Source organism: Lissotriton helveticus, chromosome 6, assembly GCF_964261635.1.
Source record: "Lissotriton helveticus chromosome 6, aLisHel1.1, whole genome shotgun sequence".
NCBI lineage: Eukaryota > Metazoa > Chordata > Amphibia > Caudata > Salamandridae > Lissotriton > Lissotriton helveticus.
In genome coordinates this window covers 715,949,472-716,093,650 of record NC_136067.1, presented here as the reverse complement: position 1 = coordinate 716,093,650, position 144,179 = coordinate 715,949,472, and the positions used below count along the sequence as shown (strand labels likewise).

Sequence of the window (144,179 nt, the reverse complement as noted above, 5' to 3'; positions counted from 1 at the left end):
CAGTCACCCCCAGTCACAGATCTGGGATGAATCCATCATCGTTCTTTAGCTCACTTCACCACCCCAGTTCAGACCCAGCCATATGCAAATCAGCCTTTACCCTTTGCCTCCATGGAACAGTCCAGCCCGAACTGCCAAGCCAGGTATTTCCTGCAGTGAAAACAAGCATCCTTGGACCGGTTTCGGTGTAACACCCCTCATCAGCCAGGCTAGGTTGAATCCAGTGGCAAAGTGAGCAAGGGACCCATGTCTGGGAATACCCTGCCAATTTAAGGCAAACAAAGCAAACACAAGGAGATTATGGACGGAGTGCTGAAACTTTTCCGACACTCACCCCCAGTCACAGATCTGAGTTGAATCCATCTTGTTCTTTAGCTCACTTTGCCACCCCAGTTCAGACCCTGGCATATGCAAATCAGTCTTGACACTGTGCTTCATGGAAACAGTACAGCCCGAACTGCCAAGTCTGGTCTTCCCTGCACTGGAAACAAGCATCCTTGGACTGGTTTCGTGTTAACACCCCTCATCAGCCAGGCTAGCTTGAATCCAGTGGCAAAGTGAGCAAGGGACCCATGTCTGGGCATACCCTGCCAATTTAGGGTGAGCAAAGTAAGCAAGAGGAGATGATGTACGGAGTGCTGAAACTTTTCAGACACTCACCCCCAGTCACAGATCTGGGATGAATCCATCATCGTTCTTTAGCTCACTTCGTCACCCCAGTTCAGATCAGCCATATGCAAATCAGCACTGACCCTGTGCCTCATGGGAACAGTCCAGCCGAAATGCCAAACCAGGTATTCCCTGGACCAGAAACAAGCATCCTGGGACCGCTTTCGGGGTAACACCCCTCATCAGCTAGGCTAGCTTGTTTCCAGTGGTAAAGTGAGCAAGGGAACCACGTCTGGGCATACCCTGCCAACTTAGGGTGAACAAAGCAAACACACGGAGATGATGGACGGAGTGCTGAAACTTTTCAGACACTCACCCCTAGTCACATATCTGGGATGAATCCATCATCGTTCTTTAGCTCACTTCGCAACCCCAGTTCAGAACCAGACACATGCAAATCAGCCTTTACCATTTGCCTCCTGGGAACAGTCCAGCCCGAACTGCCAAGCCAGGTCTTCCCTGGACCGGAAACAAGCATCCGGGGACTGCTTTCGAGGTAACACCCCTCATCAGTCAGGCTCGCTTGAATCCAGTGTCAAAGTGAGCGAGGGACCCACGTCTGGGCATACCCTGCCAACTTAGGGTGAACAATACAAACACAAGGAGATGATGGACGGAGTGCTGAAACTTTTCAGACACTCACCCCAGTCACAGATCTGGGATGAATCCATCATCATTCTTTAGCTCACTTTGGAACCCCAGTTCAGAGCCAGCCAAATGCAAATCAGTCTTGACCCTGTGCTTTATGGAAACAGTCCTGCCCAAACTGCCAAGCCAGGAATTTCCTGGACTGGAAACAAGCATCCTGGGACCAGTTTCAGGGTAACACCCCATAACAGCCAGGCTAGCTTGAATCCAGTGGCAAAATGAGCAAGGAACCCTGGACTGGGAATACCCCACCAACTTAGGGCATACATGCAAACACAATAAGATGATTAACGGAGTGCTGAATCTTTTCAGGCACTCACCCCCAGTCACAGATCTGGGTTGAATCCATCATTGTTCTTTAGCTTACTTTGCCACCCTAGTTCAGACCCAGCCATATGCAAATCAGTCTTGACCCTGTGCTTCATGGGAATAGTCCAGCCCGAACTGCCAAGCCTGGCCTCCCCTGGACCGGAAACAAGCATGATGGGACCGGTTTCACAGTAACACCCCTCATCAGCCAGCCTAGCTTGAATCCAGTGGCAAATTGACCAAGGGGGACCCTCATCTGAGCATACCCAGCCAACATAGGGCTAGCAAAGCAAACACAAGGAGATGATGGATGGAGTGCTGAAACTTTTCAAACAGTCACCCCCAGTCACAGATCTGGGATGAATCCATCATCGTTCTTTAGCTCACTTCGCCACCCCAGTTCAGACCCAGCCATATGCAAATCAGCCTTTACCCTTTGCCTCCATGGAACAGTCCAGCCCGAACTGCCAAGCCAGGTATTTCCTGCAGTGAAAACAAGCATCCTTGGACCGGTTTCGGTGTAACACCCCTCATCAGCCAGGCTAGGTTGAATCCAGTGGCAAAGTGAGCAAGGGACCCATGTCTGGGAATACCCTGCCAATTTAAGGCAAACAAAGCAAACACAAGGAGATTATGGACGGAGTGCTGAAACTTTTCCGACACTCACCCCCAGTCACAGATCTGAGTTGAATCCATCTTGTTCTTTAGCTCACTTTGCCACCCCAGTTCAGACCCTGGCATATGCAAATCAGTCTTGACACTGTGCTTCATGGAAACAGTACAGCCCGAACTGCCAAGTCTGGTCTTCCCTGCACTGGAAACAAGCATCCTTGGACTGGTTTCGTGTTAACACCCCTCATCAGCCAGGCTAGCTTGAATCCAGTGGCAAAGTGAGCAAGGGACCCATGTCTGGGCATACCCTGCCAATTTAGGGTGAGCAAAGTAAGCAAGAGGAGATGATGTACGGAGTGCTGAAACTTTTCAGACACTCACCCCCAGTCACAGATCTGGGATGAATCCATCATCGTTCTTTAGCTCACTTCGTCACCCCAGTTCAGATCAGCCATATGCAAATCAGCACTGACCCTGTGCCTCATGGGAACAGTCCAGCCGAAATGCCAAACCAGGTATTCCCTGGACCAGAAACAAGCATCCTGGGACCGCTTTCGGGGTAACACCCCTCATCAGCTAGGCTAGCTTGTTTCCAGTGGTAAAGTGAGCAAGGGAACCACGTCTGGGCATACCCTGCCAACTTAGGGTGAACAAAGCAAACACACGGAGATGATGGACGGAGTGCTGAAACTTTTCAGACACTCACCCCTAGTCACATATCTGGGATGAATCCATCATCGTTCTTTAGCTCACTTCGCAACCCCAGTTCAGAACCAGACACATGCAAATCAGCCTTTACCATTTGCCTCCTGGGAACAGTCCAGCCCGAAGTGCCAAGCCAGGTCTTCCCTGGACCGAAAACAAGCATCCGGGGACTGCTTTCGTGGTAACACCCCTCATCAGTCAGACTCGCTTGAATCCAGTGTCAAAGTGAACGAGGGACCCACGTCTGGGCATACCCTGCCAACTTAGGGTGAACAAAACAAACACAAGGAGATGATGGACGGAGTGCTGAAACTTTTCAGACACTCACCCCAGTCACAGATCTGGGATGAATCCATCATCATTCTTTAGCTCACTTTGGACCCCAGTTCAGAGCCAGCCAAATGCAAATCAGTCTTGACCCTGTGCTTTATGGGATCAGTCCTGCCCAAACTGCCAAGCCAGGAATTCCCTGGACTGGAAACAAGCATCTTGGGACCAGTTTCAGGGTAACACCCCTCATCAGCCAAGCTAGCTTGAATCCAGTGGCAAAATGAGCAAGGAACCCTGGTCTGGGAATACCCCACCAACTTAGGGCGTACAAGCAAACACAATAAGATGATTAACAGAGTGCTGAATCTTTTCAGGCACTCACCCCCAGTCACAGATCTTGGTTGAATCCATCATCGTTCTTTAGCTCACTTCGCCACCCCAGTTCAGACCCAGCTATATGCAAATCAGCCTTTACTCTTTGCCTCCTGGGAACAATCCAGCCCGAACTGACAAGCCAGGTCTTCCCTGGACCAGAAACACGCATCCTGGGACGGGTTTCACAGTAACACCCCTCAACAAACCAGCCTAGCTTGAATCCAGTGGCAAATTGAGCAAGGGACCGTTGTCTGAGCATACCCAGCCAACTTAGGGCGAGCAAAGCAAACACAAGGAGATAATGGATGGAGTGTGAAACTTTTCAAACACTCACCCCCAGTCACAGATCTGGGTTGATCCATCATCGTTCTTTAGCTCACTTCGTCACTCCAGCAGACCCAGACATATGCAAATCAGTCTTGACCCTGTGCCTCATGGGAACAGTCCAGCCCGAACTGCCAAGCCTGGTCTTCCCTGGACCGAAATAAGCATCCTGGGACCGGTTTCAGGGTAACGCCCCTCATCAGCCAGGCTAGCTTGAATCGAGTAGCAAAGTGAGCAATAGACCCTCTCCTGAGCATACCCAGCCACCTTAGGGCGAGCAAAGCAAACACAAGGAGATTATGGACGGAGTGCTGAAACTTTTCAGACACTCACCCCCTGTCACAGATCTAGGTTGAATCCCGCATCGTTCTTTAGCTCACTTGGTCACCCCAGTTCATACCCAGCCATATGCAAATCAGTCTTGACCCTATGCCTCATGGGAGCAGTCCAGCCCGAACAGCCAAGCCAGGTCTTCACTGGACTGCAAACAAGCATCCTGGGACCAGTTTCGGGGTAACACCCCTCATCAGTCAGACTCGCTTGAATCCAGTGTCAAAGTGAGCGAGGGACCCACGTCTGGGCATACCCTGCCAACTTAGGGTGAACAAAACAAACACAAGGAGATGATGGACGGAGTGCTGAAACTTTTCAGACACTCACCCCAGTCACAGATCTGGGATGAATCCATCATCATTCTTTAGCTCACTTTGGAACCCCAGTTCAGAGCCAGCCAAATGCAAATCAGTCTTGACCCTGTGCTTTATGGGATCAGTCCTGCCCAAACTGCCAAGCCAGGAATTCCCTGGACTGGAAACAAGCATCTTGGGACCAGTTTCAGGGTAACACCCCTCATCAGCCAGGCTAGCTTGAATCCAGTGGCAAAATGAGCAAGGAACCCTGGTCTGGGAATACCCCACCAACTTAGGGCGTACAAGCAAACACAATAAGATGATTAACAGAGTGCTGAATCTTTTCAGGCACTCACCCCCAGTCACAGATCTTGGTTGAATCCATCATCGTTCTTTAGCTCACTTCGCCACCCCAGTTCAGACCCAGCCATATGCAAATCAGCCTTTACTCTTTGCCTCCTGGGAACAATCCAGCTCGAACTGACAAGCCAGGTCTTCCCTGGACCAGAAACACGCATCCTGGGACGGGTTTCACAGTAACACCCCTCAACAAACCAGCCTAGCTTGAATCCAGTGGCAAATTGAGCAAGGGACCGTTGTCTGAGCATACCTAGCCAACTTAGGGCGAGCAAAGCAAACACAAGGAGATAATGGATGGAGTGTGAAACTTTTCAAACACTCACCCCCAGTCACAGATCTGGGTTGATCCATCATCGTTCTTTAGCTCACTTCGTCACTCCAGCAGACCCAGACATATGCAAATCAGTCTTGACCCTGTGCCTCATGGGAACAGTCCAGCCCGAACTGCCAAGCCTGGTCTTCCCTGGACCGAAATAAGCATCCTGGGACCGGTTTCAGGGTAACACCCCTCATCAGCCAGGCTAGCTTGAATCGAGTAGCAAAGTGAGCAATAGACCCTCTCCTGAGCATACCCAGCCACCTTAGGGCGAGCAAAGCAAACACAAGGAGATTATGGACGGAGTGCTGAAACTTTTCAGACACTCACCCCCTGTCACAGATCTAGGTTGAATCCCGCATCGTTCTTTAGCTCACTTGGTCACCCCAGTTCATACCCAGCCATATGCAAATCAGTCTTGACCCTATGCCTCATGGGAGCAGTCCAGCCCGAACAGCCAAGCCAGGTCTTCACTGGACTGCAAACAAGCATCCTGGGACCAGTTTCGGGGTAACACCCCTCATTAGCCAGGCTAGCTTGAATCCAGTGGCAAAGTGAGCAATGGACCCTCATCTGGGCATACCCTGCCAACTTTGGGCGAACAAAGCAAACACAAGGAGATGATGGACAGAGTGCTGAAACTTTCCAGACATTCACCCCCAATCACAGATCTGGGTTGAATCCATCATTGTTCTTTAGCTCACTAAGTCACCCCAGTTCAGACCCAGCCATATGCAAATCAGTCTTGACCCTATGTCTCATGGGACAAGTCTAGCCGAGCCAGGGCTTCCCTGGACCAGAAACAAGCATCTTTGGACCGGTTTTGGGGTAACATCCCTTATCAGCCATGTTAGCTTGAATCCAGTGGCAAAGTGAGCAAGGGACCCTCATCTGGACATAACCTGCCAATTTAGGGCGATCAAAAAACACAAGGAGATGATGAACAGAGTGCTGAAACTTATCAGACACTCACCCCCAGTCACAGATCTTGGTTGAATCCATCATCGTTCTTTAGCTCACTTCGCCACCCCAGTTCAGACCCAGCCCAAACTGACAAGCCAGGTCTTCCCTGGACCAGAAACAATCATCCTGGTACCGGTTTCACAGTAACACCCTCATCAGCCAGCCTAGGTTGAATCCAGTAGCAAATTGAGCGAGGGACCCTCGTCTGAGCATACCCAGCCAACTTAGGGCGAGCAAAGCAAACACAAGGAGATAATGGATGGAGTGCTGAAACTTTTCAAACACTCACCCCCAGTCACAGATCTGGGTTGAATCCATCATCGTTCTTTAGCTCACTTCGTCACCCCAGCAGACCCAGACATATGCAAATCAGTCTTGACCCTGTGCCTCATGGGAACAGTCCAACCCGAACTGCCAAGCCTGGTCTTCCCTGGACCGAAATAAGCATCCATGGGACCGGTTTCAGGTTAACACCCCTCATCAGCCAGGCTAGCTTGAATCCAGTAGCAAAGTGAGCAATAGACCAATCAATCAATCAATCATAGCATTTGTATAGCGCGCTACTCACCCGAAGGGGTCTCAAGGCGCTAGGGGGAGAGGGGTCCGTTACTGCTCGAACAGCCAGGTCTTGAGTTGCTTCCTGAAGGAGAGATGGTCCTGGATCAGCCGAAGGTGGATGGGGAGGGAGTTCCAGGTCTTGGCTGCCAGGTAGGAGAAGGATCTTCCTCCGGCGGTGGCTCTGCGGATGCATGGTACGGCGGCGAGGGCGAGGCTGGTCGATCGTAGCTGGCGGGTGGGCGTGTAGAAGGTCAGGCGGTCGCTGAGGTACTTGGGGCCCAGGTCGTGGAGAGCCTTGTGTGCGTGGGTGAGGAGACTGACCGTGATCCTCTTGCTGATGGGGAGCCAGTGCAGGTCTCTCAGGTGGCCGGTGATGTGGCCGTATCGGGGGATGTCCAGGACGAGTCGTGCGGAGGCGTTCTGGATGCGTTGGAGTCTTTTCTGAAGTTTGGCTGTGGTTCCGGCGTAGAGGGTGTTCCCGTAGTCCAGTCGGCTGGTGACGAGTGCCTGGGTGACGGTCTTCCTGGTCTCGGTGGGGATCCATCGGAAGATCTTACGGAGCATGCGCAGGGTGTTGAAGCACGATGAGGAGACTGCGTTGACTTGTCTGGTCATCGAGAGGGAGGAGTCCAGGATGAAGCCCAGGTTGCGTGCGTGGTCCTTTGGCTTGGGAGTGGTGCCCAGGGCAGGGGGCCACCAGGAGTCATCCCAAGCGGAGGGCGATGATCCCAGGATGAGGACTTCCGTCTTGTCTGAGTTCATTTTCAGGTGGCTGTTCTTCATCCACTCTGCGACGTCTTTCATCCCTTCGTGTAGGCTGGCTCTGGCGGTGGCGGGGTCGTTGGTGAGGGAGAGGATCATCTGGGTATCATCGGCGTAGGAGATGATGTTGAGGTTGTGTTGGCGTGCGATGGCTGCGAGGGGGCCCATGTAGACGTTGAAGAGGGTTGGGCTGAGTGATGATCCTTGTGGTACGCCGCAGATGACTTCGGTGGCCTCGGATCTGAACGGGGGGAGGCGGACTCTCTGGGTTCTTCCGGCGAGGAACGAGATGATCCATTCCAGTGCCTTCTCTTGGATTCCGATGTTGCTGAGGCGCTGTACTAGGGTGCGGTGGCAGACAGTGTCGAACGCTGCCGAGAGGTCCAGGAGGATGAGGGCCGCTGTTTCCCCGTTGTCGAGCAGGGATCTGATGTCATCGGTGGCAACGATCAGGGCGGTCTCGGTGCTGTGGTTGGCTCGGAAACCGGACTGCGAGGGGTCGAGGGATCCATTTGTCTCGAGGAAGGTGGCGAGCTGTCTGTTGACGGTCTTCTCGATGACTTTGGCAGGAAAAGGGAGGAGCAAGATGGGGCGGAAGATCTTGAGGTAGGTGGGGTCCGCTTTTGGTTTCTTCAGGAGGGCGCTGAGCTCGGCGTGCTCCCAACTCTCCAGGAAGGTGGCGGTAAGGAGGTGTTCATGATGTCCCGGAGTTGGGGTGCGATGATGGAGTCAGCCTTGTTGAAGACGTGGTGGGGGCAGGGGTCGGTTGGTGATCCGGAGTGGATGGTGTTCATCGTGCGGGTGGTGTCTTTGGTGCTGACCGGGGTCCAGTTGCAGAGGGTGGTGGTGGGGGGCGTTGGTTCGGTGGTTGGGTGCGTGGTTGGTGCGCTGAAGCTGTTGTGTATGTCGGCGATCTTGCGGTGGAAAAAGGTGGCGATGAGTCGCAAAGGTCTTGTGAGGATGTGATGTCGTTGTTTCCAGCGCTGGGGTTGGAGAGCTCTTTGACGATGCTGAAGAGTTCCTTGCTGTCGTGGCTGTTGTTGTCCAGTCGTTCTTTGAATGCTGTCTTCTTGGTGGTGCGGATCAGCTAGTGGTGCTTGCGGGTGGCGTGCTTGAGGGCGGTCATATTGTCTGTGGTCTGGTCGTGGCGCCAGGCTTTCTCGAGGGTGCGGCAGTTCTTCTTGGAGTCCTTGAGTTCGCCGGTGAACCAGGGGGCTTTCTTGCTGCCGGGCGTGCTGGGAGGGATCTTTAGTGGTGCGAGGTCGTCGGCGCAGTCGGTCAGCCACTGTGTGAGGTTGCTGGCTGCTTCGTTGGGGTCCGTTGTGCTGGCGGGAGGGTTCTGGCTGAGGGAGGTGGTGAGCTGCTCGGCGGTGATCTTGCTCCAGCTCCGGCGAGGAACCTGTTGCGGGTGGTGATGGGTCGTGGTTCTTCTGAAGCTGAAGTGGACGCAGCTGTGGTCAGTCCAATGGAGTCCGGTGGAGTGGCTGAAGGAGATGTGCTTGCTGGAGGAGAAGACGGGGTCAAGCATGTGGCCGGCGTAGTGGGTGGGGGTGTTCACCAGTTGCTTGAGTCCGAGATTGGCGAGGTTGTCCAGCAGGGTGGTGGTGTTGCTGTCCTTGTTGTTCTCCATGTGGAAATTGAGGTCCCCTAGGAGGATGTAGTCAGCGGAGGGGAGGGCGTGTGGGCTGATGAAGTCTGCGATGTCTTCGCTGAATTGTGTGCGTGGTCCCGGGGGTCTGTAGATGAGGGTGCCTCTGAGGGTCGCCTTGGGGTCGGTGTGTATCTGGAAGTGGAGGTGTTTGGCGGCGGTGAAGGTGTCGTTGGAGTTGGTCGAGATGCGGATGGTGTTCTTGTGTATGATGGCGATGCCTCCTCCAGTCTGGTTGACGCGGTCCCTCCGGGTGATCTTGTATCCGTCCGGGATGGCTATGGCGATGTCGGGTGCTGAGGAGGCGTTCATCCAGGTTTCCGTGAGGAAGGCGACGTCTGGTCATGTTGAGTCGAGGAGGTTCCAGAGTTCGACGGCGTGTCTGTGGACGGAGCGGGTGTTGAGCAGGATGCACTTGAGTTGGTTGTTGCTGGTGCTCGTCTTGGCGGGTGCGGTGCAGGTCCGGAGGCAGGTGAACTTGCAGGTTTGGCAGGTGAAGGGTCCGTGGGTGCGTTTCGGGGTGGCTCGGTGGCAGGCGGGATTCCGGTCGGGTTTGAGTGCGTTGAGGGTGGCGGCGTCGTAGGTCCGTCGTGTGGGCTGGCATCTTCGGGGCCAGGGGTCCTGGCGCTGGGCGCGGGCCAGGCGCGGACGGGCGCAGATGGGTTTGGCTTTGGCGCACCTTCGGCACACAATCGGCGCACCCGCTGCGCGTGACCGCTGCGCGTACCCGCGGGCTCCATATGAGGCGAAGTGGGAGAGCGGAGCAGCTGGGAGGCGGGAGCAGGGAGGCCAATCGGGTACAGCAGGAAAAAGGGGGCGGGGCCGCGATGGAGCAGCGGCCGGAAGCGGGGAGCGGGTGGGGGCACCAGAGGGATTAGCGAGGCACAAAAAACAAAAGCACAAGTAAATACAATGCAGGAGATAACACAAGTACAGGAGCAAGAATACAATGGGCACGAAATCAGGCTAAAAAGGGAGCAAGTACAGAAGGGAAGCAGTGAGCACGAAAAAACGAAAAATCGGGCCAAAAACGGAGCCGGGACAGCGAGCAGCAGCGAGGGGGCACCGCTGGCGAGCCGTGCGGCGTGGGGGGTGTCCTGAGGTCAGACCCTCTCCTGAGCATACCCAGCCACCTTAGGGCGAGCAAAGCAAACACAAGGAGATTATGGACGGAGTGCTGAAACTTTTCAGACACTCACCCCCTGTCACAGATCTACGTTGAATACCGCATCGTTCTTTAGCTCACTTGGTCACCCCAGTTCATATCCAGCCATATGCAAATCAGTCTTGACCCTATGCCTCATGGGAGCAGTCCAGCCCGAACAGCCAAGCCAGGTCTTCACTGGACTGCAAACAAGCATCCTGGGACCAGTTTCGGGGTAACACCCCTCATTAGCCAGGCTATCTTGAATCCAGTGTCAAAGTGATAAATGGACCCTCATCTGGGCATACCCTGCCAACTTTGGGCGAACAAAGCAAACACAAGGAGATGATGGACAGAGTGCTGAAACTTTCCAGACATTCACCCCCAATCACAGATCTGGGTTGAATCCATCATTGTTCTTTAGCTCACTAAGTCACCCCAGTTCAGACCCAGCCATATGCAAATCAGTCTTGACCCTATGTCTCATGGGACAAGTCTAGCCGAGCCAGGTCTTCCCTGGACCGGAAACAAGCATCTTGGGACCGGTTTCGGGGTAACACCCCTTATCAGCCAGGTTAGCTTGAATCCAGTGGCAAAGTGAGCAAGGGACCCTCATCTGGGCATAACCTGCCAATTTAGGGCGATCAAAAAACACAAGGAGATGATGGACAGAGTGCTGAAACTTATCAGACACTCACCCCCAGTCACAGATCTGGGTTGAATCCACCATCGTTCTTCACCTCACTTCTCCACCCCAGTTCAGACCCAGCCATATGCAAATCAGTCTTGACCCTGTGCCTCATGGGAACAGTCCAGCCCAAACTTCCAAATCAGGCTTCCCTGGACCAGAGACAAGCATCCTGGGACTGGTTTTGGGGTAACACCCCTCATCAGGCAGGCTAGCTTGAATCCAGTGGCAAAGTGAGCAAGGGATCCACGTCTGGGCATACCCTGCCAACTTAGGGCAAACAAAGCACACACAAGGAGATGATGGACGGCGTGCTGAAACTTTTCAGACACACACCCCTAGTCCTATAGTAGAGGTCTGCCATGCCCAGGCTTGGCAGTTCGGTCTGGACTGTTCCCATGAGATACAGGGTCAAGACTGATTTGCATATAGCTGGGTCCAAACTGGGTTGGCATAGTAGGCAAAAGAACAATGGATTTAATCCAGATCTCTTGACTGGGGGAGAATGTTTGAATCATTCAGCATTCCGTTCATCATTTGTTGCTGTTACACTTTTTGCCCTAAGTGAGATGGGTATGCATAGACTTGGGTCCCTTGCTCACTGTGCCACTGGATTCCAGCTAGACGGGCTGATGAAGGGTGACATACCCCGAAAGCGGTCCCAGGATGCTTGTTTACGGTCCAGGGAGGACCTAGTTTGGCAGTTCGGTCTGTACTGTTCCCATGAGGCACAGGGTCAAGACTGATTTGCATATGGCTGTGACCAAATTGGGTTGGCGTAGTGGGCAAAAGAACGATGGATTTAACCCAGATCTCTTGGCTGGAGGAGAACGTTTTAATAATTCGGCATTCCGTCCCTCATTTGTTGTAGTTACATTGTATGCCCAATTCCCCGTCATAGACAGACTTCCTGCATTTCTCCTGAGCTATTCAGGGAAAGGGGTTAAACCAATAAAGTATTAGATCATGAACCACAAATTCTGGAACCACCTGGGAACTGCAAAACTGCTCCCTGCCAAATAGCAAAACAGTCAGAAGTCTGAGCCACATCAGCAGCCGAATGTGGAATCTAACAAGAAAGTAAACATGTTATGATAATTCAGTGTGTTTGTGCATACAGCCAGGCACCCTGTAAGCATGCACACCATATACACAGTACAAAAACAATGCTACAAGCAGGTGCAACCACAATTGCTAGTGACCATGGTAGCTGTACAAAAGCAATATGGTTTGATCCTCAGTTTAAAGACGTGGAATAAGTAATCTAGGGGCAAAATATTTTCTAGCTGATGAGTTAGTAAAATAAATTCTAAACAAACCAAAAGACTCAATGGGGTTTATGCAAACACTTTTCAGTAGTTCTTTTAAGGTTGTCAAGCTATATATATTGAAAGAGAAACACTGTTGTTATTCGCACACCAGCCTATTTCTGTGAACTGGCTCTGTCCCCTTTATACTACAAAATCTGGTGACATTTAGGCTGAGTCCTCATTTTGAAAAGAAAACAGCTGTGTCAATGTCTAGTTTGGAATATGAGAATGTTATTCAAGTGCAATGTGAGGTAGGTGGACACAATGGTATAACTGCTTCTCATAAGTCTGCTGCATAACTTGGCCAGGCATCCTTTTTAAAGAGTAATTTTAGAGTAACTGCAGTGGCTGTGTGCTGCCTGTTCAGGTTGGACTCTTTGAGAACTAACTTGCTTTATACTGTGTGTAAGAAATTGGGCTGTTGTAGTATGAGCCCTGGTCATGCGGCAACCACAATCCTTGTCATGGTGAGGCACAAGCCAACTATAAGTTTGCCTGTGCTCAACCGTCTTGTAGCTATGGGCAGAGTAGTCAGGCGTTTTCACACGTTGATATCCTGTTGCACCCTGACCCGGATTCTGTATTGAAGTGAACGCTTCTGCCTCCAGTTACTAATGGATGCTGTATCCTCGGTTGATCCGAATATCTGGATTTCTTTATCTATCCCAACTAAACTATCAAGAGCCTGAATCTCTAGCCTCTCTTGAAATCGGTCTGGGAACCACGACGATTCGCAGTACGATTCACCGAGAAGTTACCGACGCCAGGGCGTTATTTCCGTAGATATTTACATTCCCTTCTGCCTACTGTCACAGGCTTTCAAACTTGTACCTGTTGTCCTCAGTGCTTAAAGCCCGCGGCCTGTGTGTTACCCTAATCCTTCTAGGATTTCTACGGGTGGTCTTGAACTCATTGCCGTGCTCCATATCTTATGTGACTGATTGGAATTGCGAGGTTCTTGCTGTTGTCCCCCTCCCTTCCACTTTGTGCCCTGGTGAAGGTGTGGCCCTTGATCCGGCCGAGCACCGAAACGCGCGTTGGCGCCTCAAGTTTGTCCTGCCATTTTGTCATCTAGTCTCGATCCCTTCGTGAGACTACGCAGGACTGGATACATCATTAACAACTGGCAATTGAAGTGTGATGTGTACTGTGTGTACGAAGAGTGTGTGAGTAGGTGTGAGTTGGATATGATTGACTGAAGGGATGTGTGGGATCTAGGTTGAATGATTTGACTTTATAATATGTTAATGTAATTATGTCCTATTATAATTTATTTATATATTATATGTTAAAAAAATGGAATAAATATTGAATGTTCTTTCGTGACTCCACTATCTTGTATGTTATGATTTTCTGCTGGTCTAAGCGAGCTTATTACTTCTGACATAATTTTGGGACTCTAGTAGAGCCTTTCTCTATATCAGTGGGGGTAGATTGTTTTTTGTACTGAATTGTTCTTGATTCCCCTGCCCGTCTGCCTCTTATTTGCGCTTTCAGGGGGGCCCTTTTTTCATTGCACTTTCTCCATGGAGCCTACTTGTGCCCTTTTTTTATTTTATACATCACCGTCTCAAAAGGTACCTCATTCTTGAAATGTACAAACCATTTGCCTTTCATTCGTGGGGCATGAAGTTCACTATTAACATTGAAAGGGTGTATGGAAGCATGAACATTTTTAAAATAATGTTTGAAAACTATTTGATCTACAAAAAAACCTGCACTGATTTAGTCTGATGCACTAGTTACTTGCTTCCTTTCACATAGATTAACTTGTAAATAAATGATTGCCAGTTTCAAAGGGTAGCCACATGCAAAGTTCAGGAGGGGGCTTGCGGGCTGCACTGATTTAATCTGATGTACTAGTACAATAAGATTAAATAGTTCTGCGTGTGAATGAAATACATTTTTTGAATTTTTGTTGAGCCTTTTTCATATTTAAGATTTTTTTTGCTAAATTCCTCTTTGGCAAGTCCATTTAATTTGTGAAACTGTCCTTTTAGAAACAAACTACAAAACTACAGTCAGTCTCTGCATCAGCCTAACATATGGTGATCTTGGGGAATTTACAATGTTTATGGTCCATTCGGTGTTAAGCACACAATAAGATCTTTCCACAGGAAAGAGCCAGGCACATTGTAACAATTTGGCAATGCTTGGTTTTCACTTGTGTAAAGCATATGTTTATTTATTACATCTATGAAAACTCGTTTTGTAGCAGTTTAAAGGCACTTTTTATGAAAGCGTTTGTGTTTAGGTTTAGCTACACAATAATTATTGTAATTGCATTTAGCTAGCGCTTCCTACCCCATACGAAGCGCCAAGCGCTTTTTCAGCCAGTAGCACACTACTCCGGAACCCAAAATGATTCGTGGTGAATTAGTATAGTGTTATATGAAATGAATTAGAGCAGTGGATATGTTAGTCTGTTATTTGGATTGAGAAGGATAGTGGAGGGATTGAAAAGAAAAGGTTTGCATTTATGTAGCGCTTCCTACTCCTGATAAGGTGTGCATTACTACGGAACCCAAGAAGGATTAGTGGGGGGAAATATGAAAATGTATTTGATTTGAGCAGTGGGCATGTTAGTCTGCTATTGGATTGTAAAAAATATAGTGGAGGGATAAAAGAAGAAAGGGTTTGCATTTATATAGTGCTTGCTACCACTGATGAAGTGTTAAAGAGCTTTTTTTGCAGGTAGCCAAACAGTGTTAGTGGGGAATTTGTATAGGGAAATATGAAATTACTTTGAGAAGTGGACATGTTAGTCTGTTATTTGGTTTGAAAAGAAATAGTGGAGGGATAGAAAAGTGGTCTAGAATTTATTTTTGGGGTGTGCATAGCAGTAGAAGGGAGTTTGAAATGAGTAAAGGGGGTGGAGGGGGGAAAGTCAAAGGGAAAGGTTTAGAAAGGCTTGTTTGGGAGATTGAATAGTAAAAGAGGTATGAGGTGATGCAAGTAGGGGTAGAGGGGGGAAGTCTAGACAGGGTTATTTTGGAGTTCATAGTAGTGGTATGGGTTTTGGAATGAATTAGAGTGAAGGTAGAGGGTATATTGAGAGAGTTATAGGGTGAGAAATAGGGTAGTGCATTGGAAAGAGTAGAATGAGTAGTCTGGCACCAGAGTTCTGAATCCGTTGTAGTCTTTTCATAGTCGTTAAAGATGATCTGTGGTAGAGGCTACTGTGGGAGCCTGGACCTTATGTGGAAATCCTGGGTGGAGGAAGAAGCATTGCAGGGTTTTTATAGTAATTAAACTTTTCTTGCTAGTTTGTGTACTTGGAGATTCATTGATAGCCTGAAGTCCATGGTAATTCTGAGGTTTCTCACTTCCTTTGATACTTTAGGCAGTGTTCCCAGATCAATCAGCCCATGCAGCAAGTGATTCATACTTTTTTCAATCACCACGCGAGTATTCAGTTTTGGAGCCATTCAATTTGAGATGGCTCCATGTCATATATTGATCCACGGCTCTGAGACAACAGAAAATTGGTGAGTTGGGGCATTGCAGTTGAAGGAGTGTTTGTGTGTCATCTGCAGAGTTATAGCTTATGAGGTGAAATTGATTGATCAGAGCAAGTAATGACTTCATGTAGATGTTGAAAAGTATGGGTGAGATGATAGAGCATTAAGGCACCCCTGATTTTGTGAAGGACAGTTTGGAAGAGAAACGGGGGATATGGATAACATTAGTTCTATTGTGAAGGTAGGACGTGACCCAGTCTAGGGCAGTCCCCTCTATGCTGGCTTTGTAGAGTCTTTGTATCACAACGTCATGGTCAACCATGTCAAAGGCAGCTGAGAAGTCCAAGAAACGTAGTGCAACAACCTCGTTCCGGTCAACTGTGTTCTTAAGATCATCCCAGATAGCAACAAGGGCACATTCTGTGCCTCTTCCTGGACAGAATCCCTTTTGGAAGTCTGGCAGTATGGTATTATCTTCAATGACCTGTGACATGTGAGTGAATGCTGCTCTTTCTATCAGTTTGTCCAGGAAAGATCCATTTGTAATTGGTCTGTAGTTGTCAGGGTTCAGCGGGTCCAGGTTTGCTTTCTTCGGTAATAGGCGTATGTATTACTTTTTTGGGTTCTTCTGGAACTATTCCTGTGGTTAAGGAATTGTTGATGATTCTTCTTACTGGTGAGGCAGCAGAGGTTGTTAGAAGAATTTTCTTGAAGGCTTGTGGTGGACACAGGTCAGAAGGGCTGCCAGCAGGCCTTCTTGCATTGACCCGGTCCATGAATTGATCGTATTACATTTATTGAAAGTAATGGAGAGGCTGGGTTAGCATATTCTTGCATTGTTGTTTTGGAAAAAGGTTGGTGCTGATGTTTTTTCTTTGTTTTAAATATGAGTCCAATGTGTTTGCTTTGGCCGTGAAATGAGTTGCCAGTTTGACTGTGAAATCTTGAGTTATGGGATGAGCTCCTTCTAGGCAATTTGGTTTACGAAATTCTGTGAGAATTTCATACAATTCTTTATTTGCTCATTTAGCATTTTGAATTCAGTCTGACTAACATTTTCTTTAGATTTTTTGATAGCTGACTTGTTAAGTTTCTGTAGGCAAAGTTTGTCTTGATTGGTGTTTGCTTTGAGACAGGCACATTGCAGCTTTATAATTTTCTGTTTTAGCTCTTATCTCTGTATTTCTCCGAGGTGCCTGTTAGCTTTTGTTCTGTTGTGTCGTTTGTAGTGGTATTAGGATATCAAAAACTTCATGTAGCCACTCATATCGTTTTTGGATGGAATGTATTGTGTCTAGATCTGTACTGGATGGATCACTGAAATATTATCGACGGTCACATTATCGACTAGCAATAATATCGTTGAATAATTATCGACTACAAAAATATCGACTTTGTACACTTATTACACAAAATACAAATATATTGACTAAAAAATATCGAGTATTTAGAATATCGAGTACATAAATATCGTCTTATTAAATATCGACTACTAATATATCGTTGTTCATGAAATTACACCTAACACTACAAAAATATCGACTACTAAAATATAGAGTACAAAAATATCGTTTCTAAACAAATATCGAGTTATTTTTTGTACCCTTTCATGTCTAAAATACCATATTAATGGTCTATAAAAGTCATTGCTCTATACAAAAAACATTTTACATATAATACCTGTTACTTTTATAACATTACTATTTATCATCATTTGCTATACATTATATTAAATGCGTTCTATCATTTGAAAAAGAATCTTTACATGTAACTAACATTTTCATAATATTTTTACACTTTCACATGTATTTTATTTAACAACTAACCTGCTTTAATGCGGAAAGCACCACATACCACCATTCTCACATCAACAAACACACCAATTAACATAAAAAAATTCAAACTAGCCTATACAATCCTTCCTTTCATCCTACAACCAATCAAATCCAAGCACACAAAATACACATACTATAAAAGGGATAAATGCATTCTACCATTTGCTGCTGCTAACTCCATAGAAAGAAGATGCCAACACTCTGAAGATTTTGTTCCAGAACAAACATCTTTAAAGATCCAGCTCAGTAGCTAATCATTCAAGTAAGTTACATTCCATTATTTAAAAATCTAAATTAGTAGTCTATTATTTTACTTATATCTCCTAACTCTTCCACTTATTTAATTTTTATCTCCTCCTACTTTTCTGATAGAAACTACTACAAAAAAATTCCTAATACATGCTCCTATTTCTTACCCTGCAAAATAAGATAGTAAGTATATATTAATGGTCTGTTATACAACAACAGCTGTTTTTAAACATTATTTCACAAGATTCATACTTAATTTAAAACATTTTATTCACAGATATTCAGCGATTTTCCGATTTCAACACTACAAATGTATAGAACTACACTAATTAAACATGTAAGTATATATGTTTTTGTTAGTAAACAACCAATATTTAAAATGCTATTTTCTAAACAACATATCTTGCATATTACATCTTCCCTACAGATCCAATAAAAACATCCTACATCAACTATACCAAAAGACAAGACTACCCTTGTAAAAAATGTAAGTATACTTCAATTTGTCTAAAACTTCCGGTAAAAACAAGAACTATGTTCTTAACACCATGTTATGTATTTTATATTTCCTCTACAGATATTGTGAATACATCATACATCTATTCTACCTACAGCAAAGAAAAGTACATATTTAGAAGTTAGTATACTTTTAAATATTTCCAATTTCCCAACGCTTCAAAATAATTTTTATCATATGTGACATGTATTTATTCTATCTTCTCTACAGATCTAAACTTTACTACCTTGATGTACTCCACCAAATACTACAACTCAACTATTTAAACAAGTAAGTATATGTAATGTTCACATCAAATGTAGTACTAAGCAAATTAAAAAACTGCTTTTTCCTAGGAAAAACGTTTGTTATGTATAAACATTAACTTAGCATTTCTATATTTTCATACCAACAGTAAATAAAGAAATACATACAAGAAAGTCCTTCAAAATACAGTTCTGCATTTGTGATTACTACTTTTAGTAAACGTAAGTATAAATACAACATTAATTATGTTAGCACCACTAAGTGAAATATATGTTATTTGATTTTGTTTCTTTCTACTCTTTCCTAGAACAAGCAAAACAAAATGACAGAAGGTGCAGAATTTGTTATGTCACAGAAAAATAAATTACTGTTATGTTATATGGGTTATGTTTATAGCCAGGAAAGACAAAGTGGTAGAAAAGTTTTTGGGAAATGTACAAAATATTACTCAAACAAATGTTATGGAAGGGCTACTACAGAGGAAACTAATGTGCTATTTACCAGGGAACACAATCATCCCCCCAATGTCACAGAAATTGAAATAAGAGATGCTTTAGAAAGTATAAAGACTGCTAGCACACAAAGTGATAGACCAACAACACAAATCCTTAAAGAGGAACTGTTAAAAGTCCCAGCCCATGCTTCAGGTCAACTACCCTCTATTGACTCCCTAAAACGCACAATTGCATACACACTTCCACTACCCCACCCAACCCTACTACTTTAGAGGAAATTATTATTTCACCAGAAATGTCCATCACACACAATAAAGACAAATTTATCCTTTTTGACAATGAAAGCAGTACAAACAGAATCATAATGTTTGCAACTGCAAGTAATTTAAGAAAAATCCAACAGTGTCCCCAATGGATGATGGATGGAACATTTAAACCATGCACAAAACCTTTTTATCAACTATATTCCATCCACAGGTTATAACATAACTATAACATCCCTTTCATTTACTGTTTGCTACCAAACAAACAGCAAAACACTTACACAGAAATATTAAATGTTCTCAAAAATGAAATCAATAATTATTTTCCAGAAAAAATAATTATTGATTTCGAATTAGCTATGATTAATAGCATTTTGAAAATATTTCCCCACACAGCAATCCAGGGTTGCTACTATCATTTCAATCAGAGCATATGGAGACATCTCCAAAAATCAACTTTAAGTATTTTGTACTCAACAGATAGCACCTTTGCCTATCAAATTAAAAAATTGATAGCACTGGCCTGCGTTCCTGTTACCGATGTAGCGGAACACTATAATTTATTAATTGACATCACATATTACAAGAGGAATGAAGATAAACTAACCCCATTACTCGATTATTTCGAAGATACTTGGGTGGGAAGGTTGCACAGATCTGGACATCGACGCCAACCCAAATTCCAAATCCCTTGGTGGAATGTCTATCTTAGTACTTTAAACCAAGAGTCTAAAACCAACAACAGTGTAGAAGGGTGGCATAATGCTTTCCAAGCTACCACAAGCAGAACAAGACCCACATTCCATAACCTACTAGAAGCTTTGATAAAAGAACAAAGCTATCAAGAACTAAGAATGGAACAATCTGTGACCCAAATTGGTCCAAAACTAAGTAAACAAACTAAACAAATGTTCCGACTACTGCAAAGTCAAGTCACACTATACCCTACAACTAGAGGATTAGAATATCTGTCAATAATAGCTAAAACCCTACTATAAAAATGTCGACAAAATATACTAATATCTTCTTACAATAATGATACATATAACAATCATAAACATTTCTAAACAATTATAAATAAGACATATTTGTTTTACAAACTTATCAAAATTTTGCACATTATTTCTGAACAAATATGCAATATTTATAATTACATCACACAAACACATTACATAAAGATCGACATTTCCCACCCAATAAATAGAAATATAAAAATACTTACAATTTCTGTAGATGAAAGAGACGTAATGAAGCAAAATACAATCCATACAATCCATTACAAAGTAAGAAAAATCCAATATGGGAAACCATCAAAAACCCGAAAAATATGTAAAAATAAAATAAACGCTCCAGGAAATCCCGAAAACAGTAGTGTGGACACTTTAGTATTTAAAGTGATATACACACAACTTTTAAAAAAACGGTGACGCATACCAATGTATCAATCCAATACGAAACCCTCAAAAATCCCGAAAAAAGGTTAAAATTATAAAAATCCGCTCCTGGCAAACACGAAAAATAGGAGATACACGTAAAAATATAACCATAATAAGTCATACATTAGTATCTCCGAAAAAAACCACGCTTCCTTCCATGTAGTTTTCATGCGAGGAACCGGAACCTGTAAAAAAACATACATAACGAAACCCACCCACAAATAGCCCATAAAATTTGTAAATACACTCACAATTAACATTAACCATGTAAGAAGACATTTCCTAACAATTCAAATAACACTAGAACTAAAACATACACGACGCATCTATAACGATGACATTACACCTAAACGCTACATTAACAAATCATACATACACACAAAAACACTACACAGTTCGAATATACCCTCAAACATTACCACTCAGTCATAAATGGTATATAAAATTTACCTTACCTCTCTCCACACGAAGCAACTCCCAACCGCGAGCTTCTCCAGTCTTGAATGAAGCGCAATAACCTTACGCGGTAAAAAAGTAGTCCCCTTAAACCAATTTTGAAAAGGTATCATAGAAAATACAATGTTATAGTATAAAAATATAATACATACACATTGTTATTGTAACAAATTAATACAGTAGACTCATTATAATTTAAACTGTTAAAAAAAATTACATTTCTTTAATATTAATTAATATATAGTAATTAATATATATTAATAATATTAAATAAGTATGTAACACTTGAAATAATATATGTAAAAAAATTATTTTTGTGTACATTTATAGGAATAAGTTTGTGTTTGTTTATAACAAAAAATTATTAATTGTTTTGTAAATAATTAATAATATTAAATAATATAACTTATTTATTATTATTAATATAAAAATTATAACCATTTACGATGTAAATAATGCCCTTAAATAATGTATTTTTATTTCTCTGAATGTATGTATTTCTGAAAAGAAAAGATAAATGTTTAAGTTTATTAATTAATAATAATAATAATAAATATATTTGTTATTATTTTTATTAATGAATTTTTTTTATAATAATGTCTAAGTATTATAAAAGTATATAATTGCATAAATAATCTTTTACCAATACCAGATATTATTATTAAACATATTATTCCCCTTTACAGTTATAAAGTTAACAACATAATGGGGTCGATTCCGATCCGGTAAAATAATCCGGCGTACGAATCGTATCCGGAGCCGTTTCCGTACGACTCGTACAGACGCCGTACGACCGGACGATTCCGATCCCGATCGGCCGACCCGTACGCGATTCGTACGGTACACGTCGATTCGTACGGAAAAGCGCTCGATCACCTACACACCGTACGGCACGTACCCCCCATGATCGCAGGGGTACGCGGCGTACCCCTGTGGTCATGCGGGGTACGTGCCGTACACCCAGCGTACATGGGGTACGTGCGTACCCCATGTACGCTGGGTGTACGGCACATACCCGGCATGACCAGAGGGGTACGCCGCGTACCCCTGCGATCATGAGGGGTACGTGCGGTACCCGGGGGGGGGCGTTCCGTACCTGTTTTGGCGCGAACTCTGCGTTTACGACTGTTTTCGGCTCCCGTAGGAAAAGGGTCGTACGGCGCGTACCCGACACGAATCGTACTTGCTGGGTCATAAAAACGTGCCGCGATGTCGCGTACAGCGGGTTCCGAGTGAGATTCGTATGGAGATTTGAGTCGTACGGAGTCCTGTACGACTCGTACGGAGTTCGGCACCTAGTACGGATCGTACTTCATCGTACGTACGGGACGTCTACGGATACGATTCGTACGGGGAAAAAACTCTCCGTACGACCATTCGGAGCGCATTTTACCGGATCGGAATCGACACCAATATATTTATATGTATAATTTAAAAACAACATTGTCAGAAATATGTTAAAAAAAATGTCTTAATTAGTATTTCCATATCTTGAGCAAATATAATAATTGTCCTGTTACTTTATAAAAATGTATATATTAAAATTAAATATTTAATAATATTAATATATAATATTAACATTATTAAATATAAATGGAAGAAACAGAAAAATAACTTTTTATTTATTTCAATATAAATACTTGTTACAGAAAGTGATTGATAATAATATTTTGTTTTGACATAAAAAATGTTGTGAAAAATTTTTGTATGACAAATTAAAACATGTACATAAATGATAATGTGTTATTCTGCAAATACAACATTTCCAAAAATGTTTATGTTATATTTGATAGTGATTGTATTGTATTACACATGAAAAAATTGGAAAATTGTAATAAAGTTTTGTGAAAACATCCATTTTGCATTGTCTTGTAATATAATAACACACTAATATAAAATTATATGCAAATGTGCTGGACACTGACCAATTAATAATTGCTATTCCTACTCCAGTCAAAGTATTATCAGAGAAGTTGCTGGACACTTACCAATTATTATTTACTATTCCTACTCAAGTGAAAGTAATATCTGGAAAGTTGCTGAAGACTGACCATGTATAAATTAGAATAGCTACTTTAGTATAATGTTATAGTGTAAAATTTGTCAAATATTTATATATATTTTATAATTATTATTAACATATATTAGTAGTATATTTTTTGCTGAGTAGTTCAAAAAATTATTATTAGCATAAAAATGAGCAACTATTTTTCACAAATAATTTTCAATTATTTGTAATATTTATAAAAAAAATTCTCACACTTTATATACACAAAACAGACCCTGAACCCTAAAAATACCCCTTTACCCTAAAACTGAAAATTGTCCATGAACTCAAAAATATACTCCTTTACCCAAAAACTGAAAACTGACCCTGAACCCAAAAAATTCTCCTTTACCCAAAAACTGAAAACTGACCCTGAGCCCTAAAAATACCCCTTTACCCAAAAACTGAAAACTGACCCTGAACCCAAAAAATTCTCCTTTACCCAAAAACTGGAAACTGACCCTGAGCCCTAAAAAATACCCCTTTACCCAAAAACTGAAAACTGACCCTGAACCCAAAAAATTCTCCTTTACCCAAAAATTGAAAACTGACCCTGAACCCTAAAAAATACCCCTTTATCCAAAAACCCAAAACTGACCCTGAACCCTAAAAATTCCCCTTTACCCAAAAACTAAAAACTGACCCTGAACCCAAAAAATACCCCTTTACCCAAGAACTGAAAACTGACCCTGAACCCAAAAATATACCCCTTTACCCAAAAACTGAAAACTGACCCTGACCCATTAAATATACCCCTTTACCCAAAAACTTAAAACTGACCCTGAACCTAAAAATATACCCCTTTACCCACAAACTTAAAACTGACCCTGAAGCTTAAATAAACCCCTTTACCCAAAAACTGAAAACTGACCCTGAACCTTAAATATACCCCTTTACCCACAAACTGAAAACTGACCCTAAACCCTAAAAATACCCCTTTACCCAAAAACTGAAAACTGACCCTGAACCCTAAAAATACCCCTTTACCCAAAAACTGAAAACTGACCCTGAACATTAATTATACCCCTTTCCCCAAAAACTGAAAAGTGACCCTGAACCTTAAATATACCCCTTTACCCACAAACTAAAAACTGACCCTGAACCCTAAATATACCCCTTTACCCGAAAACTGAAAACTGACCCTGAACCTTAAATATACCCCTTTACCCACAAAATGAAAACTGACCCTGAATTCTAAAAATACCCCTTTACCCTAAAACTGAAAACTGACCTTGAAACATTAAAATACCCCTTTACCTAAAGAGAGAAAACTGACCCTGAACACTAAAATTCCTCCTGTACCCAAATTTAATTAATATTATTTAATTAACTATTAATGATTAATTAACTATAATTAAGTTAATATATTAGCAAAATAGCTGTAATTAATTAAATATAATTATTTATAATATTTATTCCCAAACAAATATTTAATAATAACAAAATATGGAGAGAAAAAAAATATTTATTAATAATTAAATCAACTAATTAATATCAATTAATTACTATTTATTTACTAATGATAAATATGTACCAAATTATATGAATTAATTAACAAATTAATATTTATTCTTTACCAATTAATTCATAATTTAAATTAATCACAAACATATCATAATTAATTATTTCTTTTTAATTACTCCCCACCCTTATCCCCTATTAACCCAACATCCCGCTCCTAAACATTAACTACAATTTATACCAATAACAAAGATGAAAATATTTTAGCACATTAGCTGTAATTATTTTCATGTAATTAATAATAAATTTTTCCCCAATTCTTTAATGAACTATAACAAAATATTATATATATAACAATTACTCTAAATAATGTAATTAACTAATTAATATTAATTATTTACCAATTAATTACTAATACAAAATTTATACCAAATTAGATTAATTAATTAACTAATTTATATTATTTATTTTCCAATTAACTAATTAATACTAATTAATTACCAATTAATTACTACATAATTTTTTTTACCAATTATATTAATTAAATAAATACAAATATTTTATTTCCAATTAACTAATTAATAATAATTAATTACCAATTAATTACTACATAAAATTTTATTACCAATTATATTAATTAATTAACTAATTTATATTATTTTTATTCCAATTAACTAATTAATAATAATTAATTACCAATTAATTACTACATACATTTTTATTACCAATTATATTAATTAAATAAATAATATTATTCAATTTACAATTAACTAATTAATAATAATTAATTACCAATTAATTACTACATAAAATTTTATTACCAATTATATTAATTAATTAACTAATTTATATGATTTATTTTCCAATTAACTAATTAATAATAATTAATTACCAATTAATTACTACATAAAATGTTATTACCAATTATATTAATTAAATAAATAATATTCAATTTACAATTAACTAATTAATAATAATTAATTACCAATTAATTACTACATAAAATTTTATTACCAATTATATTAATTAATTAACTAATTAATATGATTTATTTTCCAATTATCTAATTAATATTATTTAATTACCAATTAATTACTAATAAAAATTTTATAGAAATTTATATAAATTAATTAACTAATTAATATTAATTATTTCCCAATTAATTAAAATATAAAAATATTTACAAACTTATATAAATTAATTAATTATTTTAAATTACTCCCCACCCTTATCCCCTATTAACCCAACATCCCGCTCCTAAACATTAACTACAATTTATATTACTATTACAATGTATTTATATTTTTTACCTTTTTTCAACATAATATCGATATTTTTTACTTTGACTATTAATCGATATTTTGTCATGTCGATATTTTTGAGTCGATATTTTGGGACTCGATATTTTATTATCATTATTGTAATCGATATTTTTAACAACGATATTTTTGTTCTCGATATTTTATTATGTTCGATATTTTTTACTCGATATTTTGTCCATTCGATATTGTGGAGTCGATATTATGTCTGTGCACCGTACTGGATGTTAGCTGAGATTCTAAGTGTTCAAAATTAAGTTTGTTCCACAGTTGATAGGTGGATGCATGTAAGGGGGTTTTGTGTGTGTTCCTTTGTGTTGTTTTATGTAGGAAAGCAAGCAAGTGGTGGTCTGACCATGAAAGGGGAGTTATTGTTTGAAAAGTAACTAGTTCTGTATTTGCAAGAATTACATATAGGATGTGTCCAGCAATGCGTGTGAGTTTGTGGACGATCTGATGTAGGTTCAGTGTGTCTAGGCCAGTGATTATTGTTTTTGGATGGAGCATATTGGGTTTGTCAAAACAAATGTTGAGGGCACCCAGAATGCATAGGTTGGAATGTAGTGTTATCAGGTTTGAAACCGTGTCTAGAAGTGTGTCTGGGAATGTTGAATGGCTAGGTGGAGGTCTCTAACGGAGCAGGAAGTTACAGGAGGAAGGGTTGCATCAGGTGAGGAGGGCTTCACAACTTTGTATGGAGACGTCATCAGCTTTAGTGATATCTAATGTAGACTGAACACCACAGCTAGGCCACCTCCTCTTTTGCCTATACGATTTTGCGTGATAGTATAATAGCCTAGAGAAACGGCTTCATGCAACACTGGAGCCATATCATTTCTCAACCATGATTCATTTATAAAAATTATGTCCAGTTTTGTGTCAGTGAGGTCATCGATGTGATGCTTGTTTTTAGAGAGTGATCGAGCATGTATTAGTAGGCAGTTTAGAAAATGTGCTTTGGTGATAGAATGACTTTGTTTTGTAGAAGAGTGAGCAGTTTTTTGTGGGTTTGTAGCAGACGTGTCCACAGTGTTGCTATTTACTGTATGAGGATAACAATAGTGTAGCTGTTCTGTATTGTGTTCCTCATCCAGCATGCTAAGAAGGCATTTTAAAGGGTCTGCATGTGTAGGTGGTTGAGAGAGAGTTGTGTTGTTTTTGTAGTGTAGCCTTCTTGTGCAGGAAACATGGAGAAGCAAAGTTGTGAGGAGTGGCATGTTGCATATTTTGTTTCTGCTTGTTTAGGGTGGAAGGTGTATGAGTTAGGGGTGGGGTGCAGCATGTGGGTCATGTAGTAAGGCAACTGTGCCTTTTTCGCAATACATATATTAATGGACATAAATGGTTTCCTCAAATGTCCTTGCAGATATGTGTCATTATTTGAATAGTGCAGCAGGTGCAGTGGCACAGAGGCCAAAAGGTCTAGGAAGCCTACTGAACACTGATTATTGCTATATTTTACTACTAAACAAGCAGTCACAATCGTAGTTACCTTGCAGGCGGTATAGAGTCATAATATCGAGTTAATAATATCGACTAGACACAATATCGAGTAAAAAATATCGAATGGACATAATATCGACCAGACATAATATAGACAACAAAAATATCGACTAGAAAAAATGTATATCGAATAGAATGGACATAATATCGAATCAAAAATATAGAATGGACATAATATCGACTAGACATAATATAGACAACAAAAATATCGAATTTAAGGTAAGTTAATAATATTTTTAATTTTTTGTGTAATATTATTCTGTAGCGGGTTGTGGGCTTATAGGGGAATAGGGTGGGAAGTAATTTAATTATAATTAATTAAATATGTTAATTTATGTATTGCTATTTATTTAGAATTAATTGTTAAATAATTATTAATTGGTAATTAATTAAAATATAATTGGTAATTAATTATAATTGATTAATTGATAAATATTTTAATTTTGTTAATTTATTTTCTGCAGCGGGCTGTGGGTTTATAGGGGAATAGGGTGGGAATTAAGTTTATTTATTTACTGATATTTATTTAGAAATAATTTGTAATTAATTAATAATTGGTAATTAATTAAAATATAATTGGTAATTAATTACAATTGATTAATTTATAAATATGTTAATTTTATTAAATTATTTTCTGTAGCGGGTGGTGGGTTTATAGGGGAATAGGGTGGGAAGTAATTTAATTATAATTAATTAAATATGTTAATTAATTCATTGTTAATTATTTAGAATTGTTACTTAAATAATAATTGGTAATTAATTAAAATATAATTGGTAAATAATTTTAATTGATTACTTGATAAATATATTAATTTCATTAATTTATTTTCTGTAGCGGGTTGTTGGTTTATAGGGGAATAGGGTTGGAAGTAATTTAATTCTGATTAATTAAATATGTCATTTAATTTATTGGTATTTATTTTGAATTAATTGTTAATTAATTATTAATAGGAAATACATTCAAATATAATTTTTAATTAAAATTAATTGATTAATTTTTAAATTGTAAATTAATTTATTGTTAATAGGTAATTAATTAGTATGAGTAGGCAATTTTTATAATTAAATAATTTTATTTTGTATTTATAAATAAATATTTAATATATTTTATACACTTGTAAAATATTTTAATTATTTGTAATTGGTATTACTATTTATGTTATTTGTATCTATTTGTGAAGTATTTACTTTCCCTACTATTGCACTCTCTGAAGTTGGAATAGTAATTTTAACCCCTACGCTATCCAACACTTTCCCTACTGTTGCACCCACTGGAGTGGGTATGCAACGTTTACAACGCAACTTTTACTATGCACTACCATTACAACGAAACTTTTACAACGCAAAAACTTTTACAACGCATACATTTACAAAGCATGTTTTTACAACGCAGATACCTTTACAACGCATACCATTACAACGTAAGTATTGGTAAGTATATAATTATTTTAAAAATGTTATATGTTTGGGTTTTTGGGTAAAGGGGTATTTTTAGGGTTCAGGGTCAGTTTTCAGTTTTTGGGTAAAGGGGTATTTTTAGCGTTCAGGGTCAGTTTTCAGTTTCTGGGGTAAAGGGGTATTTTTAGGGTTCAGGGTCAGTTTTCAGTTTTTGGGTAAAGGGGTATTTTTAGGGTTCAGGGTCAGTTTTCAGTTTTTGGGGTAAAGGGGTATTTTTAGGGTTCAGGGTCAATTTTCAGTTTTTGGGTAAAGGGGTATTTTTAGGGTTCAGGGTCAGTTTTCAGTTTTTTGGGGTAAAGGGGTATTTTTAGGGTTCAGGGTCAGTTTTCAGTTTTTGGGTAAAGGGGTATTTTTAGGGTTCAGGGTCAGTTTTCAGTTTTTGGGTAAAGGGGTATTTTTAGGGTTCAGGGTCAGTTTTGGGTTTTTGGGGTACAGGGGTACTTTGTAAAAATAAAGTAAAATTACATTTAAATTAAATTAATTAAATAAAATTACATAAAATTAAATTATATTATAATATTTTTAATTTATTTATATTCAAAAAATATTATATACTTACCAATACTTACGTTGTAATGGTATGCGTTGTAAAGGTATATGCGTTGTAAAATCTTGTGTTGTAAATGTATGCGTTGTAAAAGTTTTTGCGTTGTAAAAGTTTTGTTGTAATGGTAGGCGTTGTAAAAGTATGCGTTGTAACGTCATACATCCCTGGAGTGGGAATAGTAATTTTAACCCCTACGCTATCCAGCGCTTTCCCTACTGTTGCACCCACTGGAGTGGGAATAGTAAATTTTACCTCTACGCTATCCAACACTTTTGCTAATGTTGAACTCACTGTAGTTGTAACAATAAATTTTAACCATTTTCTATGCTACGCTAAAAATGTTATATATGTTTATTTAATAATATGTTTATATATATATATATATATATATATATATATGTATTATTTTTGGTGATATCATTTTTTTAATTATATAAATTATTTATTAAAATTACATTTTTTTAATAATTATTTCTAAGTTTATATTAAATATATTTATTACTATATTAGTTTTAACTTAATTTTAAGACATTTAAAAAAATCGATATTTTGACAGTCTATATTTTTGTAAGTCGATATTTTGGAGTCGATATTTTGGTACTTACCTGTTTGAAGATAGGGAGTCGATATTTTGTCTCTCGATATTTTTGTATCTCGATATTTGTGAGGTCGATATTATGTCAGTGATCCCTTGCAGGCATTTTAGGTCCTGATTTGAATGGTGCAGCAGGTGCAGTGGCACAAGGGCCAAAGGGTCTAGTAACCCACAGAACACCAATTATTGCTATATTTTACTACTAAACAAGCAGTCACAAGCACAGATACCTTGCAGCCACTAGGGTAATTATTTGAATGGTGCAGCGGGTGTAGTAGCACAGGGGGCAAAAACTCTAGGAAACCCACTGAACACTGCTATATTTTACTATTAAACAAGCAGTAGCAAGTGCAGTAACCTTGTATGCACAAGCGTTATGATTTGAATGGTGCAGTGGCACAGGGGCCAAAGGGTCCAGGAATCCAACTGAACACTGATCATTGCTTTATTTTACTACTGCACAGTGAAAGCTTGGAAAAATTACAGAAAGGCTCACGAGTACAAGCCTCTCACATGGAAAAAATTCCAGCATTTCCCCAATAAAGAATTTGTGCCCACTTAAGGTAATTATCTGTAAAAGGCGAGCTAAACGGAAGTGTCACTAGAGTGTTGTCATATGGGCGATAGGATCATTGTCAATATTGCTAAATTAGCATGAGCTCTGCTGCTATGTGCTGCTTTTGCGCATGTTACTACATAACTTTATTTTGCAAGACTCTGTTTATGCCTTTCACATGAGAACCGTCTGCTTTGTGCGTGCTCGGTCTGTTCCTGGAGTTTAGTCTGAACACGGTGAGCAAGGTCGATAAACAATGGCCCTTGTTATCCTGTTCTGGTCAGCCCCTAGACATAACATGCTAACACAGCTCCGGCTGCAGAAAACTCGTGCTTTGATATTATGAGAATACATGTTTGGTAGACACACACTTGAAGAAGGACCTTTCCAGGGAGAAGATCCTTTCTGTTCCTGTGATGTAGATATACCATTTAGGCACTAAGGTATGGGGGTCTGCTGACAAAGCCCAGAGATCTTCTATTGTATAATAATACTTCTTACCAAGGGGAGGGTGGTTAGGACTTATAGTACTTTATCCACTGTCTGTATAAGATGACATCTTCCTTTATAATATATGAACTTGCTACAATGCTAGATGTTTTAGGTTTATGTGTTTTCCTGCTGGTAGTGGCTCGTACACTCTGTTTTAGAGCACAATAGTTAAAATAAACATTTTAAACTATAACAGTGTCTCTGTCAATTCTTATTGTGGACAAGTATGAGGGAGTGAGCGAAAGGGTACGTCTTGCTACTGTGATTCCTGAGAGAGTCTGGAGTGTTATATTCTGGGGTGTCTAACCATTTGTATCTTCGTGATTGTTTATGAGAGCGAGTGAAACACTACAGCTAGTTGGTCCTGGGATTGTGGGTACTGAGGCGGTAGTAAGGCTAAGCAGGTTGCAGCTCAGGCAACTCGTATCAAGTGCAGACTAGAGCGTGAGGGCAGCGTGAGAACAAGAGTGTGCTAAGAAGCACCATGGTGAATATAAAAATAATTAGTGAAAACTTTCTTGAACAAATAAAGTTTTGTGCAGCTCCATGAGGAAGGCAAAAACGAACACATACTAATGAGCGTCTTGAGCAAGCACTTCTCCGTAGACTGAGGTGACGATTATACGCAGTGCCGTTCACACCTGCCCCAGCTCATTGCCAGATTTATGTTGTGTTTGAAGACACTATAGTGGAAAAGGCTAGCTTGCAGAATTGCATGCTAGACTCAGGTACGCACTACTACTATGATTTTACAATGTTCAAAAAGTTAAACCAAATTTTATGCACAAGTGTCGTGCAATTTATTCTTCATATATTTCTTCAATCATATATTCATTTTCAAAAAACATTTACACATCGGTGTAACAAATCAAATGTTAAATGCAGTACATAACAAAAAACCATAGTACAATAACATTTTCAAACTATGTGGATGTTGATGGCCCAATGCATTTCGGGACGTAGACAAAGTTCCTTCGTCAGGGCCAACACTAAAAAAAAGAAAAATATTGCAGGCAAATAAATCAAGTTCCATAAGAATAATCATGTTCAGTTAACATCAAATTATTTCATACTTTTTAGAAGACTAAACCTAGAATTTGCCAATTCATCAGTCAGAAAAAAATTACCAACAAATGTATTATCGTGAGGAACAAGATTGTATAGAAAAAAGCCACAACCTTTAAAGATATCTGAAGGTAAACCGTCAAAAAGATTTACAACTCACTCCAATCAGTAGAGTATTCCACCCAACAGCGTGTGAAACTAAGTAGTTGATCCACCGCAGTCCTAAAGAAATTATTCATAGCAGTACAACACTGTCAGATACCATCACCGTCAATGTACATGATGTTAAATAAGTGAATCTACTTTAAAATACTTACAATCCCAAGCAAGTCCAGATTTGCACAATCTGTGAATACAATTGAAAAAACACAAAGTTCACTCTACGCAGTATTGACGCATAACCTGGTCAAAACAACACCACGCGATCTAATCACATACCGTAAAAACAAGGAGAGGTCTTTCTTTGTAGTTTCCAAGTCTTGTGGCAGAAATACCGTCTAGAAAAGTCACTGTAAGTTAAAAACCAGCAGTCAGCTCACAACCAGCTATCTAGATCCCCATGTTCAACAGAACTTATCAATAAGTACCGAGTACAACGCTTACCGTAATCAAGCAGAAAATGCCTCTACCGTTTTTTCCTTCGCGCAATACCGAGTCATGTGATCGCAATCCCAGCGTGCATTTAAACGCGATCGCATCATTCTACAAATCACCCTGACAGGTCCATTACAACGTAGTCACGTCGTAACCACGACAACCATGTCACCCAACAAGACCTCATATCAACAAAACTATGCGTTCTGCGGAAAACATCGCGTAACAACTGAAAACCCAAAGCGTCATCACTGCTACCATGCGGACATTAGAATATAGCCAAATGCTTGCCATAAGGGAGTCACATCATTTAGTGGATAACAAACAATACCACATGAACCGGAAAAAAAAAACCTCTGGTGAATACTGATTTGCTTAAAATGATATTCTGACGTGCTCTGTGCTCAAGACGGTTACTCAAAGGTTACCTTTAAGTCATGTCCACTTTTCAACATGAAAAAACCTTAGGAATGAAAAGTGACAAAGTGTAGTGAAAGAAAAAAGAAAAACGAACAGATTTGTGATCAAAATATGTAGTGAAATGCAATAGATGTAGTTAGTCTTCTAATACATATGAATGCAATTACAAAAAGCAACTCAGTTCAATTCGGTCATTAAGACCCCCTGGGGTCAATGTGCTTAACCTTTTTATCCAAAATGTCTCCCTTTGGAGCAGTTTTCTATTCATGTCTAAACCATCTTTTGGTGGCACTACCTCAATGATTTGGAATCGGATTTGTGCGATTGTATGATGTTTTTCTAACCAATGTATTGCTAATGCAGAAGTAGTGACCTTGCTTAACAGGTAACCTTTGAGTAACCGTCTTGAGCACAGAGCACGTCAGAATATCATTTTAAGCAAATCAGTATTCACCAGAGGTTTGTGTTTTTATGTATTTGTATTTTGTATGTGGCATTTATAAAGCGCAACTATCGCTCCGAATGGAGCATCCTGGCGCTACAGAACTTTAATGTACAATGATGGAAATTATATGGCAGCCATTACAAAGGAATCGGATAGACTGAAGATCCAAGTTTTCAGTTGTTTTCTGAAAACTGATTCTTGCTCCACAAGTCTAAGATCCTTAGGCATTGCATTCCAGGCCTTGGAGGCCAGGATGGTCAAAGTTTTTCCTCCCTTAGTTTTATAATGGATTCTGGGTACCACCACTAGATTGCCCCCTGATGACCTCAATTTTCTGGGTGGATTGTAACAAGTGAATCTCCTGGCAAGATACCTCGGACCTGAGAGATTAAGAGCTCTAAATGTTATCATCAAAATTTTAAACAAAATCCTTTTGTGTAAGGGTAACCAGTTTAAGTTCTTGAGGGCCTGCGAAGCTGAGGCACGTCTCGGTAGTTTCAGTACTAGTCTAGCCGCGGCATATTGCACGCTCTGAAGTTTCTTCAGCGTTGCCTTTTTTCCCCCGGCCATCAATCCACTGCAATAGTCTAGTCGGGAGAGTATTAAAGCAACTGTCACCGCCTTCCTAGAGTCCATTGGAAGGAGGTCAAAGAACTTCTTTAGTGATTTATTAATGCCGAAGCAACTCCCTGCCACATTTCTCACGTGCTGATCAAAGGTAAGGGCAGAGTCGAATATGACTCCCAGGTTTCTGGCTGGTTCTACAGCCTGGGGTGGAATAGGAGAGCTGTCTGGCCACCATTTGCTCGGACAGAAATGCAAATTTTTCCCTAAGGGAAGAATCTCTGTCTTATTTGTGTTGCATTTTAAGTGTTTTTTTTCCATCCATTGAAATACTTCTGTCAGGCAGTTCTTTAGATTCTGTTCTGCCTCGTTCTACTTCTTTTCTAGGGGCACAATTAATTGGGTGTCATCGGCGTATGAAGTAACTAAAATGCCGTATGACTCAATTAAAACAATGAGAGGAATCATGTAAATATTAAATAATAGAGGGCTCAAAATCGAGCCTTGCGGAACTCCTGATAACACCTTCTTTTTTTCAGAGAGGAAGGGACCCAAAGCCGTGATTTGAGATCTATCAGTCAGGAATGAAGCAATACACGCTAGGGCCATATCTGTGATCCCATTTTCTCTCAGCCTACTGATCAAGATAGCATGGGAAATGGTGTTGAACACCGCTGTGAGGTCCAATAGTATCAAAACTGCGCTTTTCCCTTCATCCTGCAGGAACTTAATTGAGTCAGTAAGTTCAATGAGGGCCGTTTCCGTCGAATGCCTAGGACGAAACCCCGATTGTTGGGGATGAAGGATGTTATGAGTGTCCACAAAGTCTTTTAACTCAAGATAGACCATCTGTTCCATTATCTTGCCAAGGACTGGTAGGAGGGATATAGGACGCAAATTAGACAGGTCCGTGGGGGATTTATTCGATTTTTTCATTAAGGGCTTGAGTATTGCTGTTTTCCAATCAAGTGGAACCATTCCTGAGCTAAGTGACGTTTTAATGATTTCATTAATAGTGGGGTTAACCGCTTCATGTGGTATTGTTTGTTATCCACTAAATTATGTGAATCACTAATAGCAAACATTTGGCTATATTCTAATGTCCGCATGGTAGCAGTGATGACGCTTTGGGTTTTCAGTTGTTACGCGATGTTTCCCGCAGAACGCATAAAGTTTTGTTGATATGAGGTCTTGTTGGGTGACATCGTTGTCGTGGTTACGATGTGACTACGTTGTATTGGACCTATCAGGGTGATTTGTAGAATGACGCGATCGTGTTTAAATACACGATGGGGTTGCGATCACATGACTCGGTATTGCCCGACGGAAAAAACGGTACAGGCGTTTTCTGCTTGATTACGGCAAGCGTTGTACTCTGTACTTATTGATAAGTTCTGTTGAACATGGGGATCTAGATAGCTGGTTGTGAGCTGACTGCTGGTTTTTAACTTACAGGGACTTTTCTAGACAGTATTTCTGCCACAAGACTTGGAAACTACAAAGAGAGACCTCTCCTTGGTTTTACTGTATGTGATTAGATCGCGTGGTGTTGTTACGACCAGGTTACGTGTCAATACTGCGTAGAGTGAACTTCGTGTTTTTTAAATTGTATTCAGATTGTGCAAATCTGGACTTGCTTGGGATTGTAAGTATTTTAAAGTAGATTCACTTATTTAACATCATGTACATTGACGGTGATGGTATCTGACAGTGTTGTACTGCTTTGAATAATTTCTTTAGGACTCCGGTGGATCAACTACTTAGTTTCACACCCTGTTGGGTGGAATACTCTACTGATTGGAGTGAGTTGTAAATCTTTTTGACGTTTCACTTTCAGGTATCTTTAAAGGTGGTGGCTTTTTTCTATACTATCTTGTTCCTCACGATAATACATTTGTTGGTCATTTTTTTCTGACTGATAAATTGGCAAATTCTAGGTTTGGTCTTTTAAAAAGTATGAAATAATTTGATGTTACCTGAACATGATTATTCTTATGGAACTTGATTTATTTGCTTGCAATATTTTCCTTTTTTTTAGTGTTGCTCCTGACGAAGGGACTTTGTCTACGTCCCGAAATGCATTGGCCATCAACATCCACATAGTTTGAAAATGTTATTGTACTATGTTTTTTTGTTATGTACTGCATTTAACATTTGATTTAGGTTACACCTATGTGTAAATATGTTTTTGAAAATGAATATATTATTGAAGATATATATGAAGAATAAATTGCACGACACTTGTGCTTAAAATTTGGTTTAACTTTTTGAACATTGTAAATTTATAGTAGTAGTGCGTACCTGAGTCTAGCAGGCAATACTGCAAGCTAGCCTTTTCCACTTTAATTACCAGGAGTGTTTAGGTACACTCTGTCAGGCGCAGCACACAGATCTAAATATCAGGACAAAATCACGATTAATAAAGTATAAACTCACAGAGTGCTCAGATCACCAGCTGATTATTTGCAGACACTATGGCACGTAAAAATTACAAGAAGACCAGTTTATTGAAGAAAGGAATTAACAGGATCTAACATCCTCCCTGACGATTGCTCCAGACTCCAATTGACAAATCTAGTAACCTGTTCCCATTTGGAAATTACAGCTTATTAAATGTAATAAGGTAATTCATATTATTCTATGGGAAGAGGTAGTCCTTGGAGAAGTAAAATATGAATTTGAGAGTTTTTCACTACCAGGATATGTAAAACTTAAAAGTACATGTCCTTCGTTTTAAATACATTGTACCCAGTCCTCTGGGCTGTCGAGGGCCTACCATAGTGGTGAACAAAAGGAAGGTTTGGACCTTGCAAAAGATTCATTTTGCCAAGTCGAAATTGCGCACAGGCTGCAATGGTAGACCTGGGGTGTTTAAAAAGTCTACTTAAGTGGATGACACAATAAGTGTTGCAGGCCCACTACCAGCTGGTAATTTACAATTCCAGATATAGGTAGTGCCACTTTACTAGGGACTTACAGATAAATTAAAAATCGCTATTGGGTAAACACCAAGGGCCCCATTAGGATGTCGGGCGGATTGCCTCCGCCTGAGTGGCGGTGGCCACCGCCACCCTGGCGGAGGCAATCCGCCCGACATCCTTCCCTGCATTCCCCCCCGCCATATTACGATGGCGGAGGGGACCGCAGCGGTGGGAAACACCGCCCGCCTGTTTACCGCCCCGGTCGCCTGGCGGCCGGGGCGGATAAGTGATAACATGGTGGCGGTGTCTATCAGACACCGCCAGCCATATTAGAATAGGCATCTGACAATGCCTTTCCGTGGTGGCAATGCCGCCACGGAAAGGCAGGCGGACTTCACTCTGGGGGGCCCCTGCGGGCCCCCAGAGTGCAGCACAGTAGGGGGGTGCACACAGGGGGGTACCTATGGTACCCCCCTGCATTTGCATAATGAAAGCGGCAGGCACCGCGCGGTGCCTGCCGCTTTCGTCATGCAAATGCTGCAAAGCATTTTCAGCATTGTGGCGGGCGGTGCAGAGTGCACCGCCCGCCACAATGATGGGAATACAGGATGCCCCCACCACTGTGGCGGGCACATCCTAATGCTGCCAACGGGACCCCCGCCCTCATGGCGGCCGTTCCCTAGTACCGTGAGGATGGCGGGCGGGCAATGTCCGCCCGCCATCTTAATGGGGCCCCAAGTCTACCATGTTAAAAGGAGAGAGCACAAGCACTTTAGCACTGATCAACAGTGTGTGCAGAGTCCTATGACCCAACAAAAACGGTCTCAGAAACCAGGAAGGGGGAGGCAAATAGTTTGGAGATGATCCTGCAGAAGGGGTCAAGTCCAACTCTGGTTTACATGGGAAATATTACCAGAAGCAATACAAAGTATCCTTTTATTTACATATTTGTAGAGAAAAGATTGTTTTTAGTACAAGTAAGAAAGCATCTCTGTCCAATGTTTGTGTATTAGATATATTTACAAAATGTGTATTATGAATTGTTTTACACGTAGAAGGACAAATGCCTACATTTAGAAGGAAAAGATTTGACATCGTTATGAAGTAAACCCTTAAACTGACACATTATTGAAAAACATGGGTAAAGCTAAAAAAATACTCGGTTGGCATTTTGCTTTTTCATTCGCGAGTGTAAATAGGATATGAAGACTGAATGCTGTAAACTTAAATACTTCAAACGTGTTAAGAATGTATTCTATAGGCATCTCTAAATCCTCAACACCTCCACTATAAAATCACATTTTATTCTTTCAGATTATTTACTTCTGGTCGCTGTGTTTCACCTCCACTTTAACACGCCACGAGACGCTTTGTCCAGGCCCACAAATAAAAAAAATCATCCGTCTCATTCGATGCATGAAATGTCCCCACTCCACCGAAATTTATTAAAAACGCACAACTGTCAGTCTCATCTTAACACTGCACGTTTCAGTGCATGGCCAAGTATGCCATCGAGTTCATTTTTTCCATTATTATCAGCTTTGCATGACTGAAATATTAGATCAGCTCAACTGCTTTCCTGGCCGATGCAGGGCCATCTTAATTCGGGAATGTAGTCTCCGAATGCGATTTTGACACTCGGGAGCGAAGGGCGGTTTTCTCACCGCTAGTGCGGGAGTAGGACATTCCTCGGCCGTGGCATGACGAACGAGGTATGCATGGAGCACTTTAAAAAGGCTTGTCGATCCACGGAGCTCACCTAACGCGGTGCGTAAAAGAAAGGAGCCGTAAGCAAGTTGTTAGGATGAGCCGCAGCCCGGAGAGGATGTCTTCGTACCGCCGGCACTTCGAGGACTTCAGCAGCTCGTCTGTGGTGAGGCTTAGGGTGTGCAGCCCATCCCCGCCGCGCCGACCGCGCTCGGCGAGCATCGGCCGCAGCAGCAGAGCACAGAGCCTCGCCTCAGCCCCCAGGGCGAGCAGGAGGAGCACCGCGGGCAGCCGGAGACCCTTCAGCGCCAGGTAAACACTGGTGATATTCAACTGCGCCACAGAGTAAGAACTGTGAGGGAAGGGCGTTTCTGCGCCTCGCGCCGCGCTGAGAGCTTTACCCACGTGACGCTGCACGTCTATCAGGACTCACGTGCAGTAAAACTAAGGGGCAGATTTACAAGGCCCTTGCGCCACTTTTGCGTCACTTTCCCCATGTAAAAAATGACGCAAAAGTGGCGCAAGGGCCTTGTTCTTAAGGCCCCAGAGGCCTCATTTATAAAAAGTGACGCATCGCTGCGTGAAAACAGTGATGCGTCACTTTTCACTGCGTCCTCCTTGCGACACCAATGATGCGTCATATTAACAGTATGACGCATCATGGCGCAAGGAGTTACAGTATGGCAAAAGTGTTGGAGTGTGTCTCAAAAGTGACGCAACTCCAGCAATGTATCCTTTGGAAAGGGCCTGCGTCAGTCTTACGCTTTCTGTGAGGCAGGCGTAAGAAATTGACGCATTTGTGTCCTAGAAGTGGCGCAGTGTAATCTTATAGATTTCACTGCGTCACTTCCATGACCCTTTCTTACGTCAGAACGCCCTCCCCTGCATACATTATACCTGGCGTAGGTATAATGTAGCGCAGGGGTTTACAAAGTGACGCATCTAGGTAGATGCGTCACTTTATAAATATGGTGCAACAAGGCACATTGTTTACGCTGCTGGTGCGTCACAAAAAGTGACGCACCGGCGGCGTAAAAGTGACGCATGGCAAATGAGGCCCGAGTACTTTACTTTAGCGCCACTTTACTGTCGTGACGTCATGCCAGTGAAAACATGGGAGCTTTCTGTTGGAAATCTGCAAAATTTTTAATCCAGTCTCTCTTAACCCTTTACCGCGGCGGAAATTTAACCGCGGCGGAAATTCCGCCGCGGTGCGGGTGATTTATAGCGTGGGCGTGGTTCGGACGGCCCCCGGCCGTCCTCCGCACGCGCCCACTGTGACGTCGGACGCGCACGCAAGGGGTTAATGGGATGGTCAAGTCAGGGCAGCATTTCTATACCTGATAGGTATGCGTTTTCTATGTTGAGTCATTGCTCCCATTTTGATATATTTTTACAGATGAGAAGTCTATATGTTATTTTAAAAATCAGTTGGTATGCATCTGTTCAGTATTTTACAAATCTAGCCAATATTTGTATGTCAGGAATAGTTTTAAAAAAACAGGTGACGCTGGTGTTTTTTACCCTCTGAAAAGCAAACGTAAAACAGCAACTAAGAAATCTCATCAAACATATTTTAGAGATGTCTAAACCACCCCTAAGGATTATCATAGGTAAAAGAGGCAAAATTGCCACGTGAAAGAATAATAATTTTATATAAATTCACGATTAGCTGTGCCTGGCTTTTTCAGAATGTAAACAATGGACAAATGGTTAATATTTTTCCACGAGGAAGGAGGCAAACACAATTGACGTGCAATGTGTTTATTGCTGTGTTGTGGAGAGGAACAAATGTGTTACTGATTTGGGCTATTTCTTTGTGTGTTTGGGTTTCACTGAATGTTTTTCTAGGAAATAGCCAAAGTTTTTACTCTTCTTATTGATGATGGCGAGTGCACGGTTTCAGTATAAATTATGCCTTTCCCAACTGATTTTTGCATCAGATAAAATATCCCACATTCCAAAGCCAGTCAGTGGACAAAGACAGTGTGACAGTGCCGATTGGAATGGATGAATTCTTTAAATCAGCGTTAAAGCAAAAATATTGTTAAGTTTCTCCCACTTAAAATTGTCCCTACTGTTATACAAATGAATGGGAAAATTATTTTCTTTGAATCTCACTCTTAGCTGTTTCTAAATGTTGAACTGCATCTCTTGGCAACACTTTGCATTGTTGGCTTAGCATAAAAATGCTTCTTTATGAGTTTATACACTTAAATAAAGGCAATTCAAATTGGTTAAAAAAAATGAAACAATGCAGAGCAATTTTTGAATATCTGCAACAAAACGTAAAATCTTGGGGTCACAGACTCTATTCATTATCAAAAATTGGCTAACAAATTACATAAACGTGCATACACTGTCTTTATTTATTTTGAGCATTCCTGACCCTTTTCTGAGGAAGCTAACTGAAAAATGTCTCTGTCCTAGTCAACCACGTTTCTTCTGGACCCTTGTTTGGATATCTTGATGTCAGGATGTCTTTCCTCACTGCTCTTTGCAGCTTCACTTTTTAATAACATGGTCTCTGCATCCCTCTCACCTTATCTCACTCCATTTAGTGTGCTGATACCTGTAAGACAAATTCAAACTCATGTGGTAGAAAATAACTCAGTAAATCACACACTTCCTTAAATGACAGGCATCGGTGCATCAAATGCCAACCCAGTAACAAAAAACACCCTCCAAACTTGATATAGAAAAGAAAGAAAAACACATTCTGAAAGGTCTGATATCAACTCAGTGATTATGATGAATACAAATGTCTCGCTTGCATTTGTCTAAAATCCATTGGATGTTCTCCCAAACCAAAACTAGTACTCTGGTGCGTCACAATCCTGTCACCCAGGACACTATTCAAGGAGGAAAGACTAAGAACCATAATGTAGAGATTAATATTCACTACTAGCTTGAAACATTTATAAACATGCCTCGCTTTTTTCCCAGATGAACCAGCAGATAATGTGAAAAATAATATGAAAGATAAAAGAGGGCAGGGGAATGAGTGTCAGTGGTAGAGATTTGTGTTTAGGATGCTGGTCACATGTTCGAATACTGGTAGGGATGGCACATCCTTTTGGGGTAGCTTGAGTTAATGGTACAAAGTTGAGTAAAAAGAACACCTATTTTTTAAACACTTAGAGACAATTCACCATTAGAAGGCTTTGGGTGTGGTTTGAAACCCTAACTCTGTATGTAAAACCCAACTTTAAAACTAGGCAGATGTAGTTGCCATAACTGGGAACCCTCGTACGTACTGTAAAAATACAGAAATCAAATTGATATTATTAAGTCCTCAATCACAACAAGAATAAAACAGATGTGAAGACCGATCCTGGAAAAAAAACGTCCGTACGATTCGTATCCGGAGCCCTCTCCGTACGAATCGTAAACATGCAGTACGACCCGACGAGTACGATCCGGACCGGGGTATGAGGACGTGATTCGTATGGTCCAGGTCAGGTAAGGGCGATTCGTACGGAAAAGCACACAATCACATACACACCGTACGGTCCGTACACCCCATGATTGCAGGGGTACGGTGCGTACCCCTGCGATCATGGGGTGTACGCACCATACCCTGCGATCGCAGGGTGTACGCACCGTACACCCAGCGAACATGGGGTACGGTGCGTACACCCCATGATCGCGGGGTATGGTGCGTACACCCCATGATCGCAGTGGTACGCACCGTACCCCTGCGATCATGGGGTGTACGGACCGTACCCGGGGGGGGGGGGCGTTCCGTACCTGTTTCGAGGTGAACTCTGCTTCTCCGGATGTTTTTCGGCTCCCGTAGGAAAAGCTTCGTACGGTGCGTACCCAACACGAATCGTACTTGCCGGGTCGGAAAAACCATCCGCGAACCGTACGGATGTCGCGCACAGCGGGTTCCGAGGGAGATTCGTACGGGGATTTGATCCGTACAGTCTCTGTACGATTCGTGCGGAGTCCAGCTCCTGGTACGAATCGTACTTCATCATACGTACGGGGGACGTTGCAGTGTACGATTCGTACGCGAAAAACGCTCCGTACGGCTATTCAGAGCGGTTTTTCCCGAATCGGAATAGACTCCAGTGTTGAATTTTTGTTCAGCAAAGTTGTCTGTCTTTAGGCTGGCAAACAAATCACCAAGACTACTTGACATATGTGAATGTTATATATTCTGAGTAAAACCGTTATTAATCGACACCAGTTTAGTTTACAGGTCTGATATATCAATGTTTTGATTTCCATTACAGTAGTAGGAATATGAGATATTATCAGAAATGAACCAATAAGTGTAGTATTGGTATTCATATATTATAGTAAGTGTTTAAAACAGATTGGCAACATGCTTTTCCTGCAGTGCAATTCCTGTGTATAGATTAAACGTGTCTTCAACAGAAAATATGAACAAATAATAGGATAATCAACTTAATTACGTTGAAGGTCATTGTAAAGTGGGCTCAATAAACTTTACATGCATTATTATCCCTTAGTGAGAACATATAATGCGATTAGTATGAGGATTTGTTAACAACTGACCAACTACTAAGCAATATAATTAAACATTTTTAACAATGTTTTTCTTCAGTGAGATTCACAACTTGTGTTTAAAAAGAAGAAACACAACCTCGAGAATAATATATCCTCGGTTCATATGTGTTTGGAGGACGTTAACACAGAAACCAAGTGGATATGGCTGTTGTTTTAACTCTGATATAAAGGATTTCAAACATCATTAAGCTAATGCCACGGGGCACGTATTAACAGCCATTTCTTGTTTGTTTGCAGAAAGAGAACGGGTGAAGGTGGTGCTTAGGGATGAAATTAACATATCTTGCCAAAGAGTTTACAGTTCATTTGCTCCTGAGATTTATTCTTCAGAGGAGAAAGCTTGTAACTTTAGGCTAGTTGTTGGGTTGAAAGAATTCTACTGAGCATGCGTTATATTGAGGTAAGCGCCATAGGCCCAGCAGGATGCAGCAGTCGTAAGTGAGATTCAAGTCATGCGTATGACAAAGGGTGCGGAGATGCAGAATCTGGGTCTTTAAAGGAATGGCACATCGTGGTGCAGGGCCACTGCCCAGATGTTCAGTGCTGCAATCAGGTGCACGTGGCTGTTCATCTTAGGCTGTTCATAGATGAATGAACAATGCTTATGCCTGACTCGCTTTGTGTAGAGATTGGATCATAAACAAGCCACACAGGCTCATAACAATCATGGCAACTGACTAAATCTGTGCACGTTTCACCACTAGTGCCATTCTTCAAACAATCATATACATTTGAAAAAAAATTGCATTGAATTTTGTATCTGTGAAATTTTGTTTAGTTTCTTGTGTTCCATGTAAATGAATTATTGTGTTGTGTTTGTTAGTTCTATATCGTCTCCAGAATTGCTGTTATCCTTAATGCAGCCCCTTAGGGACAGTTGTTTATTATTTAATGTTGTCTTAAGCTGATAATGCAAGCAAGCAACCAACTTTAAAAAGTAAACTTAGAGCCCCATTAGGATGGCGGGCGGTTTGCCCCCGCTGGGCCGGTGGCAGTCACCGCCGACCCTTGCAGGGGCAATCCGCCCGCCATCCCTGTAGAAAAGACCCCTCGCCATATTATAATGGCTGGGGGGTCCGCGGCGACCGGGCGGAAAAGGGTACAATATGGTGACTGTGTCTTTCAGACACCGCAAGCCATATTATTATGTGCATTTGTGGCCACGTAAAGGCATGCAGAGTCTGCTTGGGGGGTTCGTTGCGGGCCCCCAAGGACTCCGGGGGGGGGTAGGGGTGCACATGGGGGGTACCTAGGGTACCCCCTGCCTTTCAGAGAACAACGTGGCAGGCACCGCGTGGTACCTGTCACGTTGTGCTTTGGAAAGCACAACATGTATTTTTAGCATTGCTGCCCCTGCCACTGTGGCGGGCGCATCCTAATTGCCCCCACTGGACCCCGCCCTTATGGCGGGCGGTCCCTTCTTCTGTGAGGATGGCGGGCGGACAGAGTCCCCCCGCCATCCTAATGATGCCCTAAATGTAGATATTTAGAACGCTATCAAGTAGCAAAACTGTGACAGCATGTTTATTATACCAGACTAATGTATTGTTTTTTTATGTCATTGAGAGTCACCTGTATCTTGGTGCAAGCAAGGTTAAAACAAGAAATATGCTGTTGAGTAATGGCAATTTGACAATAGTTACTCATTATCTATTCTACATCATAGTAAATCACGTTTTTATTTACTTTACTGGTAGTCCTTCTGGAGCTCTTCCAATCTTCAAAGCTTTAGGGATTATGTATGTTTTTTGATTTACTTTCTTGTGGCTGTGATAATATTTACTTAAAATCCAAAATTACGCTACAGTCCTAAATTGTGCTATTGAGCATATGCAGTTGTGCAGAAGGAGTTGAGATCAATCATGCAACCGACCACATGAGCTTAAAACAACACAAAATAAATATTGATATGAAACCCATATCTACCATTTCCACGACCAAAGAACATTGTTACTGGTAGCTAAGATAGTGGAGAAAGCCCTCTCAAAAATACATTTTTCACCATAACTACTAGTACAATATTAAATTATGATTAGCATACTTAGATGATCTTGCAGTCACCTTCAGCTTTTAATGACAGCTAAAATGATAGCCATATTAAATATACGTTTGTTAAAGATACAATTTAGTTGCTCAATATTTGAAAAATCCTGCTGGTGATGTTTATCTTCATGTCAGAAAATCGACAGAATTGCACAAGTGAACATAATTGCTGTTTTGCGTAGTTAGTACATTTAAAGTAGTGTATCAATTGTCCTTTCATTATTCATTGACACAGCTTAAAGACTGAATCTTGGAAGCAGTAAATCCCCAAAATGTAATTTTACTACATTATCACGGAGGACTGTATTGGGATGATAAAGGGAATTGAGCAGAGTTACGAAAATACATGAATTTGTTCAACATGTGTGCCTTGAAATGAACATGTTTGACCTGCAGAGATGTCTTTGTTGTCTTGCCGCTGCAGGGCTCAGAAGGGTATTGTTCAGACTGCTGCACTCTGACAATATTTATCAGCTACTGTTATCTTTGGGGTTTAACCCCTTCAGTGCTGGCCACGTTCAGCGGACGTCGCGTGCACTACCTCAGTAGTGCAGCGCACGTCTGCTGAACGTTCCGGCCCCGCCCGCGCAATAGAACGTTCCGCAGCAGCGCGGAACGTTCAGCGCAGCGAAGGGGTTAAAGACTTATCATATAACATCCCTTTGGCAATATGTGCCTTTGCATCTTCGCCATATCAGAGAGATACAATTCACTCTTTAGAATATGTGTACATATCCAGCCTTATAGAACTATGGGATCTTATCAACCGTAGCTTGCTATTGAATTATATTTATAGATATCAGTCATGTAGTTTGTAGGAAAACGTGATCCTTTTGTTCCCAAGTGCTATGATTGAAACACTGACTTTTGAGCAATTCTACAGAATTCTTCTTTAGAAGATCTATGTGAAGTTCAGTGTTTATTTGCTGTTAAACATTCACCACATATCCTGTGAAATAGCATATAATAACCGATCTTACATGTATGATTTACCCAACACATGGCGACGGTGTTGCCTGTAACTCTTAATGTAACAACTTATATCAGTAGGACGCCTTGAGACCCCATTTATGCCTTGCTATATACATCTATGTTATCATTGTTAATATGTATCACCCAAGAATGTGATACTCTTGTTAAAAACATAAACATAATTTACTGTGGTTTAAGATGAGAAATGCTCTAACAATGCATAGAAGAGAATAATATTAGGAGACACAGTATCCAGGGAGAATCACAGCAAGTGCATTATGAGCTGTTGGTGTGACAATTTAGGGAGTGGGGCTGCTGAAAAAAAATTACTTGAATTGAAATTCAACAAGCCACATAGGTAAGTCCTGCTATAGTCAATAATAGCTTCATATTGCTGTAAAATATTGGGAAACTCTACTCCTACAAACAGGTACTAACCTTGCAATATTATCCTCAGTCATAGCTTTAAAAAAATAACCTACAGTTTCTGTTTAAGCGGTTTGTATAAAAATCAAACTGTTTACAGATTGCTGGTCTGCTTTGGATTTTTCATGAATGGAGACCTGAAAAACTCGGTCCCTACCAATACTACCCTACAAATGCAATATTGTTTCTACTCTAAAGTTGAGTTAACCTCTGAGAATCACAGTGCGCGAATGACAGCTATAGAAATAAAATCACATTGAATGACGCTCAGCAACATAAAAAGAACACAGTAAAAGAACAGCGGACTGAAAATGCTTTCTGGGTGTCTTTTTCAAATACATGACATTAAAATGCAGGAAATACATGGCAGCATAGCAGCCAGATTGAGCAATAGAGTCTGCATTCGATAAGAAGACTTGAGCGTGACTGAAAGAGTGCCCGGGGAACAATAGAAAATGTACAACAACTGCAGGGCTAAACACAAATAAACAGAATAGCATTCTGAAAATTCACCTCATAAAAACATCTGAATACAACACTACTGTTGCAAATTGGTCAAAAACAAAATCAACTAAAACGTTAGAAGCCAATTATAGTACTATGCACTTTATATATTGACTCAATATCACAAGGAATGATTAAAGGGGACTTCAATTAAATATGCTACAACAGAGGTAATTTAAGGCCAGATATTTGTAGGTTGTGATTATGTATCAGTATACTATGCATTCTAAATATTCAGTTTGTCCGAAGATGTTGGCCACAACCACACAGAGATACAGTTTGCAATAAGCGAGATGTGGAGGAATAACATACTATTTTACGTGTACATAGATGAGCTCCCTTAGTAAAACACTGAAAATGGGCTCAGTGTGTAATTCCAGTCTTAAACCTGGTACATTTTGTTGTGTTATTTTACATAGCTACAGACCAGCGCCTCTGGAAGACGGAGGTGCCTTTACCACGCCTAGGGACTGAACTCCCTCCATTATTAAAGCCTCCTCCCGGTTACCACATACCCTGCTGCTCACACTGGCTACTTGCATTCATAACACAGGATCCTACTGCCCGGGGCTCTAACACTGTGGTAGGCACTGAGTGCAGCCAGTGTCCCAACACCTCTGCACCCCGATCTGCCCTGGGTTAGGAACTGTTGGACTCCAGGCTGCCGGCCCCTGAATCTAGCCTGCTCCTGTTCTTCAACTGAACCCCATTTGTGATATTACTACTGTACCTATGCACCACTGGGGGGTGAACCACCTGACTTAGCGTACTTTCATCAGACTGCACACACCTGTCCCAGGTTCCCTGGCACAATGTGGTGGATTGACTTCCCCTTCCTGGCTGGCCACTTGAGATTTGTAATTTTTTTCTCCAACTGAGACCTGAGATCTCCCCCACCCTGGTGGACTGGACTACGCACCACCTTGACTCCTCCTCCATCCCACATGGCACCCACAGCCAGGGAACAGCACCTTCATAGTGTTAATTCAGATTGCCCTTCAGGAATATAAGGTTTTCCCAAACTTTATTATCTCCCAGGTGTCAGACAACTCCCAGCAAGCTTGAGGAGGTACCTCCTCCTCCTCTCCCCCACCCCAACACAATTGGAATAGCATTTCCCAGCCACGGTGCGGCGGACATACTCCTCAAGCACTTGTGACCTCCTGGACCTCTCAACGTGGTCACTACAGCTATGGGGGACCTGGCATTCCAGGGACTGAACAGGGATTGAGGACTCAATCCTACATCCTGCGCTACTCAAACCACCCATGACCCTCAGCCACTGACTGTGTACGCTTCCATGGCTTCTGGAATGTTGACTCGTCAGCTACTTTTCATTGATGTCGTACCCCAGCATGAAGCCCCACATTGTAATCCGGATGACCCGAAGGAATGCATCCTGCAGGAAATTACACCAGAGAGTCACAGACTAGAAATAATGGATGTCAAGATCACAGACTTTACCAACAATATGAAGTCCTTCAGGGCTGAAAAAGGGGCATTACAAGGGTGACTAGATGTAATTGATACCCTTCGCGCAGCCCTGAAAACACAAGCAACAAACTCAGATGCCCAGGGCTTGGAGCTCAGGCACATACGCCATGACTAAAATGAAGGTGTGACTCCGGACGGAGTTCACAAGTGAGGATTTTACTCCTTAAGGTCATAGCAAGTAGAGTGCCACTAGTATATCATTCATATGAAAAACGAGATCGATAAGGAGGAATTAATATATCATTTTATCTTATCATAGGGAACATTCAATTACCCAATCAAAAGCACAGGGACATACAAAAATACATGTACAATATATACAACAAGCAAGTATAAACTCAACTCTACGTTGCCAATACCCAAAAATATTTATATAACTAGTGCTCACACATTTATTCTGGGTGATCCATTTTTTTTATATGGAAGCATAGTTATTTTTCCCTCCTTTTCTTCGTTTTGAGCACTCATTTCATGGGTGGTGCTGAGGTGCTTCACTACGTGTGAATTAGTTTGGTGAACCAGTATGTTCTGTATAATTAATAGGTTAGATGTCTGTGCTAATATTCATACATTTGTATGGATTTATTTAGCATTGTTCCATTGCCCTTGTCCTGAGGAGGCCAAGAAGAATTCAAAGGCTGAAACGCATCCACGTCGACAACTTTTGGAGGAGTCTCTATATAAAAATAAAAGTGTGATTAATAACTATTTGTGGCACAATAGAGCCAAAGGAAAAGAGGTGCCTTTGCCTATGTGCATATCTTGACTACCTCTGAGTGAATCACCCAGAATAAAAGTGTGTACACTAGTTATATACATATTTTTGGGTATTGGCAAAGTTGAGTTGAGTTTATACTTGTTTGTTGTATATATTTTACATGTATTTTTGTATGTTCTTGTGCTTTTGATTGGTATTAAGGTTTTTGTTAAAAAGTCGGACACATTGTGTATGTGTGTCTTAAAGTAATTTGGTCAATATATTTTTGTGTAGGACTATAGACGGATGATAGGGTAATTGAATGTTCCCTATGATAAAATAAAATGATGTACTAATTCCTCCGTACCTATCTCCTTTTGCATATGTTAGTATTCCATACCCAGGTATAGGAGGGTGATTTGGGTATACCCCTTGTGTATGTACATAGTATATCATTCAGCATAGCTATCTTCGTCTCTCTATCTCCGAACTACCCTCCTAGGACGCCGAGACCCTAACTTACTGCATTCTATGCTCTCCACCGAGATCCATTAAGAGACAAACCCAAAACATCCTCCCCCATAGTATTTGCAAAACAGATGTAGAATAAATGTACAACTATTTAATGAAAAGAGCATAATACTCAATAAATCCCAATGCGAGTTCCAATACAACCACGAATGAGACCTAGATACCAAAATATAATAAAAAACTAATCAATTCAACAACACAAGAAATTAAGCGTTAAGTCACAGTTTGCATGATGGACACCCAACAATGTAATCCTTGTTCCAAACCGGTTCATGCTTTTCATTTCTAGCTCGGATTACACACGGTTTCCTTAAAAACCCACCCCCAGATGTTTTCCCCAGATGAGTTTGCACAAGGTCAACCTTACTTTCAGGAACAATAAAAATCTTGTCCTTGTTCCATACCTTTCCATCACTGGTGTGGATTGTACTAGTATTTACCTTAACCAATCACTTGGGGGTGGAAAACCGAGAATCACCCTTGAGAATATGTCCTAGCCTCTTGATTCTGACCAAGCTACCCACTTTAAAATCACAAAGATCTGGTTTCATGCTAACACTTCCATACTTCTCCTGTACCTTTATCCTCACGTCCACCACCCCGCCAGTCTCACATCATCAATATGATTCCAACCTATGCACTCACGCTTGAGCTTTGAACAAGGAACTCTCCCCTCCAACAGGATAAAAGGAGAAACCTCTTTTGAACAATTGAGGGTTGTCCTATATGCCCCAGTATGTCATCAACCACAGTCTTCCAATTCAAGTTGTTGACAGTTGCAAACTGCAAATGGTCTTTCATTGTGTGGTTGAAGCTTTCGACTAGACCATTGCCCCTAGGATGATAAAGGGACGCTTTCACGTGGTTAATACAGTGAGACTCTAGAAATAATACAATTTCTACTGATACCAAATGCGTTCCATTATCTGTTGCAATCTCAGCAGGGAACCCTTCCCTTACGAATACTTTGTGTAGAAATTGAATGACTGAAGAGGAGGTGGCATCATTTATAAACCCCACTTCCGGCTATTTTGACATATAGCGAATTTGAAATTGTTTCCTAAAGTTTTTATGGGGCCGGCTGTGTGTCCAATGCCACATTAGCCCATGTATCCAAGGGGAATTCACTGGGTTCACTGGGGTAGGTTGGGTGAACAGGGGGTCTGGCCCAGCGCCAGACCCCCTGGTCCTCGCAAAACCCACCCCACCCGCATAACGTATGACGCCGCTACTCTCTTTGCCCTTAACCCCGGACGCACACCACAATGCTGCGAAGCTGTCCCCGGACACACCCATGGACCATTCGCCTGCCACTCCTGCAAGTTCACCTGCATCAGGACCCACACCAAATCCACTTCCTCCAAACACAGCTCCGACTCTAACCACCTGAAATGCATCCTGCTGAACACCCGCTCGGCCCACAGACACGCCACTGAACTTTGGGACCTACTCGACACTACATCGCCGGACGTCGCCTTCCTTACAGAAACCTGGATGAACGCCTCATCAGCGCCCGACATCGCCATAGCCATCCCAGACGCCTACAAGATCATCCGAAAAGACCGCACCAACCAAACAGGAGGAGGCATCGCCATCGTCCATAAGAACACCATCCGAATCACGACCAGCTCCGACGATAACCTCGCGACCGCCGACCACCTTCACTTCCAGATCCACACCGACCCCAGGACCACACTTAGAGGCACCCTCATCTACAGACCACCAGGAACCCGCACACACTTCAACGAAGACATCACTGACTTCATCAGCCCACATGCCCTCACATCCGAGAACTACATTCTACTGGGAGACCTCAACTTCCACCTGGAAAAGGAAAACAACAACAACACCACCACCCTTCTGGACAACCTGGCCAATCTTGGACTCAAACAACTTGTTGACACCCCCACCCACTTAGCCGGACACACGCTCGACCCTACCTTCACCTCCAGCAAACACATCTCCTTCGATCACACCACAGCTCTCCACTGGACGGACCACAGCTGCGTTCACTTCAGCTACAAAAAGACCACGACCCACAACCCCCCACAACCTATTCCTCGAAGAAACTGGAACAAAATCACCACCGACCAACTCTTCACATCGCTTAACCAAAACACTCCTACCATATCATCGGACCCAAACCAAGCCGCCACCAAACTTACACAATGGATCACCCACAGCGCTAACGAATTGGCACCCTTGAAAAACCACCAGACCAAACAAGGTAACAAAAAAGCCCCCTGGTTCAACGATGACCTTAAGAAATCCAAGAAGTTTTGTCGTACCCTCGAGAAAACCTGGAGAAAAAACCCAACCACCGACAACCTGACTACCTTCAAGGACGCCACCCGCAAACACCACCAATTGATCCGATCCACCAAGAAATCAGCATTCAAGGACCAACTCGACAACAACGCCCACAACAGCAAGGAACTATTCAACATCGTCAAAGAATTTACCAACCCCACCGCCGGCGCCAACGACATCACTCCCTCCCAAGACCTTTGCGACTCTTTATCCTCTTTCTTCCACAACAAAATCGCCGACATACATAACAGCTTTGAAAACCAGTCCGAAGAACAGACCACTCCACCCACCTGCGAACCAAAACAGCACTCTCACAACCTTTACGCCTGGAACCCAATCACTACTCAAGACACCATCCGCCTGATGAACTCCATCCACTCAGGTTCACCAACCGACCCATGTCCCCACCACATCTTCAACAAAGCAGATTCCATCATCGCACCCCATCTCCGCGATGTCATCAACTGTTCCTTCAATTCCGCCACCTTCCCGGAAAGCTGGAAACATGCCGAACTCAGCACCCTTCTGAAGAAACCCATAGCTGACCCCTCTGAACTTAAAAACTACCGCCCCATCTCACTCCTCCCATTCCCCGTCAAAGTCATTGAGAAAGCCGTCAATAGTCAGCTCGCCGCCTTCCTTGAATTAAACAACTCCCTCGACCCCTCACAGTCCGGCTTCTGATCCAAACACAGCACCGAAACCGCCCTCATCGCTGCCACGGACGACATCCGAATGCTACTGGACAACGGAGAAACAGTTGCCCTCATCCTACTTGACCTCTCAGCCGCCTTCGACACAGTCTGTCACAGCACCCTCATACAACGCCTCAGCAACGTCGGGATACAAGGAAAAGCCCTGGACTGGATCATCTCGTTCCTCGCCGGAAGAACCCAGAGAGTCCGCCTCCCCCCATTCAAATCTGAAGCCACTGAAGTCATCTGCGGCGTACCACAAGGATCATCACTCAGTCCCACCCTCTTCAACGTTTACATGAGTCCCCTCGCATCCATCGCGCGACAACACAACCTCAACATCATCTCCTACGCAGACGACACCCAACTGATACTCTCCCTCACCAAAGACCCAAACACCGCCAAAACCAATCTACACGAAGGAATGAAAGAAGTAGCCGAATGGATGAAGAACAGCCGTTTAAAACTAAATTTGGAAAAAACGGAAGTCCTCATCCTAGGATCATCCCCCTCTGCCTGGGATGACTCATGGTGGCCACCGGCCCTGGGTACAGCACCCATACCTACAGATCACGCACGTAACCTGGGCTTCATCCTAGACTCCTCACTCTCGATGACCAGACAAGTCATCGCCGTCTCATCTTCATGCTCCAACATCCTACGCATGCTCAAAAAAATCTCCCGTTGGATCCCCACCGAAACAAGGAAGACAGTCACCCACGCACTGGTCACTAGCCGTCTGGATTATGGAAATACCCTTTAAGCCGGAACCACAGCCAAACTACAGAAAAAACTCCAACGCATCCAAAACGCCTCAGCCAGACTCATTCTGGACATCCCCCGCCAAGCTCACATTTCCGGTCACCTGAAAGACCTCCACTGGCTCCCCGTCAACAAAAGAATAACGTTCCGTCTCCTCACCTACGCACACAAGGCCCTCTATGACCTAGGACCCAAATGCCTCAACACACGACTGTCCTTCTACACACCCACACGCCAACTACGATCATCTAATCAAGCCCTCGCCGCAATTCCGCGCATCCATAGATCCACCATGGGAGGAAGATCCTTCTCCTACTTAGCGGCCAAAACCTGGAATTCTCTCCCCACTCACCTCCGCCTTACACAGAACCACCTCTCCTTCAGAAAGCAGCTAAAAACCTGGCTTTTCGATAAGTAATGCACCCATCCTCCCTCAAGCGCCTTGAGACCCTCTGGGTGAGTAGCACGCTATACAAATTCTTGAACTTGAACTTGAACTATTTTTCACTTACAAAACATGGACCACAGTATCTCACGAAACATTCCACAGCTTTGTATACCCCTGGCCACCAAAAATCCTCTTGCACTCTGTGCTTCATTGCTCTTATGCCAATTTGGCCTTCTTGTGCCAATTCCAAACTTGTAGGTGCTACCAGCTTGCCCACCCTACGCAGCAGTCCATCTTCACATGTTAATTTTGAGGCCACATGTCCATATGGAATGCCCAATCTCTTAGTGTTGGGCCACCTCTGTGCGGCCCACTTCATGACTTCACTGAGAACATGATCTTTGTGTACCTTCTCTCTCCATTCACTCTCTTCCAAACCCCTGCTCAACACCGGGCTGAAGACGGCTGTAATGCCAGAAACCGGTCCTCGGAAGCTTGTTTCCGGTCCAGGGAAGGCATGGCTTGGCAGTTCGGGCTGGACTGTTCCCATGAGGCACAGGGTCAGACTGATTTGCATATAGCCATGTCTGAACTGGGGTGGCAGAGTGGGCTAAAGAACGGTGATGGATCAAACCCAGATCTTTTGACTGGGTGTGAGTGTTTGATTGGTTCAGATGCTCCGTCCATCACCACCCCCTTTTGTACCGCTTTGGCCGCCATAAGTGTGGAAGGGTATGCTCAGACGTGAGTCCCTTGCTCACTTTGCCACTGGATTCAAGCAAGCCGGGCTGAAGACGGCTGTAATGCCAGAAACCGGTCCTCGGAAGCTTGTTTCCGGCCCAGGGAAGGCATGGCTTGGCAGTTCGGGCTGGACTGTTCCCATGAGGCACAGGGTCAGACTGATTTGCATATAGCCATGTCTGAACTGGGGTGGCAGAGTGGGCTAAAGAACGGTGATGGATCAAACCCAGATCTTTTGACTGGGTGTGAGTGTTTGATTGGTTCAGATGCTCCGTCCATCACCACCCCCTTTTGTACCGCTTTGGCCGCCATAAGTGTGGCAGGGTATGCTCAGACGTGTGTCCCTTGCTCACTTTGCCACTGGATTCAAGCAAGCCTGGCTGTAGACGGCTGTAATGCCAGAAACCGGTCCTCGGAAGCTTGTTTCCGGTCCAGGGAAGGCATGGCTTGGCAGTTCGGGCTGGACTGTTCCCATGAGGCACAGGGTCAGACTGATTTGCATATAGCCATGTCTGAACTGGGGTGGCAGAGTGGGCTAAAGAACGGTGATGGATCAAACCCAGATCTTTTGACTGGGTGTGAGTGTTTGATTGGTTCAGATGCTCCGTCCATCACCACCCCCTTTTGTACCGCTTTGGCCGCCATAAGTGTGGCAGGGTATGCTCAGACGTGAGTCCCTTGCTCACTTTGCCACTGGATTCAAGCAAGCCGGGCTGAAGACGGCTGTAATGCCAGAAACCGGTCCTCGGAAGCTTGTTTCCGGCCCAGGGAAGGCATGGCTTGGCAGTTCGGGCTGGACTGTTCCCATGAGGCACAGGGTCAGACTGATTTGCATATAGCCATGTCTGAACTGGGGTGGCAGAGTGGGCTAAAGAACGGTGATGGATCAAACCCAGATCTTTTGACTGGGTGTGAGTGTTTGATTGGTTCAGATGCTCCGTCCATCACCACCCCCTTTTGTACCGCTTTGGCCGCCATAAGTGTGGCAGGGTATGCTCAGACGTGTGTCCCTTGCTCACTTTGCCACTGGATTCAAGCAAGCCTGGCTGTAGACGGCTGTAATGCCAGAAACCGGTCCTCGGAAGCTTGTTTCCGGTCCAGGGAAGGCATGGCTTGGCAGTTCGGGCTGGACTGTTCCCATGAGGCACAGGGTCAGACTGATTTGCATATAGCCATGTCTGAACTGGGGTGGCAGAGTGGGCTAAAGAACGGTGATGGATCAAACCCAGATCTTTTGACTGGGTGTGAGTGTTTGATTGGTTCAGATGCTCCGTCCATCACCACCCCCTTTTGTACCGCTTTGGCCGCCATAAGTGTGGCAGGGTATGCTCAGACGTGAGTCCCTTGCTCACTTTGCCACTGGATTCAAGCAAGCCGGGCTGAAGACGGCTGTAATGCCAGAAACCGGTCCTCGGAAGCTTGTTTCCGGCCCAGGGAAGGCATGGCTTGGCAGTTCGGGCTGGACTGTTCCCATGAGGCACAGGGTCAGACTGATTTGCATATAGCCATGTCTGAACTGGGGTGGCAGAGTGGGCTAAAGAACGGTGATGGATCAAACCCAGATCTTTTGACTGGGTGTGAGTGTTTGATTGGTTCAGATGCTCCGTCCATCACCACCCCCTTTTGTACCGCTTTGGCCGCCATAAGTGTGGCAGGGTATGCTCAGACGTGTGTCCCTTGCTCACTTTGCCACTGGATTCAAGCAAGCCTGGCTGTAGACGGCTGTAATGCCAGAAACCGGTCCTCGGAAGCTTGTTTCCGGTCCAGGGAAGGCATGGCTTGGCAGTTCGGGATGGACTGTTCCCATGAGGCACAGGGTCAGACGGATTTGCATATAGCCATGTCTAAACTGGGGTGGCAGAGTGGGCTAAAGAATGGTGATGGATCAAACCCAGATCTTTTGACTGGGTGTGAGTGTTTGATTGGTTCAGATGCTCCGTCCATCACCACCCCCTTTTGTACCGCTTTGGCCGCCATAAGTGTGGCAGGGTATGCTCAGGCGTGAGTCCCTTGCTCACTTTGCCACTGGATTCAAGCAAGCCGGGCTGAAGACGGCTGTAATTCCAGAAACCGGTTCTCGGAAGTTGTTTCCGGTCCAGGGAAGACATGGCTTGGCAGTTCGGGCTGGACTGTTCCCATGAGGCACAGGGTCAGACTGATTGGCATATAGCCATGTCTGAACTGGGGTGGCAGAGTGGGCTAAAGAACGGTGATGGATCAAACCCAGATCTTTTGACTGGGTGTGAGTGTTTGATTGGTTCAGATGCTCCGTCCATCACCACCCCCTTTTGTACAACACATTGTTGATGGCATTTGCTATACACCACCACATCCTAAACAACTAAGGGCATTCTGGGCAAGAAATTGGCTATCATGCACTTCTTGCCAGGAACCTACTCAATGTTATAATTAAACTCCTGCAACCAATGTTTCCACTTGGCAATCCTGGGAGTGGCCTTATCTCCCCTTTTGTGCTGAATACGTCAATCAGAGGTTTGTGATCTTTAAAAAAGGAACTCCCCAGATATATGTACGAAAATACTGTGTCCCCCACCAAAGTGCCAAGGCTTTTTTTTAATGTGGTAGAATAGGTATGTTCCGCACCCCTAAGTGCCCTGGAGGCAAAAGCAACCACATCTTCCCTACCATACCTTCTCCTCTGCAAGAGCACAGCCACCAACCCACAGTTGATTTCATTGCTATATATGATGCTACTATCTCTTGGATCAAATAACTTCAAAGGACCTGCCGATGCAATGTTTGAATGTACTTTGTCAAAAGCAACTTGGCACCCCGCAACCCACAAAAATGAGGCACCCTTCTTTAATAAATTCCGTGGGCCTGGCTTTGTCATTAAAATGGGGAATACATTTTGAGTGATACTCAACCAACCCCAGGAAGGATCTCAGTTGATCTTTATTATCTGGAATAGGAGCTTCCTCAATAGTTTTAAGCAACTTCACCTGGGGACTGACACCCTCTCTGGATATTTGGTGTCCTAAGGAATCCACCCCAGACTGTACACATTTGCACTTGTCTCCCCTCAATGTTACTTCTTTGTCCTGCAGAATATGCAACACCCAGGCAAAAAGCATATTATACTGTGGAAGATTCTGCTCAAAGATCAATATGTCGTCCAGGAAGTACTGGACGCGCTCACAATCTTTGAAACTCTCCTTCATAAGTCTTTGAAACACGTATGAAGCAGATGCAAGTCTGAAGTGCATTAGTTTGAAACAGAATGCTCCATCCTAAGTTACAAATGAGGTCAAGTCTTTCGACTCCTGACTCAAAGCTACCTGAGGGTGTGATGCTGACATGACTATAGAGGTAAATATTTTTGCTCCCTCTAATGTACTGAACATCTCACTGGTGTTGGGAAGGGGCTCTGTATCCACCCAAATAGTTTGGTTGAGCTTACGCAAATCAACACATACACTCAAGGCATTATCACTCTTATGTGCTAAGACCACAGGTGCAAGCTATTCTGAGCTTTCAGTTGTTTCAGTAATGTCCAACTCGCACAGTTTGTCTAGTTCCATGTGTAGATCTGTCCTCAAAGAAAGGGGTACTCTCTGCACATTATGTGTAGATCTGTCCTCAAAGAAAGGGGTACTCTCTGCACTTTATGTGCCACAGGGTTGGAACCAGTTTTCAATATGATTCTGTGTTTATACCCTCTCAACTTCCTGAATCATTGCATAAATACTCCAGGGAACTTTTCAACCTACACGTTTACAGGAGACACACTCAGGCACATACACATTAACTTAGACAGGAGCCGGAGAAACAATATCTGTTTTTTTGGCTTCCTGGAGAAGAGTGAGTGGGACAACGCAGGGTGATATCTCTGCAACTTACTCCTGCACTTCTTGGGTCTGGTTTTCACCCCACCGTTGGAGGTCCAACGTGTACCCAGCCGCAGACTGGCCAGCAGAGACAAACCCCGCCCGCTCTTAGCTTTCTTTCTGAGACACCATCAGGTTCAGCAAATTTTGACCGCTGCTCACAGCTACGGACCCTACAACTATGAAGGACACAAAATGTGCACGGGGCGGACTTCTCCAGAGAGATGAATGAAAAGCGAAGGGGCCTTGTTAGCTCTCTGACCTGCACTGCGTAAATGGGACATTCGATATGGTCTATTTGAACCGGCCCGCATTTAGATCACCATAGATGGCAAGTCCAGAACTTCCAATAGCAGAGGACTTTCCAGCCTTCTTGGCCACTCTTCAGGATTCTGCTATGGACATAACTCTCCTTACTGGTCATGATTGGGCACTCCTACTCACAATGCTGATGGACATCACCGGTGACTGGACAGGCTGCAGGACCAGGGCTCCCAATCCCTCTCCCAAAGCGGGAGGGACAGAGCCATCAGAGCGGTGGAGGAATTTACACAGGAACTACTGATGATGATGATGACCCGGCACCACCTCGACACTTCACAATACTGGACTGATGAGTACCTCCAGTTTTTCTCGTTGTGTCTACCTCTGCATTTATACAAATAAATAAATACACCCAAGTATCCTAACCTTAACTGTTCTCTGTTAATTGACATTATGCCTTGTTTTTCTATTGCATTGAATGATGTTATATGCTGTTTTTTTTCTTTAATCACATTGTAATAAAGAGGTTCATACCCCTAGAGCTCAGCTGTTCTCTTCCCTCTCCTAGTCAGTTAGGATGGATGTCTTGCCTGCCCAAGACCCCCTCTCCCTCCGGAGATCACACTGACGTATCCTAGCGAACCCCTTGGAGGGTGTCTGTGGCCATCACTGAATCTTCTCCACTCCACCTCCATTTGGCTCTCTCCCGTGGCCTTGATGGACTGTCCGCTGCCCCTTGCCTGTCGCTGCCCTCCCCTCTCTTAAGAGGACATGGAACCAATTTCACTTTTTCTCCAGACCCGGCCAGGCTTTTAGGAAATTGGCTCACATGTTGCTTCAGATCCTCCGATCAAAGGGATATCCCCCACTCCCACTGTTTTTCCTAGTAGAAGGACACAAGACCTACCCCGACCTCTAACCCCTGAACACTCCCCATTACCACCCTCTTATCAACTCACTCACCCTCCTTCCTTTTCTCCCCCCTCTCCCAACAGTCCCAATCCATGTTCAGATATCCTTATTCCCATCTTGCCTCCCATCCTGGCTAGACACCACACTCGCTAGTCATGGCGTCGAAGCCCTTGACGATCCTATGCTGGAATGCTCACGGCCTCACCCACTATATCAAGTGCAAAAAAGTCCTCCCCTTTCATAAGATGCCTCAGAGGAAAGTACTCCTCCAATCAAATCTTAAAACCTATCTCGACGTTAACAAGGGATCTGCCATGACCGCACAGATGCTCTGGGCGTCGTCAAAGGCCACGGTCAACGGCCAAATCATCCGCAATGCAGCACTTCATAATAATCAAAGGGTGACCCATCAGGCCTCCCTGTAAATGAAAGTCCAGAACCTGACCCAGTCATATTCCTTCCATCTCACCAACTCCGCTCACTGATGGTTGGAGAAGGCGAAAACGGACCTTAAAACCCTTTTCCCCTCCAAAGCAGAACATGCACCCCATAACCTGAGATGCCGTCATTATGAACAGGGTGAGAAGGCTAGAAGATTACTTGCAGCCCAGCTGTGACAACTTGAGGCTGCCTCCACTATCCCGGCTATTAAAGGGGTAACCATCTGTCTCATCACTCATCCCCAAGGGATAGCGGATACATTCACAGAGTATTATAGGTACCTCTACACTCCAGGAAGTATCACTGACAAGGCCCGCATTGACAGCTTTCTCGGTACAGTCCGTCTCCCCCAGCTGAATGACAATGGACAGGAATTACTCTCGGGAGACCAAAGAGGAAACTGTGCGTGCCATCTCCGCTTCACTTTACAGCAGGGCTCCCGGGGCAGACAGCGTCCCCACAGAATTTTACATATGGTCATCACCAGACATAGCGGAATATCTTGGAACCGATTTTCAACAAGCCCCTTATAACAGTGCTCCCTAGGCTTAGTAAGGACCCGCTGTCCTGCGACAGCTCTCAACCCATGTCCTTCCTGAATGGGGATGCCAAGATCCTGGCCATCACATTGGCAGCCCGACTTAAAACAGGCATTCCTTTGCTCATGCTCCCCATGCAGGTCAGCTTGATCCCAGGCCAAACTTCTTGCAACTATCTTAGGATCGTGGGAACAGGTGCGCGTCTCGGCAATAACGCTCAACATCCTGTGAATCTGGGTAAATCACTTAATCTCCCTGTGCCTCACCAAAAAATGAATGTGTCCGTCTGTAACGCAACTGGTGATCATGTAAAGCGCTCAGATACCTTTGGGTCGAGTTTGTGCTATATAAAACTCCGGAAAAAAACCTAGCACTTTCTCTCGATACCGAAAAGGCATTTGCCCGCATATAATGGGAATACCTCTTCATGGTGCTCTGAAAGTTCGGCCTTGGAGACAACTTCATAGAACGAGTCCGATGGTTACAAGACACCCCCTTGGCACAGGTGAGTTGAGGGGGCTTCTTATCTACCTTCTTTCCAATCCGACATGGGACACAGCATGGGTGCACGATCGTGCCACTCCTCTTCTTTTTAATTCTGGAACCATTGGCCTAGGTTATTCACCAATCAACGGATATTGTGGGCATTCTTAAACTGTGGGGGCCCTCCTCCATTCTTCTCTACGCTGATGATATCTTACTGACCCTCAAAGACCTCCCTAGATCCCTGCTGGCTCTCCTGACTCTCTTTGCCAAGTTTGCACCTATTGTGGGATACAAGATCAACTGAGACAAAAGCAAAGCACTACCACTCTCCCTGTCCACGACAGTGTCCGGCATTTAGGGCTATTGATTCCGCTGGACACCAGCCCACCTCAAATACTTGGAGGTGTATATCATTAAAGGTTAGGACTGCATAATGAAGGATAATCCAGAACCCCTCCTGGAACGGACCCAAGCAGACTTCGCCAAGTAGACGCATCTTTAATCTCACAATCTGGGGCTGGGTTCAGGCTGTCAAGCTGGTTACCCTCCCATGATTCGCATATTCTTGGGCATGCTACCCTTACTGATCCTGATCACGCTGCTCCCATCTATTGAAAAGACCATCAAGGGTTACACAGGGGGCACCGCCAAACCACAGCTAGCTATCTCCAAGTTGATCACCCAGAGGAGGTACGGTGGCCTGGGACTTCCCTTTGTTGAACACTACTATATCATGAAACTCGTCTTCATGCAACAAGGGATAAACAACCCCCTCCTCTGGTTCCTGATAAAGAGAAACATCACACAAAGCTCACCCAGTCTGTAACTGCTCTACACATACGTTCACGTAAGGTATGTTCTGCCAATCCTATGATCCAGGCTATGGCTCAAGCCTGGAAACACGTCCACAATCTCTTCTCGATCGATCCTTGCCTGCACGAGGAAGCTCCCCTCTGGCGGAACACTAGTATCCTTTGTTTTTTTTTTAACTCTTTATTCAACGGAACACTAGTATCCATATCTGGGGAGGTATTCCTGACTGGCCTCTCTGGCGGCAGGTGGGCATTAAAACACTCCCAGATTCTCATCCACAGAACCCTTAAACCCTTGGCAGCCCAGAGGGTGGAATTTCAACATCCTCCGCATCAGCAATGGAAATACCTACAGCTCTGCCACTGTCTTTTTATCAGTTTGGGTTGCCACCGCGGCCTATAGCTTCTTCCCCAATTGTTACCTGTCTCTTACTGTGGGGCCGCTATAGCGTGGTGATGTCGGGTCTGTATAACCTTCTGATTTGGCATAAGTACTCATTGCCCCAAACACAGGCTTGAAAATTTTATGGCAAGCGAACTTGCACTTCGATTACGATGACAATGACTGGTCTGTGGTTCTCGAAGACCTGGACTGCAGTGTGAGGAAGCCCAGGATGAAATTATGTCATTTCAGGATGGTGCAGGATTAGTACTGGACTCCTTCAAAATTGGAACATGCGGGCCTTCTGAATCATTTGCAATGCTGGTGATGCAACCTCTAGGGATGCAACACGATGCATATCTTGTACAATTGTCCTGCCCTCTGAGGTTTGTGGACAAACACACTATATAGAATCCTATCCCTTCCCATCACCCCATCAAGTGGTGTTCATACACAATACATCGAACCCCCCCCCCCCCCTCCCCCTCAATGATGTATCATGATTGCCATTTCCTTGCAATGGCACTGGCCTCGGCCAAACTATTATGGTATTTCCCACGCATGTGGAATGGTTAACCAAAATGTTTAAGACTGCCTCCTATGAGAAGCTCATTTACACACTGGCTGATAAACAGGACACCTACCAGCATGTGTGGACCCCATGCCTGACTGATGGTCAATGATCAATAACAATGACCTAGGCCTCCTGGGGTCATGGACCTTCCCTTTCCTACTCCAACCGAAGGGGCATATACATCCACATAGGCTATCACATGCCACACGTCTCCCAACCCCGCGTCTCTTACATTCACATGAGGGTGGATCTACCTGATCCCGCCCCCATGCCCCCCCTTTTGTTTTCCATTCCTTTTCTTTTCTCTCTTCTCTCCCTGGAAATTACTCTTCCTCTCCCATTCAGCTATTGTTCCTAAGTTAGAATACTGGTAGCTTTGAACACCTATCAGACAATATTGTTGTTGTTGATGTACCTTGTAATCTATCATAGTTTTGTTCTGCTGTGCCTGTATTTTGTACTTTGCACTTCCGAAATCATAGCAAAGAATTCAGAGAGAGAAACCCCCTGCCCAAAAAATCGAAGTACGTTCACAATTTGCCTATTGCAATCAGGTAAAATGGGTTAAAATACATAAAGAGGTAAACTAGAGCTAGTTCTGGTGGCGTAGGGGACCAGCGCATTCACTATAGAAACTTGTGTTTGACCCCATTGCAAGAAGTTCAAATCCTGGCATGTCCACTCAGCCTTTCGTTCTTCAGTTGATGACAAAATGAGTACCTTTGTACCATTGAGTTGGGTAACAGTAAGTACTTACTATTTGTCAATTGTCCAAAATGACCTCCTTGGGGGTAAAGTTTCTCTACAAATATGCCTGTTATATGAGAAGGGAGTCACTTGATTGGGCCATAGAAAGCTGTGATGTTGCCATAGTTTGGCAGAAGAGGAAATGTGCCTTTAAGAATACAAGCATAGGTCCTAATAGCGAGTCGCAAAACACTTTTGCGAGTCACAAATTATTTGCGAGTCGCAAAATAGTGTTTGTACATGGCCCAGAGTAATTTTCAATGCGCAAACGGGTCGCAAACCCGTTTGCGCATGCAAAATTTTGTCGTACATCTGGCACAACAGACACAATTCAATAGCATGCGAACAAATGCCAACTCATGGAGAAGAATTGATACTGTGCTCCTTATGCCATGTGCATGCTTACGCCGTGATGCTTACTTTCATCCTGTAGCATGGCAACTTTATGCTTTGGGTCGGCCTTGGGGGCAGTAGTGGATCTGGAAGCAGCCAGTGCAGCAAACCAGGAATTCCTAAACATGAGGAGCAGTGAAAAGCGTGAGATGGTCGGCCTCAATGACAGACTGGCTAAGTACATTGAGAAGGTAATTTTTTCAAGATTAACAATGACTGATCGGAATAGCTGCAAAAGCATGTCCCTCTCTATAATACCGAAGCACTCTGTTAACTTCTGTGAACCTATTCCTCCATCAGATGCTTAGTGGGCGATTTAAAAAGGCATTTTTGGATATGGGAAGTAATACTACTGGAGTACTCTTTTACATGCTCTTACAAGTGTTTGTGAATCTGAAGAGAGCATTGTAATTTCTATATGTGTTAATTGTATATAATTATTCCCTAGGTATTCCTGCTTTTATTTCCATTTTAGTTGTTTTGAGGCCAATTCACGAAGGCATGTAAGAAAACGTCAAATAGTCCTATATGATTACTACTTTGTTTACTCCTAAATACCTTTGTGAACACTCCCTTTGTTCGGAGTGCCTCTTGTTTATAAGAAATATTTATTGGTATTGAAATCACAAAATCGATATAATAAAGTTGGAACTCATGAATGACTAAACAAATTCATGTCCACAGGTACGCGATTTAGAGCAGCAGAACAAATCACTCGAGGCTGAGATTGAAACCCTACAAAACCGTTACACGCGGCCTTCCGGACTGCGGGCATTGTACGAGGAGCAGCTGAGAGACCTTCACAGAACTGCTGAGCAGATAAAAGTTCAAAGGGTAAACTGCAGAGTGCACCTGAAACTTATAAAAAAGCATTGTGTTACTGTATGTTTGATACCTGCAGTGTGAATGCAACATTGAGTGAAACCACAATGCACAGCAGTAGAGATTCCATAGTATGGCCTTATAGCCTGCTATGTGGGCTATAACGGCCATTTAACGGCCATTCAACGCGCGCTTCGGCTTGGGACTTTAACAAGGGAGCAGCACTTTAATGCAGGTATAGCCCAGGTACGGAGGGCTATAAGTCTATTAGAACATTCCACCACTAGAGGGCAGAATGTTCTAACAAATATCCAAAGGACTCATGGAGAGGCCTTTTTTCACAGCAATAGCTGTGAAGAACATCATTGTAATGTTGAAGCTCCATGCTCCTACCAGCCATTAGAAGCACGGAGCACTCCATGGTTTTCAAAGAAGCTCCCAACATTCAGATGTTCTCATAAGTATTAGTTATTTTATGCATGCTCACAATAGCTCACATTGCTCACTGGGTGCCTGGTTTTAAAAGGTATTTACACATTTAAGCTGAACTTGGGTGTGCAGATACCTCCATTTATGAGTGTATATTAAATGTTTGGTATTCATAAAACCTGAATTTACATCTGCATAGGTGATAGTAAACCAGTTTGATGTAAAAGTACCTTTCAGCAAATTTTCTGTAGTGGGTTTGTTGTAGGTGTTCAACGGTTTGAACCCCTGCTTAAGTTGGCGAACACCACCCTCGATATAGTAAGAAATGTACTCATGTCAGAGGCAGGAGTAAATTCATCTCTAGGATGGGAAGGTGGAAGACACGCCCAATATTTTCACCAAAAAGGGGAAACTTAAGGAAAGCTTTCAAATGTAAACTCACTTTCGTACAGTACTTACATATGCATCAATGTACAGCTGGTACATTCACTTATCCATGATTACTGTTGTGGCTTGCCAGGAGATCTCCTGGAATTCTCTGTGAATTCCAGACATGTTGGAAATTTACTGCAAGAATGGATGGAAGGCTATAGGAATGGAATGTCAACATATTTTAAGACTCTGGCCCAAGGAAAAGTACTGTGAGAGCTACTTCTTTGACGTTTATGGACCAATCAGCCCAATATGTGGTCTAAAGTGGCCTAACGAGTAGAACATAGTGTTATGTGTTATGTGAGGAACCACTGATACATACATGAAGATATGCAAGAGTTTTGCAGTGTCTTAAAGTTTTTTGCAAACTGTGAGGCACTTTGGTCCCCTATTCACAAATCCAGACTCCCCCTTTACAATTACTCATACATATAGAGCATGCTAGGAGCTATTTGAGAATTCACAAAGAAATTCCAGTGGTATTCCTGGGAGCTGTGACTGTAACAGCTTCCCAGGAGTAATAATATGGATTTACACCTTTGGAAATACTACTAGTGTCAATTTCTAGTGTCAATTTCTGCATGTGTAAACACAACAGTGCATTACCTCTGAATACAATTTTGTTTGTACTTCCTTGTTTAAGAATATTGTTAGATGATGGAAACAGTTTCCTCACAACCCTGCTGTAGATAACTGGATTTAAAGTGGTCACTAGGGGAAAGATGTCCCTACCCAACGATTTGGCATCCTCGTCGCCCAGTTCCGGCAAGTCCAGACCTCCCGTGAAGGACCGCAAAGTTTCTTCCGATGGGAGCCCTCTACTCTGATAAAGCTCTGTATAGTAATAAAAAAACAACTCATTTATCCCTTGCTGATCGGAGCGGGCCACTCCCATCTGGTCCCTCATCTCTAGTATGACTGAGCCGCGACGAGCAGGATTAGCTAACCAGGCTAAGAGGGCTCCCGATTTATCGCGCTCTGAGTGTGCCCATGTGATATAGGCTTTGTAGTCAAAACATCTGAGTCGTTCTACATTCGCCACAACCGCTTCCCTGGCTTCTAATAAGTCTTCCTGCTTGTCCGTCCGCTCCGGGCGTTCCTTCTCTAGAACACGCAACCGGTCATCATCCCTTTGGGTGTCTTGTAATAGTGTCTTCCGGGTTCCAGACACCGCCGAAATTCATCTCCCGCGCAGCACTGCTTTTTTAGGCGTCTCATTCTACATTCACTGACCCCGCCGTCCCTCCATTAAGGTGAAAGTAATCTTCAATGGCCGTGGCTATGGTAGTGCGGAAGACCTGATCCTCAAGTGCTTCCGGATGCAATCGCTAGGTAGGAATTTTGGGGCGCGGCCGCGACCACTGCAACTGGGCTAACAGTGGGTTGTGGTCAGAAATAGTGCGAGTGAGATACTCCCTATTACGAATCTCTCCGTGCACATCTGGGGAGCGAAGAAATGTGTCTAGACGGATATGTAATTCGTGGAGGCCGGAGAAAATGGAGTAATCCCTAACCAATGGGTGCTGAACCCTCCAAGTGTCAATTAATCCCCACGTCTGCTGCCAGGTTGACCGCGCCACAGCCAGTTTGCCCGCTGGTGCATTCTGCAAGGGGGGGTATGAGCGATCTAGCTCAATATCGGTAACACAATTAAAGTTGCCTCCAAGTAATAGCGGCCCTACCAAGACTGTCGCCAGTTTGTGGGAAAGTAAAGAGAAGAAGGCAGGCTGGTCCACATTTGGTGCATTTAGGCATCCCAGTGTTATATCTCTACCATCTAGTTTCCCCTGCACCACCACTAATCTGCCCTCCGGGTCAATCAATTATGATGTGCACTGAAAGGGAACACCAGCCCTTATCCAAATTAAGACCCCCTCTCATATGCCGAGTATGTAGTGTAATAGACTTGCCCCCTTCAGCGGCGTTGGAGAGGCTTCCCTTCTTTGGCAATGAGGTGGGTCTCCTGTAGGAAGGCGACATGAATTCCTCTACGTGTCAAAAAGGAGTGTATCTTGTGTCGTCTAGCCATTGTGTGCATACCCCTTACATTCCATGTGAGACATGAGTAGCCTAGTGCGGGTCCCATTGCTGACATTGATATAATTATTGTTTCATCACATCCATCTCCCCGACACGCCCAGGTCCCCTGAACCAAACCTCCCAACTGAAACATCCCCAACTCCCCCTCCCCAGGACAGGCACCCAACACGGTAATCCCATCCAAACAAAGAAAGTGTACGTAGAAAGTCTAATCAGTGCAGGCTGCTTGGAACGTCGATCCAATAAGTCCAGGTTTCCCCCCCAGCCCCCTCCTCTCTCCCATGGGTTAATCTCTCTGTCCAGGTCCCCCTCAAACGACTCACATCGTGCCCAGGCATCTCCCCCCCCCCCCCCCCCCCCAAGTGGCACTTAATCCCAAGGCCCAACCGGCAATACAGATACCTCAAAAGGAAGCTCTTTGACGCTGTACTTCTCTGGTGTAGTCTGGGAAGATCAGTATTTTACTGTTACCAATGCGCAGATTTTGCAGTTCTCTTGCTTTCTGTAGTATGAAGTCGCGATCTCGGTAGTGCAGGAGTCTCACCACCATCGGCAGCGGCTGGGCTCCAGGTCTGGGAGGTCGTGTCAGAACTCTGTGCGCTCGCTCCAGTGCGTAGAAGGGGGAGAGACCCTCAGGCGCCACTTCCGTTTTTATCCAAGTTTCCAAAAACTGGACCGCATCTGACTCCTCTTCTCGCTCCGGGATTCCCACTATTCGGAGATTATTGTGTCTAGAGCGCCCCTCGCTGTCTTCTGCCCGTACCTCCAGCACAGGGACCTTCTGCACCACCTCATTCAGTGTTTTCCGTAGGGCGTCCACCGTGTCCGGGATGTCCTTCAAGGTCGCTTCGTTAGACACCACACGTTCCCTGAGTTTCCAGTGGTCATCTTTTAGCAGGGAGAGGTCCGATCCGATGGAGTCCTTTCGCTTCTCCAAGGCCTCCCTCGAGGCCATGATAGCCTGCATAATGTCGCCCAGAGAGGGGTCCCGCGCTTGCATTAAGACACTGTTCCCGGATTCAGATTCCTCATCGCCCATAGTGTGGCCCGGATCATCAAGTCGTAGTGCTTCAAATCCAGAGATCCCACCAAACAGGGGCACTTTCGCAGGCTGGGAAACAGTGGTTGGTTGACTGTGGATTGTGCGATGTGTGGCGAAAGTGCAGCACCCCAACGAGCGCGACTATACCTATTTCTCAACAGCGCACAAAAATATGCGCGTCTTGATCACTTCTTAGCCTCCTCATCTCTTCTTCCCACCTTACACACCGCGGATATCACCCCCCACTCCCTCTCAGACCATGCCCTCATCTCAGTGCTTCTGCCGGCGCGGTGCCCGTGCTCCGCCCCACCGGGCTGGAGACTCCGTGAATCCCTCCTCCACTCTGAAGAGGTTACCAAACGGATCTGTGATACTATAATACACTACTTCTCTGAGAATGACCAGGGGGATACATCCCCCGCTGCAGTATGGGAGGCTCTGAAGTTGGTGGTACGGGGCGAATTCTTCGCGGTTGCGGCATAATTGTCGAATTTACGCAGAGAGAAGCGCGCAGAATTAGAAAGAGAGGTGGGAGAACTGGAGGCGGTCCATAAACAGACTGGGTCTCTGAGGGTATGGAGGGAACTAGAAAACCGGCGGCGAATGCTGAAACACCTAGACCTAGATAGGGCTGAGCATGCTCTCCTGCTGCTGCAACACAAATTCTACCTTCGTGGGGATAAATGTGGTAAAATGCTAGCACACAGATCACGAGCGCAGGCGCAGATGTCCGCAATCCATTCCATACGGGACCAGAGCGGGGTGGAACACACCACAGATGCCCCTATCGTTGACTCCTTTAGTAATTTGTTTTTTTTTTATAAATCTTTTTATTATTGAATAAACAAGAAAAACCAACGGCAAATGCCTTACATCATGGAGTAAGCAACAATTATACAAACATATGGCGAGTAATAGACGGATAATCCCCAAGGTGAAAGCTGAATCTCAAGATGGAAATGGCGTGCGATCGTATAAAATACAATAAATATCAGTCCAACCTTATCGACATTATTCACGAGTCCACCACCCTTAGGAACAGGATTTCGAAAAATACGAAAATTTCGAGTGGCTGGTAAGCGTAACACGATAGAACAGTGGGCAAAACAACGATCGCTACCAGCTTTCAGCAATTAAAGGCAATACATTGTAGAAAATCTCGTAAACACAACCACCCCTAGGACCCGTCTACCCACCAAGCAGGATAACCCCTCAGGAAGGCACCCAATATCAGGATATGAATCGGATTATGAAACATAAAAACAAAACAAAGACAATACAAAAACACACCTCCCCCTCCCTGCACCCCTGCATATGGCTTTCGCCTAACCCCAACTAGCAGTGTGCCTGTCGCCCCATCTAACTAATTACCAAAAATAGTAAAGTGGAGGAGGAAGTCTTCATACAGGCTCCCGGTCTCCCCTCCCCCCCCGCCAGAAACAAACGACCCCTGCGTTATAATCAAAAAACTTTTAGGAGATACTGGCAAAACCAAACAGGGGAAGTTGTGAATACCGCCCAGCCTCCCGCATCAATAATGGTAGCAAATCCTGTGTCCATTGAAGTCATAATATCGGACCCAGACAGTCAAGCTCATCCCTGGCCCTTCCGATCTTTCATGCGAACTCCTACCGGTAGAACCACCGCAGTAACAGGAGAGTCAAAGTGCCTAAGGAGTTCAAAAAAATTGCGACTGGAACAAGTAAAAAATGTTAGATCTTTAAGAACCCCAATCGCACAGAAGTACTAAGTAAGTCTCGATATTGCTCCCTCCGAAAACGTAGTGAAACTGCATGAGAGGGAAAAGATGTTAACTCGATCCAAAAGTCACTAATGGAGGTCTCCAGGAGTGGAGAATCGAGTGGTTCCATCTCAATCGGTAGCAATGTTGGGTGCAGCGATCTTTCCGAAGTCTCGAGTTCGCAAGTATTTATTCAAACACTGACCGAGGGCATCAATTCTTCTTTCTGCACGGGGCACTCATCCACCGTTAAGATGTGCATCATGGGGAACTCAGCTCGTTTCAGATCTTGTAAGGGATCAGAGCCCGGTCTCAAACGCCCAGTCTCAACTGCAGCGATCATTTTGTGGACGATGGCTTCCACTTGCGAGTGAAGTGCCCCGATGGCGGCCAATACAGTCCTCAGCGACGGCACACACTTCGTCCAACCCATCTGCTCTCGTTCGATTTCGATTTCAGAGGGCCGGGTGTCTCCGGGGGAACAGGCAAGAGCGGACGGCAACAGAGGGCGACTTATCAATTCAGCGATCTGTACTCCGCTACCGCGAGCGAGGACCCCAACCCGTCGATCCCGGGAGGCAGCAAGACGGGCCTCCGGGACAGGGACCCCTGCCCACAGCCACAGACGTGTCTTGTCACCGCTCCTTCATTGTCAACCAGATCACATGACCGCCATCTAGATCGGGCAAGGATAACCTCCACTGCGAGAGACCGGACCCTGCCTGAGTCCCACGGCCGATGTTGTTCAACTGAAACCCGGCTGGGCCAGTACTCGAGGCCCCGGCTCACAAGCTGGGCTAGGCTGAGAAATGAAACACGATATAACTCCGTCAATCGAGCCGGTAAACGTCCTGGGATTGCACCATCAGGCTCTGCAACGCTTCATCCATACGGAGGTTGGGCGTGAAATCAGGATATATGACAGGCTTATCCAGCTAAAGACGGAGGTCGACGGAGCCGGGAGCTTAAGCGGCCATCTTGTTTGCTAGCGTAGCTCCTCCCCCTTTCGTAATTTTTATTGGCGTCTCTATGCCAAGGGAGATACCCTCCTGCACAGCCCAGAGACATACCTGGGCTGCTGCGATATATCGCCCTTACTCAAATCTTCGGCTGATAATTTAGAAGCAGCCATTCGCATAGAATGGGTCATATTGGCGATTTCGAGGTTGAAGGTAGCAAAGTCACCGGGTCTGGATTGCTTCCCGGCCGTGTTTTATAAAACATTTTGTGTGGAGCTGGCTCCCTTTTTAACACAGATTTTTAATGATTTCCTGGATACCGGGGAAGTGACGCCTGCAATGGCTGAAGCAGCAATTTCTGTTATCCTGAAACCTGGGAAAGAGCCCAAAGAATGCGTGTCATACCGACCAATCTCGCTCCTTAACATCGATGCAAAATTTTTTGCGGGCATTTTAGCTTTACGCCTTACCCCCTTATGGCTGATATCGTAGACCCGGACCAATCGGTTTTTATACCGACTCGACAAGGGAGTGACAATTCTAAATGACTGCTGCATCTCATAGATCTCGTACATCGCTTGCGGACACAGGCCCTCCTACTCTCGATCGACCCGGCGAAAGCCTTTGACCCTGTCAACTGGGAGTACTTGTTCGCGGTGATGCACACGTTCGGTTTCGGTAATAATTTTATACGATGAGTCCATTGTTTGTAGACCTCCCCCACAGCCTCGGTGCGGGTTAATGGATGTAAATCGACCCTCTTCCCATGCGCCAGGGGAACGCGTCAGGGCTGCCCCTCATCCCCACTTTTATTTGCACTCTATATGGAGCCTTTCGCCCAGCGCATTCGGACAAATCCTGACATCGGCCTCAAATTTGGAGCTGACACACATAAAATTAGTTAGTATGCTGATGACGTCATCCTTTCGGTCACCCAACCCCGGCTGACGTTGCAGGCCCTGACTCAGGAGCTCACTGCTTTTGGGAATGTTGCAGGGTTCAAGGTTAACTTCTTAAAGTCACAGATTCTCAACATCTCTATACCAGAGAATGAGGTTCTGGATCTACAACAAGACTTTGCGTTCTACTGGGTGCCCACAGACATTACTTACCTGGGCCTTCGACTAACCTCGTCCATTGCTAAAACGGTCTCCCTCAACTACACCATGCTGATGGAGCAAACGACCAAGGCGCTGGCTGCCTGGTCGCGCCTCAAGTTGGCGTGGTACAGGAGGATAGCGGCGGTGACGATAACAGTGCTCCCACGCATCCTTTACATCTTCCAAATGCTATCTTTGGCCCCACCGCCAGGCACGCTTCAGAAATTGCAAGGGCTACTCAATAAATTTATATGGGAGAATAAGAAACCTCGCCTCTCGCTTGCGCACATTGCTTCCTCCAAGGCACAGGAAGGGCTAGGCTTCCTGCTGGTAGGCGCTTGTTACCAAGTGACATGCCTTCGCTACATTGTTGAATGGCATAGGCCCCTGTCCAGCAAACATTGGAACTTCATGGACCAATCAGTGGCCGAGAACTATGGCTCCCTCGTAAGCATCGAGCAAGGGGGCTGTACTCATCTCCGGTCACATCCCCAACACTTAAGGTATGGGATCGACTGGCAGGCCTGAAGGGTTTGACCACATTTCCTTCTCCCATGTCCCCTAATGTAGATAATCCCAACTTTTAGCCAGGACGCTCGTTGCTGGAGCGAAGAGGGGTGCAAGAGGGTGGGCTCCCTTTTTGATACTGATTCTGATGCCTTCCACTACGCACAAATTGCACACTGGGTTACAAGAGCTGAGAACTTTCCCCTAATTTCTCGTCCCCTGACTTCCTTCCAAAAGTGGCTGGTTTGTAAAAAAGGTGATCACAAACTCATATCTGAACTCTACCCCATGATCACTACACAACCGGAAGGACACCGTGCGAAAGCGCAAGTAAGGTGGGAGACCGAGCTTGGGAAGCCCTTATCACCTAAAGAGTGGGACCACATTTTTTACCGAACATATCACACTGCATACAACACAGCAGGAGCGGAATCTACATACAAAGTGGTTACTTACTGGTATTATACGCCGGAGCACGTTCACGGTTGGGACAAGTCCAAGAAAGACCTCTGCAGGCGGGGTGTGATCTAACTGGTTCCCATAGCTCACTTACTTTGGCACTGCCCGAAACTGGTGCGATATTGGTCAGCGATCATTGATGATATCGATGCAGCCTTCCAGATTACATTGACAAGGATTCTTGAACACACTCTACTGGGTCTTCCCCACCCGAAGTTCTTCCCGCTGAAGTCACTGAGGGGCAGACAGATCGCAATGGCATTGCTTGCTGCGCGACAGGTGCTCTTAGTGCAATGGGGGTCTTTGAGAGTCCCTAAACCTCGAGACTGGATCCACCGCCTATGGCAACTTTTGGCCATGGAGCATCTATCGCTTAGCATAGAGAGGAAAGGCAACGAATTCCCGAAGTTATGGGCCCCTTACTTGCAGATTCTTACCAGAGATATGAGAGAAGTAACATGTTTGAAATATTTGCATATTTTGCAGCTTATCCCAATAGAACCACACGGCTTATCCACAGATAAGGTTGCCAGATAATTGAATACTGTAATAGGCGTCCATAGCAAGGTCACTTAGGTAGGGCTCGGACTGATGCAGAGGGAGGGTGGAGGGTGGGTGGGGGAGTGGGTCATTTCTTTGTTTTGTTGATCCTTTATAAAAGTGGTTTCTTCGCCGGGTGCACTAAATGTTAACGAATGCTTCAATTCTTCACTGGGTCGTCCTCCGGGATGTAGACTTGAACGCTGTGTATTTCTAAGCATTTTTGGCTCTGCCGGCACCCTGATGTAGGCAGCTAAGCTGTGTACTCGTCACCATACTTCCACACAATAAAATGATTAATTCTAAAGAAATGGTAAGCAGTGCCTTTAGAAAACCTTGTGGGCATTTAATAGTCATTGTTATCCTATGGGGTGAGGATGACCTGGTGCTAGTTGACATATCAAGCTGAACGTGATGGTGTGGGTCCCAGTTAACATTTGTACCTTCTGACTTAGGGCCTCATTTATATCTCAGCGGTTGGGCCTTTGTTTCAGTAGGGCGATGGAATAAATACCTCCGTTGCTCTGGTAGAGGCCCCAACCGCTGAAATAATAAATGACCGCCTAGCTGTCGGTCATTTATAAAGCATTGGCAGGAATTGCTGTCACGGCGGTACCTGTCAATGCAATACGCGCTTTGGTGCAGGGCTGCTTCAGTATGACGCAACCTTGCACCAAACAGCATTTTTTTTTTGTTTAAAAAAAATAGGATTTTCTTTTTGAAAATATAAAAAGCAATGCTCCCCTCATCATGGGAGTCCTCTCCAGTGGCAGGGGGCATTATTCGGTTTTTACTGTCCCTCACCACCAGAGTTTGCCTGGTGGTGACGGAGAGCAATAAAAATGGCTACATGTCCCCCTATCTTCATTGGGTGGGGTGACATGTAGGGGGGGGGTAGGGAGGTGTACCTATTTCTCCGACGGCCCTTACTTCGTCGGGCTGTTGGAGAGGTTTTTCTGTGGCAATGACAGAGTAGTCACTGCTGTAGCTAAACCGAAGGCCCCCCGTATTTAAATTGGGTGGGCGGACCGTAATGTTGACTCTAGGTATACACTGTCACTGTTGTGACGTAGTATATACACCACAACCATTTAAATCAGGCCCTCAGTCCTCAGTCTTCATGATGAATGTCAAAATCCCTCAATGGAGGAAGGCTGAATGCTATGGTTAAAATTGATTGGTATGTCACTTTGATTCTATGGTTCTGTGGAAACTCTCACTTGAAGGAGTCTTCCACTAAAGAGGAACCTCCTTTTTAAGGTGATGGCGTTAGTCATTTCACCGGAACCTTGGGATCCTCAGTCGTCAGAAATGGACTGGGGCAGTTCCTTAATTAGGGCTTTGCGGCCCTTTCCCCATCTCAAATCTTACCTTCTTTTTTTTCTAACTATGCAGTCACTGTACATTTAGAATCTTTGACCCTCGCTATGCACGAGGGTTTAGGCAAATCAGACAATTTGGAAAGACACCCGTGCAGTGTGCATGTGCCTGCTGTTGTACCTTTTGCAGAACTTACCTGATGTCAACCTTTTGTTGCAAGTCACAGAGGACCAAGGTTGGTCAGAGGTTGAATGATGCTTCAAAGAATTTATACCTACAATTTCTTTACTAGTTGCATTCTTTTGTGTACATTTTATTTTGAAAGCAAATAATTGGCAATGTTGCTTTCAAATTCTGAATATATTTGCATCTCATCAGAGGGCATTCTGGGAGCATTATACATAGCCTTATATTGTTACATTTGCAAATGTGTGTACGCATTTTTTTTCTGGAACCACTTTCAGTAGTGCAGTCCAAGCTTACAACATGTATTTAGAGTCCTCACCCTAATAATAAAAGCTTTGCATTAATGAACCATAAGTATACGTTTGAACAGCATTAACGTAGGGATACAAATATTACCTCAATTGCAGACAATTCCCATCCCTGCTCCATAATGAGGTACTGTAAATTGGTTGCCATAGGGCATGTGCTGCAGAAGGTTGGTGCTACTTGTCCCAATGACAAAATAAACTTGAAAGCTTGTTGTCCTTGACCCCAAACAATATGTCCTGGGCATCGGGCGATAGGAATTCCATACCCTGACATTTCATCAACATAGAGGGCAAACGTCTACATGGGACCTAAGGCTTAACATACTGTGGTTGGTGACCTGTGGCAAATTTAGAAAAAAAAATGAAGTCAGCTAGTGGTAAGTGATGGAAAATTTCAGAAGTGCCCTCTGGCTTTTTAACAAGTTTGTTTGAAAAGTGTCTTTTAAAATTCACTCTTCGACCCCAGTTTTTTAAACGTTTCTTACGGGAGAAACACCTCACCCACCATGTAAACCCTCCTTGAAGATGTGAGGCTCACATCGCTTGCAGTCTGTCATTCAGGGCAAGTATTATGCCTTACCACTTTCAAACATCACCAGCTGCCACTGGAAATGGCACATGAAAGGCTATGATATCAAGTTTTGATGTCATTTTACAGACGACCTACCAGAATTATTTTTCAAGCTTTTGGAGACATTTCGTATGTTAGTTTCATCAGACGGACATGTTCCATAGTCATTGTTTTGCAGCTGGGAAGGCCATGAATTAGGCATAGTTAAAGGCTGCTTGTCAAGATTATGCCAGACAAATTATATTTCTTTACAGTACCCACTGTTATTCAAAATTATTTTTGAGTGGGGATCACTTTTGCTTGTGTCATAAGTGTGCCTCAAATGTTTTCTCAAAATTTCTAATCACAAATCTACTCTTTGGATTTGACCATGATAGTATACCTGAGCTTTCTCTCTCACAAACAAATCAACTTACTAGTGTTTATCCTCCCTAATGCCTGTCCAGGTTGGAGGAGAGACTATAGAGTTATAATTAAAAAGGGGCTTTTATCTATTCAGACAAAGGAGCTTTGGGGAGGATGCCCAACTATTGGTAACTCTGGATCTTAGAATGGGAGACCACTATTCAAGCAGACAGTATTGCAATGTATTGTGATGTGCATTAGATATTGTTTATGACCTTACTAGACAGGTTCCAGAGGGCTTTATCACTGAAGCAACTCTGTTTCCAGAGGGGTGCCCCTTTATCAATCTACTAAGCTGCTACTTTTCCTACATCTGTGCTTTCATTCCACGTTACCACTGGAAGCTCATTTTGGGTGAGAAGTCCTTCTGAATTTCCCAGTTTAAGGTAGAGGTGAAATTCACTGCATCTTCTTCACACATCCCAGTTTATGATCTGTGTGTTGGTTTGGGAGTTAGTCTTTCAGAACCAGAATGTGTGGGAAGTATGTACTATTAGAAGTGCAAGTTAGTTACCTTCATAGCATTTTTCAGATGTACACGCTCTTTCTCCTTCAGATTCCATATAATCCTCACACATATTTCTACTGAATTTACTGGTGAATATACACACCGACAAAACGTCACTTTATGTGCAGGATAGTATTGTTGCTAGGAAGATGGGGCTGTGTTGGACCTGCTTTGCTGCCCCATGCTTGTTGCATTTAACACTGCAGGCCTGCTGTCTACTTAGAAGTATTTGTTACCTCCTCGTCCATTCACCTTGCTTTGCAGCCTTTAACATATGAGGCCTCTCGCCTGTCCAGCCACCAATCCCACTTAATAATAATATTTTTTTAAGGTATAAAAGACCCTTCTTCCCACCACACCTCCTGTTTTTCTTGTGTCTCCTTACTACAATCCCTGTCGGCGATCGCGATGTCGGCGATGGCCGTGCCTCGTGGACCGTCGTGGTGTCAGAGTTTTTCAGACTGGCAGGCAAGCTGCTTTTTGGGCAAGCGAGATTTCAGATAGCGGCTCTTCAAAGGAGGGCGAGCAGAAGTTTGCGCAAAGGAGGTGGAAAAAGTTTGGGAGCTTGTCCATTATTTCGTTAAGGCACCATAGTTCATTTAAACTGGGATACCATCAGGGCGGAGTGCATGTCCGAGGAGAGGCGATGGGTAATGAGGGCCCCTTTGGAAGTTCATTGAGAGGAACACAAGGAGGCTCCAATGGTGGCATAGCCAGCCTACATATGAAAGATACTTTGAGGAAACATAGTTGAATACAGTGTCAAGAGAGTTTGGGTCATAGCGAACTAGAGGAAAGATCTAGAAGGCATGGAAGCCAGAATGAGAATATCATAATACCCATTGGGCCTAGCACCAGGGTGTTTATGACAAACGTACCCAAATTGACAAATGCTTCAGGTGAATCCAGGGGCTCCTTGGTTAATAATGCTATCCACTGGATAAGACAGGTGAGGCAGTGTTGCACAATTATAAGATCAGACATATTAAGAGTGGAACGTTGCCCAACAAATAAAGACTCAGACCATATTACACTGGATTCGGTTTCCAGCGATTTAGTAAAGGGGCTAGTTAATTTAGGGCAATGCTCACTACCCCCGAACAACACGCAGAGCCAGTTCAAGTCCAAGTTCTCTCCCCCAAATTCATCTTCCCTCACTAACCGGTTCAGGTGAGACAACCAGATAACTTCGCTAACATCAACTCCCAGCCAGTTCTGACAATCAAATCTACTTGACAGGCAGTGGAATTGTTCCCTCACAGCGCTTTGTTAACTTTAGCACAAGAAGGTAATTGCTAACAGATACCAAAAGACTTACCTTGGGCTCATGCCACTAACGCTGAGAGGGGACAGTCCTCAACTCAAACACCTACACAACCCCAGCCAATGACTTGATTAGCACTTTACGAGGTAAGGGAACATCACTCACCCCCTACACTTAACAGGAAACTAAGACTGTTATCTTGGAACCTAGCAGGGCTTAAGTCTAAGGTTGTCTGCGAAGACTGGGGAAGGCTAATAGACAGCCATGATATTTGCCTATTTCAAGAGACCTGGGCTGTGATCAAAATACATGGAGGGGATTTCACAAACCACAGCATAGAAGCCACTCCATCAAAGAAGGCCGTCCAGCAAGCGGGTTAATAATCTGGACAAAAATAAGAAGGGGGTCCATATAAAAAAACGGGAACTAGATAGCCCCAATTTATTGGCCATTATCATTAAAGACACCAACACCAACAGGTCAATCTTATTGGTAAATGTCTATAACTGATTCACCTCTCAACACTAAGACTCCTCAACTATAGTAAACCTAGACAACTTTCTTGAGGCAGATAGGGTGCACCATCATTTAATCGTAGCTGGGGACTTAAATACAACATTCGAGCCTCTCGAAGTAACTAAAGGCATCACTGACAAGGAGGACTCTGAACTAGGGAATCCTTCACTGAGTCACGAAAAACTGGGGAAGAATGTGAAAGTAGCTCTTCAAGTAGCATCGTTCACCTATAAACATAGGTTGAGGGCTGTGAATGGTCACTTCTCCTCTGACTGTAGACTATATCATATACATACAAGAGAGTAAATAGTAAAACCAGGATAAACTATTTCCTGATTGATGTCCATCTATGGATAAGTCTAGTGGACATGTGGGTGATAGGCAGAGATGATAGCGACCACATTGCTATCTCTCTGGAATTAAAAGATCCTTCTTGTTCACTCCAACTTACCACTCAACCCAAATCTCTCAATTGTATTGTCACCAGTAACAATAGGAAGAGGATCAAATGGCCACAAATACAGAACAATGCAGAAACTCTGGCACAGATTTACACCATAGTCAGTGACACGCTAAAGACTGTAGATACTAATAACGTGGAAGAGCAAGCTCAGGTGGACACATTTAAAGCCCTGGTCAATAACATAAACACATTTTGTTTATAAAGCATATAGTGGAAGGGGGAAGATTAGGAACAAAACAAATGAGTGGTTCGATGAGAACTGCAAATTAGGGCTGCAAGCACTGATGGGAGCAGTTAAGACCGGCCAGAGAGACCTTATAGTCATGTGAAGGAAAGCCTATAAAAACGTACAAAATGGCGCACATAGGAACTGGCATATAGGTCTATGGCAAGTCCTATTAGTCGCAGCGCAGATGAAAAATAGTAAAGAATTCTGGCACCTATTAGCAAAAGGGACGAGAAGCTTGGTTGTGGAAGAGAACTTCCACATTCTCCCACCGACGTGGAAAGATCATTTTTCTAAATTATATTTAGGGCCAGCGGATAATGATGTTATGTCCGCTAAGCCCTTTAATGTAGGAGCAGACCATGGTTGCTTATCCTTCACCATAGATGAAACCCTGGAAGCAATCACAACTACATGGAGGGAGAAATTCCCAGGCTTAGATCTAATTCCAGGGGATCTATATCTATCTGAATCCGAAATATGGAGTGTCATTCTCAATTTCACATATAATGCCATACTATAAGGGGCAGAAATTCCAGATTCTTGGCTGGGTGCCGATCTACAAAAAGGGCGACAAAAGAAACCCGTAAAACTAAAGGCCCATAAGCCTTATTGACATCACCCCAAAAATATTCTGCCACCAACTGTTAGGAAGAATTAACGATTGGATAAGGGAAGGGGATTTACTGTCACCCCGGCAGTCAGGATTCAGAGGGAAGACATGCACCCTAGAACAGGTGCTTCGCTTCCTTCTCATCCTGTGGGAATATACGACAATTGGGATGGACACATTAATATACATGGTATTTGTGGATCTCTGTGCCACTTTCGATCTAGTGCCACGAGGAAACTATGGGTAGTTCTGAATCAATTGGGAATCCCAATAAACCTCCTACAAATTATTATGAGATTGCATACCAATAACTATGCCCAAATTAGATGGGGGAGGAAGGCGGGCTCACAAATCAGATAGGGGTGAGTCACGGAGTGAGTCAAGGGTGCGTTCTTGCACCAACTCTTTTTACGCTTTATTTAAACGGCTTGATCAGAACGCTAACAGGCTGTAGGGGTGACCCCCTGAAGCTTGCAGGCCAAGAGGTGTCTGCCTTGCTATTTATAGACGATACCCTACTCATTTCAGGCACACCAATGTGGCTTCAATATCTAGTGGACAAGTTTGGGAGGGCTTGTTCAGACCATGGATTAGAAATTAACACATAAAAAACAAAATTCATGGTTTTTAACCGGCACAAGTCCTTCAACCGTATTATAAAATTGGGCTCAACTGTGTTAGAAGAGGTTAAACAATTTAGGCCCTCAAACACACTCTCATGGTCACCACAATTATTGAAAAGTCAGTTTTCTCTGCAGCACGTGCGGATGGCTCTAGTTAAAAAAACTAAGGAAGTCTATTTATAGACCATTGATCCCTGTTATCCAGGTATATCAAGTTAAGGGGCTAGGAGCCGCCCTCTATGGTGCGAAACTCTGGGGACACACTAATGTAGCAACCATTGAAAAAACTGAAAATAATTCCAATATTAAGTGTGATTTTATTCTATATATATCTCAGTTTTATTATGATTTTTCTTGGGGTGTTTTAAAAGTGTAAGCGCTAGGCACTTTAGCAAACCCAAAATGCAAGCACTATAGTAAACTGATTGCTATTGCTAAGCCTACAGTTCCTCATATCAGGAAGGGTAATGGGGATGTTATTAGAAATGATGGAAGAGGGGAAGGTGCTAGGCACAATCTATCAAACAGTTTATTTTTCTAGGCACACCTGATGTGGAATTTGCTTTCTCCACCCTCCCCCACTATTGCATTAGGTTGTACCGATAAATGTATTGAACATGTATGTGCTTTTATGATTTTAAAATGAAATCGAATAAAGATATTTAACTAACTACTCACAGATATTCATTAGCCTTGGGTGAATGGGGCCCCTTTGTAGGGTTTGGACGCCCCTGATGGGTAGGGGGCAGGCCTCTGTGCCACAAAAGCGGAAGGGCCCTGCTTTACACCCTTGCATGCTATGCCATCATGATTGCAGGCATGCTGTTCCCATCGATACTCTCTGCTTGGTGGAAATTCACCAGTTTGATGCATTGCTCGTTGTATGCCATTCTTTTATTTGTAATTCTTTCACATGTCATGCAAAGAAGTGTTTGTAATCGTATTGTGTCTATAATTCCATATACACACGCTCCTGTGCCTGCCTGCAGCTCTTGAGTTTTCTTTGTATGTGGAGTAGAGGCACACAAGCATAATAATAATAAAACAATGTGATAACAGCACTTTACTCTTATTATTTCCTAGGACATGTCCTTGGCAGCAAAATCTGGAGTGGCAGAACAGCTGGAATCTATAAAGAAGCGGTTCGAAGAAGCAGTGGAAGAGCGGAAGAAGGCTGAAAAAGATATTGACGCTTTCCGCCCTGTATGAGTCCTTTTATTTTTGCTTCATATTAAATAGTTGTAGCTGTAGCCTTTCTCCCACGAGCTTTCTAGATAACATATCTGATCTTTCCATAGGACTTGTGTTTGTCAAGTAAAGTACTGGAGAGACACAAGCTTTTGTTACCTCCTGCTGTGCATTTACATTTGGTAGTGAACGCCGCCCTACTTTTATTTCATCGGAAGTGCCTCAATAATTCCAGCATGTATCCAATATTAGATCATGCTGTCGGTGTTCCAGATATAGATCCCATTTCAAACGTGAAAACGAACCAATATTCATGTAAACTTAATATTTGATATTATGCTACATGGATCTTGAGACTCATACAATCTAAAAGAAACGTTCAAGGAAAATTTACAAGTTTGATTTTAGATTGTGATATGCTCTGCACATCATCACAGGTTGGATCTCTTTATAAACGTGAATATAATTTATTATAGTGGCAATTGATGAAATGCGTAGTATTGTTTTATTTATTATTTATTACCCAATCAAAGTCTTGTGTTTTATCTGATTATTCTGATTTATCTGATTATTTGCCTACATGTAGTTTCTAGAGTGTCACAATTTCCTACTCTGTGCACTTGCAAAATGGATGCGCTATTTTCTCATGAGCTTGCTTTAAAATCGTTTACCTCATGATTTTGAACCGGGATTGATGTTAGTGACCTTATTTCTCACAAATCAATCTAAAAGACATGTGAAAGTCCTCATTCTAATGTAAAACCCCACATGCAGAAAACTTTCCGAACTGTTGCTAATAATAGTAGTGTTTGTGACAGTTTGGAGAGGTCACAAGAGCAACATTTGCAATTTTGCACAACGTTACATATGTGTGTGAGATCTGCCTGAGTTGTCAACTTATGAGCATTGTAACTGATAACTAGTGTTGGCTTGGATTACTGACTTTTGCTTTGTGTATCTTTGTGGAGCAAGTATTTACTTAAAGTATCTGTTCAGATACACTGGGTCTAGTATAGATTTGACAGATCTCTACGACCATAGTCACAAGTATTTTGTTTCCAGTAAATTGATGGATCTTCGTAGCATCTCTGTGATGGTTATGTGCATACTAGATTTACTGATGCGCCACTTAGAGGAGTTATAAGTGCCTCTAAGTTACTCGCTGGACCCCACCCCAACATTTCATGAAATTAAAATCTTAGTAAAATAAGGTAAGTAAGACACAACATTTTATTTGGCTTTAATTTTCATTAATTATTTCCAAATGATCCCAATGAGGCATTGAGGAGACAGTGCCCTCAGTTTTATACATATGTATACATATATTCTTCCACCTGTACTCTTGTTGCGTGCCACCGCTTCTCCTGAATGAAGGGCGCATCGTCTTAATGGACCTCACAAGAAAAGGTCCGTAACAATTCCAACACTCCTTCACCAGAAAGCATGACAACACCACTTGTAGATACTCAAAGATTGGAATGTCAGACCACCATTGAACGTATTTCGACTGCAGTCAGTCTTGCTCACCGATGCCTAGGTGCCATTGCAAACAGCCTTTTAACCCTTTCATTTACCACGTTCATTGCTTGTTTCGTGAAAAAAGTGAAAACAGACTGGTTGTCCTACTCTTATACTTATTATTGTAAATCATTTAAATTCATTTCCCAGCAGAAACTCAGTAATGTATCTCATGCTATTCTCCACAAGTATTTGTGCAATATACAAAAACTGTACAATTAATTTGTAGTTCACAAAATACCGCTGCAGTATTATCTATTTTGTATATGTTTCGCAATCGATTTTGATAGTACTTTGACGCTTGCACACATTTCTACGTGGGTAGCACAATTTTGGAAGTACATAAGCGTATACTGCTACATTTACATGCCATAAGAAATGGTGATAAAACCTATCCAGTGGCACGTAATTTTGAAGCATTCCATAACAGTTATACAATAGACTTGTTATACTATGTAATAGACGTAGTGGTCTCCAACATCAGGGGGGGGGGCAACAGAGAAAAATAGTTGAGGAAATTAGAATCCCGCAACATTAAAGAGCTCGACACAAAGACCCTGGGTGGCCTCAATATGGAAGAGGATTTACATACTCATTATAAAAATCATCACAGTCATATGATACTGAAATTAACCTCTTGTTTCCCTATAAGTTGGTTTTAACATGCAAGCTTGACTTTAAACAACACAGAACACAAATATATTGCACTTTTTAGACCGGTTGAGCAGATGGGGTGTACAAAATGTTACATTTGCATGCTAATGCCTACTGGGGCTTAATCACATAACCGCATTGACGTGCATTATGTTTACAGGCTGAATGAGTTGCTTCTATTTGCTATTGATGAACATATTAATTTTATTGACTATCAGAGTCTAAAGCAAAATGATGATTGATATACCCAATAGGGTTGAAATATGTGTAAGCGGCAAAGTACTATCAAAATCGAATGTGAAACATATACATAATAGATAATACTGCAGCAGTATGTTGTGAACTGCAAATTCATCATGCAGTTTTTGTATATTACGCCAATGATTGTAGAGAATTGCATGAGATAAATTACTGAGTATCTGCTGGGAAATGAATGTAAATGATTTACAATAAATAGAACTACCAGTCTGTTTTCACTTTTTTCACAAAACAAGCAATGCACGTGGTAAATGAAAGAGTTAAAAGACTGTTTGTAATAGCGCCTCTGCATCGGTGAGCTGGTTACAGCCAAAACGCGTTTGATAGTGGCATGACATTAACATCTTTGAGTATCTACATGTGGCGTCGTCATTCTTCCTGGTGAAGGAGTGTTGGAATATATATATGTAATTTGATATGTCATCATTGAAGTCACTGACCATGTCATGAGTGATGTAATGTGTGAGGTCATAAGTAGTGCATTGCGGGGCATAAGTTACAGACTACTGACGCAAATTTGGCGATGTGGGGGTTGCTAGTTTGGTCACACTACAGGGCAATTTTACGAAATATTATCTATTAATTACGCTCAACCCCCTTCAGAGGTACCGCCAGCCTCCCACAACCAAGTTACATTTGAAAGAATTAGGAAGGAGTGTACTAATAAAACATGCACAAGACTAAATGTATTTAACAAAACATTCACGATAATTCTTATTCCATAGAGACGTCGTCTCAGTTTTTCATTGATTTCTTTTATTCTTTTAGACAAATTTTCATGATTCACAGTACAATTTCTACAGCCAACACGTTTCGTCCCGTGTTGGGACGTCCTCAGGGCTGCGAGAAAACATATACAGACAATAATCAAAAAATTGGTCTTATTAATAAAAAAGAAAACATGTATACACACTTCGTAATCTGACCATAATGATAAATAATATATGTCCTCTTCAGCTATTGCGCAACGTGAGCACATTTTACTGTTATCATATTTAACTCTTATTGTCAATTGTCCATTGCAACCTGACAATCTAGAAATCTCGAGAAACAATTTAAACACAAATTGATCATATTCATCAACATCAGCATCCATATACTGCCACCTAACATGTTTAAGCAAGCTGAAAATGGCTGTATTGCTCACCTTTCATAATTCTACTTCACCCCAGTGTGTTGTCTGACCACTCAATTGTTACTTCTTTATATTCAGTATTCAGAAGGCGACCCAAAATCTAAAATGATGTATAATCTGCAAAAGTGCTATGGGGGAGAAAAGACACCTCTATTACCTGACCGTGCCCATCTCTAAATGAAATAAATCTCTTAAAATGCAGATATCCCGTGGGATATTTACCCGGGGTCTTGCTGTCTGAGTGATTATCTATTAGACCCCTCCCGCAATTTACCTGCTGCTCAAGATATTGTATTGCTCCTATTTGGTTGTCAGCAATCTCAGTATCCTATATAGGATCTTGTCATGTAAATCTAATGAAATCCAAGAAAAAAAAACCCACCTCATTATACCAAGTTTACCTTACTGTTCAAAATATGTCCTGCAATTATCCTGTATAACTTACTTTATAATTTGTCCTGTACTCCAACTAGATCAGTCCCCACGAAATCCCATGTTCACAGACCATTAGATACTCTGTCTCTTGAGGTATGTTCTCCTAAAAACATCAATGTAGAAGCCTACTTTCAATTATAAGTTATATTTAGCTCTGGTAAATATACCTGCTGAATTTCTCTGGTTTTGTACAAGTGAAATGTGAGCCTAACTATAACGTCCCTGTAACCTTTGTTTTTTTCAGTGTATTTTTAAGGGCTTTTTTATTTCTGTTTCCTAACTATTACATCCCTGTAACCATTGTTTTTTTCAGTGAGTTTCGCTGTTTTTTAAAATTTTGTTTCCTTAGTGTAACCTGTAACATTTGAGAGTGGGTTTGTAAGTGGCTGTATAAGTAGGTTAGTGAGTGTGTGAGTCTCTGAGTGGGTGAGTGAGTGGGTGCATGAATGTCTGAAGTGGGTCTGTGAGTGGGTGCATGAGTCTGAGTTGGTGTGTAAATAGTAACTAGGGGTGGGTGGTAAACTCCGCACAGCTAGCGGATCTTGTGGAGTTTTGGCCACTCCGCTCTCTGCTTTGAACGTGGAGTTCTGCAAAAACGCCGCCAGCCCATCGGGGAGCAGATTTTACCAGCGTGCTCACCTCTAGTCTCAGCAATTCCTCAATGGGGGACTTACTTGTGGCAACAATTGGAGTTCCTGGCTCCCAACGACCCTCAGCAGCCAAGGGGACTTCATCCCTAACCAGTAGTGTACAAGGAGGCACCTTTGCAGAGTGGTTGAAAAGTGGCAGAGCCTCTGACGAGGTCTCAGCAAATCTCAGCAAGTTAGTTTCTGACCTTTATTTTGCCTCTTTCTGCTAGTTTTTGACCTTTATTTTGCCTTTTTCTGCTCATTTCTTACCTTTATTCTGCCTCTTTCTGTTCGCTTCTGACCTTTAGCTACACTCTTTCTGCTTGTTTCTCACCTTTTTTGCCTCTTTCTGCTCATTTCTCACATTTATCTTGCCTCTTTCTTCTAGTTTCTGACCTTTATTTTGCACTTTCTGCTTGTTTCTGACCTTTGTTCTGCCTCTTTCCATTTGTTTCTCACCTTTTTCTTGCCTCTTTCTGCTCATTGCTGACCTTTAGTCTGTCTCTTTCCGCTCGTTTCTGACCGTTATCTGCCCTTTTCTGCTTGTTACTCATGTTTATTCTGCCTCTTTCTGACCTTTATTTTGCCTTTTCCTGCTCATTTCTCACCTTTATTTTTCCTCTTTTCGCCCGCTTCTGACCTTTATTTACACTCTTTTTGCTCTTTCCTCACCTTTTTTGCCTTTTCCGGCTCATTTCTCACATTTATCTTGCCTCTTTCTGCAAGTTACTGACCTTTACTTTTCTTTTTTTCAGCTCCCTTCTGACCTTTTTTTGCCTCTTTCTGTTAATTTCTCACCTTTATCTTGCCTCTTTCTGCTCGTTGCTGACCTTTATTCTGCCTTTTGCTGCTCGTTTCTGCCCTCTATTCTACCTCTTTCTGCTCGCTGCTGACCTTTATTTTGCCTCTTTCTGCTCTTTTCTGACCTTTATTCTGCCTCTTTCTGCTCGTTGCTGACTTTTTTTCCTCTTTCTGCTCATTTCTGACTGTTTTTCTGCTTTTTTCTGCTCCCGTCTGACATTTTACTGCCTTTCTGCTAATTTCTCATGTTTATTCTGCCCCTTTCTTCTAATTTCTGATCTTTATTTTGCTGCTTTCTGCAACTTTTTTACCTCTATTCTGACTCTTTCAACTAATTTCTGACCTCTATTCTGACTTTCTACTCATTTCTGACCTCTATTCTGCCTCTTTCTGCTCATTGCTGACCTTTTTTTGCCTCTTTCTGCTCGTTCCCCACCTTTATTGTACCTCATTCTGCTGGTTTCTGACCTCTATATTACCTCTTTCTGCTAGTTTCAGACCTTATTTTCTGCCTCTTTCTGCTCGTTTGTGACCTTTATTTTGCCTCTTTCTGCTCGTTTCTGACCTTTATTCTGCATCTTGCTGCTTTTCCTGATCTCTATTTTGCCTCTTTCTGCTTGTTTCTGACCTTTATTCTGCCTTTTCTGCTCGTCTCTGACCTTCATTCTGCCTCTTGCGTCTCGTTTCCTAACGCTATTCTGCCTCTTTCTGCTCGTTGCTCACCTTAATTCTGCCTCTTTCTGCTAATTTTTTACTTTTATTCTGCCTCTTTCTGTTTATTTCTCACCTTTTATCTTGCCTCTTTCTGTGCGTTGCTGACCTTTATTCTGCCTCTTTCTGCTCATTTCTCAGATTTATTCTGCTTCTTGCTGCATGTTGCTGACCTTTATTTTGCCTCTTTATGCTAGTTCCTGACCTTTATTCTGAAGTTTGCTGCTCGTTACCTACCTCTATTCTGCTTCTTACTGCTCGTTGCTCACTTTAATTCTGCCTCTCTCTGCTCATTTTTGAACTTTGTTCTACCTCTTTCTGCACGTATCTCACCTTTTATTTTGCCTCTTTCTGCTCTTTACTGATCTTTATTTTGCATCTTTCAGTTCATTTCTGACCTTTATCCTGCCTCATTCTGCTAATTTCTGTCCTTTATTCTGCTTCTTGCTGCTCGTTTCCTACCTCTATTCTGCTTCTTGCTCACCTTAATTCTGCCGCTTACTGCTAATTTTTTAACCTTTATTCTGCCTCCTTCTGTATGTATTTAACCTTTAAGCTTTCCTCTTTCAGCTTGTTGCTGACCTTTATTCTTCCTCTTTCTGCTCATTTCTGACCTTTATCCTGCCTCTTTCCACTCGTTTATCACCTTTATTTTGCCTCTTCTTGCTCCTTTCTGACCTCTTTTCTGCCTCTTGCTGCTCGTTTCTGACCTCTGTTCTTCCTCTTTCTGCTCATTGCTGACCTTTATTTTGCCTCTTTCTGCTCATTTCTCACCTTTGTTTTGCCTCTTCCTGCTGATTACTGACCTCTATTTTGCCTCTTTCTGCTTATTTCTGACCTTTTTCTGCTTCTTTCTGACCTCTATTCTACCTCTTTCCGCTTGTTTCGGAACTTTATTCTGCCTCTTTTCTGCTCATGTCTGACTGCTATTTTGCCTCTTGCTGCTCGTTTCTGACCTCTATTCTGCCTCTTTATGCTCATTTCTCACCTTAATTCTGCCTCTTTCTGTTCGTTGTTGACTTTTATCCTGCCTCTTTCTGCTCATTTTTCACCTTTATTCTGCTTCTTACTGCATGTGGCTGACCTGTATTTTGCCTCTTTATGCTAGTTTCAGACCTTTATTCTGCTGGTTTTTGCTCGTTGCCTACCTCTATTCTGCATCTTTCTGCTTGTTGTTCACCTTAATTCTGCCTCTTTCTGCTCGTTTTGGACCTTTATTCTACCTCTTTCTGCACATATCTAGCCTTTAATCTTGCTTCTTTCAGCTTGTTGCTGACCTTTATTCAGCCTCTTTCTGCTAATTTCTCTATACTGCCTCTTTCTGCTAATTTCTCACCTTTATTTTGCTTCTTTTGCTCGTTGCTGACCTTTATTTTGCCTCTTTCTGCTCATTTCTCACCTATATTTTGCCTCTTGCTGCTGATTACTGACCTCTATTTTGCCTCTTCCTGCCTATTTCTGACCTCTATTCTGCTTTTGTCTGCTCCCATCTGAGCTTTGTTCTGCCTCTTTCTGCTCGTTTCTGACCTTTATTCTACCTCTTTCTGCTTATTTCTGACCTTTAGTCTTCCTCTTTTCTGCTCATATCGGATTTTCTGCTCATATCTGATCTCTATTTTGCCTCATGCTGCTTGCCGGTTTCGGCTTGTTTCCTACCTCTATTCTGCCTCTTACAGCTTGTTGCTCACCACAGTTCTGCCTCTTCCTGCTTGTTTTTGACATTTGTTATACCTCTTTCTGCACGTATCTCACCTTTTGTCTTGCCTCTTTCTGCTCATTGCTGATCTTTATTCTGCCTCTTTTGGCTAATTTCTGACCTTTATCCTGCCTCTTTCTGCTCATTTCTCACCATTTTTCTGCTTCACGCTGCACATTGCTGACCTTTGTTTTGCCTCTTTCTGCTTGTTTCTGACCTTTATTCTGCCTCTCTCTACCCATTTTAGACCTTTATTCTGCCTCTTTCTGCACTTATCTAGCCTTTAATCTTGCCTCTTTCAGCTCGTCACTGACCTTTATTCTGCCTCTTCCTGCTCATTTCTGACCTTTATCCTGCCTCTTTCTGCTCATTTCTCACCTTTATTTACCCTCTTTTTGCTCGTTGCTGACCTATATTCTGCCTCTTTATGCTTGTTGCTGACCTTCATTTTGCCTCTTTCTGCTAATTTCTCACTGTTATTTTTCCTCTTGCTGCTGATTACTGTCCTCTATTTTGCCTCTTTCTGCTTAGTTCTCACCTATATTTTCCTTTTTTCTGCTCCCGTCTGACCTTTATCTCTTTCTGCTTGTTTATGAACTTTGTACTACCTCTTTCTGCTTGTTTCTGATCTTTATCCTGCCTCTTTCTGCTCATTTCTCACTTTTATTCTGCTTCTTGCTGCACGTTGCTGACCTTTGTTTTGCCTCTTTCTGCTTGTTTCTGAACTTTATTCTACCTGTTGCTGCTCGTTTCCTCCTCTATTCTGCCTCTTTCTGCTTGTTCCTCACCTTAATTCTGGGTCTTTCTGCTCGTTTTTACCATGATTCTGCCTCTTTCTGCACGTATCTAGCCTTTAATCTTGCCTCTTTCTGCTCATTGCTGACTTTTATTCTGCCTCTTTATGCTCGTTGTTGACCTTTATTTTGCCTCTTTCTGCTCAATTTTCACCTTTATCTTGCCTCTTGCTGCTGATTACTGACCTCTAATTTGCTTCTTTCTTCTTATTTCTGACCTTTAATCAGCTTTTTTCTGTTCCAGTCTGACCTTTTTTCTACCTCTTTCTGCTTGTTTATGACCTTTATTCTACCTCTTTCTGCTTGTTTCTGATCTTTATTCTTCCTTTCCTGCGCATTTCTGACCTCTATTTTAACTCTTGCTGTTCGTTTCTGACCTTTATTCTGCCTCTTTCTACTCATTGCTGACCTTTATTTTGCCACTTTCTGCTCATTTCTCACCTTTATCTTGCCTCTTTCTGCTCATTGCAGACCTTTATTCTGCCTCTTTTGGCTCATTGCTGCCCTTCATTCTGCCTCTTTCTGCTCGTTTCTGACCTTTATTCTGCCTTTTTCTGCTTGTTTCTCATGTTTATTCTTCCTCTTTCTGCTCGTTTCTAAACTTTATTCTGCCTCCAGCGGCTAGTTTCTGACCTCTATTTTGCCTGTTTCTGCTCGTTGCTGACTGTTATTTTACCTCTTTCTGCTCGTTGCTGACCTTTATTCTGCCTTTTGCTGCTAGTTTCTGACCTCTATTCTGCCTCTTCCTGCTCATTGGCGACCTTTATTCTGCTGCTTTCTGCTCATTTCCCACCTTTTTCCGGCCTCTTTCTGCTCGTTGCGGACCTCGATGTTCCTATTTTTGCTAGTTTCTGACCTCTATTCTGCTTCTTTCTGCTCAGTTCTGATCTTTATTCTGCCTCTATCTGTTCGTCTCTCATCTTTATTTTGCCGGTTTCTGCTCATTTTTTACCTCAAGTCTGACTCTTCTCATTTCTGACCTCTATTCTGCTTCTTGCTGCACCTTGCTATCCTTTGTTTTGCCTCTTTCTACTGGTTTCTGACATTTATTTTGCCTGTTGCTGCTCGTTTCCTACCTCTCTCTCTCTGCTAGTTTTTGATCTTTTTTCTGCCTCTTTCTGCACGTATCTAACCTTTAAGCTTGCCTCTTTCAGCTTGTTGCTGACCTTTATTCTGCCTCTTTCTGCTCATTCTGACCTTTATTCTACCTCTTTTTGCTTGTTTCTTACCTTTTATCTTGCCTCTTTGTGCTTGTTTCTGACCTTTATTCTGCTTCTTGCTGCCTGTGTCTGACCTCTATTCTTCCTCTTTCTACTCATTGCTGACCTTTGTTTTGCCTCTTTCTGCTCATTTCTGACCTCTATCTGCCTCTTGCTGCTCATTTCTGACCTCTGTTCTTCCTCTTTCTGCTCATTGCTGACCTTTATTTTGCCTCTTTCTGCTCATTTCTTACCTCTCTATTCTGCTTCCTGCTGCTCATTTCTCACCTTTATTTAGCCTCTTTCTGCTTATTGCTGACCTTTATTCTGCCTCTTTCTGCTCGTTTCTGACATTTATTCTGACATTTATTCTGCCTCTTTCTTCTTGTTTCTCAGCTTCATCTTTCATCTCACTGCTTGTTCCTGACCTTTAGTCTGCCTCTTGCTGCTCATTTCTGACCTTTATTCTACCTCTTTATAACCTTTATTATGCCTCTTTCTACTCATTTCTGACCTTTATTTTACTGTTTCCTGCTCTTTCCTTGGACCGCATGGGGAGCCCGAAGGCCTCCGTGGTCCCCCCAACTGTCGGCCTCCTGAGAGAGCTGGCATTGCTGCTGCATGGAGGGAGCTGCTAGCTCCAGGAGGTGCCACGCAGCCCTCCTCCTTTCTTGTGCATGGCCCATGGAGGGGGGCTCTGTGCGCCCCACTCTTTTTTTATTAATAAAGCCCCGGGAGGTAGAGGTCCTAGGGGCTCAATGAGGCTTAGAAGGGAGCCCGTGCGCCCCTCCTGTTTTTGAAAAATGTCCCCAGGACCTGGCCCACCAAGGAGCCCTTTTGAAAACAAGCGTGGGAGCCTGTGCTTGTTTTTTTTTACTTTGTTTTTGCTGCAAATGTCACGAATTGGCAGCAATTCTTTTTTAATGCCGTGTTGAGGTTCCAGGGGTACTCCAAGACTAAGGCTTGGGGGTTAGGGTATTCCAACCCTGTCCCCTTTTCTTTTTTGTTACTTTTTTTTGTGGGGACTAAGCTGAAGCAGAATCCCAAGATGGCTGCCACTTGCAGTGTTTGCAGCCAGTCACTGCTCTGCATTTCCCCGCACAAGCTTGTTATTTTTCGCATAGTTCCTGCTGCCACAGATAGCACTAACTTTGTTTTCTTATATTTCTCAACAACTACTGAACGGATTTACACCAAATAACTGAAAGTGTGATCTGCGAAACCAAACCGAGAAAATACTTGGGATTATTATGGTTTTGACAAAGACCTTTCCGGTCGAAATGCCTCAGTCTTTGCAATACGTTTCACGGATTATGATACTTTGGAGTACGAGCATTTTTTGTGTTTGGAGTTAAATGCAGTGGTGATTACATTTTATGTGGGTCTGGCCCCCACTGCTCCGCTCTGATCTCGAGAGGTGGATGAAATCGGGAGTCTGAAAGATGACAGCTGATGGAGATATATATCTATATATATATATTTTTTTTTTTAGATATATGTATGTGTGTGTGTGTGTATATATATATATATATATATATATTCAACAATAGTGCAATTCTTGTAAGTTTGTTATCAACATTATTCACATAGTAGGTAATAAAATAATTTAAATGCTTAGATGTTTTTTTTCTTCATCTTACCTGCTTGTAGGATGGTTTGATGATATAGCATGGTTTGCAGGTAACCTTGTGTAATTCAAACACCATCATGGCAACAAATAACCCTATGGATCTATCCAATAAAAAGCGTTTCTCTATATTCGTGTAACAGAATTTATGACCTTGAGTCCTTTATCCCTAATAACTATAGATTGTTGGGGGACCATTCACATCGTAAATTAGTTTCTTAAGGGCAGTCTATATCCCAGATACATGCGGGTTAGTCCACATTCTCTAAAGCCATTTATTGAAAAGAAAATATAATACAACCAAAGGAATGCATTGCAAGGAATCTTGATACAGGAAATGAAAACCTAAAATTCACATCCTGTTCGTGTTAATGTCTTGAATGACATCTTTATGAGACACGCTCTGTTAGCACAATGACTCTGGGGAAGTATCTGTTTTTATAAAGCGTATTTCCCGTCCTCGTTCACCATTCGTTTTAAATGCAGCTCCCTTTTCTTTTGATTTTTTGGGATGATTCCTCGTCTGTTTTCTGGCGGGAGAGACTTCTTTGGAATCCAACCTATGACTTTGTCATGTAGAGCTTATCTCAATGACTGAACGCCTTTTGACGGGTTCTCTTTTAGGTGCCTCTCAAGCAGTTTTTAGATCAGGAAACTCACCCGTGTGAATGGAGTTTTGAGCTTTCTGTTGCTTGTAATTTCTTAAGAAATACAATAACTATTGAAAGACTAGAGATTGAAATCATTGAGTAGCCCTTGCACAGTGAAAGTAGATAGTTTTCCTTCTACAGTTTTTTAATTTACTACTAAAATTGTACTTTGTAGTAAATGAATGTGTTGATCACAAGGCAGCCATTGCCTTGGAAATAGAGGTTGTTTTTCTAATTGCATGTCTCCTTCATGGCGATGTTAATCATAAATCTTCTTCGAATGTATAGTTACTTACAAATCTCCCGGTTAAATTAGCTTTATTTAAGCCCTATAGTACAATCAAGGGCACTAAAATAGGCAAAATAGATCCACATTTTGGGAAAAGAAAAGCAGTTGGACTAAATCCGTTGTTTCAAGGGGGCAAAAGCATTGCCTCTTACAATGTCTCACAGGAATCCATGTTTTAAATTGATTTTAAGTTTGGACAGTTCTGGGTTGCAAGACAACACAACTTCATATTCAATGTGTTAAGTTTTACATAGTTTAGAATCAACAGCGGGTGATTAGAAGATTTCATGATCATTTGTTTTAAAGGGGATATCTGCCCGTTATCTCTACAGCACAGAATCCTTGTGTGTTTTTTTTTATTTCCTCATGTGTGTAAATGAGACACAAACCGCTTTATTTGCTGCCTAATACCATGGAGCCATGTTCACACATCCAGGCTAGTGTAAGGCCAAAAGAGGGAGGTCCCTGATGATATCTGGGTAAAATTGGCTGAGCAGCACTATTGGAAAGAAGTTGTTTTTTTTAGACTTACACTGCCTGTCCTACACCTAGTGTTGAAGAGGAAAGGTAGATTATGTGTTATGAATGGGTGGGCTTGCAGTGATGCACAACATTCTCAAGGATTTCACTGGATTGGTTGTTTCAAGCTCATGAACTTATTTGATTGTTGTTTGTGCATGAAGGTCCACCCAGTTCACCGCTGTACTAAGTCTGTTGGCCTTGGTCGAGGTCTTACATTATAGAGCAGGTCAATTCGTTATAACAGTGGCGGCCCAGCACTTTTGTAATTCTGTTGCCAGGACAGTTATGCATTTGCGCTGATCCAACTCGTCTTTTCTTGCAGGACGTGGACGCCGCCACTGCTGGACGCATCACCCTGGAGAAGCAACTGGAGAGCTTGGAAGCCGAAATCGTGTTTCTGCAAAGAGTTCACACTGAGGTAAAAAAGAGCTCCTCAAAATGATAAGGGTGCGGTGTCAATGTCCATAGGTCTGCTGCAGACTCCAGATTATGTTTACCACGTGCCCTTTCTTTGCCGCAACACGCAGGAGATTGAAGATATGATGCAGCAGATTTACAGCGCCACCACCAGCGTGGACATCGCTTTCTCCATCCCAGACCTGGCCGCCTCTCTGAGGGACATCCAGTCGGAGTACGAAGGGATTGCCGCCAAGAACCTGCAGGTGAAGTCGGAGCGCGTGCCCTGCGTGGGCTGGAGTGACATGTCACATCGTGTACAGAGCAGCGAGGCGCAGCCTCCCTTTGACGCGCACATATTGCTCTGTAAACATCTGATGTTTCCCCCGCGCCCCTCCCCACGGTTCCCCCCTCATTAGACTTCACTACTTAATCCAGCATTGGAATAATATAATTCCGCCCGGGTGATTGATGGTTTGGGGGGAAGCTTTGCTGCTTGTCTTGTTAATATGACAGAACACATTTTCCGCTTGCGGTTGCCCGACTTACTCTCCTGCGTGTGTGTTTGTTTCCCCCAGGAGGTAGACGAGTGGTACAAAACCAAATTTGTGGACTTCAATCAAGCTTCCACGAAACACGCGGAGAACGTGCGACGTTTCAGGGAAGAAATGGGAGACTGCAAGAGAAGTGTAAGCTGATTTGAAAAGGCCTTCCAGCTTAGGCTGTGTCACTTCCAATAGGACACTTGCCGGGGATGTCGCGAGGCCCTAGAACATGCCCGTCTGCCCGCGCTCCTGTCTTGTGGAAGTGACGTTCTTACTCGGCCGGGTTGTTGGGGGAGGGGAAGGCGCATTTTTTTTGCCGAGCTTAATGCAACAGTAAAACGCAGGGTTGGCGGGTCTGGAAAATTGATTTCAGGAGGCCATGGTTGGAAAGGGCTGTCACCAACTTTACATCATTTATGCAGGCCGGATTGTCTTATTCTTAAGCTAGCCGTCCATTTCAGGAACATTTGAGTCGATCGCTTACATTGCAAGCATATTTTATGTTTCATGTATTTATAGCAATTTCAATGAGAGTTAAATTCAGAATCACAAGCAGGGGGATTGTTAACAACAGTAAATGCAGGAACTCAAGGAGTTCCACAGGAGCCCGCTGCCAGGTACCACACCTCATGCATCTCTCTTTCACCATCTTACACTTCTTGCCTCTTTATTTCAGTCTCAAAGGTTATTTTTCATCTATGCCTTCCCCATTGCCACTGTTTCCCGATTGTTCTCTTCCTATCCCTTCTCCCGCCTCATCTCACTTTTAAATAGGGACAAAGTCAGTTGATGATAAAATATGTTTCTGTCCCTAAACGTGAGCGCTACCGCACACCACCCACAACCACCGGCATAAATTAAACAGTGGCTTCCTATTGAGGCAGACACTCTTGTCCCCAGAGAGACTTGGGTTACGTGTTTGGACAGGTTCAGCGTAGAACACATCTGTCTCATGGATGAGGCCTGATCTGTCACCCATCTTCACTTTTGTAATCAGACTTTGGTGCTGGCCTTGTGATTTTAAATGCGTCACAGAGTGCTTCTATTGCACTGACTATCTTGTAAATTTCACTTGTATCCACAACACTCCAGGGTCTCTGGCAATGTTCCCGCTAATTATTTTTCTTTGTATGCTGCAACACAGCATACATGTACAAACTTTTCTGAGCGGTGTGCGTAAATAGAATTCCCTAGGAGTCAGAATGCGACTTCATGTGTGCTACTTATTCTAAGGGTCATTGAGGTGCAACATCTTACTTTCACTTTTGAAAAGAATGGGCTCAAAGATTAATATTGAAATATATAATTAGTCTAGTTACGTTGGCTAAATAAAAGCCTTATGTTTTAGCGAAAGCTATGGATGGGCTGGTAAAGCTTCCGAAATAATCCAATATTTTATGATATGTCATTACACATAGAAGTATTATTGTTCTGAGATGAAAGCAATCCCTTATGTACCTAATTGTTATTTATTTGAAGGTGCTAGATGCATCCATATTCTGTGTGCCACCTGAATGTATATGTGGCCTTTTTACTCCACCTGTTCAAAGGTTTTGATGCTTCTCCTGAAAACTGTTGTTCTCGTGCCTCAGTTCGGACTCGGACCACTCATTTCATCATACTTCCTCTTTCACTAATTCTAGTTCTTTCTTACACTTTCATGATTCCTCTTGCTCTTTAACTCACTAGGGGCCAGATGTAGGTAATTTTATTTTACCACCTCTTAAATACCGAATCATACCGATTCGGTATTTAAGAAGTGGTAAAATATAAGTACCGAGATGTAGGTAAATACAGATGTGCATTTACCGAATCGGTAAAAAATCGGTATTTACCGATTCGGTAAATACCGACCGGTAATGCCCATTCATTCCTATGAGCTTTGAAGCCCATAGGAATGACTGGGCATTACCGATTCGGTAATTACCGAATCGGTAAATACCGAATTTCACAAGGGTGCAGGGGGTGTCACTTTGACACCCTCTAGCACCCCCAAAACGGGTTCAGGTGCCATGTGGCAGGCATACCTGCCCTAAGGGCAGGTCTGCCTGTCATATGGCACAGGTGTGCATGCACACATGTGCATGCACACCTGAATCGGTATTTTACCATCAAATAGGATTTGATGGTAAAATACCGATTTTTTAATGCTTGTGGGACTCAGAAGAGTCCCACCTACATATCAATTTTCCAGAATCGGTAAAAATACCGACTCGGTATTTTACAGAATCGGTAAATTTACCGATCGGTAAATTTACCGATTCTGTAAAATACAGGGCCCTACATCTCAAATTGCGTTTACCGGTCGGTAACGGCCGAATTCGTCCGTTACCGACCGGTAAATGCCTACCTACATCTGGCCCCAGATGTAGGTAGGCATTTACCGGTCGGTAACGGCCGAATTCGGCCGTTACAGACCGGTAAACGCAATTTGAGATGTAGGGCCCTGTATTTTACAGAATCGGTAAATTTACCGATCGGTAAATTTACTGATTCTGTAAAATACCGAGTGACTGGGCATTACCGATCGGTAAATTTACCGATTCTGTAAAATACCGAGTCGGTATTTTTACCGATTCTGGAAAATTGATATGTAGGTGGGACTCTTCTGAGTCCCACAAGCATTAAAAAATCGGTATTTTACCATCAAATCCTATTTGATGGTAAAATACCGATTCAGGTGTGCATGCACATGTGTGCATGCACACCTGTGCCATATGACAGGCAGACCTGCCCTTAGAGCAGGTATGCCTGCCACATGTCACCTGAACCCGTTTTGGGGGTGCTAGAGGGTGTCAAAGTGACACCCCCTGCACCCTTGTGAAATTCGGTATTTACCGATTCGGTAATTACCGAATCGGTAATGCCCAGTCATTCCTATGGGCTTCAAAGCCCATAGGAATGAATGGGCATTACCGGTCGGTATTTACCGAATCGGTAAATACCGATTTTTTACCGATTCGGTAAATGCACATCTGTATTTACCTACATCTCGGTACTTATATTTTACCACTTCTTAAATACCGAATCGGTATGATTCGGTATTTAAGAGGTGGTAAAATAAAATTACCTACATCTGGCCCCTGGCCCCTAGGTCATTTAGTCCCTGAATATAATTGGGCCTCTAATTCAGTTTCAAGTGCAAACTTCCATTTGTGCCTGAATTTGGATTATCATTAATACTGTTTCCCTCGCTTGATTTTCACCAGGTATTAAGGGGTCATATAGTGTAATGCCTCTTTCTCCGCCTTGGACTTTGTGAAAACTTGTGACATTTTTTATGTATTCTCCATTCCCAGGGCTGAAAACCATGGCGGCTGCAAGTTGTGCTCCTCCAAAATATAACACCCTGTGCGAACTGCAATTAATGGGTGTGCAATTAACACCAAGTTATAATCAGGCCCTCACTCTTTCACTTCCTGTCTTACAGTTTTGCATATATTCAACATAAAGCTTTTGCTGTTGTCAGCTGTTAAACACAGATATATATTATCAGGGTAATTGGCATTTGTAACAACTCATGAAATATATAAATAGTCTCACCTACACATTAAAACTCTCAACTTATTGAAAGTCGCACAATCACTCTAGTGATTACACAAGCCCCAAAAAACAAATGAGTGGTCTGCGACGGAAACGGATGGAAAGTCATACCCTGGACTAGTTGTAATTCCATATTAGTGGCAGTTTGTAGTCCAGGGGCTCGAGTCGGGGTACCACACGGGTGGACGGCGTCCCCCACTTATTTTACCGGGAGCTCGATAACTGGAGCAAATGGAGTCACACATTCCCTCTTTGGCCTCTCTGGGGGCGAGATCGGAGCCCATTCAGAACGCTGCTCACACGCTGGCGTCTCTGATGCAATCGCATCTAAGGGGTGAGTGAGGGGAGGCAATGAGCCTGATGGTGCAAGCCACCTTTCGTTTCGTCACTTCCTGTCGTGACGTCAGCGTCCCACCACTTCTTATTTTAGGACTTGTGCCCTGGACTTTGTACGCAATACAAGTGCTAGTTCACAATAGCAATTAACCTATGCACACACTCTCCCTATCAAATGTTTAAGAAATAAGAATACAAAAGTAGAGGGTGGGAGTTTGGTTTAAAACATGTATAAATGTACTGTGACAGCACTGAAAACTGTACTTTGCTTTTAAACCTATCCTCTAATCGATATAAATCGATCAATCTAATATATAACATTCAGATGAAAAAATGATATAGGATAGTCAACGTTTGGAAGCACATCTGGTCAAAAAAGTGAATGTTCTATCTATTTTGGTTGTTTTATATAGCATGAACAAGCCTAAATGGCATCAGAGTGCTTTACAGAGGGAAAATAAATCTGAGCATCTGGAAAATGTGACTGCAATGTAAAATAAAGACAACAATTAGATAACAAACCACACATGAAAATCAACTCTCAGGAGAAGGGAGAGCACACTTATATACACTATTGACAATGTGATTAGACAGAATAGTAACTTTCATAGCAATGTAGAAAACGAACATGTTTACAGAACATTTTATGTAGTTTTGTTGCACGCATTAGTGTTTTAAGAGAGAATATCTTTGATGACAGAAGTTTCTAATACTATAGTAAGAAGTCAAAAGGCATCAGCAAACTTCATTTACTTGCAGTAGGAAACCTGAAGTCAGATATACAGCCTCAATTCTGCAGACATTTGTCACATTAACCTAAATTAGAACTGCAAAGCCAGCCTTGCAATGTGGGACACAGATCACCTCTCACTTAAACAAAAAGCCTTTTGCTTTCTTTTCATGTATGCATTTGCCCTTTAAAGGCTGGTGTTGTTCCTTCAGCAAATAGACTTTATTATGCATGTTTCTGCGGGCACCCTGCGCAGAGAATAATGACAGAATACTAGGCTCGCACCTTAGAGGGAACTGCCTTCTCTGGGTTGCTTGCTTCAGCAAATAGTTAAGCTCAGTATGAAACAGACATTGACAAAGACAGTGGGGCTGGCTGACACTGTCAGACTTTTAGATATGTCAGCGTTTATTTTGTCATGGTTTTTGTCAAACGTTTTTGATCAGAGAGCTGCCGGGCCGTCTGCAATATATAAAAACAAAATTCTAAAAGCAAAAATATTTCTGTTCTGAAAAACCATATATTGCATAGCGATCCCTGACACTGAAGAGGCTACTTTATGTACGGATCTGCTCCTTGTGAAAGAACGGAACGCTATCACTCATAGTCAATTTAGTTAATGACTGAACTGCCCTAAGCTGTATGCTGAAGTGGGCGGGAGAAATATGTGATTGACCCTACAACAGGCCACTGGATGAAGAAGGTCGGTTAAAAGTCCCTATGTGTAAGAATATGAAAACTAAAATTTTAGTGAAATCAAAAGGTTTGGGCTAACGCTAGAATAAAACAGAACAAAGACCCTTTAGGACAGAAAAAAGTACGAGGTATATTTTTTTTGTTCAAAATATAAAACACGTACCCATTATAGAAGCTTGTCAAACTGGAGAGAGAGGAAGCTTTACTGCTCCAAACATCTGGTTGAATTAGGGGATGTCTTCGGAGGAAGGATTTCAGGGTAGGCACGTCACGTGCCACTGCTGCAAAGACTGCTGGAAGATGAGAATCGGTGCTGTGAACCCTGGCAGGTAGCTCGTTCAGGGGTCCTTAACCCTAGCCCATTTCAGGTGGATGTGGTCCCACTCGTATGATCTTTGGCGGCTATAGGGAGCTCAATACAGATAATGTTTGTTTGAAAACAATACTGAGGTATTGCCTCTGGTGTACAGATCTATTGGTGATGTTTTGAACCCTCTGAAATACTATTTTCAGAAAACAATACCACTGTGCAAAACGAGCACGACCAGAAAACACTTGCTCATAGGGATAAAACAAAGACAACACAGTTCCAACCATACACCCTACATGTTGCAGCATGCTGCACATGTAGGTAAGTGCTATGGTGTCCCACATTGGGGTAATAAGTGCTATAGATAAATGTTACAATATGATAACATAATGATGTAGAGCTAGCTAGGTAAGGCATTGCTGAGATTAATCCTATAAGAACTTTCTAGATCAATGCAGCAGTTGCAAAGTTATATTTACCTCTGAACCCCTGACTTGTAAGGATTTTTGCTGAAGCCATCTTTGGTCTTAGGGAAGCTGTCAGCGCAGGAAAATATCTTATGCTATTGGCAGTTTTACAAATAAAGTTTCTTTAGCTAGACATCAGCAACTGGTACATAACACGTTTTACATTTTATTGTATGAGATGCAGTGCCTTTTATAATAGAGGCATTAAAAAGCATGGGCGTCATGGTGTAAGGGCACTGAATTAATCACGAGTCCCCCTAACTGGCACACCTCTGCAACGGTGACCTGGAACTTTGCTACTTGACCCTCATGTTTATGCCACGATCAGCAAGATTGTCACTTCAGGTGATTTGGGTGGTGTGCATGATTTGAGCCTGAGATCCTCCTACGAGGCTCAGGAGGAGCCTGACAACGTACCAGAGACAATGTAATGGTACACATTTCCCACTTAGTGCACCACATTGATGAAGCCTCCTTGAATCTGACTCTGACTGTGCTGAGTGGCTGCTGATCCCCATCTGAGTAAACTGAGTACTCACGTGCATTGTTGTTTGTTTGGGTCCTCTAATCCAAATCCAAGCTATAGGATCAAGGGATCATAGACATTTTAGAACATCTTGGCCTTTGACTTTATGTTGTGTTTTCTTTGACAAAGACATTTTTTTGGATTCAGATCACTAGCTAGGAAGGGGCTACAGAACTCTAGTTTTCATTGAGTGTCTCCATATTAAGGGCTTGAACTTGACTTTGGTGGATAGATACTCTGTCACAAATGTGACCAACATCCCAACCACATTATTATAAGTCTGATATATCCTAATGTACTTGTAATAAGACAGACTTGATATCCTTTGCGTTTGGGACATAGTACCCGTCCACCAAACTCTAAATTAGATCCTAAGTGTAGTATTTAGTTTTGTGGATGCTTTGGTCCATTAAAGTAACCTTATTAAGTTAAAGTAAAGGACTCCACTTGTCTCTATTGGAGCCCAGCAGTCTCTGATGCCCCTGAACCCCCGAATCGGGTCTGACAAACTCCCTTTGTTACTCCATGCATTCAAAAAATTAAAACACTGGAAATATTATGTTTGGTTATTATTTCCCATGGAATAGAAATACAAACCAAGACTCGTCACTTGACATATGACAATACCGTTCGTCAACTCTGGGAATCTGCAATGCCAAATCACTGATTTAGTGGTTTGCAACCTGGGGGGGAGGGGGGCTAAAGCTAAAGAAAGTGTTGCCCACCAAGCACTAAGAAATCCAGTTCGAAAAACGCACCCTGGTGTACTATTGAATTAAACTTAAGAAGATCTACCCTGAACACTGCGACTATAAGATACTGCAAGGATAAAACTAACCAGAAGGCTTTACAACAGCTAAATAATAAAAGAAAAGCCCATCACATCCTGCTGTGGAAGTCAAAGGTAACATATGTGGAATCGGAATAGATACATTTATTTTCCCTTTTGTCTTGAAACAATCAAAATAAGTTCTGGCTTTGCTTTACATCAGTACACTAAACAATAAATCTGTTGGCAGAGGGAATGGTTTCCCAACAATGAAATGGTTGGGAGTATGTACAGAATATGTACAGAAATTACATGCAGATCCTGATTCTACGGTCCGCCACAGTGATGCTCACGTGTGGTTGAAATCAGACCCTGGCAGTGAAGGAGAGAAAACAGTGTCCATGGTACTTAATCGAGATGTTGTCTATAAAGCCATTAAAGCCATAAAAACCACCGGGCCCCAGATCCCAATAGCCTACCAAGTGCCCTTTTAAGTCCCATATAGACTTCTGGTTTGACTTCATTACTAGTAGCAACAACGTCAGAGAGTGGAGGGTCCAAGGGACTGGATTTAAAGACCTGCAAGGAGGGTGTCCCCTGCTTACAACATTATATAACACAAGAACTCCTTGGGTCTAAATTAGTGCTGTGTGTTTGAAGTGACAGATTATGTTAAAGTATCAGCTCTCACTAAGGGAGAGAAATCCCTTTAGGACGATTATCCTCACTTACCAATGATGTGCTGGAATTGTGTATGACTACCACTATTCCCATGTTTTTGGCACGCTTTGGGAAATTTAATACCACAATCTTTACCACCATCAGGCAGCGAAGGACTTGAATACATCCATTACGGCCACTGTCGAAGGATCCATATTTTTACTCCAGATTTATTTACCTTTTGCTACAGAGTTGTATTTTATGATACTGTTCTACTTTAGGATTGCTGCTGGTATGTTCTTAATTTACTTTATTTTTTTTGGGATTAATTGTAACAATTTTAATTAACTGACAAATGATAATTCATACACACTGGATACACACAAGACACAGTCATAAAGCTGAAATGAAGAAGTGCTCAACTTCAATCCACATTAATTATATTGTCCTCTTACACAGTGTTGTATTCATTACAGAAGCGGAATCTGGTTTGTAAGGTACCGTAAGAATGTTTGATGTGGGGATTCTTGGTTGTCGGTTGAGAGTTGGGGCTGGCGAGGGGATGTCACGCCATAGCAGGCTGAATCAAGCTTTTACCAGGAACGGAGTGAATGGTCTCTAGACGATCTTTATTTCCTATATTTGGTGACTTACATGCACATGCCACCAACTGGACTATACTGTTTGCACTTCACCTACAGGTGTTTCCCACCTGTTAACACAGGCCGCCTCATCTGACTTCAGCAATTTATTCCTGTGCCATTTAGACATTCAAATGACCAATGATTCCACTTACTCTTGGCTGTGTTGTCTACTGTCTATCAAATGTACTGGTGAGTTCCAGAAAGTCCTGTGGATGGGTGAGAGGAGGTGGTTCTCTTATTACCGGTTCTGGGGGACATGAAGCATAGCTTATTTCTAGAATGTCCTCATGAGATGAATTTTTATTACAACCCCATAAGAACGAAAGCATTTACCACGGCTCAAACCCGTGACTTTCAAGTTATCCAGTGAGCTCTGCAATTGATGCTTTTCAGACTGACCTTCATTTATTGCAGTGCCTCTGGCTTAAAAAAACCTTATAAGGATAATCATAAATTGGCATAATTCAAATTAAAAAAAGCTCCATATTTTGTGTTCTATTATTTTATGTTATATGTATTTTTGTGGCTTACATTCCGAAATTTTTACGGCCTCTTAGCACTAGTCGAATCTGGTACCCCCCTGCTTTGGTTTCGACGATTCCCTAACGGACAGGAGCCTGGTTTTGTTTATTTATGATTTTCTGTGTGTTTATTGCAGATTAAGTGTAAAGAACTGGAGCTGGAGGCCCTTAAAAATAAAAACGCAGCTTTGGAAGCACAAATTAAAGACGCACAGGAAAAGAACAATGTTGAAATTGAGGAACTACAGGTAAAAATCCAATCTATTAAGTTACCGTCTTCTGAATGGCTAATTGTTTATTTGAAAAATACAGATGTAAGCTTGTTAGTTAACTGTGTTCCATCACTAGTGGTCAGTTGACATAGAATGGTAGGTGGTAACAGGTGACAATGAACATGTTTGCCCTCATTATGTGGAGAAGTGTGGCTCACTGGTTAGAGGCGGCAGACCCGTAAGCAGAGAACGGCCCGGGACCAGGGTTCGATTCCCGACGCGGCAGGGTCGTGGACCAGGGTCAGCGGACTCGATAATTCTCGCCTCGGTGCCTACTCTAGTCAGAAACCACACTCGGCAACTCTGGGCATCAGCTTGCCTCATCTTCACAACGGCCCCCCCAGACCGCCGGGGATGCTTGGTCGCACCTTAGAGATACCCATCAGGGACCATCTCTCAGGGTGAGCCAGGACGGGTTCCCCAGCGGTCGAAGTGTGGAGATACTCCTCCGGGAGTCGATTCCTAGCGCTATATAAACCCGCAATTAAATTAAAAATTAAAAATTAAAATTATTTATGTGGGTGATGGGTTGTACTACTCTGCAGTAGGTATGGCTCCACTGCCAGGCAGTCCACACTGCTCCTTATACAGTGCTGAGCAGAGGAATCTGTTCCTGGCAGAATTGTATCTACCAGTGAACTTCCAAATGGGGTAGACCTCATATGCATGGGCGCGTAGTCCGATGTGTATGAGCTCCACCCATTCCATTCCATTCCACTCCCCTCCAGTATCTAATAGGATTTATAATGATGACAAGGAAAGTACAGGTGTCATTCAAATGCAGATCTGCGTTCTCTAATGTTTGTGCATGCATTGTGTGTTGGGAGACCCTCTATGCCTCCCCTGTGTGGAAGAGAAAACCACAAGTTTCTAACACCCCTTTTCCTTAAAGATTAATGTATTCCCAGAGCTTCATGGAGTGCTAGGCAGAAGCGTCCTAGAAGACGAGAGGAAGGCTGCATTGCATGATTTCATGCCAGACACTACGCCAAGGAACTATTAATCTCTTCTCAGCTTTTATACCTGGCCGATAATTTTGTTTCATAATAAGCCCCCCAGCCCACCCCCGTATTTACAATTAGAACAAAATCGTAATATTTCGATTTTTAACCAAAGCAAAGATGATAGGGGATAGTGGATCTTGCATAGCACGTTGCTGTAATCGCAAAACAGATCTGCCTTGGTCCCTTTTTCAAAGTCTGTAATAAAACGGGATATGTTATCCCTATAAATCCAGAGAACCAAAAAAAGTGCTATATAAGTGCTATATTTAGAATGGCTCCCATGTATCAAGCAGTATTATATGAACATCTCAACATATGCTATTGTCAGCTGTATGTTCCATGACACTGGCTAAATATTGCATTGAGTAGCTGGGATTAACAATGAACAACATTGTTAATAAATGTTTTGATATCTAATATGCTTGATCTTGTAAAGATGGCAGGTAACATGGTATGAGTTGTTCGGTAAAACCATGTAATCATTTTTTTAATGGTTTTAAGCAGTATGCCACTTTTCAGAAACTGGTTAAATCACCACAACTTAAATTATTATGAAAATGTTAGCTCAAGCCATCTTCCTTGACACCTTGCAAGAAAAGTATTATTGCTCCATTTGGCTACTTAAATGGGCAATTAATTCCCTTGCTGATGATTCTGTTATAACCTTCTCAGAAGGTTCAGTGGGTGAGTGAGAGGAGGGGGTCATTAGTTAATCTCAGTGATCTCCACTATTGGTCCTGGAGGGCACGAGCCATGGTTAATTTCACAGATGTGCATGCAATGGATATCCATGCAGTGAATCTAAATGGCAATAATGTATTTTGTTGTTATGTTTCCTGAAATCAGGCATTTTTGTGATTCCTGAGGACAATCTTAAACCTCTTCTGGTGCATGCTAATTCTTAGGTGAATCTCAGTATTACAGTGTGGGCTCTAGGGCAGCAGAGGCGGCATGGGGTTATAACAATTGCTACCATGTATGTATATATGTATATGGCATGTCTATAGCAAGAACTTAGCCCAAAGGCAGCAGAGCACTGTATATGGTCAAAGACAAATTTAAAGCCTATGACTAATGGAAGAGGAAGCTGGGTTGTGATCGGTTAATGTAGTGTTCTTTAAAGAAGTGAGCCTTCAACTCTCCCCTAATTTGGAGCAGCATTGGGGCAGTCTTGATTGATGTTGTTCCCAATCCTAGGTGCATAGTTGAAAAAGGCCTGTTGTCTTGTTTTTTTCACACTTCTTAGTCTGCAGTCAGTTGGTGTCCTTGCTGTTGGCTTGCTGAGAGACACCTGAGATGGTGTGCTTGTCTGCAAGATAAGAAGAGGTACCAGGATTGATGGCTTTGTAAATGATGCTGCTGGTTTTGAAGGTAGTGTCGGCTGACAAGGACAGCCAATAGTGTTCAGTTAGGAAGGGAGTGATGTGATTATACTTCTTCAGGCCCTGGATAAGATGTGCTGCAGCATGTAGGATGGCCCTAAGGGGTGCCAGTGTGGATTTTGGTAGAACATGAAGTAGAGCACTATAACCATATAGATGCAAGGATATAAGGGCTTGAATAGCAGTTTTGAAGATGCTTTCTGGAAGAAATGGTTTGACTTTCTGTAGAAGGGAGATTTGGTTCCAGGCCATCTTTGTGTTTAAGGCAGTGTTCCTTGAGGGTGAGGTTGGTGTTTGGAATGAATCCATGTGACTTGACATCAGTTGAGTATTGGGTTTCAAAGCCGTCAAAGTTTATGTTATATTATAATCCAACATAGAGGTGAACCTCGGGAGACTTTCTAATGAAGTCTGGCCACAAACTAGGTAAGGTGAGGAACTGATGCAACAGTTTAGGTCACACAGTATTTAGCAAATATAGTTAAATAATGTTTTCTATTTTTAGGATAAAATTATGAAACTCCAGGAGGACTTGAAAACAATGAAAGAGAAAATTGCCCTGCATCTACGTGAATACCAAAGTCTGCTTAATGTAAAAATGGCACTGGATGTTGAGATCGCCACCTACAGGTGACAGTATTTGTGGACAGGTCATCATGTTCAAGTCCCAAGCTATGCTCAGATGATTTCACCTTTTGGTTATTTGTTTCATATATTTTTCACATTGGAAAAGTGGGCACTAACTTAACTCCTTGCTTTCAGGAAGCTGATTGAAGGTGAAGACATTCGTCTCTCCACCAGCGTAAGTGGACATCACCTTTTGAGCAGGATGACAGAATGTCATGAGGAAGCCAGCACCATTCAGAGCATCTCCAAAGAGCAAGCTGTAGAGGTAACTGAAAGAAAAACTCTCCTCATCAGGTAAGAATGTTTTTTTCTGTCTTCTTCTCTCTCTGATTCCCACCTATTTGCTGATTAGGCTTTGCCTCACCTCCCAGTTCTGTTCTTACCTTCTTATCCACTATTCACACATCTAAAGTTGGATCAATCTATTAAAGCTTTTCTCGCTTTCCCTCTCCCTTGATCCTTTCTTGAAAACCTGCCCTTTTTTCTGACTCCCAGTGTTCCACTGTCACTACGCTCGGAGATTGTTGTGCCTTGATATGGTTTGACTTGTGATGTGTGTTTAGTAATGATGTAAATAAATAAATATACACCAGCTCCTTCACCCCATTTCTCCCACAGCCTGTCCTCCACCAGGGTGATGGAGTAATTTACTCAATTGTCCTGGTGGAGGTGCCAATGGCCAAACTAAGAAATGTCTGCTGACCAGCGGACATTTCTAGAATTGGCAGGAACCGCCACCATTTTGTCAAATATGGAAGGTGCACCAGGAAATGAAGTCACAGTCTTATGCGTACATCCATCAAGTTTCTTTATTTTTCATCATGGTAAAAAATTGGACATCAGCTAACGCGTTTCGCTACTATGCAAGGAACTGCTTTAGGGCTATATATAATATCAGTGGAAATTCTCCAAAATTCTCTAAAAGCTTCTCTGATGTAATCTCGGATAAGTTAGGCGAGTAATATGAGAAGGAGCCCACAATAAGGGTTCAGGTAAACAAAGTCCATCCCTTACGGTCTCTTTGGTCAATATATTATAGTTTCACACCAATAACCCCCATCGCGCTGGGTAGAGTATTGGTTAAGTCTTTTTTTATTTTTCATAGATTCTATCTCCTATTTTCTTGTGACAATTTCTTAGTTTAATCTCATCAGTGCTGCATTCGTTTCAGATGGGAAGGACAAGGCTGACAGCCCGGTCATGACCCTTATCAAAGGAGAACAGAGCACTGACTGAATACTGATGAGAATAACCTAAGAAATTGTCACAAGAAAATAGGAGATAGAATCTATGAAAAATAAAAAAAGCCTGTTTTACTGAATGACCCACCAAGCCATTTTCACTAAGGCTGAAGATGAACATATAAATAATAATAATAAAGGGGTTTATAAAGCGCCTGGTGACGCCATCCCGGCGTATCCCCGCGCTGTGGAGAGAGAGTCAAGAGAGCAGAAACAGCAATCCCTAGAGGGCAAACAAATGTGTTTTTAAAAGCTTCCTGAACATAGTTTCAGTTTTGGCTAGTCTGATCTCAGTTGGAAGGATGTTCCATTGGGTGGCTGCCAACACCCGAAAGGAGCGACCTCCCATCCTGGCCCTTCTTACACGAGGAACTGTAAGGAGACCCATACCCATTGAGCGAAGTGCTCTTTGGGGCAGATAGGGGATAGCTAGATCCTTCAAATATTCCGGCGCTTTTGCAGAAATTATCCTATAGCAGAAAAGGAGAGCTTTAAAGAGGATCCTCTGGGGTCATTTGTCTCATACAATGACTGTCTCCCCAAACTGTTGCCGGTGTAGTCCCCCCATGTCAAACCATTTGACCTTGAACTGAGTGGGTGGGTTGCAGTAACCCAATCCATTGGCAGCCTGACTGATGAAGAGTAATAACTATCCAAAGAAGAAGCATAATCTTTACACTAAACAAAGGGGGAGACAGTGACTATGAGACAGAGCTAAAAGGAAATCACAATCACCCCACTGCTTTAAATAACCTCCCCCAGCAACAGCTTACCCTACTTCTGTGCCAAAGAGTTCACTACCAGATGCCTCATGACTGAGAACACTGGACAACATTCCCATTGATTGCACCGACTGTACCTACTACCCCTCCCTGTGACTTCATGAGTCTAACAAGTAAAGTCCTATTTACTATATGAGCCTTATTTGCATGCAACTCCTGTAGGAGGTCACCCTCTGCCTTAGCTACCAACTTGCTCATACAAAGCTTCACACCAAAATAAGTGTCTAAGCTGCCTTGAACATCATCCTGCTTAGATGGAGAAACATCTAGAACCACTCATGGAAGTCAGTTGGGTTCAATGAGTCCAGAAGGAGTCTTCCAGCGGATCCCCCTGCTTTGTCTTCTTGACTAAGAAGCTAGCTGAGTGGTAGAGTTTTGTAGTCAGCTTAGCGTGAATGCAACTGCGTACAGCTGCCTAAAACTTATGCTGCGTTGTTTCCCATCAAGTGCATGTGGTCTTTATGACCACCAAACACCTCATGGAGAATAAATCACTGTGAGCCACCATCCCTCTAAATGATTGGTATAACACAAACGTGCCCTATTGTACGCCCTTTAAATTTCACGTGTGAACAAAACTGAGACGAGGCCCTTTGGAAGTGGGCCCCAAGATCCCACACTTTTTTGGGAAATGGCATTATGTGCACCACTGCTGCTGTGTGGAATCCACAAATTAACTTCAATTCTTGAAGGAGACAAAGCATCAGCAGCATTATTCACTACACCTTTTTTTTCTTTTTTTTTATTGAAATTGTTTCGCTTTAAAATTACTGCCAAAGACATACATGACCATGGGAGCTCATGTTACATCAAAAAGTGACCCTATATATCCCTTGGGTAAGAAATATCCAGCAATATGTCGCATAGTCTCTGCACATTCATTACATAGAGCTGCGTCTTTCTTCTTAAGTGAATGGTCCTTAATACTAGTCAACGCTGCTCAGTATTTAGACTGGATTAGCAGCATTGCTGTGAGTCTCCTAAACCTTTTAGTGATGTTGATTACATATCCCAGTGATGTCAGAAGTGCTGAGCTATGCACACTGTGGCCAATGATTTCCAAGATTATATCCAATACATCAGATCCGTATTTCTGCATAGCCATGTCAAATGGAAGAACTTCATATTTGGGGCCCTATACTTACTGCAAGTGTGACAGTATGGCATGTTAAGTTTATGTAAAAATCCAAACATAGTGGTGTATAAAGTTGAAGCCCATCAATTTATGTCTATAATTCATGGATATTTGTGACATTTTCATAGAACATTATTTCTAACAGTCATCCAAAAGTTCAAGTTCTAGATCAGACTCCCACTTAACATCTTGTAGGCATGTCAGTATCTGCCTGAAGGAAGCTTGCTATTGCATATAGTTTAGAAACCCATATCCTAACCTCTTAGTCAAAGTCAATAAAAGTTTTTATCAATTAAGACCCTGACAGGGATCAACAACATAAAATGGGTGAGCCGCGGTGCAGATGAGGTCGTATGAGAGTGAGACTTGCCGAGTCATCACATCACCTCGACTAGAATCTCAACTCTCTAACTCCCATTCTGGTGCTGCATTGTGACTCCTCTGATCTGGGGGTCCTCTGCAAACCTCTAGCACAAGCAATACGTAAAGTAAGATAAGATTATCTGGTTTTGGAGCTGACACAAGATTTTCAAATGCCCTTCAAAACTTCAGAAATTATTGTTAAAGAGCACACATTTCAGTTTCTAGTGGTCTAGCTCATAGTTTAGGTATGGTGAATAACACTTTAATTGGCATTGTTTTATGTCGAACACTGCATCCAGGTAGCCACAACATCCGCACTTTGGTCAGTGAGTGCTAGTGGACTGGCCAACAAGACATTGTCTGTTTTGACTGCCACCAAACGCCGGAATGGCCATACGAGGCATCTGGCAACGGGCGGGTGGTTCCCCTGGAGGCTGGAAAGGTGGAGGGCAGATTTTGTGAGTGGGTCAGGTTATTGTAGCAATGCAGCAGTTTTAAAACCACTCAAAGTTCCTTGTATGTTCAACAGTTTTCAGGCAACAATAAAAAGGTCAAGTTAACTCCAGTGATTTATTAGTGCATCTGCTGGAGAAAGAGGGGGGTTTGTCTAGTGGCAGTTTTCATTTATCTAAGGTAGTGGAGAGGGTTAATATGCCTCTGTGCGGGCTTGCAGATTATTGGTAGAAATATTTTTCTTGAATGTTGGATAAATAGCAAAATAGCATCCACTTCCATTGAAGTTATCAGCCATCTGCTGATAAAGACAATATACTGATTCATGTGAGTTGAGACTGTTGGCACACTAGTGGCCCCAAAACCATGGCAAAAAGAAGCAAGTACACACAACCCTGTCTGATGCCCTTCCTATTGACATTGAACACAAGCTTATCATTTTAAGTAAATAGTATCCCATACCAGCTTCATAAGAACAATTTTCAAAAAGGCCATTCCAGTGAGTCAAAGATCTTCTTGGCAATGGAATATAACACAACTGCTGCAAGCACCAGGTTTAATTAATTCCTGAGGGCAAATGGGGTGCTCAAGTTATTATCAAGAACTCTCTAAACAAGCTAGAGCCCTTCAAGACCAGCATGATTACAAAGTCGCTGTACCAAAATTTGCAAAGCCACCACAATTAGGAACAACTTTATTAAAGTGGCATTCCTGACTAAATCTGTCTTGTGCCATTGCCTAGCCTACTTTTACATACAGCAGTCACTCACCGAAATGCCTAGAAGCCCACACTAAGGGCATCATTGGTGTGCATGTCCAGGTCCATGTTGAGAGTGAAAGAAACCGTCCATAGAATTCACCACTTAAAATTAGACTTATCTAATGGTATGTACCAGTGACGGTTCCACTGAGCAAAAAATGGACCTGGAGAACGGCACCTGTTAGACCTGACAGCCTTTAGGATAGTCTTCTTTTGTCTGCTCACCTCCTGTTACTGAAATTCTTTTTGGTTGGCTTTAGGACTATGTGCACTTTATGGCTGCTAACCAGTGCTTGTGCTCACTCCTCTGAACATGGTAAAATTGGCTTACACTCAATTGGCACTTTTTTATTGTAGGTCTATTGAAAGTGGTACAACATGTACCCAATGCCTGTAAATTAAATTCTGCTACTAGTGGGTCTGCGGAATGTTCTGTGCCACCCACGTAAGTAGTCTTTTAAACATGTCTTAGGCCTGCCATTGAAGCCTGTGTGTGCAGTTTTAAACTGACATTTCGACATGGCAAAATAAACCTTTTGCAATGCCTAAACCTTTCTTTTTAATACAAATGTCACTCCCTAGGGTAGGTCCTAAACAGCCCATTGCGCAGGGTGCAGTGTATTTGAAAAAGTTGGACATGTACTTTTAACTTTTACATGTCCTGGTAGTGAAATACTCTTAAATTCGCCTTTTATTACTGCAAGGCTTACCTCTCCCATAGCTTAACATTGGATTATTTTATTACATTTAATACGTGATAACTTTTAGTTGGGAACATGTAGGAATGTGGAGTTTGATGTCTAAAGAACTGTTATTTAAAACCTTCTATAATGGTAAAGTCGATTTTAAGTCACAATTCTAAAAATGCCACTTTAATAAAGATGGCATTTTCTTGTCCCAACAATTTGGTTCCTGCAACCTCTAACCTGAGTCACATGACTAGCAGTAGATGGCAGTTGATCTTTGTGTATTAATCCCAGACAGTGACACAAAGGAGGAATAGGTGTTGGAAGGATGGGAGATCTCTGACTTGATGAGGGGTTGGAGCTGTGACCTATCAAACTTGCACATCACAAAGACTATGCCTCATCACACTCACACAGAGTTTCACACTAGTCTTTTCCACCACCAGACAAGCTGGGGCCAAGTCAGAGAGACAGGAATTTCCAAACACCTCTGGGGGTGGAAACTTCCAGAACCTTCTACTTCAAAGCTGGCACCAAGTATAAATATTGGACCCTCAGACCCCACTCTTAAGTAGGCTCCTGGACCTATGGTTATTACAGAAGAAGAATGCCCTGCTGCTTGAGGCCTGCCTTGGTTACTGAGGCCTCCCTGCATCTGCCCAGCTGACTTGGTGTCTGGACCTGCAAATGGACTTGCACCTTGAATTGCCTGAGCCCTGCTGGGCTCTGCTGGAGTGAGTACCTGATTTCCAAGAGGTGCCCTCAGGTCCTGGACCATTGGTATGGCATCACTTGAGCTCCCCTCTAGAAAAAAGAGAAATCCTGAAGTTTTGAGTTCTTGGCGACCACGAACAGGCCTGTTCGCACCAAGATATTGCCACCTGAGCCACCTGCCAAAGCAAAGCTCCAATGAACCTGACATTTTGTGCTACACCGACTGCCAGCAACTCAGATATGCACTTCGCACTACAGCAACGACACACTGCGGTGACCGCCAACACGAATCCCGAAAGCCGTCCACCCAACAGTATCTTCGCACTACAGCCATGATCGCCTGTGACAACTCGCCTGCTCTTCGTGCTACAGTAACGACCATCCACGATGCTCTTCCTGCTCCTCGCGGCCTCCTCCACCATGAACGGAACTCTTTATGCGAGGCTTTAGATGGTCGCTTATTCAGCTGGACTACCCTGGTCCCTGTGTCTGGTCAGCACTCCATCACGGTCGCCTGAACTTTTGACATTCACCAGTTCTCGCATGACCAGATAGCTGCGAGCTGCGCTTTTAGGTGCTATACTTACCTTACAACTTTAAAATTGCATATCTCTGGTTCTACTGGCTGGATTTTTGTTGTTTTGGTCTCAAATAATGTATTACATTTTACTTTAGTTGTCTTAATTGATGTAGGATTTTCTAGTTTTGTGTTTTCACTTTCTTACTGTTTGAAGTGCTGCATAAGTATTTTACAGATTGCCTTTAAGTTAAACCTGACTACTTTTGTGCCAAGCTACTTGAGATTGTTTGTGACTTCACTCTGACAGGAATTGTGGTTGCTACTTGAGTATGGTTCCACCCCCCCCTCAACCAGTAACCCAGTGGCCTACAGTGAGACAAAGGAGGACTAGGTGCCGGCAGGATAGGAGGGGCAGAGCTGTTCCCACAAAGAACATCACAACATTCTTTTGTCACCCTAGACCCGTTGTACTCTGGGCAGGGGAGTAAAGAAATTCCAGAACTAGATATGGTGGAAAGATCTAGAAGTTTCTCACACTTCAAAGCTGGTACCTGGTTTAAAAACATAGCCATCAGACCCAATCTTCAGTTCACTCCTAGACCTGCAGAGGACCCCCCCCCCCCCCCCCCATAAGGACTGCCTGTACTCTGGAGGACTGCCCCACTGCTTGAGGCCTACCTTGTACCTCAGAAAATGGCCCTCTGCTACCAAAGGACTGTCCTGCTGCTTACATTTTGCCATATACCCTCAGAGGACTGCCCTGCTGCTTGAGGCATGCCTTTCTGCTTGATCCCATGGCCACCTGAGTGACTCAAAGGGTCAGGTGCCTGACCTCGTGTTCTACGCTACAGGGACACACCAAACTCCAGAGACCTCCATGCAGGAGCTGAGTACACCTGCTGCAACTGGACCTGCCTGAGTCCTGCTGGAGGTAGTTTCTAATCCCCAAGATGTGCCTCTATTGGTCCTTGACCCTTGGATGGCATCAGGCGAGCTCCTCCTAGAAGAAAGGGAAAAAATCCTGTAGTTTTGGCCTCTTTACGACAGTGAATGGGCCAGTTCGTGCCAATATCTCGCCGCCTGTAACGACCACCAACTTCAAGCTCCAGTGACCCTGGTTGTTTGTGTTACAGTGACTCACAGCGATGACCAGCAACATATGCACTTCGCGCTACAGCTATAACAGCCCGTGGTGACCGCCAACGCAAAGCTCCAGCAATAACTGTCCTTGATTCCCGACAGGATCGTCATGCTTCAGTAACAACTGTGTGTAACACCAGGCCTGCTCTTTGCACTCCATTGATGACCATCTGCGATACTGTCTTCTCTGCCCCCTCCACCACAAACACAACTGTTTGCGCCTGACTTTGAGAAGGTAACTTTTTGAGGGGGACTAATCTGGTCCCTATATCTGGCCCGCATTCCATCGTGGTCAGCCTGAAGTTATGACTTTCCCTCGTCTAGTGCAATCACACAACCGTGAGTGACGCTTTATGCTTCTTGCCACTATACTCAAATAAATCTTTGAAATTGCATAAATCCAGTTCTACTGATTGGATATTTGTTGTTTTGGTTTCAAATGAAAGTCAATTTTTCTAAATTAGTGTGGGATTTTTCTTGTGTTGTGTTTACACTTTATTACAGCTTGTGTGCTGCCTAAATACTTTCCACATTGCCTCAAGTTTAAGCCTGACTGCTTGTGTACCAGCGTACCAGAGGGTTAAGCACAGGTTAATTTAGTCACTTTTTTGCTTCACTCTGACTCTTCAGTTAAAAGGCCAATTTCTTACAACGTCTCATCTGTATGACCCACGCACCGAAATTGTGTTACCCTACCAAAACCTGCAGTTGGTGTAGTGTAACATTTTGAGATGCCAAACTGGCATTGGTGAAATCATGGAAAGCTCTAGCCTTCTAAGTGATAACCTTCACACTCCCAAGCAGGAGTCGGTCTCAATTCTGCGAAAGGTTTGTGTCAAAGCAGAAGCCACCATTTTGTTTGCCGTAAGCAGAAATCGCACTTAGCCCATTATGCTTTATAAAGATTTAAGGGTGTGCCCAAGCCTTTAGTAGCTGGGGGGCCAAATAAAAACAAACCCTTATAGATAGTAGATGATATCACTTTACTGTGTCAGAAGACCCACTCCAAAAGGGAATTGAAGCTTGCAAAATAAAGTGAGCATCCCATGCTTTTTTTTAGCAGCGTCACAGTGGTCTGCTTAAGTATGAGGGTTATCTTGTGGGGCAAATAGAGAGTGTCCCACTTTACCAGATCAGCCCTTTGAACTGTACATTGGTGACACATATCAAGCCCTGGTGTAATTAATGCAGGCACCCTTGCGGCTGGATCTGCATGAAATACCGCAAATAAATTAGCCCTAGGATCGGTAGGAGCAAGGGCCCACTGCCTAGCCCAACCTACTCATTCTTCTTCCCTAAATTGTGGCACTTTTTCAGCAACAGTTAAAATGCTCCGGGCTTTGAGAGGCTACTGAAATATTGCGTACCTGTTTGTTATTTGTTAATTTATAAGGATCACATAATGCCTTGTAATTAGAGCTTCAGGGTTCAAATGCAGTGGACAAGTCATACAATAATAGCATAAAAAATAAATAAAAACTATCTAGCAGACTAAAATATAATACTCAATCATGATACCTTATAATAGTGAAAGATCGGCACACCAGAGGCCATTAATCTTCCCTCAATTTGAAATTGAAGGAATTGAAGACAGTAAGGTGAGGCAGTTTTGGCATGAGGACATTTCAAAGCTTAGTTGCAGCTACACTAAGAAGCTTACCACCAGATCTGGAGCACCTCCAACTTGGTGAGATCATCTTTCGATCGCTTGAGGAAGGCTGTTCCCAAAAACATTTGTTAAATTGAAGGCAGGCTTTAAAATAATTGAGGTTCAACCCATAGATGGATGTACAACTTAAGTCCAAAATATTAAGTTAGTTGCGAAATGGAAAGTGAACCACAAGAACTCTGCAATATTCTAAAAAGCGGTCACATTTTCTTAAACAAGTCACAACTCTGATTTCACGGTTTTGTACTGCTCGTAACTTACTTAGATTTTAGTGAGAGGCATTTAAGTATATATCAGATCACTACAGTAATCCAGAATAAAACAAGATCTGAACCTGAAAGGCAAGAAGTAAAACCCCCAAGAGAAAAGCATTTTTGGACAAATTACAACAATGAAAATGAGTTGCTTTAGTAACTTTAGTAAAGTACAAATTTAAAGATGAAGACAAATCAAATAGAATAGCAACATTCATTACTGATTGGATGCTCTGTGAGCATCTTGCAATTCAGTAGGCTAAAGCTGAGGTGCATGTTGAGCATTCCTGAAAGCAAGACTACCGTGTTGCTAATATTGAGGCATAAGTGGTTAGCGGGTATCCGATCTCTAATTCCCTTTAATGATGTAGTCACATTATTAACCATAGAACTAGATTGTTCATATAAACATCTTAGACGTTCAGATTTATCTATGTACATTGACGACCATGGACCAGAGGCAGAAATCAAATGAGAGAGAGACTAGTCCTTTGGATGTTAAATCGAAGGGATGAGAGAGCATAGCCTTTGAGAACTCCACTGTGTAGTATACAGAATATAAAGCCACATGAGCAAACTAACTTAGTCCATTAAAAACAGAATGGATCCTATCCAGCATTCTGCCACTCGCAAAAATCTCCAATCTCTGACATAGTAGCCCATGGTCTATGGTTACAAATGTAGCAGAGAGATATATTATGAATAATGCGGCTAAATGCCCTTGTATTGTACTTGCATTTGTTCTTGTATATTCAAAACAACAGTTTTATACCTTGTGGAGGATGGAAACCTGATTGACAATCTCCAAACATCTTAAAACGTGGCCAACATATGTGATGGGGTAGCTTGTAAATCTAAACAAATATGAAAATTAAAAATAGGTGTGCTCCAAATTTTCCTTATTAATAGGTTTGATATTTCTTGTCAAACGTTTAAGTGGATTTGACTGAGGGAGACTGTTGTAGACTTACCCGAGGAATCGAGATAGAAAACAGCATAAAAGCATAGTCTGTCAAAGAAAGATATAGAATTAATTGATTGCAAGGACTGCAATTAAAACCTAAAACACAATCTAAAAAAAGGCCTGCGTTATGGGTGAGGCCATCAGGCCGATTTCCAAAACCTAATTTGTCCAGTAGATCTAAAGAAACCTTTAGCTGAGGGGTGGCGCTCATCTGTCATAATATTAAAATCTCCCAAACTGTAGATCTGTTTCTAAAGCTTATGCTCTCATTTGATTGCATTAGGACTCTAGTGGACAAGCATTAGGGACCATTAGCAGAAAAGATAGGTTATAAGAATTTTTTTGAAAGCTGTACGATTGGTAAGACACCTGGGGCTGTATTACGCATGACTGCACCAGCGCTAGTTGTTGATGTGCGCCAGAGTATGTCCCTGATCGCATTACAGAGGATTGGTATGTAATGCGCTGTGATGTTGGGCAGACTTTGAGCTCTGTGTTTATGTGTGTTTGCGTCTATGTGCATATTGTGTTAGCGCACAGACGCACATACACACAAACATACTCTGGCGCACATGGACATCTCACACCGGCACAGTCATGCTTAATACGGCCCCAGATGTTAAGAGAATTTCTCAGGTTGAGGTGTGAGAATGAAAGAGAGTGGCCAGCAAGAAGAGAGTGCTTAAAGGTGGGTTCAATAAGATGTATTTAGTTTTCAATCTGAAGGGAGCGAACTTTAAGGCGACCTATGAAGAAAGGCATACTGTCCATCATAAGGGTATAGCAGACCAGACAGACAACCAATGAAGTTACCTACTAGTGAAAAAAGATGCGGTCAGTGTGCTTAAAACCCCTTACAAGGTTTACGTACACTGCTATGGCCCAACCAAAACACAGAAAGAGGAAAGTGCTGGAAACAGAGTGGTAGTATATGGGTTCCACAGTGGTAAGATTTTCCACAGGAGATGACGTTGGGAAAAACGATGATATCACAGAATAGAATTTAGTCTAGAAGGAAAATTAGTCCTCAAATTTATTGCCAATTAAAAAAAAAACCTCAGCAGTGGATAGAGAATTGTTGTCCATAAAAAGAGATTTCCAGACATGTTTGTTGTTCTCAAGCAGCAGGACCTCCTCATGGATATAAATTGTTATTGTGCTGAGTGTGCGGTTTACCGGAGTTGTATTTGGAGACAAGACCGCGCGGACTGCAGAGACAGTTGGATTTTGTTTGACTCTGGAACAAATACAACACAATCAATATAAGGACGTATCTAGGACCACAGCATTAGAATATACCGCTATATGTATCAAGCTATTTAGCATTCGCAAAGGCCGAAATTCTGCGAATTTCGGCCTTTGCGAATGCTAAATAGACAAATGGAATGTATCAAACTAGTTTGATGCAAAATAAGGAATAGCAAAATTTGCTAATCCTTATTTTGCGATTGCACTTAAGGAATTGCAAATTTTGCGATTCCTTAAATGCAATGTATCAAACAAATAAAATGCAAAAAATGCCATTAAGGATTAGCAAATTACCACCAACTTCTAGTTGGTGGTAATTTGCGAATTCTTATCAAAAATCTTTTTTGATAATAACCAAAGGTGCCATATGACGCCCATACATGCCCTTAGGGCATGTATGTGCGCCATATGCCCCCAAATGTCTTTTTCAGGGGTGCAGCAGGGTGTTCTTGAGACACCCCTGCACCCTTGGAAACATCCCTAATTTGCGATCAGCAAATTGCTAATTGCAAATTGCACTTTCATTCCTATGGGCCTCCTGGCCCATGGAAATGAAGGGGTAATTTGCGATTGACAATTTGCTAATCTCAAATTAAGGAATGCTAAGGAATCGCTATTGGAAAGCGATTTTGTACATACATACCGTTTTGCATTTCCTAAATAGCGATTCCTTAAAATTCGCTATTTAGGAAATGCAAAATGGTTTGTTGATACATATAGCGGATAGTCTCAAAAGACTTGAGAAAGCTTCCACCCAACAGGCTGTTTGAGGAAGGAAACTTGTTGGCTGGAAAGTAGAAATGTATTTAACAAACATAGTATAAAGAAGATAAAGAGTGTTTTGAAAATACTACGTTTGAAATAAAGCTGTAAAATACAAAATATTGCGTGGAAGTTGATTATATAATTGGATGCTCTGACAAAAGGAATAATAGTCACATAACAACAAACTTTAATCATAGAAACAAGGGAATTCAAATACACTGACAGGAAAACCGCTTACTCAGCATAATAACTGTTAAAATCCAAGTCTGAATATGCATATCTAAGACGTAAAGGTCAGGAAGCAGGTGCCTGAGTGACAGAGCGTAGACCTGTGGAACACCACGCAAGATGGTATAGTTTTGGGATCATGAAGGGCATAGTGCAATTAGCGCATAGGATTGGGAGTGACCTTATCATAAGGAGCAAAACCAAGCAAGTGTGTTGTCATTGATTCCCTTGAAGGCAAACTGATGAGAATGTCATGATGAGCAGGTTCAAACGCTGCACAGAGATCTAATAAGACCAAGGACGCAACATCTTCAGAATCTTTAATGAGCATGACGTCATCCATTGTGGTTCTAGGTTCTTAACTAAACAGCGTGAAAATACTTGTTCGATAATTTATGGAATGGCCTTGATGAGAGGAATGGGTCTCTAGCAAGCTTGGTCCTTGCTTCCAGCGAAGGTGTTTTGACCAATGGCATGACTAATGGAGTTGGGTGTAGTGCAAAATCATGTTCAGCTTAGCAAACAGGAGGAAAAGAGGGTTTTTAAAGGTGGAGACAGTCAGGCAAAACTGAACAGGTTTTTATGGGCAAGGTGACTGTTCAACTGGATCTTTTTATTTCAATGTTTTACATTATATTTGTTTATATGAGGCTATGCATCAAGTCCAGAATAGCTAAGCAAACGAGATACGGTTAAACTGGTGTATATATGTTGTATAGTAACAAAAGTGCTATTTCGACACAAAACCCGACCAGGAAAGAGGCGTAATGCCACTCCTGCAGCGCAAGTGGGGAACCAACCCCCCAGGGACCCTTCAGGGGGCCCCTAATCAGGCCAAAGCCAGTGAACATCTGTGAGATGTAGGGGTCCCTCTTCACATTCTGTAGCTTGGCCCCATCATTTTGTGTTACTGACTCATGCTCAGCTCATCTCGGAATCAGATTGACACTGCCCCTAACGAAATACTCTCTATACAACATTCTGCGTTTATTATTCATTCTCCAGGACAAAAATATTAGAAACAAGAACACAGAGAGGCGACTTGAAAAGAAAGGTCTCAACATTAAATGCCAGTGGACCAACATATGTACTATGAAGATGTTATTGCACTTCCAGCGTTTAGGATCATTCAAGTCGCTTACATGTCTTGATAGATATGCAGAGTTGGAAACTATGATCACTTCAAACTCATAAATGTAGCATGTCTGTAATATACATGTGGTTCTTATATACACATGATTAACCTCTATGCCAGATAGCGGTCCAGATGTACCAATTACTGGTCGCAAAAAACTTGCCACAATTTATGACCAGTTAAGAATTGTATGAACCGCCCTACGTACAAGCAGGTTGGTTTGAAAAAATTCTAATTTACACTGCTTTGTAATCCATCCTACCTCCTCATTATTAACGAGGTAGGTTACAAATTGCGTCTCACTCCTGTTCGCAGCCATCACAGTGATGATGGTCTGTTAGGGTCAGCCAACCAATATGTCTGTGATTGGCTTTAAATAAAGTGCCCATTTTCCTCAAAGGAAGCGAGGCTGCGTTTAAAAATAAAAGTTTACTTTTTTTCACGTTTGTCTTGAGAGTTGATTGCAGTGGCGATGCATCCATTGGGGTGCTGGGGCGTTGCCCCACTAACTGCATTTGCGCCACCATTCGTTTACAAAAATGTGTGTCTAATTCAATAACTACACTCGCGCTAATTCCTGCCCGGTCCCCGGGCCACGCCCGGGGCAATCAGGAAGCTGAAGGGGGTCGCGCCCGGCAGCACTCAGTAGTGCGCATGTTTGGTTTTGGGCTGGTCATTTTTATGACCAGCCCGAACATGCGCACTAGCCTTCCCCTGAGGAGACCGAGGGTTGCTTCATTCCGCAGCCCCCGGTCTCCTAATGGGCAGGGAGTATGCCTGCTCAAGCCAATCCTGGCACTGCTCCAGCAGCGGCAGGATTGGCTGAGAGGCACCGCACGCGTTCAGACTTCACTGCTCAGGAGGCTCACTGGTATATTAGACGGACATTGGCATGGCCAGAGCACAGGCACTGGGAAAAAGGAGTTGAGTGGAGTGGGGTCACAGCACAGGCTCACAGCCCACAACCCAGACAATCAGGGCTGTTTAGGGTCTCTTAAAAGCTGAACGAGGATGCTTTAGAGCTCTTCGGGGCAACTATACGATCCAGACTCGAAAGCGAGTGAATATTTACAGTGGTTGGTGATGGGACTGTACTACTTCTATAATAAAAGTGGTAAACATAGAAAGTTTCCCATACACGATGTGTGCATAGCAGTTCCTTTCGTGTATATAATAATGCGTTTGGTGTAATTTACATATCATAGGTGCGGTGTTATATGGTTTTAGGCGGCGCCGGCGGCTCTCGTTCGCCTGCGCGGCCTCGATATCTAGTATACTATTTTTATAGTAATATGGACCGTCCGTTTGGTGTGATTTACATATCATACGTTCGGTGTTATATGGTTTTAGGAGGCGCCAGCGGCTCGTGTTCACCTGTGCATCCTCGATATCTAGTATACTATAGTATACAGCACTTGAAAACATTACATTTTTTTGTCTGTTTCCAAGTGCTGTATAATAAGATCTCGAGACTCGGGGTCGCGCAAGATGTTCGCCATGTTATATTACCACCAATCCTCTCGGAAAGATGGCCTCCCCCAAAACACAAGATGGTCGCCATGTTATGTTACCAGCTACCAGGAAACTCCTCTCGGAAAGATAGCCTCCCCAAACCGCTGTCCCAATCTGGTTGCAAGACATTGATTCAGCAGATCCTTATAAAGAGGTCCGAGCTTTAACTCAGTGAGCACCGCCTCTTCTCCAATAGTTCAAGTGTGGCTTGTGTGACTCGAGTACCCAATTCCACAGGAGTACCGGACAGACTGCTGTTTCTTCTCTTGCCCTGGAGACATCTTTTTTTCTCCCCTCCCATGTCAGAGTGAATTACCTGCAGGCTGCAGTGGTGCCTTCAGAATTTGACATGCTTGGGTAGGCTATCACCAGAAATATGCTGTAATGTAGATATCAATTATTTCGCAGGGCGGACTTGTTAGTCCTGGCATCATTGGCATGAGTCTCCCTTCCATTTTTTACTGATTGCCTCCTCTGTTTTTGATATGTTATGCTGGTTAGATACTTTGGGCACTGTGCCACTGCTATTCAGTGCCTCAGTGCAAGTGCTCCCTGTGTTAAATTGATGTATTGTTTAGTGACTCCATCATTGGGTTATTTGATTTACTTGTTGGACCCTAGTACAGTGCAGCATATGTGCCCAGGGCTTGTAAATCAAATGCTGCTGGTGGGCTTGCAGTACTGGTTGTGCCACCCACAGAAGCAGCTTGTAAAGTTTGTCTCAAGCCTGGCATTGCAAGGCCTGTATGCAGCCTGTGACTGCCATGTCGACTTGGCAAGTGCACCCACTTGCCAGTCCCTAATCCTTCCCTTTTCTTCATATCAGACACCCCTATGGTAGCCCAAGGGCATGGCGCATTGTAAGGATAAGGTAGTACATGCCCTGGTGTGTGTGGCATGACCTAATAGTGAATTACAGCCATTTTCGTTTTTCACTATTTCAAGGCTACCTGTTCTCCATTGGCCAGAATGGGCAGTTTGATTATTACATTTTAAAATCCTATTTGACTCAGGGAACATGATAGAAATTCGAATTTAGTATGCCTGAACTCAGAATGATAAAATACATCTTTTAGTGAAGTTGGTTTTTAACATTCTGTGTTTGCAAATACCACTTAGTAGGTATTTTCTTGCCTAACTATCCAAGCCAGCCTCTGCTAGGTTGTGTATTCCTTGTCTGGAGTTTGAGTGACAGGGGCTGGGGGATTCCAGGAGAGAGGGTGAGTCAGCACAGTGCTGAATAGAGAGATCTGCATGCAGATGGGAGGGAGGAGTTGTACCTGGGACATGAATAGGGCTGTGCCTTCCCTCCACAATGCTGGCTCCACCTCCTGTTGTGTGTCTGATGTCCCTGGCCTACACTGTGAAAGGAAAGAAGGAGTCTTGTCAACAAAGTGCTCCAGGACTGACCAGAACTGGTTTGGACTAGGCAAAGGCCTCTCTGCCTTCAGAGAACAAAGAGAAAAATAGTATACATATTGGGACCCAGACCCAAGAACTTAGATCACTTCTGGGCAAAAGACAAACCTTTTGCCAAGGAGAAAAACCAAGGAAGCTGCAGGAGTTTGGACTGCCCCTCTGCCAGTGTGCTGCTTGCTGGGATGACCTGCAGTGATTTATTTATTGCCAAGGAAAGGAGAAGGAACTTTCAAAGAACTTTCATCATCTTGCTGAATATTTCTCCAAGGTCTTGAACTTGTGCTTGCCTCCTGCTGAAGTCTGAGGGCCAAAAGACTTCACCCCCAGCTCCCCTCAGAGTTTCCTTGCTGGGAATTCTGCCTGTAGAAGCCAGCGTGTCGCTGGGAGCTGGAAGCACGACACATCGAGAGAAGCGTGTCGCAGCTGTTGCCGTCGTATCGCCAGAGAAGCGTGTTGCCGCCGCAGAGGTTGCCACTGCATTACCAGAGAAGCGTGCCTTCGTTAAAGCTGTTACCCAACGCATCACCGGAGAAGCGTGTCACCGCAGCAAGGTCGCCAGAGAAGCGTGTTGCAGGGCCTGTTGTGGCTCCAAAGCTACAGAGTTTGCCGCACGGCCGCCGGGCGTGCACGCATTGTCTTCATGTTGTCGCATCAAGGGCACCATCTTATCGCATTGCACCAGGATTGTCGCATCGCATCGAGATGCAGTCTTGTGCATTGCAACCTGGTCGCAGGACGAGAATCTACGCATCATCTCCACTCCGGTAAGGATCAAGACCCATCCCCTACGTTGCGCAAGCATTGAGGCACGCGCATCATCTCCCCCGAAGCACGAAACCAACGCATCTCCCACTCTGCCAGCCTCTTGTTTGTTTTGCATTACGCATCCAGGTACTTTTGTGAGAACTGTGTCGCATTTATCACCAACTTGAACTAAGCAACTTTTACTATCTTTAAGTCAACTTTAAGTACAGTATTGTGGATTTTTGTTGTTTGTGGTCTTGTGTTAAGTCTACATATAGAATACTTATTTTTATAAAACCTGTGTTGTGTCCATCTGTAGTGTTTTCAATGTATTGCTGTGTATATTCACAAATGCTTAACCCACTACCTCTGAGATAAACTTGTCTGCTTGTGCCAAGCTACCAAGGGGGTGAGCAGGGGTTATCCAGTAGTGTAATCCCCTTTCCCTGACTTAGAAGCAAGGGTCCATATTTGGTCAAAGGTGTATACCATTGCCAACTAGAGACCCCCAGTTCTAATAGGACTAAATTATGCATCAGAGGCAAATTATGTGGCGTAATGCTACATTTTTTACTATTTGTCTATTTTGTCATAGCAGCACACATTAATCCTGGGGAATATAGATAAAACAATTACACCAGTGTATGTTGAATGCTGCTAGTATGCGACCTGTTTAGTTGTTTGTTATATAAAAAACATCTGTGAGGCACTCAGAAATGCATTGTATCTCGAATTCTGTTGTGAAGCACTGTGGTTATACTGAATAAGCAGCTACCTATGTTATATGACATCTCTTTATTAATGTAATAACTGCACTTTCACAATTGCTTTATTAACCTTCCAGCTTTCTCAAATTTGCTTGAAAGTGCACCATTTGTCCACACTTTTTTCAAAATTTTCTTGGGGAGAGAACCCCCCCGAACTCCACTTAGGTTGTTTGGGCTCACTCGCTATGCTCACTCGCAACGGTGCAGTATGACAATTATTTTAAGCCTTACCACTTGGAAATGTCACCGTCCGCCACTGGTTGAGTGGGGTCCACTCAACCCCTGCCTATTCCTTAACAGTCTTTTTTAAAATTCATAAACAGTTATTTAACTTTCCCTTTTGTGAATGGCTTACCACCCCAACTTGGGAGTCTGTAATTTTTTAATGTTTTTTGATGGGTATATCAGTTGCAAAACATTCATATATGTCATACCAATTCACTGTGTGAACGGGACGTCTATAACATGCCCCTTCCAAATACCAAATTAGTATAAGTGGTATTAATCCCATTCCAGGAGTCAGTAAAAGTTAACTGACTGTTAAAATGGGATTAGGATATTACAAAAGCATTTTTCAGTCGCAAACTCCAAATCGGTGTAATTGTGACTGTAAAAATGCTTTATACATCTGGCCCATAGTTTTTGCAAGGATAACGTTTGTTATATCACACCACTAATTGAATTCTTAAATATATGGATGCTTAATGACTTTTCTCTTTCCACATACATAACTGAATTTCTTTTTATTTCATGCAGTTAAAACAAAGATAAAGTTGAAGAGGAGAGTCTTCAAACTGATCTCCCGAGCAGTGCTGGTCAATTACATAAACCAAGAGCATTTCAACATTGGCGTTTGCTTCAACTCCTCTAACTTTTCGCCCAGAGGAAGATGCAGGATGAAGAACAACCTGAGGGCACAGTTTTTTGTTTTTTTGTTTTCGCTATGTTATGCTTTGATGTCGCTTTCACTGTATTAAACGGTATATGAAAGCCTTATATTGAATAATGTCTGATCACACGCCTATTTATGTTTCATCCATTACACCGTTTAGCACTGTAGCCTGCCGTTGTGTTGGTTAGCAGTGCTTCCTTTAAGCGAACAGATTTGGCTGGATAAAAATGGCCTGTATTATGTAAAGGGCTATCTATGTGTGAGGTACTATGTAGCACAAATAAAAAAGTTCCACTGGCAAAAAAATGAAAGAGAAAAGACAACAAAGTAGGTTGGTCCATTATACAATGGGTATAGGCAGACAAGGGCAAGCGGGGAAGGAAGCGCAAGGGATATTTATCCAAAGGGTCCAGCTCATCGGACTACCATAGGTCACCACCAAACAAAGGAATTACTTCAACACTGCAGTTGCAATGCCACCAATATCAGGCATACCAGGTGCCACTCCAGGGGAAGCGAAACTGATGTCAAAATCCCATGTGCTCTCACTTAGTTCATTTCAGATTCATGTGCAGCAGCAATATGCGTTTCACAGACATCTTTATTAGCGTCCCTACCACATGTATTGAAAGTAGTTTCACCACATGTCCTTGATTATTCAATACGAGACCTGCCGATTCAAAGAGCGAAAGCTGATGTCTATACCTTAGCTCACTTTTCACTTCAAAGGCTTCTTCCCTGACAGCAATGTCATGTTTGTTCCACCTGCTGACGTGACACATACATATCGGCAATGGAAAATACTCCTTTATTAAAGATGTAGGCATTGTGTGATACACAATACTTTTTCACTAAAGCAGAAAGATTCCCAGAAGAAGTACATGGTTTGTATCTGTTCGGACTCAAGGCTTTCTCTCCTTGATTACAAAGGGGACACTATGGACAACACATGCTGAAAGGAATGTATAAGAAGCTATTAAGGCATATGCATTATTTAATATGTTCAAAGGATGATGTTTAGGTACAGTCATTATGACGAATAACCGCAAATCTTTCCTCATGTCACAGCGACACGAGCGATCATCTGTTGAAGCAAACCTTAATTATCTCGTTTAACCTTCAGAGACAGTACAAAAACGGAATTTGCCGTTCACAAAATAGCTTTAAATCTTCTCACTGCACATGCTCAACAGGATGCACATTAGGGACCATGGGTATGTTACCTTTACCATGCATCCATTACCAATCATCTGCTTTACCATGTAGGTAAGTACCACACATGCCCTTTTTATGTACTTTACAAGGTACTTTTCAATGCATGTAAGTTATACTTGTTTATGATATATATATATATATTTATATATATATATATATATATATATATATATATATATATATATATATATATATATATATATATGTGTGTGTGTGTGTGTGTGGTTTGCTGGCAATCTGTTCAACCATTTTTGAGAAAACAACATTTACAATATAGTCATATCTGGACGGTGGGTCCTGCTGGAGTACTGAGGTACTCCAATGTTACCACAAAATAAAGAAAAATAAATCATTCTGAATGGCCAAGAGTTTTTTTCCCATTAGTCCCTCTGGTCCTGTGGAACGGAGCATTCTGACATGAACAGAATTGTTGGGGCTGCCTATTCCAGGACTCAGATCTCTGTCCATGTATCCTGAGGAAAGGAAACAGTTGAGATTCTTAGCACAGAATGGATACCATGATCCCCAGGCCCATGTGTGTGGATGTCCTAGTGGGACCCCCTCAATGCCAAAAGAAAAAGAAAATAACTTTGTGCCTTGAGTACCGCAGTACTTCTGCTGAATCCTGCACACTCCCTGTATAGTATTGCGTGACTCCTGCAGGAACCGTGGTACAGCAAGACCATGCCAGCATCAACAAATTAGATTGTGCAGTCTCGAGGTACCAGGACTGGTGATACCGGTGTACCCAAAAAATAAACAAACATCTGGGATGGGATCTGTGGGGGGTTGGCATCTTGCGGGGAGTTGGTTGCGTGACCTGGCTGCAGGGTAGTCCTGTGGACACCCTCACATCATGCACAGCCTTTGGCCATGCACGGCGGGGTGTTGAAAATCTCAAGGAGAGTTTGACACAGGTCCAACCCCTTTGCCCAACTACTTTGCCCAACCCCCTCTGTGCATGCTTAAAACTGTACTCTGTGAGGGAGCTGGATGAATATGATCAAAAAACCCTCGAAATTTGCTGAAATAACAGAGGATAAAGTAATGTTATAGTTAGGTCTTTTAGTAATATAACAACAAAGGTTTAAAAGCAATAAAACCCTGAATTTCACAAGTTATTTTTTAGTGACCTAACTATAACTTGCCCCCCCATCATGCACTACTTATGACCTCACATATTACGTCATGCATTACTTGCTGAATGACATCATTGATGACATCACTGATTACATCTTAAATGACAACATTGATTACATCGCTAATCACATCACGAATGACACCATCCAAAGGATATGACAGTCTGCTGTATATAAGCTTTTCATAATGCAGGGAACGCTTAGACCAAATTCTCCAAAAGAACTTTAATACTAATGGGGATATCCTTTTGCAACAAGCAGAGCAGAAAGCATATCTGTGAAATCACCCACAGTAATTAGATATTATGCTCTTTTTTAATGGTATTGAAGGTCGTTAGAAATGTAATGACGCTGCCAATAATAATGACATCAGCAATTTATTAAACCTTGAATACTATTCAAAAACAGTGTTTGGTTATTATTTACCGTAATGAGATGTGCCTGTTAAATATCTCTTCTGACATAGAACTCTAATTTAATGCCTTCATTTTGATACATTAGAGAATTATAAGGCATGCACCTACAGGCACTATAGACAACCCTTCGTTGTATGCAGAAATACATTACACATATTCCTGAAATGAGCAGAATAGTCTACAGTATTTTAACAATACTTACAATCATACTGCGATTCGATCCATCTGTGAGTCATCCATGCATTACTCTTTGTACAACAATGTATGAATTAGAATTTTATTACAAGACCGTAAGCTACCATTATGCAATTATCCTTTAATGCCACTCCACGCATCACTTGAAAGAACATTGCAGTATAAACTAAAAACAATCTAGAATAGAACATTCACAATGTACAAGATGTCCATTAACCAAATGATATTCCTCTTTTAAATTCTGCTCCTTGTTTAGATAAGTAGTACTTTGGTTTCAATCTCCTTTTATTTTGTGGCTGGTGTTATTTAACTGTTTTAATGTTTATTCCATGTGTTTGGTTTCCAATCTATGGAAACAAACCCTGTCCATTTCTACTTTTTTTAAATTATTTGTATTGCAAACAGCACAACAGCAGTACATCATTGATACAGTCTTTCATATAATCTGTCCGGTGAGTTTACAGTTGTCGTTTATCAATCAGAGAGGATACAACACCAATGATAAGTGACCCTCATGGTATGTCTAATACCCCCTAAAAATATTTTCCCATTCTTCGGGCTGCCTCTGCTTTGGTAAATAGCTCGTTCTGGAAACCATCACCAGTCTAGAGTAGTCTGTCAGACCTCAACCTCTGGTAAAGCCTGAGTTCCCCAGCACCTGGCTAAATTGTGTTTTGCCACCACGACCGCCGCCAATGCCAGCCAGGTCTTAGTATACAAGAACCATGTCCATGCCTCTTCCCCAGAAATCACTAACAGGAACATTTCGGCTCCAAGGGGACCTCCACTCTAATCACCTGCACCATAGTACCCCCAATTTTACCCCAATATGTCTGCATCTCCGGGCATTCACATAAAAGATGGTAAAAAGTTCCCTCCTGGCCGCAGCCCCTTAGACATCATGATGATTTCTCTCTGCCTAAGCAATGCAATAGCCTCCGGGAATAATATGTGCGGTGAAAGACCTTCAACTGGATTAGATGAAAACTCGAACTGATCGCCACCTCCCTTGGTCTCTGAAGGGCCTCTATCCAGTCTTCATCCTCAATTGGGCCAATATCTCCCACCTACGTGGCCCTCAGCAGTTCGAGGGTGACTGGTGCGTTATTTATCAGTTTTTTTGTATATTAATGGTATTGCCTTCCCTTCTAAGAGGTCTGTCAGGAGTCTATCCTCCAGTGGGGAGGCCTCGGCCAGGTCTTCACCCTCACAAATGAGACCCTGTAGGGCATGGCCCAGTTGCAGCTATCGCAGCCATTTCCCCGTACCCAGTTATTACTCTTGTTGGAGGGTCGTAAACTTCACGAATGCCCGGTGCCTCCAGACATCGTCAAGTTATTCCAGGCCCAGCAGTTCCCACTTACCAAACCCCTTCAGCCTGCCCACTTTGTCTAGTTGATCGCTGGCCCACAGGGGGTCGTTGCGGTCAATCTGCACCCCCAACACAGTTATTTCATTGCCGATTGTCAGGATTTAATTACTGCCTGTGTGTGTGCTGGCAGCCCCTGACTCATCTTCCTATCATAGATTAGGTGTGTATAGCTCCTGGCACCCATATGTGCTCTGTCCACCCTGCAGGCTGGTTCTGTCTGCTCCCCAAATGCCTAATCATTCAATGTGACCTGCTGGGTGACCCAGTAATACAAAGTCACTTTGGGAACCGCCAATCCCCCGTCATAAATACCCCTCTTTAATTTATGCAAGGCTATACGTGCTGCTCCTCCACTCCATAACAGGGATCACAATTCTGCCTCAATCGCTCGGAAGAACAATGTGGGAATCGGTTAAGGGCATTTTGTAGGTCATGAAGTAGGCATGGAAGTGTCATCATTTTAAATAGGGCAGCACTGCCCATTAATGCTAAAGGCAATGACCTCCAACAGGGCATCCCTCTTGAACCTATCAAATTGGAGTAACGGGTTTCTTTAATAAAACCTCTAATGGTGCCGCGTTATATTGATTCCTAAGTATTTAAACTCCTCCAACTCCAGTGGGACCTCACAGCCTTACACCTTGACGTCAATTTAGGAGTCCCTCCTTCCGATGGAAACAACAGGGACTTTTCCCAGTTAATGTGATATCCTGAGTAATCTCAGAATATACAGAAGATTTACAGAATTCTGTCAATGGATTGCCTGGGACACTGGACATATAACAGAATGTCATCAGCATATAGGGAGATGCACTGTTCCCACTCATCACCCACTGGGATACCCAATATCAGTGGGTCCTGACGAATCCACGCCATCAGAGGCTCTAGCGCCAGGGCGAATTAAATCGGAGATAGGGGGCACCCCTGTCTTGTCCACTTCTGCTGGGGGAACTCGCAGGATGCAATCGTGTTGACCCACACTGTCACCAGTAGCTGCTTATATATTAACTTTATTCAGCTAATACATTTTGGTCCAATCCCCATGTGTGCCAGGACCACCCACAGATAATTCCATTCTACACTATTGAAACCCATTCCTGGCATCCAGGGACAGGAGAGCCGAAGGAAGCGAGGGGTCCGGATCTGTGACATGTAAGACTCCAAACAATCTATGCAGATTGAGCCTGGTACCCCTGTGTGGCATGGAGCCCGATTGATCTGGGGCTTCTAGGGATTGGATAACCGTCCTCGGGCGCAAGGCGTGGATCTTCGCCAGGACAATAATCTCAAAAATCAGGAGGGATATCAGTCTATTTGACCCATAGCTGGTCAGAGGCTTACCCACTTTAGGTATCACTGAGACCACCGCCAAGCGTTGATCTATCAGTAGAACCCTGGCCTGGCTTGCTCCTTGAAACATTGTAAGGAGCCTTTTAGTCCTTTGGGCATTTAAATAGCTCCAGTGGGAGATCATTTGGGCCTGCGGCTTTCACAGACTGCAAAACCTGGGCCACTGTGCTAATCTCCACTGTCAAATCTCTCTCTGACCCTTCTCTTTTCCTCAGTGGTCAGACCCGGTAGGTTAATATCTCTAAGGAAGTCGATACAGTCCGACTCAGCATACCTGGAGGTAGATGTATACAGCCTTTCATAATGAGAAGCAAATGCCTCTGCAATCTCGTGCCCCGTCACGTGCATCACCCCTAGGTAATCTAGCATCTCCAGGACCCATCGCATTTAAGTCTCCCACTTGTCTAGCCACGCCAGAGGTTTACTGGCCATGTCCCCTGTCTCATATATTCTCGATCGGGAGGCCCGGGCTAATGCTTTGGCCCCTTCATCCAGAAGGTCTCTCAACTCCTTTTGTCGTAGGCGAAGGTGGCAGGTTACCTCCCCACAACTCTTCCTCTTCCCTCTCTGCCCAGGCCTCCAAATCCAGAATTTCTCCGGAGCCATGCATTTCAGGGTTTTTTTTGGAGGCCCCTATCAAACCTTGGACGTGACCCCTAAGTACTGTCTTAAAAGCCTCCCAAAGTATCAACCTTGAGTCCATTGACCTCTTGTTCTCTGTGAAGAAGTGATTGGTGCAATTTCTGACACTAGTCTTGAAGTGTGAGTCTCAGAGGTACCATTGGTCCAACCTTGGGGGCAGGACGTGCCCCCAAGGGTGCCCCTCTAGGGTGCCCTCTTGGGTGCCCTCTTCCCGAGAGTGATAGGATATCCCCCAGGCTATGTGCTTAGCCTCCTTGAACTGGCCCATGAACTGAGTTTGTGTGCCTGGTAGTCAAGCCGAGTGAGGCACCCTTGTGCCGCGGACATGTGGGTATATTGTCTGAGATTCAGGTTATGATCATGCCAGATGTTACCTAGTTCCATGAAGGAAATAAAATGACCCAGAACCCCACTCTCCTCCCCTAGGCCCCCCTGCCCAGAATGTCCAGCTCCACCAAAAGTACATTGTTCATGTCGCTCCCCATTATCAATCTCCCTTTGCGGGAGTTCAAGTTGTAGAGGACCCAGCGCGTCCAGCGTGGGGGCCTGCATCTGGGTGGGGCATATACCGAACAAAGGTTAATGATCAATCCCTCCCATTGTCCACTCAGGGCCACACATCTCCCCAGCAGGTCTGACCATGATTTTCCTTGAATTCTAGGGAAAAGCCTTTCTGCATATAATTTCCACACCTCTGGAGCCCGTGGTATACCCGGCATGTGCCAAAAGGGCGAAGCCATATCTCATTATGTCCCAATGTCAATCTCAATTAATGAAAGATTTGGGTATGGTCAAATCCCTACTGGAAAGCTTGGGATTTATTGTGAACAAGGAGATATCTATTCTTATCCCTTCAAACTCTGTAATGTTTTTAGGATTTACAATAGACACAGTCAATGTGGTTTTGCTTTTTCCCTTTAAGAATATAACCAAGATATGGAAAGAAATACGCTGTGTTCTCAAAAAGGACTCTTTGACCCTTAGGGAGCTCGCAAGACTGCTAGGTCTATTATCCTCTTCAATTCAGGTGATTTTTTCTGGTCCTTTACACTACTGTGCATTGCAAAAGATATCGGCAAGGGCTCTTTGGGCAGGATTATGGTATGGAGACAGTATAACGCTAGGTCAGGAGGTGAAGGTGGAACTGGTTTGGTAGTTAGAGAATTTAGATGCCTGGATGTCTGGCAATCTTTGGATGTTCACCAGACTTCATTCTGGAGTCAGATGCGAATCTAACTGGTTGGGATGCATGCTTGGGTGTACAGGAAACCTGTGTATTGTGGTAAAAAATAAGAGGTTGCATCACATAAATTATTTGGAATTGACAGCAGGTCTTTACGCTCTCATGAGTTTCAGACATTGTTTACAAGGCAGAACAGTATTATTAAAAATGGACCGTGTTTCTGCAGTGGCCTATATAAATCGCTTAGAAGGCACAAGATTTAGCCCAAAAACTTTGGTTCATTTTGCTTAGAACACAAAATAAGCTTGAAAGCCGAGTATTTGCCTGGAAAGGCGTATGTAACTACGGACCGGAAGTCAAGATTTTTAATGTGTTTCATGAAAATAGTTCAGATTTGGGGTCCGCCAGAGATAGACCTTTTTGACAAATCTGGGTTCTGTCGCTGTGAATGCATTCCTTCACAGTTGGAAGGGAACGAACGCTTAGGTGTTTCCCCGCTTCGCAATGATTCATAGGGTCCTTCAGTAAGTGAGACGAAAAAGGTGCTCACTTGTACTGATAACTCTGTTTTAGGTCTCACAAGTGTGGTTCCCAATGATTTTGGAACCTGCTCACGAAATTCCATTTAATCCTCCTGCTATGGAAGGTCTGTTAGGAAACTGATACTCACTAGTTCCTGTAAAGAGTTACTCAGTTGTTGTTTCTTAAATCCTCGTTTATCCAAGTAAAAAGAGAACAAGTTTCACATTTAAAAAAAGAGGAAGATCATTCTGTGCATGGGCTACGTATACATTGTGAATGTTCTATTCTAGATTGTTTTTGGTTTATGATGTCATGTTCTTTCAAGTGCTGCTGGGACCGGCATTAAAGGATAAATGCATAATGTTAGCCTCCATGTCTTTAATGAAATTCAGGGTCTCTTGGCATTACATTTGGAGAATCACTATTTTCACATAACTTTTGGAAACAAATATCTGCACTTTATAAATCTTCAGTTTATATAGAAATTGTCAATAGTACTACATGACAACTCTTTAACACCAGCATGCATACAGACATCCAGAAGGTGAATAAAGTATTGTAAGGAGAAAGTTTTTTTTCACACACATAAGCAGACCTGTGAAGCAGGGTTTTACATTCAAGCAGGGTTAGACACTAATGTAAAAAAGGATGCTTCAGCCTCTATCTTGCGTACTCTCAGAGGCCCAGAGGAGCCATTTCTGCCCATTGAACTCAGCCTATTGTTTGCTTCTGGGATTTCACACTTTTTTCACACCTATTAAAATTCTAATCAGTGGCTGGGATAAGTTACAGAGCCAATGCAAATTAGCTTCCAGGAACTTCAGGCACGGAAAAGGTAATTTTATAAAAATTACTTTTCTTTAGGATTTGTTAGGAGAGAGAGAGAGAGAATAAAAGAGAAAAAAATAATTTTGCACAATTTGCATTTTCCTGCACTGTCAGCTTCCCAGGCCTAGCAGAACTGGGCCCATTGTGTTTAGAGTGTTGTTAAGCAGGTGGACAGCTGTATTTTTTCTAACAGGCAGACAGGCATTTTACGATGGGGGAGCTACTCAGCGGCAGCCTACGAGCTACTGCTAGTTTGTGTTTGACCTGTTAAAGGCTCCTGGTCTAGGAATGGCTCTAAATAGAGTCAGTCAATTAAAACCCTACGTAAGGTCCTTGATATGCTCCCTGTTGGAGACAGACAGACCCTCGTACATGCCCTGGTTACCTCGAGACTAGATTATGCAAATCTGCTGTACTTGGGTAGTACAGTCAGTAACATCAATCGTCTCCAGGTGCTGCAGAATGCAGCGGCTAGGCTGGTGTTAAGGCTTCCGAGACGCACTTCCTCCAAAGCAGCCTTAAAATCTCTCCACTGGCTACCAGTCTGTCAAAGGATCAAATTCAAAGCCCTATGTGTGTGCCATCGGATTCTAGAAGGCAGGGCACCCATTCCTCTCAACGGTCTTATTACCCCCTACAGACCAGAACGAACGCTTAGATCCTCGGACACTGGCCTTGTCAAGGTTCCTAAAATACGCAGAGCCCGGATGGGTGGAAGATCGTTCCGTTTTCTTGCAGCCAAGCACTGGAACTCACTGCCGATTGAACTACGTCTCGAACCCTCCGAGTCTATGTTCCGCAGAGCCCTCAAAACCTACCTGTTTCGCCTAGCACTACCCTAGTTCTACCCCCTCACTCTTCTCATTTTTGGCAATTCAGCGCAGGGACACGCCGGTGAGCGTAACTAGCGCTTTATAAAATTCCTAAATAAATAAATAATGTTGGGTTTGTAATGTTGTTAAGGAGTAGGGCATGGAATGTTATATTTCAGGGTGGAACCTTTGGGGGGAATTAAAATGTGACGATTTGAGGTTCTAGGGTGGCAGTTGTTGCTTGGTGTCGGTGGTCAAGAATGAAGCAACTTGTGTCCCTTTGCGAGTTGAACTTCCTTTCATGTGGCGACGAGCGTGAGCGGCACGGTGTTAAGCATCTACGTGGTGGTCCAGTCCAGTTTTCCAGATACGGATGCCTCCCGACATCGTAATCAGCCATATGCTGTGTGGCTGAAGTGAATCCAGGCATCTCCTGCAAGTCTTCGAGTGCCTCCTGACATTGTAATCAGCCATGTGGCGTGTGGCTGAGGCGAATCCATGCTTTTCCGTGAGTGCTAGTGACTCCCAGCATTTCTGCCTGATTTAAGCTAGGTCAGGTGACGCGGCGGATGTATGGCAGGTGTTGGCCATTTCATATGTTCACCGCAACCTAGTGTGCATATCTAAAGCAACAATGGTCATGCTTGGTGGGCATTTTATAGCATTGGGAAAACTTTCATATATTTTGCTGGCAGGTATTAAATTCAGGTGGCCATTTTAGATTGGGCTTTGTAATTGACAAGTTGGGCGCCCATCTTTAATTGTGAAACAATTCCAGCAGCCATTTTAGATTGGGCCAGTTGACTGTGCAGTGACAATTTTGAGCAGATACATTGCAAGTTTAAACCCATTATTTTAATAAATAAGCTCCCTTAGAAGTTGTGAATGTACATAAAGGTGCTGGGGACAGTGAAGGGGTGAAAATGAAGTTTTAGATGAGCACATTTTTGTAATGAAAGCTATGGACAAGAGGTTTAACCCTAAGAAGAACACAGTTTTAGAACGGCACAAGTTTTTACAATGATTGCAACTTCATGGTGAATCAATCGAGGACTTTTTAGCAGCATTTCGAACACTTGCTGCAACGCGTAATTACCAGGAATTTAAAGATGATATTATATGTGATCAACTTATTGAAAAAACTAGCAATAGGAAAATCCAAGAACATGTTTTAGCTACTGAAGAGCAAGGTTTAGAAAAAGCAGTTACAGTAGCCAGAAGTATTGAACATTCTGAAAACTATGTCAAAGATATGAATATAAATGCCAGCATGTGTGAAGTGAAGTTATTAGTGAAATAATCTGAGAAACTACAACAATTTTAAAAACCACAAGAGAAAGAACACATAGATAAAGGGCCACCCCAGAGTTTCAATGTGCGTGAAAAGTTTGTTGAGGAAAGAGTGAACAAGTTTGTTTTTGTTGTGGGAGCAAGACTCATTTAAGTAACCTTAAGAGTTGCCCTGCAGTGGGTGGGTCATGTTTTAAATGTGGCAAGAAAGGGCATTATGCTTGGGCATGTAAATCCGGAACGAATCAAAAGGGTCGCACTGTGAATACATTGGATGATGTGAAGACGAAGTCTGATTAGAATTTTATATTAACATTATCGACAGCTCAAGATGAGGAAGGCACAGTACTACAAGTTGCTTCTGTAGGGTTAATGAGCAAGAGGAAGCCACCGGATTGTGACATATTGGTGAATGGGAAAAAGACCAAAGTAACGGCTGATTCTGGTTCCTTTTACAATTTAGTGAGTATGGATGAATTCAAAGGATTTCCAGATATTCAACCTGCAACATCCCAAATAAAAATGCTTGCCTTTGGGGAAAAAAGGTTGGACGTTTTGGGCAAATTCAGGGCCAATATTGAATTTGAGCACAACTCCACACAATGCACAATATATATGACGAAGACCTGGGTCCTGTCATTGGACCTGAGATATTACTCACCAGTGTTTTGGACAAACAGGATATACCCTTTTCCTCAATAGATGCCATAGTAAGTTGACCTCTAGTGGACTATCATCTGGAAGTGCAGCGGTCCAGGCCTTATGCGTGTTTCAATTGTAGATAAAGGAAGAACAAGAATTTGTGTAGCTCGTAGTCTGCAATTAGTTGGCGGCAGGATAACATATGGTCCCTTGACTGACATCTGGAAATTTCCCACCAATCCCAGATCTTAAAGCCCTGCAGCTGGGCTGTTTCGGACAGCCATGTTCCCCTCCTCCACATCAGTTTCTTTAGTGAGCACTTTTTCCACCCCGTCCATCCAGTGTCCCTCACCAGCTTTCTAGTGCAATTGCTGTGATAGCTGAAAGCGCAACAGGGATTTTCTCAGCATACAGCCAGGAGCATTGGGCTTATCCATCAAAAGATACCTGTTCTAGTCTTGTGTCAATTGTTGATCGGAAGCAATTGGGCGGCCCAGTAGTATAGTCTCAAGTCAACAGCCCATGTCCCTCTGTCAAATATAGACTCGTGCATTTCCTGTGTGAGAAGCTCAGAGGGGTTCCTCCCCATAAATAGCTGTTAACACAAGCTTGCTGATTTGGAAACCACTTCAGGGCGAATCTATACGGGTAGTTCTGTAAAAGATACAACATCTGTGACATGGCCACCATTTTGAATAGGGTGTTTTCCCCAGCAAATTAAATGGGAGGGTGCTCCAGCTTGACATGTGTCCCTTGACCTTATGGACTATGATGTTATTATCCCAGAACATCCTGGGATCCTAAAGATATACATACCCAAATATTTGAATGTTCCACACTCAAATTTAATAGTGGTAGATTCTGAGGGCCGTAGCAGAGCAGGCTCCACAAACAGAATAATGGTCAACTTCCCCCAATTTACAAGAAGCATGGATGCATTCCCATAAATTTCAATCATGAGGGATAACCTTAGGAAAGACAACTCAGGGCTTTAGACATATAAGGGAACATAATTCATGCATCCTTCTGCCTCTGTGTACAGGGCTCTGATACCCGCAAGGGTCATGTCCGCGCTTTAAAAAACTTTTCAAGCTCCTGCTCTAAAAGTGGCAGATCCATGTCTCCTCTGTCAGATAGGGAAAGCTTGAGCACCACTAAATCTTTGGCTATGGGGTTCTGTCATTTAGTCTGGCAGGGCGACGATAACTGATAGAGCCCCTGATAGTACTTTGCAAAGGCTTGAGCTATATCCCTGTTATAATAGGTCCCATCTCCATCCTGTTGGCAGATTTTGGGCATAAACCTTTATGGCACTTTATTGGCCAGCTTGTAGATAGGTTTCCTGGTTCTCAAATAAGTAGATCCAATGTTACTACACAGACAGGGTCGCTTTGGAATTCCCATTAGTTGCTGCCTTTGGGCCACCCTAGCCACCCTTGAAATGCGTTGTTCCTCCTGGTCTCTAAACTGCACCAGTTGACTCTGCAGTGTGCTTATCTGTCATTTGAGAGTGTCGATTCCCCTCGTATTTTTTCCTACTTACTGCTAGATATGCAATGATTTTGCCTCTGAGGACCACTTTCATAGCCGCCTATTAAGTGATGCGGGAGATGTCTGGCAAGGAATTTAGTCTGAAGATTTCCTCTATCTGCACCATGAGCAATTCAAGACACCTAATATCCCATTGTGGAGACCCCATTGAATGCTGGTTTAGTGTTCACCCGACGGGTGAGATCAACAGAAGAGTGGTCCGAAAACACCTGTGGATGTGGATGTATTCTGGTTTTTCTTGCATTCAGAATGTCAGTGGCAAAGAGAAAGAAATAGTCCAACTGTGAGTAGGAGCTTTGGAATATGAGCAGTATGTGCATTTGCGTATCTCTGGGTTTCTGACCCTCCAAATATAACTGAGCCCCAGTGATTCTACCCAGGTTGCAAGGGTCCAGGCCCTCTTAAAGATGGAATTATCTTTCCTATCGATGTGCAAGTGCATTACATTGTTTTTTATAAACAGGTTTTATTGATTTTTAGATGTAAGTACAACATCACTATGAGTGCCTTAATGCCAAGCAACAATGTTCCACGGTGCTTCCCTCCACCTGGATCTACAGAGAAAACAAGAAACATCACCGATGGGGGTCGGGCCCCATACCGAGTGAGCAGGCCAAAGGGGGTACCCCATTTCCCCATATTTTCTCAAATTTACTGGTGCATCCCACTGGCAATATAGATCGGCTCTTTCTGCTTGCCACACCAGTCCATGCCAGCCCTCCATTCGGGTAATGGGGTTTGTTGGTGGTTCTATTTGCGTGCCATGTCTCTCTTGACCACTACTGTAGCTATGACCAGGAGTGTACGATCTCCACTCGCCCCTCGACCTCAACCAAGAGGCCGGCCCTTCCTGCTTGGCACACCAGTCCATGCCAGTCCTCCATTTGGGTAATGGGGTTTGTTGGTGGTTGTATTTGCACGGTATGTTTCTCTTGGCCACCACTGTAGCTAGGACCAGGAGTGTACGATCTCCATGGGCCCTGACCTCATCCAGAAGGCCAATAGGGCAATTTTGGGGGTCAGGTCAATCGATCAGTCCAATACTCGAGAGACAGATCGGGCGATCAGCTGCCAGTAGTGAGCCACAGAGGAGCACTTCCATGTTATATGAAAGAAATCAGCGTTTAGAAGGGAACAGCAAAGGTAGCGAGGTTTGGGGAGTCATCATACACACCAAAGCCTTTGGGGCTTGTAGTATGTCATGTGTAGGTAGTGTAGTTGTATCCTGCGCAGGTATGTAAGGGTGGCAATTTCACAGGGCCATACATGCCTTGTGCCATTCTGTCATTGTAATGACCTGAAAACTGTCACCAACAGGTCATAATGGACACCTCCACCCTTGGGACCCAAAAATGTGACCATACTACACTCCACAATACCTACCCAAGGCTGGAATAATAACAACACCATCTAAAATATAGCACTCACTGAGAGGCTCGCAAGCAACAACAAGCCTCCTGGTGACAGGCGCTGTGAGGGAGGCAAATATCCGCTCCTCTCCATTCACAGAATACTCACCCAGGTAGGACTACAACGCATACCTCTCCAGCAAGGCTCGGGGTTGGAAGAATTAGAATTTCGCTCCTCGCTGAGGGCCAGACAACCCTTCGAATCAGCAATTACCCATTAGAAGGGAATTCACCCATCCTTCTATAAGCATTTGGTCAAAAAGGAGCCTGTTCTCCCTCCACAAGGAATACAGACAAATAATGATATGCTCTGGGGTTTTTATTAATACATAGTACATGGTAGGCCAAACTATATCACTTACAGCACCAACTTCAAACTACCAATTATATGATCAGTAAATGCAATAAAAGAAAAACATGTAGAACTTATAGGTATATAAGAATGTATGGAACCTGAAACAGAAAGAGATAGTAAGCAAGAACAGTAGGAAAATTAGAGATTAGTGGAACACCTCACCACTGTCTGTTCATCCTGTTTCCACTTCGCCAGAGGGGAGTCCGGTTCTCCGTCCGCATCAGGATTATCTGCTCCACTGTCACATCTACACGTCTGTACTGTGATGAACTACCCAAGAATGAGCTCAGACAGCTCCTTTAGCACAAGTGGAAACGTAGGACGAGGCTCCTGAAAGCCACGCCCTCTTTTTCCATCAGATTCCGTACCACGCCGCGCCAAGGCCACCGCTTCTGCTGGCCAAGCATCTCTTATGACTCCGGGCAGAGTGAGCACATTCCTCCGACAAGAACCGGTTTCTACCAGCATGCAAAGTGCAGAAAACAAGTGAAAAGCATAACATAGCTTCTCACCTAGAAAGGCTCAGAAGATGGCGGCAGCTCAGAAAATGGAATTGCTTAGGCATAGGCCACTACTCCCGCAAAAGAGCTAAAATTAGTATGCAAGATGGCATTAAATGATGCCAAAGCCAATAGGCAAGCCCTGCCATTAAGCAAGATAAAGTCAGAAACAGATAGATACATAATCAAACCCTACTTTGTAGCTTCTTCATACTAGGCAGGCCTACACATCACCATGTTATGTGACAATATAAATTGTAAAGCAAGATGACATGATAGCATGTCAAAGGCAATAGTCAGCACTGTCATTAAGCAAGACAAAGTCAAAAACAGGCAACACATCACTATATTAGGCCA

General features: G+C 43.1%; 1 protein-coding gene across 1 annotated transcript; it reads left to right on the top strand.

The window, feature by feature from the left end:
- Nucleotides 1-38,887: 38,887 nt before the first annotated feature.
- On the top strand, nucleotides 38,888-128,505 carry LOC144761507 (desmin-like). The gene is made up of 11 exons (XM_078646839.1): nucleotides 38,888-39,214; nucleotides 64,443-64,593; nucleotides 65,087-65,236; nucleotides 82,560-82,679; nucleotides 95,905-96,000; nucleotides 96,110-96,244; nucleotides 96,557-96,667; nucleotides 105,863-105,973; nucleotides 108,889-109,013; nucleotides 109,146-109,304; nucleotides 128,266-128,505. The coding sequence occupies exons 1-11, from the start codon at nucleotides 39,000-39,002 to the stop codon at nucleotides 128,267-128,269; spliced, it is 1,377 nt and encodes a 458-aa protein (XP_078502965.1). The 5' UTR covers nucleotides 38,888-38,999; the 3' UTR covers nucleotides 128,270-128,505.
- Nucleotides 128,506-144,179: the final 15,674 nt, after the last annotated feature.

What these genes read in the sequence shown, in the direction of transcription:
- LOC144761507 (XM_078646839.1), top strand. Translation starts at nt 39,000, where the DNA reads ATGAGCCGCAGCCCGGAGAGGATGTCTTCGTACCGCCGGCACTTCGAG. An exon ending in ATATTGACGCTTTCCGCCCT is followed by an intron (nt 82,680 to 95,904) that starts GTATGAGTCCTT and finishes CTTTTCTTGCAG; the next exon opens with GACGTGGACGCCGCCACTGC. An exon ending in GTTGAGATCGCCACCTACAG is followed by an intron (nt 109,014 to 109,145) that starts GTGACAGTATTT and finishes CCTTGCTTTCAG; the next exon opens with GAAGCTGATTGAAGGTGAAG.